This window comes from Vidua macroura, chromosome 3 (assembly GCF_024509145.1).
Source record: "Vidua macroura isolate BioBank_ID:100142 chromosome 3, ASM2450914v1, whole genome shotgun sequence".
NCBI classification, from domain to species: Eukaryota; Metazoa; Chordata; class Aves; order Passeriformes; family Viduidae; genus Vidua; species Vidua macroura.
In genome coordinates, this window is record NC_071573.1 from 55,793,669 (window position 1) to 55,937,847 (window position 144,179).

The 144,179-nt window shown below is 38.2% G+C and overlaps 1 protein-coding gene and 1 long non-coding RNA gene across 6 annotated transcripts; both read right to left on the minus strand.

Moving 5' to 3' along the window:
- Window positions 1–14,839: 14,839 nt before the first annotated feature.
- On the minus strand, window positions 14,840–103,362 carry SCAF8 (SR-related CTD associated factor 8). 5 transcript variants are annotated; one of them, XM_053972234.1, is made up of 21 exons: window positions 103,004–103,362; window positions 82,725–82,808; window positions 81,184–81,228; window positions 77,444–77,605; window positions 74,551–74,707; window positions 73,342–73,472; window positions 70,280–70,456; window positions 66,605–66,684; window positions 66,076–66,193; window positions 63,298–63,429; window positions 63,061–63,173; window positions 62,380–62,573; window positions 60,099–60,199; window positions 58,390–58,503; window positions 57,597–57,753; window positions 56,361–56,491; window positions 55,229–55,373; window positions 54,631–54,711; window positions 53,816–54,037; window positions 51,450–53,166; window positions 14,840–15,877 (listed from the first exon to the last, which is right to left on the minus strand). In XM_053972234.1, exons 1-20 carry the CDS (start codon window positions 103,031–103,033, stop codon window positions 51,464–51,466), a joined length of 4,077 nt encoding a protein of 1,358 aa, XP_053828209.1. In that variant the 5' UTR covers window positions 103,034–103,362; the 3' UTR covers window positions 14,840–15,877; window positions 51,450–51,463. The 5 variants fall into 5 exon arrangements, with proteins under 5 accessions (XP_053828209.1, XP_053828210.1, XP_053828208.1 ...); XM_053972235.1 differs by lacking the exon at window positions 14,840–15,877 and having other exon boundaries at window positions 50,776–53,166; window positions 66,605–66,681; XM_053972233.1 differs by lacking the exon at window positions 14,840–15,877 and having other exon boundaries at window positions 50,776–53,166.
- A 25,149-nt stretch (window positions 103,363–128,511) lies between these two features.
- Window positions 128,512–130,991, minus strand: LOC128805852 (uncharacterized). Its single transcript, XR_008436601.1, has 3 exons — window positions 130,935–130,991; window positions 129,065–129,188; window positions 128,512–128,883 (listed from the first exon to the last, which is right to left on the minus strand). It is a non-coding gene; the product is annotated as an uncharacterized LOC128805852 (long non-coding RNA).
- Window positions 130,992–144,179: the final 13,188 nt, after the last annotated feature.

Genomic DNA, 144,179 nt, shown 5'->3' on the forward strand with positions numbered 1-144,179 from the left:
GTATATTTTTAAATCAGAAGCAGGACAGAGTACTGTCACAGCATCTGGTTGCAGATATGAGACACCAGACTGGTCTCAGAAAAAAGAAAGAAATCCCTGTTGCCAGTGAGTCTGTAGTCTGCTAACTCAAAGTTGCACACAAGGCTTCTCAATTTCAAATGCTATTGCAAGTTTCCAGCAGCACTGGCACAATAGTAAGAGATTCCCTTCATCTCAGACAGGGAATCACCTCATCAAACCAAACACAAGTTCTCTACTCTTTTCCCAACACACACATCTCCCTTTTCTTTGTGCATTTAGTTCAAACAGCGCAGCAGCAAAATGAAAAACGACGCTCAAGTTGCTAAATAAAGCCACAGCATGGACACATGAATAAACTTGCTTTCCCAAAATACATTTGCAACAAAATAAAAAGGAAACAAAAATCTGCTGCAACTTTTTACCAGGGGTAAACAGATATAAGTATGGAGTAAACCTATCCCTATTCAGTGTTTGGCTGTATGCCAGGGCCTGCATCCAGACCACAGCTCCATGGCTGGCTCTTGAAGGAGTAAGTGCTTAGCATCTCTTCAGAAGTGCAACCCTGCCTGCAGTTTCTATATCAACACATCTTCCTCTTCAGTTAGGTTTATCAGTGGGACAACATTGTTACAGAGCCTGACCCCTGAAAAGTTGCAAGGATTGTCAATCCTCCCATGCCTGCTGCAGGAATCGGTGGCATTGCAAGGAATGGTACCAGGCAGCTGCCGGCAAAAGCCAAGGTAATGTCACAACTCTGTAAGTCGCATAGATGTCACCTATTATGGGGAAATAGAGTAATCCCTAAACAGTGTTTGATAAATGCACTGCTGTGAAAGTGAAAAATACTGCAATACACCTGGCATTTGTAACACTGCTGAGCAGCCAATTTATGAGTGGTGCAGTTGCGACATGAGTGTACAGATCTGTACAGTTTCTGGGAAAGGAAGGGCAATGTTCCTCTGCTGTTCTATGGAGTAATGATTATAATAGCATGACGAATAAAATATGAAAGGAACAGGTGTTTTGTAATGTTACCAAGGACAGTTTAGTGCTAAGACAGTGCTGTGGGCTGATACAGAGGTCACTGTTCATACCACATGCATTTTCAGAAGAGGATGAGCTCTGTGTCTCCTTTGCTATGGGTGTTTGGCCTTTGTTCTTGTTCAAAGACAGACAGATCATGGAATCACAGCTGGAAGGAACCTTAAAAACCTTCTAGTTCCATTCCCCCAGCTATGGGCAAGAACACTTTTCACTAGACCTGATTGCTCAAAGCCTCACCCAAACTGGCCTGAAACACTTCCAGGGAGGGAAGCAAAAGTTTTTGACTGTCTCAAGTGATAGTGGCTGTCAAATCCTCCTGTTAATGGGTTAATACTGAGCACCTAAAGGAGTTGTCACTGGCTGAGAACATAGTACCGCAAACTTGACAGAGAGGCCTCATTCCTTTCTTTTGTGTCTAAAGCCAGAGGTGGGATCATTGAAAATGCTTTCTGGTCCTACTGTCCTGGGGCAGAGAGGTTCAAAGCTTTTTTTTCTTCTTGTGTTATGTAATTTCTCTGTTAGGTGCAGAATTAGGTACTGGAGTCACTGTCTGGGATCACTACTGGAACTGCTTTAAATTCAGCACAGGACAGGGGTGACAATGTATTTGACCTGAGAGAGACTCAGAAGGTATTTTTGATTGTCTTGGCTCCTTCATGCTGTGACAATTCTGCTCAGTACTAACAGCAGAAGGATGAAACAGAGATAATGTTACCTCTTTCAACTGAGATGGTCTTACACCCTGAGCTTAAAATTAATTTTTGGTCCATTCTGCCTACATACCTCATTACAGTGTGGTGCCAGAGCAATGTGATGGGTGTTCAAATATCATGGTAGTGCCTGTGCAAAACACAGCTAAAAGCAGGAAAAGTAAGGGATGGGTCAACAGGATACCCATGAGAGCTGAAAAATGTATGTGTGCAAAGTAAATCTTAACTGGCTGTGGAGAAGAGAAGGCTTTGGAGTCACCTAATTGTGGCCTTTTAGTACCTGAAGGGAGTCTATAATAAAGGTGGAGAGAGACTTTTTACAAAGGCATGCAGTGATAGGACACGGGGGAATGGCTTCAAACTGGAAAAGAATATGTTTAGATTAGATATTAGAAATAAATTCTTCTCTGTGAGAATGGTGAGGCACTGGAACAGGTTACCCAGAGAAGCTGCAGATGCCCCATCCTTGGAAGTGCTTCAGATCAGATTGGATGGGGCTTTGGGCAACCTAGTCTAGTGAAAGTTGTCCCTGCTCATGGCAGAGGGTTTGGAAGTAGATGATCTTTAAGGTACTCCCAACCAAGACCATTCTATGACTCTATTATAAACACTGATTCAAAGAATGCGAAGATCTAAATGTGAAGATCCAATAGTGATGTGTTTCAGAGTGCTGCAAGTTATAAATTAAACCATTCACAAAGTTTTTCACTAAGTTCAACATGAGCAGTCCTTAGAATGAATCCTCACCACAGAAATCCACAACTAGGGTGAATAGAAGTTATTTAATATTAATTTTCAAGGTTGCATTAATTAAAAGTGTAACAAATTATTTTGTTTTAATTATTATATATAAACTGTTGGTTAAAGGGAATGATAAATATCAGGACTTTTCTCCACGTTTTTTTTTCTTGCTATTTCAAGCTCAAATTGTCATGAGAAAATCCCTGATAATTAAAAAGTTTCAAGAAGTTTGGTTCATGAACATCATTCCCAAATGGAGGGTAAAGCCAATACCAGACAGTTTGGGCCTTCAGTCCCACAACACCAACACTGAATGGCCAGGGAGCACAACTCTTAGTAAGAGATGACACGCCTGCAGCATTCCTACAGGTTACTTAGTAACTACCTGTGAATAATGAAGGTATCCAGAGAGGATAAAGGTCACTTTGCAAATGCAATTAACAAAAGCTGAAATTTCTCATGAACATATTTGGGAGTGACAGCCTGGAGAAGGGAAGCTTGCAGCAAGCAACAAAATTTGTGTTAATTAGATAGTGCGCAGTCTTTGCAAATGAACTGAAATGAAACACAATGAGACGGTTAATGGTAGATGAGTGGGATGTTTAAACAAAGACTTGATGTAGGGGACTTCTGAAGTGCAGTCCTAAAACACACAAAACATTGGGGAATTTTTTTAGATCTATGAAACAGCAGCTGATTATGTATAGATGAAAAGTAATGAACCAATATGCTCAGAAGTGTCTTCTTTTCTAGATATGCCTCTGTAACTTCCATAGCGCCCACAGACTCTTAAATACACAAACACATTAGTCATGCATCAGATCACACCGTACATTTTGTTAAGTATCCAAAGGCTGAAATGACTCATACAATCAAAATTTCTTTTCCCATGTGGATCAGATGCAAGGCTTGACATATCCCCACTGAAAAAGGATGTTGTCTTCAGAGTAGTATTTTCACAGCACCTCACTTCTTTAGGACCCTACCTGCAGAGTAGGCACACCAATTACAAAACTGCATTAAAGAACACATCAGACATTAGACAACACTTGTCAGTGAAAGAAGTGAAGTCTTGCTCAGCATTGTCCATTCCACATGTAGCCAATTTGCTCCACCAAAGATGAGTGCCCGATGTTACCAAACAGGCCTTGTTTTGCAATCAGATAATGAAAAATTAATGAAATTATATCAAAGGCTGGAATTCAAACTGGCTTCATTCTTTTGCAAAGAGCCTGCTTTATTCAACATTTTTCCTTTAAAACCTTCCTTTGGTCTTCAGGTTGGGAATGAGTCGTGCCATGACTCCCGAAGAATTAAGCAAATCGACACATTCTATGGTGATTCACTGACAGTGGTTTTGCCATCCTCTGCATGTGTTGTAACTCCAAGCAGCGACAATTGTCAGAGGATTTGTGTTTGGCTTTTGTAATTCCTAATTCTTTTTTTTTCCCCCCCTAAGTTTCTCAATCTGTTGAAAAGCTTCACCATCTGCACACCATGAAAGACTTGCAGAATCTGGCAGCCTTCAAGTGTGTCACTGTGTTTTCAAAAAAGGCAACTGGCCTCCCTATGTGCATACGTCACATTCAGTGAGGGGTTTTGTTTTTCCTGTGTAAACATGGCCTGCTAATGACGCATGTAACCCTTTCCTTCTGCTGGAAAGGTGGCTGCAGGCACCTTCTGGCAACATTTAGAGAAGGTTCATGTGGGGCTTGGTAAAGCACAGCTGTGCTGGGGCCACTAGAGGCAGGCCAGCAGTGGGACTGCAAAAATAGCTGTGGACTGATTAAAGGAGATTCCTACAGTGTTCCTGCATTGGAAGACTGAGCTCTGGGGAGCTTGAAGGGGTTTTACCTACATGAAGAGAATTTGCTCTGTGGCTGCACTCAGTCTTTCTGCACCTGGGGGAGACAGCAGATATATTTTCACAGCTGAAAACCCATTGAGCCTGCCTTCATGCCTATGTGCTTGCAGCCATCCCTCTCTTATGACATGCAATAAAAACCACGGAGCCAGCCTGTCAGGCACAGGGGCTGTTTTTTCACTCTACACTAAGCACAACACAAACTGTGTTCCTGAAACCCATCTGCTTGTACAAGAGCCACATGAAGCAACCAAAGTGTTCATACTCGCAAGTTCTCCTTGGAGCTGACCCACAGACACACAAATGAGGGCACAGAGAAAAGTTGTTTCTGGAGAGAGAGGAAGGCCAACTAAAATTCCAAATGCTTTAAATGTGGTGATTTGCTATAAAGATGGAGGCACAGGAGCATGTCTGAAGATGGTACAAAAAGCTGGAAAGAGGAGAAGTGTGTTGAAGAGGACAGAGAGGAAGGAACAAAAGAAGGGGAAAGATCTTGGTTTTGCTAAAGCATGAAGGAGACCACTGCCTTTCTCACTGCTTGGCCTGTCCCTGGCTTCCCAGTGTGGAAAGTGAGAGCTACAACAGCTGAAGAACATACAGGGAAGCAGACAGAACCACTGATTAAATGGAAGAAAATACATATTTTTCCAAGAGAATGAGTGTTACTATCCAGGCTGCCACTCCTGTTCCAATTAGGCGTTTCTGCTAGCTGTTTAACCTCAGCTTAGCTGCTTTGGCTTCAGCAGTTTAATATTTCTGTGTTTCAAGTTTAATGCCAAAGGTAGAGGTTTTCTATCTGAAATACCCCACCTGACAGAGGAGGTCTCAGTATTTCCTTCTGTTCTAGCTGAATTGTAATAGATCTCCTCATCTGCTCTTCTGTGTCCTGCTACAATCAATTTGGATGGCCTGCTATTTCAATCTATTTTTGGATTGAACCTTGCCTGAAAGCAGTTTCTAACCAGTGTGCCAGGGACCTACATTCCTCAGTCTCTGCCTGACTGCAGCACTTTCTTTCACTGCTCACATTACAGCTTGCCCAGTTTGAGTATTCACACTGACTTCTACTTCTCCATGTGTGAAGGTCCCCAAGCTGTGTGAAGATAAAATGAAGTTTCTCTTTTGGGCAAGTTTCTTTTTTCTTTTCCATTGGGAACAGCTGAGTAACTCCCCTTCAGTTCTCCACCTCCCACTCTTCACACAGACAGCAAGGGGACAATAAAAGTTCTCTGTACAGATCTATAGCCTCTGCTTCAGGAAAAATCTTTGCTCGTTCTCAAATGCCCCATAAACGTTTGTGTGCTCTGCAACTGTTAAATATTGTGGCATCTCAGAGAGCTGATGATGAGTGAAAGATTTGGCTTCACATCCCCTCTCAGTCTTCCTTTACCAGATGCTTCAAAGGTAATTTCAACTCTTTATTGGCCATTCCAAGAGACATTTCAGTTCCTTGACATGTGAAGAACTGGTCAAAATATGCTCTTCTGTCAAGTTACATTTGCACAGCATGAGGCTAAGTCAGTTCTGATCACGCAGACCAAAGAGAGCAGGAACAGCAGCAGAGAGCTCATGCACAGCCCTGCTTGCATCCTGCAGGAAAGCACCTTTGTCACTCTGCTCACACCAGGAAACTCCGGCTGGGGTTTGTCTGCTCAGGTAGAGACAGAGCCTGAAGTCAGCTTAGTCAGGGCTCCCAGGTATTGCTGTGGAGAGCTGGGGGCTCCTTTACCTGCTTTTTGTCTTGGCCTTGGCACGAAGCTGCTCCTCCATGGCCAGCCACACAGGCTGGCTCAAGCAGCAGTGCTCTGAACGCCCCGGTGCCCAGGCATAAAAGGCGATCTCTTGGCTAGCTTCTAATCCCAGGCCCAGCTTTGGAGCGCAGGGACGTGTGCGGGTGCTTGCTTTCCGCTGGGCAGCCTGCGGATGGGCTCGGCTGCAGAGGAAGCCTGAGGAATGTAGAAAATTTCTGCAATAAAACTGCTAATGGTAATTGCAGGAGAATATGTCACTTCCCATGGAAGTAAAGACAGATTGGGCTGTAAAATGCAGATTAAAAATGGCATTTTTCTGTTTATTTCTTTAAGTTTTTTCCACTCCATGTGGCTGTGTGAAAGGCTTACTCAAGTAACAGGGGAAAGGGATGATGTGACTGGAATATGAAAGCCTTGAGACCGCCTTAGAAGCACATAAGCTGTTCAAAACCCCTCTTTCCTTAGCCCTCGCCTCCCCAGATTGTATTTTCCCCTTTTCTTTGAGTTACTTGGAATCGCTCGGAGGGGACAGCGCCGGTCTGCGAGGGCGGGCAGGAACCAGCGCCCCGCGGCTCCGCGGGCTGGCCAGGGGCGCCCTCCCGTGGCGGCCACGGGGAACAACAGGCGCCCGCCGCCGCCGGGATGGGGAGCGACCCGCGCGGCAGCGGCGCTGGGCACCAGCGGACACCCTGACAAAAAGCTTCAAAAAAAAACCGACAAAAAAAAAGCCAAACCAAAACCAACCAACCAACCAAACAAAAAACACCCAAAAAACTCGAACAAACACGACCCTAAAAAAGTGATCCAGGAAAAAGTAACGGGAAAGCAAACAAATCTAAAGTCACTTTGATTCCCAAAGCATGAAAAGATTTAATAGTGCCAGTTGACAAGGGAAAAAAAAGAAAAAAGAATAAAAGGGAAAAAAAGGGAGAGAAAAAAGTGGTAGATTTACATCAGCTAGAAGAAAAATATACTTGGGCAAACAGCCCTTGCTTTGGAGCAAGAGCTCTTTTGAGGGGTATTTTTATTCAAGTCTCCCAATGAATGCAATCAGTTACTTTTTCTTGTCTAAACTTTGACTGAATACATAATTTCATTTAGCTACTAATTGGCTCCCTTTACTTTTATTCAGAGACCCGGGGAATGCTGCCAAAGATCCCTCCCGTCTGGAGTCCACAATGGCAACAACCCAGCTCCCAGGCTCTGCTCAAGCCGTTTAACTTTTGGCAAATCCATCGGGACACACTGTCTGCTCCTGGCCTGGCAGGGGCGCCTGCCACCATGGCCCCTGGGTCTCAGTGGGAAGTGCTGGAGCTCAGAAAGGAAGGAAAGCTCCACCATCCTGCCCCTGACTGGGATGGACATGAAGTGCCCTAGAAAGACCTCATAGATGCAAAATGCCAAATGTGGCAGAGAACTGCTTTCAAACTCACCTAAGTGACAGTCCTCATCCATAAGAACATAGAGATACCATTGAAAAGCACACCCTAAAAGCATGTACAACACTTACAAAGATTTTCTGAAATAAATATGAAATGATTCCTAAGAACCTGGACTTTTTAAGAAGAAGAATGAAGAGTTAGGCTAACAGGAATATGTGGTAGTAAAGGGAGCAGCAAAGAAGCAGTATTTTTCACATGGCATAATATTCTAAATAGCCTAAGACTGAAGTTTAAATTTATTACAAAACCCTTCTCATTTGCATTTGGAAGTTATATAACCCACACTTCCCCACTGCAGCAGGTCAGTAGCTGTCTACATCAGAATGCTTTTCTGTGCTGCTGCAGCTCTGACCTCAGAGGTTGCTCTTTGATTTACCCTGGAACATGGCAGCTGCTTTGCTAGGAGTGGGCATCAAAAGACCAGAGGTGGCCACATACTAACACTGGCCCTGCTGTGGCTGACTGCCCCAAAAGAACCTACACAGCTTTGCCACCAAGCACTGACCAACACTTCCAGGGCCAGCACCACTCATTATAGTTTTAATGAAGCAGAGCTGGTCAATGCCTTCATAGCATTGCCATGACTCAGAGCATGATTTTACCTCTCCTGTGCACAGAAACACAGCAGGGTTGGGAGGAAAAATCTACAGGGCACCAAGCCAGGTAAACATGTTGACTTTGAAGTTGCCTTTCCAAACTGGAATGGCAGCATTCATCATCTGAAGTGCTACCGCTACTGAAGAGGCTTCATCTTTCAAATGGCCTCCATGTGTTTCTATTATTTTTCATTGTTCTTGAGTAAAGACCAGGAATCTTAAAGGCAAGAAAGCTTTTGTTTGGTCTCAAAGCCTGATGTGCCCCAGGGACTGCTGTAAACTTATTTAAGGTAACAACTGAATTTTCCTTTTGGGATACAGAAAGATTAGAAATATGATTATTGCAGAAAAAAAAAAAAACCAATTGTGCCATTCTGTGTCTCTGTGTTTGCTTCTTGTGTCTTTTGGGTTCAGTTGTTGATAGCCCTGCATATTTAGGACTAATTGGTTCCCACTGATTTAACTAGGGAAAGAACCTGCTATGTAACTGTACACTCACAGGACATGGATATCTTCATCATCCAGGACACTATTTTTGCCCTTGAATTTCTATGTTTACACTGGCTCACAGCAAGTTCAGTTACATAGGGATGCCGTCATGATGAGAGTTTCCATGCGTGGCAAATATGCGTGATTTTCTGCACAGCAGTTTGTGTCTCTGCTGTGTATCGATAGGTATTTAACATCCTGAATCATTGTCCCACTGCAGTTTGTGCAAGCTTTGCCATGAACTTCAAGAGGCAATGGAACTACAGGAATTCAGTGTGTAATTCTTAGCACAAGTATATCCTACAAATCAGTGCAGGCACATACTCTGTACTATTACAGGAAGAGATAACACAGTGATTGCACACAAGAAGGGCCCAGGGCCTGGAATGTAATTCATTACAGAACTAATTTGCTATGTACAGGTTCTCCTATTGATTGTCTCTGCCATGGCACACAATGCTTTCCAAGACTGCTTTGATTTATCACCTAATATATGTTGTTTAGTGCTTCTGGAGCTCCTGAATTTATGCCTATGGATAAAGAGAAAAAAATAATCACCATCTCAGGGTTGGCAATCCTTAAAAACAAACACAGAACACTGACAGCACAGAAAATGGAGCCTCATCACTGACTGTATTTTATAAACTGTGACATTTGGGAAATCCAGTGTTCTGGCCCAGAGATGGGATGGACTGCCCTTAATGATGAATCACTGCTCTGGTATTCCCTGCAGAAGTTGACTGTAAAACTGCCTGATAAGTGGAGCTGGAGTGGGAATGTGTACCCTTCTCTTTGGACATTACATTAACAGCTAAGTAAATGTCATGCTTTTCTTATTGTAACAGCACTTGAAATCAGCTATGTGAAGTTAAGCTGCATTAGTGAGTGAAGAGGTGACAATTTCAAAGCTATGCTAACAAGCCATTCTCTTACTGCGTCACTGTGAGAATGCCCATGGAAAAAGAATTGGCTGATGTACACAATATGCACTCAAAAAGAGAATAAAAAAAAGCCCCAAAACAACAAAAAAGATTCCTTTGAGTGTCTTCCAGATAGAGATGACAATTATTGTTCAGACTCTGCAGGGGTGGTTTTACTTATACTAGAGGCCATTCCTGCTTCCCCTGCTGAGGAAAGGAGTGATTTCAGAAAATAAACATGACTGGTCCCACCTCTGCCAACTTGTGGCTTGACTTCTTTGGAAAGCCTATTCTCCAGGTCTGCTAGTGCTTCAGTTCTTACCCAAGCTACAGAAAGCCAAGGTATTTGCACCTGACATCAGCCATGGAGAACCAAGCACAATTTTGGGCAGGTCTTTCAACAGACAAACTGCAGAACAGCACTTATGAGTTGCTTAATATACACAGTGCTGGGGAGTAGGAGGGGCTGTGTGACATCAGACAGGGTCTCCCAGCTGGAAAGCACACAGCTCTCTGCCTTAGCTTACCTGGACTCACTTTTACATTCTGACGTGTATTTTGCAGCTCTTTTGTTGACAAACAAAAAAAAAAACAAAACCAAAATAAACCAAACAGCAGAATCTGGGCCTCGTGAAGACTTTTGGTAAGAAATACAGCTGACAAAATCTGCTATACATAAAGCTCTTGGGAAAGAGTTCATGAAAGTGTCCAAATGTGTATTGTACAAGACACTTCAGTGTCGCAGCAAAAGCAAGACTTCTGGGGTAAGAATCTGATCTGGATATTTGGCCATTTTTCAAAACAAAACTTCTTGTAAACAAACAAGCAAACACTCTCCTGGTTTTGGCTAGTTTCCAAAATTTTACTGGGGGCAATAGGTTTCAGCAATTTTGAATATCTAGTTACTAATTTTGGAAAGAATGGATTTAATAGGAAGCTTTGTGCCTAAGTAAGGAATGTAAGGGATTTTTTTTTGTCCAGTCTGAATTTACACAGTTCAGATTTAAAAGAAAATGTCATTATTTGGCTGAATTTCACAAGATACAACTGAAATTGCTATTTTTCTGACACTTGCTGATGGTTAGAGACCTGTGCTGCCAGATCCCCATGGGACAAACTCTCTAGTTTGACGGCAAAGTGAATATTGGTGTCAAAAGAGAGTGGTGGCTATGAAAGGAGTCTGGGATTAGGTAACAGAGAGCTCCAGGTCATTTGATTACCAGCTTTGAGGTCCTTCTGATCCTCCACAGAGCACAGGTCAGCAACAAGTCCCCACATCAAGCACATCCCTTCTGCCTGCACCAGGACATCAGCACCCTTTGAATGGTCAAGAAGCTTGACTTAAGTGTTCCCACAGACAGTGAACCCACCACATGCCTTGGGAACTCAGTACAATAATTAATTATTGCTTTGAAAATGCAGAATATTACCAATGCAGACAGCTTCAGGCCAGTTCCCATTCAGTGCCTGCTATCACTGTGATGGCTGTGCTGTCCCCAGGAGCAACAATGAGCTGGGAAAAAACTTCCCCTCTCCTGCCAAAGCTCATCTGCCATGAAATGTGCCTTGTGGGGCCATGGGAGGACAGTGCCTTCTGCCTCGCAGCAACTCCGGCAGCAGGTCACCTGCAGGCAGGTTAGGCAGGGCACAGATCCCACAGCCCTATGCAACCACTGCCTCCTGCTTCTACATTCAGGAACTTTTCACTGAACAGGTTGACCTGTTTCCCTCTGAGTTGGAAGGTGGTAACTTTTTTCAGACTGGTCTTTCTTTTGAAGTTGATCAAACATTTTTCCGTTTATTTCTAGTGGTAGTAACACAAAGGTAGAAAATATTTTAAAGTTCTGTGCTGGCAACAGGGAGCCTTGGTGAAAAGTGGAACTTCCAGCTCTGATATGGAGTTAAAGAAAACAGTGATAAGATCTGGCCCTTCACAGCGATTCCTGGAGGGCACTTAAGGTTATCATATAGAATAATGCAACATAATTGTTTCTTGCAAGGTGTAGAGGGCAGGGGTGCAGAACTCTCGGAGCAGCTGAGGTGAAGTGAAGCTGCTGACAGAGGAGCTCTCTTCATATAGAAGGCAAACACAGCAGGGAGTGACAAAAATCACGTGATAACTTCTTAAGTAAGATTCCTTACATGATCATTAGTTTTTTTATTGTTGATTGCAGTGAAGCAACTTCTTGTGAAATATCCATGAAGTTACTTAGCTCTCTGGAGACTTGGTTTATCTACTTACACGTTAGAATAAATGATACTCTGCCTGCAAACTTCTTTGAGACTCCAGTAGTTAGTATTTGACAACATTTCACAGAATCATAGAATGGCCTGGGTTGGAAGGGATCTTAAAGATTATCTAATTCCAATCCCCTGTCATGGGCAAGGATACTTTTCACTGGACCAGGTTGCTCAGACCTCCATCCAACCTGGCCTTGAACACTTCCAGGAATGGGACATCCACAACCTCCCTGGGCAACCTGTTTCAGTGCCTCACCTCCCTCACAGTAAAGAACTTTCTCCTAATATCCAAGCTAAACCTTGATTACTAGATGAAGGTTGCAACAGAGAATTTAAAAAGTAATAATTTCTTATGAAATATGATCATAGTTTCTAAAAAACTTGAATTTTTTGAGTAATAGCTAACAAATATAACCTAGTGACAAATATAACCAGATGACTACTGGTGGGGTTTTCTGCGTATGTACAGACTAAATCAACAATAGCATATACACACACACATAGTTCAAACCCAAGGGAATGTAACTGTAAGCAATCTAAAGCAAGCTGATGTTTGTAAAAGCCTGTGCTATCAGAGCAGTGCAGACTGCAGCAGGAACAGAACTGCAGCCACAGGTAAGATTCGGTGTGCTCAGATGTAGCAGAGACATGTCATTGAAACCCAGCTGTGACCCGGAGAGTCCACTGTTTGTTACATGTCTAGTGCCCAAACAAAGCTGGACAAAAGACCTGTCTCTAAACCCACAATTTATTTTAGGTCTGGGCTCTGAGCAGATGTTCTTATTCTTTGAATGGATTCTTTTCTGCTAAGGAAATTACTTAAGACCATCTTATTTGAATGTGAAATCCATATTCACACATTACATTCAGTCAGGAAAACCAACACTCTTGCCTGCTAAGCTACACAGTCCACATTTAGTATCTGTTGTAATTGAGCAAATACTGAATTGCTCCAAGTCATCAAAATCAGCTAATACTGTTTGCAAAGCCAGCATTGCCCCCATTCAGATGTTTAAACTTGGCAGAAAAGAATGACTTTTGAAACTTTCCTTTGAAGCAGACTGAAGAGACGGGTGCACTGCAGGTCTCTCCATATTCATGTCCCTTTACAAAGAAGGGCTTGTCCAGATGCCAAGGAAAAGGATGGAGAGGCATCTCAAAGGGGGATTCATCCAAAGAACAAAAAGCTTCAACCTTTGCCCTTACTAGAGTGCCAAGAGGTTTGCCTGTTTTATTGTCTTTTGTTTTTCAATCACTCCTTCAACAGATGGGCAACAGCCACGCATCTCGTCAGAAAAGTTCACTCAACTGGATGGTCAAACTTCAGCAGCCTCTGGTACAGACAAAAAGCCATTTCTCCAAAATAAGCCCCTGCTCTTGAGGCAATTCATTCTTGTCATTCATATTCAAATGGTGCCATGGTCAAGTTCAAGCATGTACAGTTTTGGTGGGTCCAGCTGTCCACATACTGAGCATAAACCCCATTAATAGCTCAGGGTTTGCCAGCAGAGCAGGCTTGTGCTGCCCTCATACTGCTATGGCCCACAGCTTTCGCTTCAGTTTTTCTGAAAACATTTTGATATTCAGAGTAATTTGAATGGCAAGAATGTATTCCTTTCGTGGCATTGTATTTTTCTGGTACCACAAATACTGCCACTGCACAAGTAGTTTTAAAGATGCCATTAATACTATTTTTTAAGGATTTAGATAATTTCCAGTGCTTTATTTTCTTTGTGGTGTTACTGAATCAAGGAATACCTCTTAGCCATAGGGAAGCAATGTCCTGCAACAGAAAGTTTAGGTAATAAGATCAGTAAATTCACAGAGGCACTTGAGGACATGGGTCCTCTATCAGTGTAAGCCATATTAAAACTAAACTGCTGATAAAAAGGTGTTCCTTCCCACCCTGTCCCTGGTGCTAGAGTTGGCACACGAGCTAAACACTTACACAAGGATGTTTTCAGTCACACCAGGAAGTCTCTTAGCTGTGCAGCTCTTTGAAGGAGGTCGTGGGATGGTGTGAGCAGGGCAGAAGGTGAGCAGGAGCTCAGCCTTAAATTAGCTGAAATTGATGAGGAAACTGCTCTGAGATGCTGCTGTCTGCCCCTGTTTGTGTTTAAATGCACTGGTATGGATGTCACTGCAGTGAGCACTCCACCATCCATATGCAGCTACGTCAGATGCAGGATAATAGTGATGACCAACTAAAAGACTTTGAAGGTCAGAGGTGCTCTGTTGATAGGAATTCAGGTATTTGCTATGAGCTAACCATAGTGGGACAAACCCCTGCTATAATGCAGCATGGCTAAGATAGCCTTGTCAAGACCACATTCATTTTTGAAATGCCATGAGCAGTTTTTGCTCACACAAACTTAACTGCTACACGAAGAACATTTTTACAATTTAAAACTTTGTCTTTGGAGAAGAAAATAAGAAGCAGGAAGTAAAAAGAATCTGATTGGCTTTTGAACTGTGCTGTACAGCACAGATATGTGTTCAGCACAATCTATCACACGCAGCAAATCAAAGCCAGCTTAGACTCAACTTTTCTGCAGCTTTTTCCTCCAATACCTTTGCAGGATTACTAATTAATAGACACCAGATGCCAAATACTTGAGCATGGCCTTAAATAAAGGATGCAAAGATCCTGATCTCCTTATTGTCTCAGGGGATCATGTGCAAATTGAATTTAAGCATTTCTTTTGATTTGTTAACATTTTGTATCTGCCCTCTAATCCGTTGTAAATAATAATACAAAGGAGAACAAGGTTCAACCACACAAATACATTCCTTCCTAAAAATATTGCCAAATCTTCTAAGCACAGCAATGAGCAAGACTCCAATTAAAGACTTGCAGATACAATATAAAAATAGAGAAAATGATGAGAAAAAAACTTTTGAATTTAGATCTTTATTATACAGGCCCAGAGCTGTGGTCACCATGCAGTTACACTGTAATGAGAATGATTTTGCTGAAAGAGTCTCACTAAACAAACGTAAAGAGACCACAGACTACAGCATTCCAAATAACTGACACTTTAATTTTTGAAAGAGCAAAAATAAATAAAGGAATGGCAAGTATGTTCTTTTCACATATGTTGGGGCATATACATATTCCTTCTTTTCTATAGCTATTCAAGAGACAAAATTAGCAAATACTGCCCAAAACCACAGACCTTTTGTGTGATGGCTCAGCTAAGTTTTAGCTGTTTCTCTCTCCTTGGATATTAGATCAAACACACATTTAGATAGGTGCATATGCCAAAAGAAGAAATGCAATGTGGGGGGTTTTGTATTTAATTTCTACTTCCTGCCTTTTCCTTCTCCTTTTAGGAGGAGTAATGGGGAGTAATTGGAGACAGCCAGTCAAATAAAAGCCCTAGAAGTTTTCCCTTCTAGTTTTTCATTATAATCTCGTAATTTAAGGATTAATCACAAATTTTAAAAGGTTGAGGTGTCTTACAAGAAATTCATCAACTCTGGAATACAGATAGCCACAGTGAAGAGCTGCACATAGACTGCACACATAGTGTTATCTAAAAGTGGTTATCTTTAAAAAAAACAAAACTTTTTAAAAAATCTGTAGATCAAAACAAAGCATGTCTTATTCCCCACAGGATTTTCTTGCAACCTGTTCTTCAATTATTTGCACTAGGAGATGCTACAAATGATACTAGTTACAATATACAGTCCACTGTCATCTTCTGGTCCAGCAGAAGAACCTGTCTCTTCGATGGATGCAAAACTGTTCATCTGAGCAGATCATCCTCAACAGCACAAATATGGTCTAGAAACTCATAGAGTTTATTGTTCTAATTTATAAAATTAAACCTGCCCCAGACAGGTAATACTGGTGTGTAATATTGCCATCCCTGGATTCTGTCAAAAACGGGGTACTGAGGTGCTCAGAGCCGTCTCAGAGCGCAGCGCTGGGATCCTTCTGGCACTCCAGACCCAAGGTCGATGGGATGTGATGCGTGCTAGAACGTGGGCGCACTTCTCACTTAGCTCTGCAGAGCCCGGGACATGGTAAGCTGCCAGAACTTCCTTCATCTTGCCTGTTGACAAAAGGAACAATAACTAGTCATCACTGATTGCTGGAGTTTAATTCCAATTTTTAAAAAGTCCTATAAATGAGACCTTTTTTTTTCAGCCATGCAATAGAAAATGCTTCATTAAGAAAATATTTGGGATAAAGTTTACAGTCTCTCTGTTAGCCACACAATGCGTATGAGAGAGAAAGGCCTTATACTGTATGGTTCCTAAAACATTATCCAGGATTAAACATACCATTATCTAGAAAATAAATGTCCAGTAGTTTAGTACTTTAAAAGCGTCAGTATAATATTATCCCTGTAAAAATTAATTGTGTATAGCAGATTTTCTGGATTAAAGTCCTGTATTGTCTTTCTCACACACTGTACACAAGATACAGAGTAAAGGATTAACAAACAATGGGCAAGAATCCAACAGGTTAATAAGTGGCTTATATGAGTTTGTTGTAGAACTATCTCTAACACATATTGGTCATGTCCATTATGTATTGGTAACAACCATAAAAGCTTCATAAATGACTCACTGAAAGGACTTCACAGAACCAAGGGTCAAAACAGACCTCAACATTATCTGTTCTGATTTTCTGCCAATTATAATTTTTTCAGATAGTCCTCTGTGAAGTCCAAAGAAAATCAAACATTTAGTATCACAGACTAAGATAGGAAAAACTAAGAATACACTTCCAATATATATTTGTTGCAGAAAATGTAGAAGGAGAGGCAGAGGTACCTCTGGAAGGTGATTATCCCACTCCCTCGGTAACCTCAAGAAGGTGTCCATCTTTTGCAATGGACTGTGAGTAAGCTGAAGGCCAAAATTTCTTACTAGTATGAATGCATTATATCCTACCACAGACATTTGACTATGTTCACATATTTATTTCACAAAGACCACTCACAAAGCCATCAGACCCTGGAAATTTTCAATCAGTACTGACATGGGTAGAATGATAAGAAGTATAATTGCTTCAATATAAGGTAAATACAAAAGCCATGTAATGAATTCCAGAACCAATGCTAAGTTTTTGGCTACATACCCTGCAATTTTCTGGAGCTACACAAAATACTTATTTTATGTATAATTATTATTCTTATAATTATCACATAAGTAGAAATCACTAAAGGAATAGAGGTAGCAGGTGATGTGAGATCACTTTGCTTACCTCTGACCAAGGCAATACCTGCTGATGTTTCTGATACAATGCAATACCTGCTGATGTCTAACCTATTTTTAAACATCAGCATACTTTATCTTTACTTCGTCATTTTCCACAGCCTTGCTTCCAAAATGCTTGCTTTGCTCTATGAATTTATTAAGTGTACATTCTAACCTTTCATCCAAGCCATCAGTGAGAATATTGAATATTACAGGAACAAGGAAAAAACACTTGAAAAACTCTACTAAATGGAGTATCATTGAGAATTACTCTTTGTATCTGGTTTCCAAATAATTTATGCACTCACATAATGATAATTTATTCTAGCCCAGTTTCCCTAGCACATAAGAATAGTAACAACTGAAATATTTTGCCATACAGTCTTGTTTAAATAAAGCTGCTAATACTAGCAAACATATTTTAAGAAGAATTATATAGACTTTGACAATAGAAAAATAAAACCATTATGGAAAGAAGATTTCAAGTGATAACACAGTCTTCCTAACAACTTATAGATTTCACATCTATATGGCTACTTTTATGAAGTATGTGCTTTAGTGAAATATTGTTCAATTTAAACTAATGGAATTGTTTCACAGCCTTTTAAAATTTAGTTTTCTTCAATGAAACATTCCACTGAGAAAACAACAAACACGTACCACTACAGTTTAGAAACAAATCAGTTGCACAACTTCACAAAACTCTAGACCACAAAATTACTGTTTACTGTTTACCTTGCAAAAGATATCTTAATCAGAAATATATTGAAAAAGACTGCTGAGACCAACAGGACCAGTCATATTGAGCTTTGCAAAGAAAAGGTTATCATTTATATTAATCTTTATGGAGATACAAGACAATTCCACAAATACAGGAGGCACAGATCACTCTTCCTAACCTAATCTGGATTATTAGCAGACCTCTTCTACTTTTCACTCTATGATATATTTTGTTTGTGCCATCTGCGCAACTCAGAAAAGTGAAATAACTTGCTCTCCAAGGTGGAAACAGAGTCACCAGTTCCTTCTGGACTGGAAGAACTGGAGGCCAGCAGAAGCTGAAATACAACACAAAGCCCACCTTCAATTAACACAAAATTTGATTTGATATTTAGGGATATATCCCACTGCATTTCCAGTGAAAGAAAAGTGAGACTGACTTCCTCTGAAAAATACGCGGTGACAGAGAGACAGCAGCATAAAGAGTACACACAAATATTCCCAGCTTTCTCCAGTGGAAAATAAGGAAATAGGATAAATGACAGGTGAGCCAACCTGACTGCTCATGATGTACAGTCTGCTGTCTGACTGCCAAGGCAGAGAGGAAATCCCACAAAAAACCTGCTTTCTACAAGAAGTCAAAAGTCCTGAAAATGAGACAAAGCAGATGTCTGCTCCTTACTGAGAACAGCACTAGGAATTATAAATACAGATATTTAGGAGATTTTATCAAGAATTTTAGACATACAGACACCAGAATTACTTTTGTCTTTTTGTCAAAAGGTCTAGGATTTCTAAGAGTCAAGATTTTGCTAACAGTGACAGGGAGAGACAAACTGTTCAGTCAGAGGCATTAGTGAAATCCAGGTAGCAGCTTGCTCAGGACCAGAAGAGCTGATAGCTTGTTGACATGGAGAGATGTGTCATGGCTACTCCTGTCTTAAAAGATCATCATTGTTCTCTTTGCAATCTACGGCGAGCAAAGGTATCCAACCAGAGTTATCTGGAGCCAGACAGTGACGGCAGGAGAATTTATGCCATGCTTGCCTAAGTGGCAGGAGCAGCCATGAGAGGTGTGTGGGTGTGTGAATCGCACTGCACAGCGCTCACTCTGTGCTACAGAGACACAAGAGTCAGCTTTGCAGCGTAGATGTACTGCAAGAGTAAAGTGAGATGAGTCCCACGCCTTCTTTTCAAAAGGAGAAACAGGAGTCTGTTTTTAAATAGTGCAACGTTCGTGTGTTGGCTGACGGGGGAAAATTAGTAACAATTACACAAGTAATTAAGACTACAGTTATCAAATAGAGATTAATAGAAAGTGCAAAACTTCCTCATTTTAGCAAGCAGCATAAAACTTACATAATTTAACTGACTTTAAATTTCAGTGAAACTTTGTGGGTAAAGACTAGATTACTCATAATGACATACCTCAATCTGTTTCTTCCTTGAGGTCAGATGTCTTAAGCTTTACACTATGGGAATGCTGATCATTGCAATACTCGAATTAAATTATGAAGTCCTTGTTCCTGATGTTAGAGAAGCCTCTATCAAGATACCAATAACATTTGGAACGTCATATGTTTTGTATATATTGTGCTGTCATTTATGAAGAGGCAGTAGGAAACTTGAGAATTATCAGTGTTTTCTATGACTCAGCCTAAGGAGTCTTGGGGGAAGAAATTGCAATAATGTTCAATATTTTAACTGCTATATTATTTCTGTATCTGTATACAAGAAGATTTTTATAGTTCATTTTTAAACATATTAAAGGGTAAATATTAAGTATTAGGATATACCTAAGAATCCTGATATCATCAAGTTATTGGGGATATAAGACTAAAGGGAAGTTACAATGTGCTAAATTTAAACTATACTTAATTACAATGGATAACAAAGTCTCTAAACCTTTAGAGAATTTATTTAGAAGTGTATTTTAAAATTAACAAGAATCTGCTAGTTTAACAACCACATTAAACTATTCTAAAAAGTAGCATATATTTTAAACACAAGCAATGCATAATTTAAAACAATTTAAAACCATTGGAAAAAATTCTATGTAACACGACTTAAAAATCTGAAGGACTTTCAAAGCTTTTCTGCACTGAATATGGTGGTGTATGTGATATCAGTTAGAAATTAACAGTCCAGTGGCACACTGCATTCCATAGGTAAGAGCTGATTAGGATACCAAGTGATAATCCAGTTGCCAGTCCTCCAAAATACAGTCTAGCATCAAGTAATTTTTTATGGGAGTGGGTGAGTTCTGGGCTGAAGGAAGAATTTCACAGCCTTGAAGCAGTTTCCCTGGTGTGTGACTGAAGATGCTTGCACTGCACTGCACAAGACAACAACTGTAGCTCCCTCTGACCTGTTTACTTTCTTCCCTTCCTTTCAGGTAATCTATATCTGGCGTTTTTCACTCCATATGTATCTTCTGTCAGCAAGAATTCTGTAATCTGAACTATATGATTCTTACAGCTGTGCAAACTTTGGCCAATTCAGTCCCTGACTTTATCAAAACACTTATCCAGTGTTATCAGCTCTAGAGAGTGTCTTGTGAGCTCAGTGATGTGATATTTTTCTGTGAAGTTTCTCCTTCTGAAGAGACTTGTTCCTGCATGAATAGGAGTTTTCATATTTTAGTTCATTTTTCTATGATCATAGGTGAAAAGAAAAGGTGAAAAACGTGATTTTTAGGTGCTCATAGGCTCAGAAGAATCTGAGAAAAGCAGACGATAAAAGGCATTTTTAGAGTCTTTATTTTAAGATTACTATTTTAAAGCCAGCCTCGTAATCTTGGAAGGCACAATTTTTGAATATTTGGCATTTACATGAAAAGAAACATCCAAATATACTGTCTTCCAGCTTTGCTGGCTGACGCAATTATCCTGCTCTGCCTTGCCATGATGGAGAGAAAGATTTAAGTTTGTTTGGGGGTATGCCTACACACTTACATGACTGAAACTTGATCATAAGCCAACTCTTAACATACTTGCTAGAACTCTTAATCTACATTCAAGCCAAACAGTGTTCATTGGTGTGGCTATGGAATGGCAGATGGTTCGAGCTGGAAACTGCAAACAGCACTTCAAGGTGTTAATGAAGAACAGCCTTAATCTCTCCACAGCTGAGCTCGACTGCAGGAATGCTTCTGGTTCGCTTCAAGGCAAAGGCACATGCATAAACACAGCAGGGGCACTTTGAGCGAACCCTTTTGGTATGGGCTGAGGCTGTGAAACTGTGAGGACAAGCTGTGGGTGCCGAGAGCTGGCAGGCATGGTGAGAGCATCCCCACAATAGCCACAGGTTCCATGGGAGAGCTGGGAGCCAACAGTGTGATTGCAGCCACACTGCATCAGTCCTGAAGGAGAAGACTTAAAATAACTTGGACCTCTTCAGCTTGCAGGAGCTGGGTCAGCCTGCAGGTGCCTATGACTGATTCAGGGAGCTGTTTGCTGTCAGGGTCTCAGAGAACAGAATTTGTCCCTAAGTGCTGTTTTGCCCTGGTGTGAGCCACTGGGAGGGGAGCGCTCGGCACCAGCACCTCTCTCACCCAAGATGTTGCTGGGTGGATTGGATGTCTCTGCCTCCCAGTTGTGGGGCTGAGTTGTGTTCTTGTAAATAAAAAGCCATTGCACAATCACTGAGTATCAGCTGGAATTGGCTAATAAATTGTATGCCAGCAGGATGTAGCAGCTCCCTGTACTGTTCTCAAAGCAGTAACTCCTGGCTGGGCTTCCAGCAGCGTGGAGGAAGTGAGCTGAAGCCCAAATCAGCAACCCTACCCTGAAATGGACTGGAAGCTCTCACACCTCTCTGGGTGTTTGTCAGGGCTGTAACACACTGATGGCTTGTGGCAATCATGAGACAAACCAAACCCCCAAGATTTTTCTTCTCTCTCTCTCACAACTGAAGTTTCTTAATTTTTTTACTGAATACCTATGAGCTTCTGGTTCCTGACAGCAAACTCTGGAGCATGCAAAACAGTCCACAGCCCTTTACTATGTGGAACAGGAGGGGTACAAAGTAGGGGTACTACTTTGAAAGGTCTCAGCATGCAGGCCTCTTCCATTCCTTTCCATTAACTGCATTAACTGGCCAAGTTCTATCCTTTTTTTTTTTTAAACATCTTTTTACTTACTGTTCCCGAAGTTCATTGTTCTGATGACTAGAATATTTTTTTTCCTAATTTGAAGCCTGCATTTTCACAATCAATTTATAACCCTGAGGTTTGTGTTTACAATAAGGATATTTTCTCTTTTTTTGGGTGTGCACTTCTTGGAGATGGTAAGAGAGACTGTATTCATAATCTCTTTCCCAGATTTCCTTTTATTGGGTTAAGTCAACATCTGTTAGCATCCTCTTGCCTCTTGGCTTTCCAGTTCTTTCCCTAGCTTGCTTCTCAGTGTCTTCCACTTTTTGATTTAATCTTGCTGGAAAATGAGTGATGAGATTTTATCCTACAAAGTTCTGTTTAGGAGACTGGTTGGCAGAGTCCCTTGGAAGGCAGTTGTGAAGGGCAAAGGAATCCAGGAAGGCTAGACATTCTCCAAAAGAAAACATCTTAAAGGTGCAGGAGCAGGCCATCCCCATATGTCAAAAGATAAGCTGTCAGGAAAGAAGACAGGCTTGGCTGAACAGAGAGTTTCAGCTGGCATTCAGGAGAAAATGAAAAGTCTATAATCCTTAGAAGAAGTGGCAGAGAACTCCAGATCACTACAGGGATCTTATGAGGTTATGTGGACAGAAAATTAGAAGAGCACAAACCCAACTAGAACTTAATCTGGCTACCGCTATAAAAGACAATAAAAATGCTTCTTAAGGAGAAACTCCATCTTTTTCTGGATGTGGGGTGAAATATAGCCACAAAGTATGAGGAAAAGGCTAAGGTACTTAATGTCTTTGCCTCAGTCTTTAATAGAAAGGTTCTCAGGGTACCCAGACTCCTGAGCTGCAAGACAGGGATAGGGAGCAGAATGAAGCCTCTTAATCCAAGGGGAAATTGTTACACCCCTTAGACAGACACAAGTCTATGGGCAGGACAGGATCTATTCAAGGATACTAAAAGTGCAGGCAGAAGTGCTCATCGAGCCACTTCCCATCATTTATCTCTAGTCCTGGTTTACCAGTGAGGTCCCAGATGGCTGGAAGTTGGTAAATGTGATGCCCATCTATGAGAAGGATCGAAAGGAGAATCCAGGGACTTAGAGGCTTTCAGCCTGACCTTGGCCCTGGGCAGGTCATGGACCAGGTCATCTTGAGTACCTATACATGCCATATGGCATGTACAGGACAACCAGGGGATTAGACTCAGACACTGTGGCTTTATGAAAGGCAGGTCTTGCTTGACCAGTTTGGTCTCCTTCCATGGCAAGGTGGCCTGCTTAGTGGATGAGGAAAAGTCTGTGCTTGTTGTCTACCTGGACTTTGACGACATTTCCCACAGCACTCTCCTGGAGAAACTGGCTGCTCCTGGCTTGGACAGGAGTTCCTGCACCATTCGCTGGGTTAAAAACTAGCTGGATGGCTGGGCCCAGAGTGGTTGTGAATGGAGTTCATCCAGCCAGTCACAGGTGGGATTCCCCAGGACTCAGTGTTGGAGCCAGTCCTGTTAAATACTTTTACTGATGTTCTGGAGGAGGGCATCAAGCACATCCTTAGTTTGTACATGACACCAGGCTTGGTGGGAATGTTGATCTGCTAGAGGGCAGGAAGGCTCTACAGAGGGATGGTCCCACAGGATGGACCAGTCGGCTGAGGCCAGTAGTGTGAGGTCTGACAAAGCCAAGTGCTGGGTCCTGCCCTTGGGTCACAACAAGCCCAGGCAGTGCTACAGGCTGGGGAAGAGTGGCTGGAAAGTGGCCTGGCAGAAAAGGACCTGGGGGCGCTGGTCAACAGCAGCTGAGCATGAGCCAGCTGTGCCCAGGTGGCCAAGAAGGCCAGTGGCATCCTGGCCTGGATCAGCAATAGTGTGGCCAGCAGGAGCAGGGCAGGGATTGTCCTCCTGTACTCAGCACTGGTGAGGCCACACCTCAAGTCCTGTGTTTGGTTTTGGGTCCCTCAATATAAGAAATACATTGAGGTGCTGGAGCATGTCCAGATTAGGACAACAGAGCTGGTGAAAGGTCTGGAGGACTGTGAGTCCTGTGAGGACTGGCTGAGGGAGCTGGGGGTGTTTAGCCTGGAGAAAAGGAGGCCCAGAGGGGACCTCATCACTCTTTTCAACTCCTTGGAAGGAGGTTGTAGCCAGGTGGGATGAGTCTCTGCTCCCAAGTAACAAGCAACAGGACAAAAGGAAATGGCCTCAAGTTGTACCAGGGAAGGTTTAGATTAGATCTTAGGAAAATTTTCTGGAACAGGTTGTCAAGAATAGGAACTAGCTTCCCAGTGAAGTGGCTGAGTCCTCATCCCTGGAGGTATTTAAAAGACATGTAGAAGTGGTCCTTAGGGATGTGGTTTAGTGGTGGACTTGGCAAAGCTGGGTTAATGGTTGGACTTGATGAACTTAAAGGCCTTTTTCCAACTTAAGTGATTTTATGATTAAGATATTAATAACTTCACTTTCTCTGCTGAGTTACATTGCTTGATATGTCCTAAGATAGCATTTCACCTTTTTTTTTTTAAATGCAACAGCACCAATGGCTCAGAAATATCTCATAACTAATAAACATACTTTTTTATTCTTGCTTGTTTTGCTGTGTCCGAAAAGTAGTTGTAGAAACTTTACTTCATTGAACACTCAACTTCATATTTGTACTACTAAATTTTATCCCGATCTTGCAGCATCCCCTTTGGATGAAAGGTACCCATCCATCTGCTAGGGTTTTGTCAATCTGTAGAATGAATGTTTCCTCTGTGCACTCTGCTGTCTAACAATTCTATCTTCTGCCTGGTCTTAGCCATGTACTGGAGACCATTAGCCTGCTTCCCCACATGCCCTTCACAGTTCTCACTTTGCAGTGGCAGTACTGTTTCCAATGCTGCGGTCCAGGAATTATGTCCCTGGTGAATTAGAAATGCATAAATAGCCAATAAAGGTGAACCTTACAACATGGAACTTCTCTAAAGATCCTAAAAATTGTTTGAAAATATCAGTCTACATTTAAGTGCAATTATTCATATTTAGCTTTAATTAAAGAGTTAAATAATCTTATTTTAGGTCCCGGTTAGGATTTGCCATTACTTGTGGTTTCTCAGTGACCTCAGCTGCTATTGATCACAAAGTCAGTGATTCTAGTCTGGTTCTGTCTTCTTGGGCCTGGAACTAAAAATATTTTGGCAACTTAATTAAAATTCATAGATTATATAAACAGAATGCCTCTTACTTCCATACTCTTGTTATTCTATGTGTCTGTATTGACAGTAGATCAGTCCAGCATTAAATAAGCAGAAGATAATCTTCCTGTAGGTCATTTTGTTTCAGATCATTAACTCTATTTTCTAGTCAGCTGCCTCTCTGCAAATTCCAAAAACATTGACTCAATCTACATCGGTGTTACTGCTCATTCATTTCAGTTATTCCAATCAAACACCACAACATATAAAAACTACCTCAGATAATCATTATGGGATAGAGCTACAGAGCATTGCCAAGGCTCTTCACTTGTTGATGACTACAGGCTGCTATGATGCCAGCTATGGTCTCCCAATGACTTACTACTATTAAGTCCATCTTGGCAGATTAACTGGATACCTGTTATTTTTTAACTTTCTCTCATATTACATTTTAGACTTTTTAGTGTGCTTAAATCTGTCTCTTTAAAAAAACTTGTAATGTGCCTCTTAGCAAAAAACAATGGGAATAGCTCTCTATAAATAATTATCACAATCAGCAAGAACTTATTATTTTACCATCTCCTGATCCCATCTTTTGTTTCTGAACTCTCCATATCAAGAAACATCTCCATCACCATTATTCTCCATTAGCTTCAGCAAAGACTGATCTGTTTTTAAACACTGGTAACCACAGAATGTAACTACATTCTCTTGATACCTCTGCTTTTAAAATTATCTCTTTTGCAAAGGTCCATTTCTAAAATCTTGTGAAGTTCCAGAGTTATCAGGCATTCAACATTAGGCCCTTCAAAATGTTTCATTTTTTCAAGTGTACGATGGTCAAAAGACACTATTTCTTCCAAGAAATGGGGGGAAAATTCAACTTCAGTTGTGAAGAGACAGTATTTTTTTCTAAAAAAAGGCAATCACTAGAGCTAGAGTCTGTTCCTCAGCTCCACCACAGACCACCCAATCCACAGAAAGTTATCCATCAGAATCAGTCAGCTGGGGAATGCAGCCTGTTCTGGATGCCAAGGATCTCCAGAGAGCAACACAGCTAAATTCATATAATTCCTGTTCACCAAAGGATTTAAACCAGAAATATTGCAAATTACTATAATATCTTCTTACTGTAACTACCACCAGCATTTCTGAAGAGATCTGACATTATAGAAATAATGAAATACATTAACAAGGTATTTGAGACAGAGAAGATAGAGAAACTGCAGAGGATGTTTGGTTTTGGATCAGATTCAACTGCCAAGAATATTAAATTTAATATTAAAGACCCTTAATGCTACCTTGAAGAAATACTCTGTTTCTTGTTTTGAACAAAAATTCATCACAAAGGAAAATGCTTTTACAGTAAGCAAAGATTTCAGTAGCCATTGCAATAGACATTTTTAAGATATGCAAAAAAGAGCAATCCATTTCAATACTAAGACAGCATTAAAAAATCGTAAGTAACATAGTATCTGTTAGGTTGGGCTCTTTGGCTCATATCACTAACAGAAAAAATCTTGCTATCATTATTTCATTAGTAATTCTGCTAAAATGAAAAGGTATGTATTCTTTTCTCTAATTGCAGAACATATTTCCTCAATGATCCAAATACTTGTGAAAAGGTATGTACTGCAGAGAACAAATGCATCAGACTAGAAGTAAATGTGTACAATAAAATGGAGATAATTGAGTTAGAAGGCTTAATCAATCCATAGAAAACTTCATGCCCACAGCTACTTTGATTATTGAATTCTTACATATGTTGGTATCAGACACAATATGTTGGTTAAAATGCAATATTCACCTAAATTATATATTTAATATATTCCTTGTACAGTTACAGCCCAGGCAAATTGAGTCTGGTGCCTTTAAATACCATTTCTTTGGCGATTCCTAGGAATGTAGAGGACTTTCCAAATGTAAAGTTTTGGACTTTTTTTTTGCAAGTGCAGTGCTGCCAAATATTTTTTACCACCAAATAAATGCTATTTCAGCTGCATTTGAGCCATAATAGTGGTAACTAATGGCCTATTCAGTTAATCACAGTTATTCACTCCCTGGAAATGTCTCAGAATATAATAAATGTTTTGTTTTCATTGTGGACTCTTAAATTACAGGCATTATATAACACCCATGATATATAACCTATCTGTATGAATACAAACTGAATCCAAGATCACTCCCCTAAAGTATTTCTAGTATTTGGCACTTCCAAAGAAAGAAATATGCTGTTGTAACCCACAGAGTTACTAAAAAAGCAGGGTAAGAAATGGTTTTAAAGAACATTCTGGTTTAATTAAAATGTGGCTATTTGTCATCCATTTGCAGAGGTCTGAAATAACTATTACAGAATATTTTTTAAACAAAGAAAATAAGAAACATACTCAAATAGCTGTGCCACAGAGATCCTTCCCTAAAGGAAAAAAGGCCTGCAGATGCAGGATTTCAATCTGCCCCATAAGAGACAGAATAACCATAAAGTCTTCACTCTGAGAGCAATCCTCTCACTGCGTGATGTACCAATATAAGATGTATCTTGTTCATCTCTTTTTAAAATATTTATATAGGTTGTAGAAGTTTCTGCCAGTCTTAGCTCTGCTCAGGAGAGATTATATGTATTATGTTGCATGTTGACAACCTGTCCCATGGGCAGTGTGATTGAGATATATATATATATATATATATATATACAATATAACAGCTGGTTCTATCTAATAGCTTTGTGGTTGCCATTATTTTGATGAAGCACAGAATTCCCTGTAGTTTCTTCAGGACGTATTTTCCAGATGTATTTTTAAAAGTTGCAAAATATGTTTTAAAAAAATATATGGCTTCTGAGGTCAGGCTGAGTTTTTCAGCTGCAATTGGTTTGTAGAAAGGATTAGATTGTAGGTCATAAAAGTATTCCCCTGGTTACTTCAAGAAGTGAAGACAACCTTTGAAACAGTCTTCTCTTGGCTTTCTGGATGAAAGAACTCCTCCATGGAAGCATACAAAAACTTAGAAGACTTTCAAAATTAGAATATAGACAAAGTTTGGTATTAAACACCTCTTTTTTTTTTTTTTTTTTTCTCTTGGAGAAAAAGATACTCAAGTATTTGCTGAAGAAGTAATTTGGCAGGCCATAAAAGACATAGGAGGGTGTTCTAGTTTTAACTTTAGCTTTGTAGAACTTTTTAGAATTTAGTGATGAAAAGGAAATCAAATCAAAGTGATTATAAAATGAGAGATTCCATCGTTCCTAGGAAGGAAAGAGCAGACCAATGCTAGAGAAGCACAGGGAATGCAGCCACAGCCAGCTTCAGAGACTAATCAAGGACACCCCCAGGCAAAGGCAATCCAGAGGGGGAAAGAGTTCAAAAGAGAGGACTAGTTTACAGAAGGGCAGTACTAAAGCACAGCAGCAAATTAATCCAGTGCACAGTAAGTGAGCAGTGTGCTATACCCTGAGATAATTAATTACCTTAGGGCCCCAAAGGAGTAATTTAAGAGGTATCAGTAAGTACACATGCTGGGAGAACTGCAAAGAATTCACCATGCAAACATGCAGGGAAAAGAAAGATAGAGAAATGTAAGAAAAATCCTGCAATAGTGTTAGAAAAAGAAACACAGCATTGAACAACCTTGTTAGTTCAAAATAAACTCTGCCAGTGAGAATACTGCTGCCATCACCTGCAGCTCAGCAGAGATCAATTTAGCACCTGAGCATTACCTTTGGTGGCTGAAATGTCAGTAACCTCAGGTCGTCATATGCTGTGACAGTAACAGGCAGAAAAAAGTCTGACTCCATCCTATTACATAACTTCTGCTTGTTATCAGTCATAAAAAGGTCATCCATGAGGTTTCTCAAAACAAGCTAGTTGTAAATCTGATGCCTTTTATATTTCACAATCACACTTTGGTGATAAAGGAGATTTGTAGCATCTGATACGATATATTAAACTGGATGAGGCTGCAAGCAGTTTACAAGATTGGATTAGAACTCACCATAACTTTGACTATAACTAAATAACATTTGAGCTATAAATAAATAACATTTGGATAAATGTTCTGAAATTAATGCATTAGATCCACAATGAGAAGAGCAAATTACCATAGAAAGATCTGAAGGGAGTTACAGTGGTCTATAAGCAAACCCTAAGTCAGGATGCTATCTACCTGAAGAAAAAGGGAGCCTGATATATAGTAAGAGTAATACTGTAAGCAAATAAAATAAATATTTTTCCCCTACCACCAGAGGTAAGACCCTGACTGCATTACTATATCCACCTCTGCCTACTGGGCTGGGTTGAAGGGTTGAAGGAAAGAGACAGTTGGAGGCAATCCAGGTAAAAGCCACAAAAAATTGATAATAGATGTAGAAGAATAGAAGGTTGAAAGAAAGAGATTGTTTAGTCTAGAAAGAGTGAAGACTAAGGGAAGACATGATAACAAATTTAAAATATGCAAAGGTTTGTTGTGAGAAGAGGATGATAACTAATTGTTCTCCGTGTTCATCATGCAGAAGACAAGACTTAGTATGCAGTTGTGGAGAAAAGCTTTCTAACACAAGGCCAGTCAGCCAGGCAGCAGGTTATCTACATTGCATGTAATGGTGTCACAAGAAGCAATGGCAGTGGCTGAGACAAATCCATGTCAGTCTCAGTGGAAATCAAAATCATCTCAGTGGAGATGAAAAGTGTGCTTGGTTCTCCCTGAAAGCAGGAAAACAGCCCAGGTGATCCCATGTGAGAACCTGTCCAGCCTCATGCTCAGCCACAGAAACCAGGCACAGATCAGAGCTTTCCATCACAGAGACTGAATACTATGATGCAAACAACTGCCATTTGTCTCAAGATGCTTGCCAGGAAGGATGGAGCCTGTAGGACAAGGGATAAATCTCTCAAATCCATTTAGCTGGTTAATTCAATTGGCTGGAAGTAGCAGAGAGCACTCACTCAGTCACTGCTGGATGCTCTTCTACTTGTTTAACGTGCTCATGTCAGTCATACCTTTACCCCATCTTTGTTTTCCATAGCCCTTTCCAGTGGTTTACAGGAGTATTATCACAGGAGTGGTTTACCTAGAGGATTCAGGTATACCCTGCTGTGGGGCCACTGGTGGAATGAGTTAATGAATGTGTTAGATTGAGCTGAACAGGCTCAAAGAGCAACAGGCAGGGCTGAGGCTGCAGTGATGCCTGGCAGGGACCAGGATGGTCACCAAGGCTGTACCTAGAGAAGGCAAATGGCATGCAGAGGAAAAGGGGTGACACACCAAGAGCTTGTACACCATAGAGATTCCCATCATGGGGGCAGCTGGCAGCCACCAGTGCTAAATCTCTACCAGGGAGGACAAGCTGTGCAAGGCCACTGCATTGCAGGGGCCAATTGTCCCAGCCACCAACAGGTCTGCTGTTCCCAGCTGGTCGAGAAATTAGGATCAGAAACACCATTATGACAGCGAGAGGGAAAGGCAGGCTTCATTGTGGGAACATCCAGAGTGAGGCCCACCAGTTTTGCTGCTTTTAGAAGAGTTGAGAAGTAGAGATTAGGGAGAAAGACTGTGAAAGGTCCTGTCCCTCACAGAAAGGCAAGTCTGAGTGTGCAGACCCTTAAGTGGCTTCACATGTACACTACTGGATTCACAACGGTGTCCTACTATTATTAATTAATTTTTTTTTTTTTTAAGAAGCATAGAATTTAATTTACATTAACTGGAATTTAAAAAAAAAAAAAAATCCTCATGTAAACTGGCAAGTGGGGCTCATTGACCCACAGAGGGAGAAGCTGCATGGTGAGCAGGAGCAATTTGGGTGTGCTGGGTCTTGCACACTGCTGCCAGGACCCTCCATGGGTTTTCCCCTGTACTACAGTCAAACAACCTGACTACAGCAACCCTGGCATAAGGTGACCTGCCTCTAATTGAAGATGTTCCTTCTAATGGAGCAAATCCATTTTCCAAGCTACAGTGAGTACAGAGTGCAGAGCGAAACATTTCCACTTCCCTTCTCTTAACCTTTAACAAAATTATCTATAAAAACAAACTACTCTCCATTACAATAATAAAATAGAGAGCAAGGCAAAAATAGCCAGAGGTCTGTTTTTATGCTCAATCACATGTAAAGACTGGATAATGTACTGTGTATGTTGGAAATTCCTTCTTACATGACAATACAGACCATAGCTATTGTCTTGGCAAAATCAAAATCATTGACAAATGGGATGAAACAGATCCTATCAATTACTCAGTTGTTCTTTCTACTTTCCTGCTAAGTGTCATAGCTTTCTGAAAAACGTCCTCAGGTAAAGGTCATGCTTCAACCATTTTTAATGATTATTTCCATGATTTTCCTGGTACGATGTCAAAATTGCTGCATATTACACTAGCTTTTAATTATAAATGTAGACAACTAATGAGACTGTACAATTTATAGACACCCAGATTTGAATTTTTAATGATCCCTGTAAGGAAAAAAAAAAGTAAAAAAAAAAAAAAAAAAAAAAGAAAAAAAAAAAGAAGATGGTGTAACTAAGTGGGATATCATAAATTTTCAGAAAATACTTGCTTTCCTTCATTTTATAAGATTGCCCTATTGGGCATCTACTTCGGTCTCGCCATGGAACAGCAGCACCAGGTAAGTGCTATGAATGTAGCAGATATTCCTCTTTCTGCTACGCATCATGCCATCTTTAAGCTCTTGCATGTTGAACAATTATTACAGACATTTATGGCAGCAGAGACTCTGAAGAAACTATGACAAGTAGGGACTGAGGATACAAAAAATAATTGTGAGCCTCCATGGACAGAAGAGTTGTCTGTAACTTCCTAATTACACGAAAGCATCCTTGTCTTTGTTAAACATTTCAGTCAAAATCTCCCTGAAAGCACACAGGTTGTTAAAGGAAAAGGCATCACAAAATTTCCCATTACCAGCAGTAGCAGCAGGGCCCAAGTCTATTCCTAGCACTTCCTTTATGAAACCTATCACACACTGGCAAGAATGTTTCTCAGCTAACACACTCAAAACAAGTAAAACAAAGAACTGGAAATAAAAAAAGAAAAAAAGGCAAGCAAATTCTGTCATCATCCCTTTATTAAAAAAAAAAAAAAAAAACAAAACAACAAAAAAACAACCAAAAAAAAAAAAAAAACCCAAAAAACACAAAACCAAATGCTGAGATATAAAGCAATTTGTCCACTATCACATAAAGCCTACAGTAAGGCACATGAGATCTTTACTTTAGAGCACTCAATCCAACTTTCATTAAACTATAATTAACATAACGGATCATATTCCTATAAATTAGTCATTTATATAAGATAGGATGTTAACAGAGATAAAAATTCCTGATTCCTCTGACTTTTCTTAAATTATACCATTGATGTGTTTGTATGAGAGCTCCAGATCCTCTCCAACAAGTAATAAAGCAAGGACGCTTCTCATCTGGAACAAGGAATGCATAGCATGGAAATGGGAGCATGCTAGTCAAAATGCTCAAGTAATTAGATATGATAAGAAGGAGAAAAATCTGCAATGAGAGATCAAGGTTTACGGAAGTTAATATAATACTTTCCTCTGATCTCCACAAAACAAGCAGAAGGAAGAAGGAATTTACAGACAATCTGCAGGCACAATTGTTACCATAAAGTTCCATATTTTGTGACTTTATTGGTTTATTTTACAAACATCCTAGCATGAGAGCTTGAAGGATAAGATAGCACATTTTTACAACTGACCATGATTCCAAAAGAATACAGCCTTTTTCAGTATTGTACTTAACTGTGCCAAGTCAAAATCTTTGGACACAAAGTTAAGTCCTGGCTTAAGTATTTTGAGAAATAAGATGATGGTGTGGGCAAGAGCTGGGCTATTCTAGAAAAAGGGAAGCTTGAACATAAGAGATATTACACCGAGTAGGAAGAGACAGGATAATCCAACATGAAAGACTATGGAAGTGCATATTTATAAGCACCCACAGAATGCTTATTCTGTGTTAATCTAATTCCAGGTAGGTGGATTTCAGCACAATTACCAAGAACCATCAAATGTTTTGATTCAAAATGTACTTTACTTTCCAGGTGCAATTCCATTAGGATTTACACCGACCTGCTGGGGAACAGTATTTGTGTCTTTGAGAACTTGTGCTTTTATGCAGTGCACTGTATCACACTCAGGATGAACAGATGCCTCAAAGGAAGGGAATGATGGACTTATGTAACCTCCTAGACTAAAACTGTTACTTTACTTTTAGTACTGAAGGCCAGATTGCTGTGTCTTGTAATTGATTACTTTCCATAATTATACAATTATAAACTAGACAGACCCAAAAAGTTAGAAGCATATGTTTCCTGTGATGAAAAAAAAAAAGATTTTTCACAAACAAACTGTCATTTTCCCTTCCTGTAAAACAAAAAAATAATCTATTATGGGAGAGAAGACTTCTTTTAATGTGATGACACATCAATTTTTGAATGCAACTACAAGAGAGCTTTATTTTGTATGGCAATTTCCATACAAAACATATTTTTGTTTCAGCCTTATGCTTAAACACTGGAAGTAATTTAATAATTCAGCTTCAATGTTCATATAAAATAAAAGCAGATAAGGAGACAAAGATGCATAGCTATTTACATCTATATCCTGACTGTCCAATAGGGACTTAATAGTGCTGTAAATTTTAGTCTGTTTAAAAGAGTCAAGCTAAATATCATACCGCACTAAAAAGCAGTCAGACATCTGGAAGACTGTAATTGAAACTTCAAGGATCTTGGTGACAAGATATTTATTTATATCTGGGCTTATGGACACTCATTTGTAGTTATTAAAATATGGTTTAATAATCAGTAAAACTTCACTGATTCTCTGTTAAAATCTTGTGCCCTGGGAAACACACTTGCTTCTTGAAAAACTAATTAAAAGCCAAAGAAGGTATCATATCTCACAGTGCTAATGAAAAATGTCTTGTCTGCTTCTATCAAAAATGTGAAGTGCCGCTGAAAGCAGATGGGAAGAAGGAGAATCTCAATATATTATTTGTGAAAAAATATCACACAGAATATTTCAGAGAATTAAACTTCTTTATGTGAATGATTTTGAAATTCATGAAAGGTAACTACCGCCATCAAGTAAGAGCTTGCTGGTGGAAGGGTAGTTTCTGTGCAGTATTTCTTTAACTTTTAATATAAAACTTTGAGAAATCAGCCAAGTTTCAAGAAGCGTCAGGTTTTTAAAAATATTTGAATAATATTTCACATTCCAGGATAAAAAAAATGGTTTCATTAGAAAAAACAGAAATCTCACGAGCTCATCTACCTTGTACCACAATGTCATGAAATTAAAAAACTAGGAAACAGAAATATAAACAGAAGGACAAACTAAAGGGATGTTTTAACATATTAGACTTTAAAACTTGTTACTGCTTTATCAATTTTTCAATTTACAATCAAGTAAGCAAATGGTCAAGTTTACATAAGTGTTATATTATTTTCTGTTTCTCCATTTTTGCCTTATTTGTCCTTTAGACGCTAAAGCAATGATGCTCCCACATGTGCTTTAAATGTAAGCACATCTGGTTATTCTAAACAGACTAATCATATTTTGTGTGTGCTTTGATGGATTAGTATCTAGATTTTTAGAATAATAACAAAAAATAAAGGTAAATCAATGAGGAAGAAATTCAATGCACTTTTCAAAGTATTGATGAGAAATCAAAAGCATTTATAATTGTAACAGTTAAAGCACTGCTGAGTGTGTAAAGGAGAGCTCTCACAGCTTCACAGAGATTATCACAGAGCTGTGAAGGGACCCACAAGGATCAGTTAGTCCAACTGTTAGGCGAATAGCCTGTACAAGGCTATTGGATCATGACACTGGTGTAATTAGCATCATACTCTGACCCACTGTGCTCATCTCAGGATCTGATCATATTTCCAACAGACAGATTCCAGTGGATGATTTTTACACTTTCTCTTTTTGGCAGTGCTGCCCTTCAACCTCTTCAAATGTGTTTTGATCCTGAAGGCTGTCAAGGATGAAATAAAAGGGTAGAAAAGAAGGCAGGAGAGCTTTAAATTACATACCACATACATACCACATACATTCAAGTTTAATTATTGCTTTCAGATGGTCACTATTGAGATCTTAGATGCACAAAGCAAATGCACAATCAATAGCTACTAAAGTGGAATCCACCTCATCCACTTACACAGGAGACAAAAGGAAAAAACATGCTATCTGCACTGTAATAGTAGCATAATATGAACTGTCAGGAACTGGTCAGAAGTATTCCTAAATTGACCTAGCCCCTGACAAGGAATGATGTAATACTTTTGAATTTATCTTTACTAGAGGAGAATCTAATTTAACTGTAAATACTTAATTTTTACTAAATTCTACCACAAGGTTATTTTCCTATCTACCTCTTTATATGCATGGGCAGCATACTTTTTTTTAATTCCTAAAACTAACTTTATACTCTTTTGAAATGAGTATGGATGGATACTGATTGTGAGTCAGAGGTGACCACTTGGACTTGGCTCTCTGGTCAGTTTGAAGGGTGCCTTGGTGCCTTCCTCACCCTCTCAGGGAGCTGCAGAGCAGAATGAGCATCTGCTCCTGACACCACAGTAGATGGTCCCATGTGTCACAGGAAATCACCAACTGCTTCATTTGACATCTGGCAGGAATTTAGAAAACAGGTGAGGTAGACATTTCGCCATTCTAGGGACAGGTTCTTTCATAACTCCACAGTGGTCTCTGAGTTAATGTAAGCTAATGTCTGTGGCTGTGTCAGCATTGAATATTTAAGATAAATATTAGAATAACAAAAATTTTTTTAAGGATATAGAGCATGTCTGGAGCAACAGTGGGGAACTGCAACGCCCTGATAACCATAAAAATCTGAGTAATGCAGACCCTTTTCTGTGTCAATTTCTTTCATATTTTCACATTAAAGCACAAATATCCAGAAAGAATTAGTTAAAATTAGTGAAACTAATAAATTAGTGAAAATTAGGAACATTTAATAGAATACATACACAGCTTCTGCTCTCAAAATCTCATTCCATTTCTAGGCAGTGAATGGTTTGCCATGTTGGAGGTTGAGAATTGGACACAATGAGTAAGTTTGTTGACTACTTCCAAATGATACCATGATTTCTCCTGGGTCTCTCAGACTTTTATGAGTGTCTTAAAAGAAACCTAGGAGAGCTATGAAATAAAATAAAATGAGAAGCAGCAGTTTTTTCAAGGTTTGCTATGTTGCCCAAGGAACTGTTTCTCAGCAGAATGACTCTGAGGTTTTTTTTCAAGCAACTCCTTTGGGAGACATCACCTTGCCTTGTTATAGGCATGCCCACTTGGGGATGAGCAACAGCAGGGTGGGTGGCCCAAACCTAATGACATGAGCCTGTGAAAAAACCTATTTTCTTGATACTTGAAGTATCTTCAATAAAGCTGACCTTCGGAAACAGATACTATTCACCCAGCAGAGTATTCTCCCCTAGAAGATCCCAAGGAAAGCCTGTACTTTGCTCAGACAGGAATGAAAGCTTTCTGCGCCTGCATTTACTTGGCCAGCAAAGAGGTGGACAGAAGACTTCCTTGTTCTTTCCCACCTCATTGCTACAGCAACTTTCACACACATTCACAGAATATTCAGAGTTGGAAGGGACCCACGAGGATCGTTAAGTCTAACTCTAAAGTAAATGGCCAACAGAGGGACTGAATCCCCAACCTTGGAGTTACCAGCACCATGCTCCAACCAAGCCTTCTCCCAGGACTGCGCACGTACCAAACAAAGGTGGCAGCTGCTGAGCAGCTACAGCCACAGCATGGGCACATGCAGCACAGGTGCTCCTCCTGGTGCTGTGGCTGACATAGGGGCCTGAAAACCTGGCAAGGAACCTGTCCAGCATTTACAGTGGCAGCATAAAACATGAAAATTGAAAATTACCTTTAGCTGTTTAAAGGGAAATTATTTTAATTTTTATTTTCAAGTTGTTTAAATAAGGAAAAAAAAAAGAGAGTATTATGATAATTTATTTAATCTAGTTTTCCATTTGCAATTTTTGTTGTTTTTTTTTCTCCCTGTAGCTAGGTTTACTCTTACTAAAATGACCACCTAAATATTCTGATCTAGAATTAAATAGAACCATTATATTTTTTGATGGGAGAATATAGTATATCAACATAAATTTGTTTAGCAATGATATAGTTTAATATATATTCAAATCTTGATTTCTGATAAAGAGAATTATAGATATTATGTATCTTATTTTCAAAGTGACAATTTTTAGTTATCTTCAGTTCTCACCCTTTTGAGTCTATAGGCAGTCATAATTTGCAAACAATATTTGAAAACCTAATCATATTTCCTTTTGTTTTGCAGTCACTTATACAATGAAGTTTGTCTTTTGTTTTATATGTGCAACATGGTTTTCTTTGGTACACCCACAAATATTCCTTTATCTGCCATGTGAACAGCCCATCTACAAAAGCCCATCCATCTCCTTACTGCCCTGGAGACGCTGTGGAGAGTGACCTTTATGCTCCCATTACAAACATGCCTGCTGTGTTTCTCCACCCAAGCCATCTCTCTTGCCACCTCTCCAGTTACTGTTCACTGAACATTCAAATGAAGCTTCTCTTTCATCTCTCCAGGAACTGGATAGCCTGAGCTAGAAATCTGGAAGCTGGGAGACTTTTCCTTCTCTCTGCTGTGAGAAGAATGCAGAAGTGGAGCTCTTTACATGTGAAGGGACAATATGAGATTTACTGACATGCCTTCTGTAAGACGGTGGCCAGTTGATAAAGGAGTGACAGAATCCAAGACAGACAAGTGACAACATGAGGTTATGTTGCCCTTGGCTCCACACACAGGGAGACGTGTCCAGAGGTTCATGCTGGACCTATGGGGCTACCCCAATAAAGGTAATTAAAGCAGCAATCAAACAGCTTAACTTCTACAGGATCAAATCTGGGTATTGCTATGTGAAAACCACTCTTTGACCCTTCTTCACACAACTGATTCTAACATGAGAAAAAGGACTTACAGAAGTTTCTTTCTTTGCTGCTATAAATAAAACTGGAAAAAAAAAGCCTCTATCCTACTGTTTGGGACAAATTAGGATTTCTGTTATCAGATGCAATAAAAAAATCTATTACCTTGTTTTCTTTTTAAGCAGTGGTTTTAAAAAACAGCTTATTGAATCTGTGTTTGAAAAGCCTCATATCCATGTAAAAACTGAAAGAGTATTTATACTGTAAAAGCCCCAAAATAAAACCAGATTTGCCTTTACTTCCTTCCTTTAATTCACAGTAAAGAACATAATTTAATCCATACTCTGTATCTGCATAGAATACTACAATAACATTTTTCTTGAACAGAGGGAAAAGATATTCATTGTAGTATGGGGATAAAAAAAAAAAATAAAGAAAACTTCAGAGAAGAACCAGGGAAGATCTTAATAAAGAGATGAATAAGAAATGAGTCACTCACAAAGAAGGCTATCAACAAAAATCACTAGCTTTTTGGGATTTCCTTTCACATTTCAACATTGTAAGACTAAACCACTGGCTTCCTCTTAATGCACTGACTACAAATCAGCATGAAAAAACTGAAATACAAAATCCAACTAGTGTATAACAGAGGGTACACCAGAGGGTGAAAACTACCTCAGTGAGCATGTACACACAGGAATTGTAAAGAAAGCAGTGCACTGAGGCACAACAGTGAATGACTCTGAGAACTGTACTGAAGATATACAGCACCTCACCTGTCCAGGGCTTAAGGCAGCAGCTCTCTGGTTTCCATAGAGCCGCACCACAGTGGGCTGCGAAGAAACAGCGATGACTATGCATGTGCTGGGCACCCTCTGCTGGTTTCTCAGCAGCAAGTCACCAGGCTTGAGAAATAAATATAATGAAGTGCAAGCAAAATGCAGGGAAGAAAAAACATCCTAACTACAGGCAAGAGTGAAAAAAGAGGGATTAAAATGTCTTTCAAAAATTAAAAGAAATAAATACCTGCAGAACTTTTTAGATTTTAACTCAGCTATCTTAGTTGTTTCTCCTTATAGTTTCTATCAAACTAAGAAAGACATCCTACTCTCATAAACAAAGCATTAAGCATTTCTTGCATTGAAAATCACTTTTTTCCCCTTTAACATAACTTTTATCAACATCATGGCTAGCAATAATTTCTCCTTAGTTTACAAGACTCCTCCTGAGTGTTGACAGGGTTACATGTGACCCTTCATGGTCTTCAAAGCTGACATAAACAAAACTCTTGCAATGTTTGAAATTACCAAAAGAAGAACAAAATACCAAAGTATAACAGTGTTAACTCTCAGCAGCAGCCAGTAGTTAGGCACCAATTCTACATTATAAGCAAGTGAAAACATATGTAAATCCCAGTAAATTCACTTAACATCCCTCACAAATCCTTCAGTTTCACAGTTCTCCAAAACCTCAGTAATCTCCATTTGGTCACTGCCAACACTTCTAAAAACATTTCCAACCAGTACCTAAGCATTAAAGAAAGGAATATAAAATCTCAGGTTTGTTGCATCAATAACAAAATCAGCAAGTGCTTAGAAAATTTTTCAACTGCAACATTTGCACCTTTGCAAGAGGAGTTGCCATACAGTTTAATTTTCACAAAAAAAGGTTCTCTTAGAAGAAAAATCCTACAATATTCTGACACTTGACAACTTGCTACATCCTATGGATTTGGTTACAAAAATGTTCATCATTTTAGAATGCAGAATAAAATATTATATCAATAACCACAGGTAAGGTGATTGAGCTTCAATGAGCTCTCCTTTTCTTGCCCACAATCCACTCCTCAGTTCCACTAGAAGAGATTTCCCAGTTCCTGTGCTGTTTGGCTGCTCATTTTTGCATCCTCCTCTAAGTCCATTAGGTTGTGATAAATTCAGATGAAAATAAATGCAGGAAACATAATTTTTGAGAGAAGAAAGTTAATAAAATACTAAAGCATTTTGTCAAGGAGCACACTGTACACAAAATCAATGTACAGGTACACAGGATACAAAGTATAAAGATAAAAGGTAAAAGAATAAAAAGAAACTAATTAAAATTTCTTTTTCTGCAGACTATACAGCCAGAAAATATATGTTCTCTTATAGAAATAGCATGATCCAAGAAATATTTTTAAATTTGTTAAATTTTTCGCCACTAGAAAACAACAAATTTAATGGCACTCTGATGCAGTGTATAGGACCTTCACCATATCAATGAGCAGGGGGTATGAACTCCTTTCACCACTTTTGCATTCATCAAGCTCTATTTCATGCAGCAGAATTAAATAGTGGAGAAGCAATACTGTTGTTCTCAAAGAAGCAACAGAAAAAGGCACATGTGAATGGGAGCATTTGCCACATGTCACGGACAAGACCTAGCAATTCCTGTACCGCACAGGTGCCAGCAGAGTTCAGGCCTCTGCTTGGCATTGCAAGTGTTCAGAACAAACACAGCAGAAGTGGCCACCCTTCACAAAAGGCACAACCAGCTGCTGACCTTGCAATTCATGTAAGGTCCCTGAGCACCAGTACACATGATAATTACCCAGGGGAGCAACTCATCCAGCTGCTGTTCTAATCTTCCTAAATCCAGAGGCTTGTTGCAAAGAAGGGTTCAAAAACTGGATAAGGAAATGCAGGCTTATTTCCTGTCCTGGAAATGCAGGCTTATTCTTTTTGCATGCTCCTCTTGCTGCATACAGCCTGAGAAGGCGCTCTTTGCAGAAAGTGTCAGTTTGTTTTGGGGACACATTGGACTTTCTCTCTTAAGAAGGTGAGGAAATAGTCTACAGTGGCTGGCTAGACACCACTGCTTCACGTAGGCAGGAAAAATATAGAGGAACCATAAGAGTACATAGAAACTGTTCCTTCAAAACCCATCACAACTTCACTTTCAGACTGAAGACACTGGAAACCATAATATAATAAGCAGCTTTGAAATGCTCACTTCAAAGTGCTTTTGCCAAAAAAATCAGAGTGAAAATAAAAAGTGGGGAAGTATTTTGTGACTCCAGTAGAGATTTTGTGCCTAAAGAAAAACACTAAATTTCCTATTTTAATGTCTTTAGAAATGGCTAACAATGGCATCTGAAGGATTCAAAAGGGCACAGGAGGAAACCCAAGAACGTCCTTGTTAGGAACAGTGATGACCATGAGATGTAGTACATTTGTGCTGACTACTACCTAGAATGGTCAAGATTACATGAAGAATGGAAAAACAAATGCAGATGTAAGGTATTTGAGGTATCAGCTTACTGAGAGTGTTTTGGGAGGTCAGAACCACAAAAAGTTTCAAAATTAACTTTTGGCCTTGTCCCAGCAACTGAGACCTTGAAGTAGGAGCCACCTGCCTATAGTATCTTCAGATACAATTCTGCTCCAGAACAATTCAAACAAGCACCTACAGTGGTTTTATCATCTTTCTTGCTTGTAACTGGGCTCCCTTCAAGCAGAGCCCCTGGTTCACAAATCTGATTTGGCAGTAAATATCGTCTTGAAAAACATAATAACTTTAAATACTTCTCCTATTTATAAAAATTAAACATGTGACAAAGTTCAGTATAAAAAGACTGCTGTATTAATACTACTGTTGTGACTCCGGTAGAAAAGACAATCTTAATCCCTGGATGAGTTGGGACATTGTGTCTATATGACTGAATATTATGTCGCTCTTAAGCCTGTGCACCTGGCAAAACATAGTAGTTTGCCTAGACATATTTGCACTCCCTGTGCTACCTCACAGCCTGAGATGAAAGGTTGTGGTTGGTATTTTTCTAGCCAAGTGTTAGAGTACTTAAGGTTTTGCCTTTCACAGTTCACCAGCCTTTCATTTTCTATAGTATAAGACTGGGAACCTCGAATTCTCTCATAACAAAATCAACCACCAACAAGACTGAACCTTTCTTATATATGCAACAATATTTTGTTTTGCTTTACTTTAAATAAATAAGACACCAAATAGTGTAAAAATCTGTTGTAACCAACCAAACATTCCATAGCAAGCTAGATTTAGAACCCCAACTAAATATTTATATTTTTAAATATGCAACCCATTTTCAGAGGTGATGTGACGGTAAACTGTATGTGAACACTCCCATGTCTAATTCTGACCCTTTTGACATGACAAAGATGGAAGACAAAACAAGTCTGTGTCAGCTGCAGGGAGACCTTAAGTGGAGCATGCATGGCAAAAGGAAGAGTGAATACTGAAGTCTGTGTTTCCTTCCACAAAGTAGACTGTAAATTCCCCAGCTAAACTTTCCATAAGCTTCTGTAAAATGGATATAAACATACACTGATAGTCCCACAATAATAAATAAATGTATTGTATGTTTTGGCGTATGTAGCTCAAGTCAATGCTAGGCTGTTACTGTAAGACAAGATGTGTAATTTCAAAGCTGCATTCTAAGAGGCTTAATAGAACCCAGTTTTGGGAAAAAAAAAAAAAAAGAGACAAAAGAACAATGATGAAATTTCTTGAAAAGGGCCACTAAGAAAATGTAATTTTTAAGTAAAATAGCCCATTAATTACAATCTTTCCAGTTCTTTAGCAGACTTTTTAATCCTAGAAATATTTACAGAATTGCTTTCAAAATTTGTTCCTTTTGGACTTATGTTTGTCTACTTTAATGTATTGAGATGAGAGACATTTAGAACAAATTAATTCTCCAAGCTGGAAAAGTGAAATTCTTCATAGCTTTCAGCCAATCTGTTTGTTGCTTAAATTTGTTCACTCTGAATAAGAATAATTAGAATATCTGGGGACAAGGAGAGGAATGGAAAAGGAAAAATCAAGACTTTGGTATTCAATACTGTGTACAAGTTGCATGGGACAGCTCCTGAGGCTGCTCTGGCTTGTGCACAATTTTTCAAGTTGCATATTAGAGACAGGATAATCTGCTAGGATGTGTGAAAAATGCCATTTTAGTTACATTCTTGAACATGCTAAACCAGACTATCATGACAAATATATATACTTTTGAATAAAATTTTTATTTCTCTCTTTTTTTTTTTTTTACATGTCATTCATTACTTCTATTCTGGTTAATACAGAAATATAAGAACTTTTCATGGAGAAGGAAATTTATTGAGGAGAGTTAAGCAGCACATTCTAAAATGAAATAAGAAAACTTTATTATCCTAGTGCATTCATTTTTCAAAATCCTTTGAAGAAAAAAATGCTATTTAAATAAAACATAAGCTTTCAAAAAAAGCAGTATGCAGATGAAGAAAAGAAAGCTGGAGGACATAATGGATTTTGAACAAAGAACAGTGACCATGTATTAAAGGGATGCTCTATGTGCTACAGTGAAAAGATCTGTTGCAACAAAGATCTACTTAGAAAGTACAATCGTTTTGGGAGAGCCAGAAGATAAGACCAATGCATTTAAGTAGCTTTAATTTGCTTTCTTTCTTTCTCTGTGAACTCTATGAATTTCCTAGTACACGATTAGACACGTATAGTGCTTGCAATTTTTTCCAGACATTTTATACATTTCCTCATACTCTTAGAATCCCAATAAAATCTTTATTAGGGTTGCCTGCTCATAAATACTTGCACTGCAAAGAGAATCTGAAAGGGAAAAAAAGTTATCCCCTAGAAGCCTTTGTGTTAAAAGCAGTAGAAAAATCAAAGAAACTAGAACCATATAATCTTCTACCACCTGCTCTTCTAAAGGCCCCTGAAAAAGAAACTGAGACACCTAAGACAGAGTTTGAAATCCTGGACCTAATGAAACAGTCATGTCCCACCGGTAAACAAGTGATGCTGTATAACACATACTGGTTTAGACTAAAGTAGCATTATTTTAAATTCTCTAGCAATACATGAAATAATGTAACACCTTTAATCAAGAAAATGTTTTTTTCTGCAGATAGCAGAAAGCAAGAGATGCTGCAGCCAGCACTTGTCAAACTGGGATACTATTGTAAAATACACCCTTATAGCTACTGAGACAATAAGTAATCAGTAATTATCTCTGTAGTAAGTACACATTCCTCAAAATAGCGATGTTTGAGATTGGTGATCCACACAATTTGGTAATCTCCCCTTCTTTTTCTGTGATAGCTTTGCCTTAAACAACATCACTCTCAACTTCTCACTAGTGTCTGTATCAGAGATGCAATACATAGAATGTATTACTTATTGAACAGGTTACACAGGCATTAATCAGAACATCCTCTAATCAGCATTCAGAGTCGAACCCTGAACAAGGGCAGTATTTGAACTAGGAGATAACACAAACAAGGAACAAAATAATCTTGGATTTTACACCAAAACTTCAGTTTAGCACATTCCCTGCAAGTGATATAGTTCTTCGTCATGCTTTTGGCTGGGTTCTAAAGTATTTACTACTTAAAGATACCTAAACAGATATATTAACATCTGTGTAAAGTTGTACCTCCAAGAACCTTGTAAACTTACAAATATTTACACCTACCTGAGTTTTCTGGGGGGTCTATTGTTGTTTGGACAGCAAAAGGTAAGGAAGTGTTCATTTTTAACTGAGGTATGATCAATACTAATGCTCAGGAGTACTTAAAATAAGCAAATATTTAGTCAGAATGCACACATTAACTTCTACTGAATCTAAAAAAAAAAAATATTTATTCATGCTTTCTAACTGTATTTTTTCTCATTTCAAATTAGGCTACCAAGCTATTGCTGCTGAAAAACTGTTATCTGTCCAGTGGTTTACATATAGATCTGCTCTGTACAGTATTTTCGGTGTCTGCTAGAATATGCTATTTCATGCCACTTTCCTGTTTTCCACAGTGCTTCTGATCAGGAAATAAGGATTGCAGGAACAAAGCATGTGTGAAGTGTACACACAGAAAATACTGGCAGTATGCACACAAAACTTAAAAATTACACTTCAATATTTAGTAAAAATAACATTTTATCCTAATCACTTCAAAGTTTTACATTCCAATAAAAGGGATGGGTGCCTCACTCATTTTATCAATTCACAGAACTTCAGCCCTCCAAGTTCATAGTATTAGTACACTGTTTTCTAATCAACATGGAGTTTGAGAGATGCCATTATTTTGCTTTTAATAAATAGCAAAATTCCAAAACAATCAGCAAACATTTTAATTTGCTGTCAGTATTTTACTTTTAATCACAGACAGCTTTACCACTAGGGTCCGTAAGAGTTAATTATCTGCATTGGTAGTCATACTGCACAAACGATCCATGAGGTTCAAGATAAAGACTTATGGTTGTCCTAGATTTAAACTTCTCAGTTATGCAACTGAATGACATAATTCAAAGGTATTTCTAACTTACTGTAAGAGGAATTCTGTGCTAGAACTGCTTGATAAAATAATGTAATGCAAGCATGTGAAAAAAAAATGAAAATATAAAGAAATTAAAAACTGGGCAAACTAGCACAACCTTCAGTAAGCATTTTTAAAGTTGAGTGTACACCTACTATTTATGTATTTACACAACTGAAATGACAAAGATTTTCTGGAAGAAAATCACTGAACCCAAAATTACATTTGAAATTCTACAGACAAAAATTTTATTGATTTTCTTTACATTTTTGTCTGAACTTTGAAGTAGGTCGTCCTTTTCAAAAGGACAAACTTAAGGCACACTTACAACTGCATTTCACTGCATTGCTGAACGAGATGTGATTACCTCAGAAACAGCATAAATCCAAAATATTTTTTCCCTTGATCAACTGAGGTGGCAGTGACAGAGCTTCCATTGACTAGATGAAGGTGAATGCATTTTTAGAAAGGACTTTATACACTGAGATACTTAATTCCTGCTGTTGTCAAGAAAAAAGCTACTTTACTTACAATACGATCTCTATTTAGTGTGGAAGTGACATTCAGATCCAAAGTCCCTGCAGCTATGGCTTAGGTGAATCTTACCAACCTACATCTGAGTTAACAATTCTATATCCATTTAACACTCTTCACTATTCATTTAGTAAGGATTTCTTGCACTGGCTTGCACAAAATTGTAATGTTCTGGTATGCAAATCAATATGGCTGTGAAGTCACCTGTGAAGTGTTTGAGAAATACATCAAGTCATCTGCTTTAAAGAATCTGTTTTTCTGCATTTCAACGGAAACCTTAACACTAATGTGAACACATATCCATTATGACACAGATATGCATACAGAAAATAATTCAAGAGGAATTTTGCAGCATTAAAACATTAAACATTAAAAAAAAGAGAATTCAACTAGCCTATTTACAAGTTACAATGCTCTCTGACCATACTGGTTTTTTGCAAAGTACAAAATAATTTCATTAGATAAGAAAATTTAAAATTAGCACTAGTGACTTAACTTTAAAAGAAAAATGACAGATTAGTAAACCAGTGATACAACTAATATCACTGTTAGTATGCAAGTGCTGAAATGTGCATTTTAAACTCTTGGAGAGAGAAAACACATTCATCTGTAACTGTAAAATATATCTTAAGAACCTCTTCATTTGTAAGAGTGCTTAGACTGCTAGAACTTCCTCCTCTAATCTTTGGTAGCAGACCATCTAAAAGATATTAAGAGTAGGATATTCAATGAGACAACCCTTTTTCATCAAGTTCTTGCAAGATAGGAATAAAAGAGTAATGGCAAATACAATTTTACAGCTTACCAACTTCAACAAAAACCCTATTAACAGACTCTCATCACTGACAAGAATCGCTTTTCAGATCCTATATGTAAAAGTTAATACTCAAAGAGATGTCATGAGTTTTCTTTTTAGTAGGTCTACTTGGCTTTTCCTGACTATTAAATATCAAGTACATACATTAACTGAATTATGTTTATTGTGCACCTGACGAACTTGTACCAAATAAGTGGAGTTAACAACATTACTGTGATAGCCCTTTGAGGAAAAATGTAAGACTAGTTACAATTAAGGAAAGATGCTTTTGCCACTCTTGTTCAAATAAGTAGCTTCAAATTAAAAAAGAACATCCTGCTTTTATGCCTTTTAAAACAATCTCTCATTTACACCATTAAATGGCTTCACAGTGCGTGCCTACTTGTGGAAAGGAAGTTGAAAGAAAAATCTGACTACTGCAAAATTCAAAAGAATCAGCAGTAGATGTCACAACAGGGAAAGAAAGATCCTTTAATTATCTGAATCAACAACAACAAAAAAGGGAAAGAAAGATTCTTTAATAACATGAATTAATAACAAAAATTTGTCCAGTTACTCTTGGTGGCTCCTGATATTCTGAGTAAGTTTTAAAATTATAAAGCTGGAGTATGACTTTTTACAAGAGTATGCAATGATAGAACAAGGGGCAATGGCTTTAAACTGATGTACGGCAGACTTAGATTAGATAGAAATTCTTTACTGTGAGACTGGTGAGGCTCTGGAACAGGTTGCCCAGAGAAGTTATGCATGCCCCATCGCTGGAAGTGTTCAAGGCCAGGTTGGAGGCAATTTTGAACAACCTGGTGTAGTGGAAGGTGTCCCTGCCCATGGTATGGGAGTTGGAACTAGATGATCTTTAAGGTCCCTTTCAACCCAAACCATTCAATGATTTTGACTGTTTAGCTCTCCCATTATCAAGAAACAAAAAGTCATCATTACTGAAAAGACAAAGAATGAAATTTAGGATCCATTTCTATCAGTTTCAAATCAAATTACCCAAAGATGTGAGTTTGGGGAAAAAGTCAAGAGTACTTTCAGTTTCACCAGCAGAAAATATCCTTGCACATGGTCAAAACTGCATATTCAGAAACTTCTGTAAAACATTGGCTTATCTTATAAACATCTTCTATACGTAAGTTTATTTTATAATTTTCCAACTGTGTTTAAGGAATGCCTGTGCATGCCTCACTACAGGCTTGATTACAGTACTCCCATCTTGACTTACTCAGGCTAAAAGTTTCTTAACTTCATAAAGTCATTTAAATCACTTAAGTGGCTCTACGTATTTTATAGAGCCCTACTGAAGGAAAGGGATCTAAGAGAATATATTCCCGAGTCTGTAACAAAAGGAAGTACCACACATAAAAAGAAAGCATACCAGTACTTCACAGGAAAAGGCTTCAGCAAAGAAATCATGTCCTTATAGCATGTCCTACATTTCATCTTTATGGATATGGTGTTCTACTCAAATGCACTACAGTGAAAGAACCATAGCCTGTTTAAAAAGGCAAATACATCAAACAACTTACTGATGCATAAGTTCAAGTTCAAGTAAATGTGCATGCCTAAATACAATGTGTTGCCGGCAAAGCTACCTTAAATGTTTTTCAATGTGTCTGTTATTTATATGAATCGTACATCAGCTTCCTCAGTTGCTAGAACCCACAGTCTTTCATCACTACAAAAAGCTTTAAACCGGTGTAAGCCAGAACTGCTACCCCAGTGCCTGGGCCACATCATCTTTCTGTCCCAATCTCACTCTCTCCTTTGCAAAAGCAAAAATTAAAAGTCATTCTCATGAATCACATTAAAGAATTGGTCTGGGTGTCAGGACAGTTCCCTTCAGTGCACACATTGGCTTATGATGGCTTAATCTACAATAAGAAAGGAAAGTCTTCACTCCAGCTGTGAAGCATTTAAAATTTCCTACTGGCAAGATAAAGAAACCAGACTGTTTCACTAATATCAAGTCCCTTCAAGTTTCTATATATGGCTACATTTTGGTAATACATATCTGCATGCTACATTATTTAAATAAGAAATAGAACAGCTCTAGCTGTAAATATGATGCAACTGAAGACTGCACAACAAATTTTTATTCTACAAAAAAACAGCATTTAGAAATTGATGGTGTAACACATATGTACAGTAGCCAATTTATTAATGTTTGAAAGATATTAACAAAGATAATAGATTCATTAAATGTACTGTTCTACACCACTACCAACCAAATTGTTTTGACAACTCTCACCTGGTAATTTATGTAAATCTTCAAACTATGAACAACTTGGCACACTGCCAGCCCCAGTTTAGAAGAACAACCAATTAACTTCTAGTTTTCAGGAGGTTTTAAACAAAATGTTTAAAAAGTAAAGCTACTGCCAATATGTGTTTGATTTTGAGTATTTATTTCTGTGGCCTATAGCCGAAGCCTTTTCAAACTTAACATATTAAAATGAAATAAAACCCCTTAAGTTCATAAAATCTGCTTAGAGCTATTTTGTGCTTTTAGGCTTTCACACAACCAAATCTGCCTGACCAGAACACTATGAGTAGCTGGTGCAGCAACATCGGTCAAGCTCTTTGAGCCAGAGACTGCCCGTGACAATGCATTTACCTGAAACATTGTTCATCTCAACTCCCAAGACACGTTCTGGTAATAAACACATCAGCAAGGCCCATTACAAAGCAGTGGTTATTTAATGCATACCTAATGACTACTACTTCCACAAAGATAATAATTCATTCAAGTCCACTCTTTCCAAGGGCCACCTTCATTAAGCTGACTGTTTACTATGCAGAATAAAAGTCTCTGGAACTGAAAAACTGAACCATGACACAGCATGAAAAAACACCCCACCATCCAGAGGAAGAGGACTACACACACATGAGTAACTTGCTTCTAGGTTCAAAGGCATGCTAATGCTTTACACTCATGTGATGTTTTCATACTTTCACCCCTTTGAGGGAACCAGAAGGGGAAATAAAACTTGCATGTTAATGCTTTAATGTTAAAGATCAAAAATCTATTCTGAGCTAAAAATGTTTCTTTTACCAAAGGGGCATTCACGTACCCTTATTATCTTATTATGCAAGAGGAAAACAACTTTCTTAAAACTGAGTGAAAGGATGCTTTCAGACTCAGAATTTTAACAAAACTTATTTTGAAAGAAGTTGGTGAAACGCACTTGAATGGAACAAACTGAAAATCTGACATCATCCTACAGCTTAACCTTTCCAATTGAAAGGATACACAAGCAGCAAAGCAGGTGAAACAGGAGAGAATAGCATTACTTATTTACCTAAGTAGCCAGTTCATCTCAACAATTTAAAAAGAGGTTCAACTTCAGTGTTATTCCATCAAAGCACAACCCTCCAACTCTTATTTCTGTTAAAAACATGTAGGGTTTTTAGACCAACATCAGCTTACTTTTCATGCAACATTTCTGAGCTTTGAGTCATTAAAGTCAATTAACCACAAAGTACTCAAACACTAACACTGCCTATCCAGAACACCAAATATATTACAAAATAAAAAAAATGCAAATACTCATTTAAGTTTTGGCTTCATGCATATCTGCATTTTAAAAAGTAAGCTGGAATACTACTGCATATTCTTACAGTATATATTCTTCCACAATATATACACTTCCACCTTCTAGAAGTAGTAAGAACATTGTAACAATGAGCATGAGCAGATAAATAGAAGCTTGACAGTACTGCAGTGAAATAAGTTTTATCTTACTACCTAAAGAAGGTGAAAGGAAAATTTTCACAACCTAGTTTCATTTCAATTTTATTGAAGTGCCTACAGCATTCTGTGAGTGCTTGCACATACACAGGCACACACAGAAAAAGTGGTATCTATAAACAGTTTACACAGATATTTACATACATGTTATTTACATAAACTAATATGACTGCATGATCTTTGATGAAAAAACCATATGCTTCTTGCACATATAACTGTTGCATTGGTTTTACAAAAGTAATATAAACCATTTGCAACAACTGGCTAAGCATATATCATAGCTGATTCCAAGTTTTTAGAGCTTGCAGGTTTTTTAAAAAAATACAATACCTAAAACACTGTTATCAAACAAATATGCTTTATTGGCATCTAAAAACAAAATGCACCCAACATTAAAATGTACTTTTTCATTTCTTAAAACCACTGCAGTACGAGGAACAAATCACAAACACTTACTTTAGAGAAAACAGAGACTATAGTGTAGATTTTACAAAATCACTTTTAATCTCTGTGTTATGCTCCTTAAGTAACATGGGCCATTATTTTTTCTGCCGAATTGTAGGAACATAAAATATCACAGCTTTATCTATACTTTAAAATTCTGCAGCAGCCTAAAAACACGGACAAGATACACCAGCACCTGTTTTCAAGTATAACAATTTTGATAGCCAAACTAAAGGAAGTATCTAAAAATTCCATTTTCTTCCATAGGAAGTCTTTGTTTGACAAGCTGTTAATTTATCATTGTGAAATTAAAAGCAACTGGGGGCAAGTTTATGCTTTATCAAAGAAATAAAATAAAATTAAAAAAAACAATAAAAGCAAAAAACGTTTACCTACCATGTTCAAATTAAGAACAGTGTTCTATACAAGTCAGTTGTACAGTTATTTAAGTGAAAGATGAACAAGAACATCAGATTAACTTAATTCTGGCAGACAAAAGTGAACTGCAACGGTCCAGTCAGCCATTTATCTATTACAGAGAGATGACAACTTTACAAAAGGTATCTTTTACCTACTGAGTGATGATTATGTCCCCTCAGTTTCTGTGCTTTCTACCACTGGTTCACTCTCTATATCAGCTTCTGTGTCACTCTTCTCTTTGTTTATCTCGACAGAAGATGTCAGTTTTTCATAAAGTTCTGGATCATCCTGCACCTGTGCAGTTGGTGGCTGACTTTCTGTCTCTGTATTTTCACCATTTACCTGGGGCATATTATCAGCTTTGCGTTGAGAAGTGGCCCCATCAAAATATTCAAAAACCCGTGGATGTGGAGGCGGGATCCAGTTGTTTGACATTCTGTCTCTTCCAAACCTGTTTCCATTAATTTCTCTGCAAAAATTAAAATCTCTGTCATCCCTATCCCTCTGTCTTTCCCAGGGTCTTCTGCGGTCATCAAAATCTCTGTGAGCATCTTGTTCAAATCCTCTATTCCAACTAGGACCACTTCTACTATCAAACCTATAGTTTACATGCCGAAACCTCTCTCTGTCTTCATGAAAGCCTTTAGGGCCACCATAAATAGGGAAGGCATGGTGCTCTCTTTCATCATAATCTCCTCTCTGTCCCCAGTGCTTGTCTGAATTGAAACCAAAATGCTCTCTTCGGCCAAGGTTATCTATACCCGGTCTTCCAAAATTTTCTCTCATGTCTATATGTGGTCTTGCAAAGTGTTCTCTTCCATCTACTGGAGGCCTTCCTATGCCCTCTCTTGGATCAACTGGTGGACGTCCAACAGAATCTCTGACATCCACTGGAGATGGTCTGTTAAGATTATCTCGGTTTTCCACCGGAGGAAAGCGATAATCTCTGTCCCCCTCCTGTTGAATGTTATCACCTCCAAGTGGTAGCCTTTTCTCTGGATTAGAAATGTTATCAATATTTTGTCTTCCTGGTGTTCCAAAAGGTCTTTCTGTTTGATTAAAAATATCTCCCGGAGGAAAAGGACCTCGAGGTGGTGGTGGGTGAAGAGATGGATCAAGGATTGTGGGAGGAGGAATAGTACGCTGTGGTGGCATTCCTGGCTGCATTAATGGAAACCTTGGTCCAGGCGAATGGGGCATTAAGCCTGGACGGATATCTATAAGAGGCATTCCTGGCATTCTTTGATTACTGATATTTAAATGAGGCATGTTTGGAACTGCAGCTGGATGCTGCATTGCCAGAAGTCCAGAATTACTTGAAATATTTGGTGGTGGTACTCCCATAAGTCCAGAACTACTTGAAACATTGGGTGGTGGCATTATGAGAAGCCCAGAGTTGCTTGAAACACTCGGTGGCTGTACTCCTGCCAGAACTCCTGAGCTGCTGGACACACTGGGTGGCTGCATTCCTGTCAGAAGGCCAGGGCTGCTTGAGACACTGGGCGGATGAACTCCAGCTAGAAGCCCTGAGCTACTTGAGACATTTGGTGGTGGCACTCCAGCCATAAGTCCAGAGCTACTTGAGGCGTTAGTTGGCTGAATCCCGCCAGCAAGAGAAGAGCTACTAGAGACAGCAGGTAGCTGCATTCCTCCTGCAAGACCAGAATTGCTGGAAACAGTTGGTGGTTGCACTCCTCCTACAAGTCCAGAGCTGCTTGAAACACTGGGTGGCTGAACTCCCCCTGCAAGCCCAGAGCTACTTGAGACAGTGGATGGTGGCCCTTCTCCAGTAAGCCCAGAATTGCTTGAGACACTGGGTGTCTGCACTCCTCCAACAAGTCCAGAGGTACTTGAGACATCACTTTGCACTGAAATGCAGTGACAAGAAAAACAATTAACAAAAAATACCAGTGTAACACAGAGCATTCAAAACAAAATGCAGTTTAATCCATGTTCAGGTAATGCATGCAGTGATGATACCGCTGATAAGGTCTGTCCTAGCTTCTATAACTCTTATATATTATTTCAATCACATTGGTGATACATAGACACTATGCCACAGAAATTAATGCCTCTACATAGTAAAGACTGTACAGTAGCTTAAAATTAACAAACCCCAAAACCATCACCCAATTTATGCAACGGAACTATTAAAATATTTGATGAAGTTCTATAGATGTTATACCATCCTACCCTCTCCTGCTCTTTTCCATTGCTACTTGTGTAATCAAACTGCCTTCTATAAGAAGTTTTCTTATGGGTTCCCAGACTCAGCTTTACTTCTGGAGACTATGAGAAAAACATATTTGGGCATAAGCTGCCAGCAGTCAATGATCAGATGATGACAAATTTGGTTCTCACCAGTTCCCCAAATTATATTCAGAATGATATCCTACGCAGCCCAAAACTTCCTATTCTGTAGTTACTAGCTCAATGGACTATGATTTGCAAAAATCTCTCAGCAGAGTATCATGCTTCCTGTACATGATCATATCATATAATGAAAACATTTCTTACCAGATCTATTGTTTTCACTGGAAGAAAGCTGAAGGTCTGTAAGATGTGGTCCTTTGTCATCTGATTCTGGTTTGTTGATTGGCAGGGGATTAAAAACACTTCCAGCAGATAAAGTTGGAGTAGCAAGATTGCTAGTAACTGTGCCAACTGGTAGAACAAGGCCAGTAAAAGGAACATCCTTCATTGTCTCTTGTGCAATTGGTAATGGAGGCTGTACTAAAGCTGTAGAGATATAACAGAAGTGTATCACAGTAATCATATAGTGAAACCTTCAAATTTAGTTTGGTAGAAGTCAGGCTGATAAATCAGAAGAAGTGAAATTAATTACCCTCACTGGTACATTTTTTGATAATAAATTTCTTATCCTCAATCAACAATGCAATATTTAGGGCTTTTTTCTAGAGATCATGAGTTGCAGGCAAACCTAAGCAAACATTACTCTAACATATCATTAAACGTTAAATTAATACAGTTAGAATGCTAAACTAAAATAAATTATTATATATTATTCAGTGTCTAAGACCAAATAATTCCAGTAATAGCTTCATGTGTTAGAAAGATCCAAATACTGAACTATGCATACAAATAATTAACAGTTTGCAACTTAACTCCATGTTAGGTATAGTTTTTCAGTCTACATTATAAGCTCTGTAAGTCTTTTTCTCAATGCCTGCTTAAACAAGCTAAACAACAACTTTTGTATTGCTATTTCCCATTACACAGAATTAACATGGTTTTGATTCAATAACAAGGAGTATATAAACAAAGTAAACTTTTCATCACATACAAACAATTGTTAGAGCAATCAAACTTACGTGTTGGAACAACTGGTGGGACAACAGGTGGCGGGACAACAGGTGGTGGGACAACAGGCGGAACTGGAGGAGGCATATAACCTATATGGGAAAAAATGACAAATGATTACATGAAAAGCAAATAAACTTTTGCAGTAAAAGATTGCCTATGGTATTTATCCCAAAAGGTTGTGCCATTGTACACTAGCAAACAACAAATTAATAGGAAGAGGCAACAGTGGTTATTGTTTTCAAAAACAACCCCATCTTCACTACAGATGATCTGCAGGCACATCTTTAAGTGATATCTGCCAGTAGTATCCAAAGAAGAAAATCAAGAGTTTCAAACTTTTCAAAAGCAAAGAGATTGATTTTAAGTACTTTTAAATTTTAATTTTTCCACAAAGGTAGACAGCTGTAATTCTTATTCTCAACAGAATACATTGGTGAAAATAATACCAAGTTAGATATAAGTAATTATAATCTAGTATGCAATTTAGGAGTCAAAGGCCAACTCACTCAGACTGTAACCAGTAGCTGACAGAAAACTTTGATGTACACAGAGGCACATGAACTGCCTATGCTCATTACACACTGCATTTAATTTCTACTGACTTACCTGGAGGTGGCTGTGAAGGGTTGAAACTTGCTCTCAAGAAGGGTGGAGGAGGAATTGGGCTATAACCAGGAGGAGGGACAGACATTGTGACAGGAAACGCAGGTGGAACCAAGCTAACAGCAGGCACAGCTGGAGCTACTGGAATCTTTTTTCATGGAAAGAAACACAAGCAGCTTCAACACATAACAGTATTCAAGGACATTAAAAGGGATAAACTGATTTAACTGCAATTCACATCAAGCACTAAATGCACCAAAGGCTTTGTGTATGTTTCAAACACTGAGGAACTAGATCGCATTCTGAAATGGTACACTGTGAACAAACAAGGACACTGGAAGAATCCTATGTTATCTTTACTTGATTCTCACACAGCCGAAAATACAGTTTAACACTATGTCTATTCAAGAATAAAAATGTCCCTATCACAGAGGAGTGAATGCAGAAATGCAGAGCAAGAAAAGGAAGAAAAATGTAGATAGTGTAGCAATTTGGGGGCACTTTGAAAATGGTGATTGCAGTGTCTAGAAAAACTTATGTATTTTAGAACAGTCATCGAAAATTAAGTTTAGTGTGCATAACTGTAAGGCTAATAATCCTGATGAAATCCTGAAAATTATTTAATACTTCTTGAATGTTTGAGCTATGCATTTTGTTACAGTGCATCATATTTACAATGATGTATATTAGAAGCAGTATAAATGCAACATATACATGTATATCTAAATATATACTGATCACAGTGTACATTAGGAGACAGCTGAGATAAGAAGACTGAAGACAGTTTTTGCGAAGAGGAAAAAGCCCAAAATTCAATTCAAGTAAATGCAAATATATTGACATTCATATAATTTTATGTCAGTTCAACAACTGGAATTGCCTATACACATTTAGAAAGATAAAACAGTAATAATATAAGTACAAGAACTTTTGTATTAAGCAACTGCATGAAACTAAAGATTATGCTCAAGCATGGCAACTATTTTATTCTAAAGTATTTCAGAAATGAACATTAATGGATGCAGGATTTAAATCAAAAATATTTTATCACTTAAACTCATCATTAAAGTTTACCTTGAATAAAAGGTCTGCCCACCAGTTCTGTGGGGCTTTCGCAAACTCAGACAATACCAACCTGCAGCATAGTGACTGGTTGTGTGTAAGCTTCTGTCTGTGTTGTAATAACGGTACTCTTATCAACTGTAGCACTCTGCGTCGTTTGAGTATTTTCTTTAGCAGCTTCTGAGCTTCTGGCTGTTTCCCACTCTTTAAAAATGATGTAATTTATTATAAAAAGATGATTAATGTGTTATTTTTGCTTAGATGTCTTCCTTCTTAAACAATAAAGTTGAATCTAGTATCTACATAGATGCATTACAAATAGCCCTCAAACTTATTATGAAAAGAATGAGTGCGATTATTTATTATTGTGTATTTTAAAGAACATAAAATATCTTTATCTACCTGCAATGCTGTTTAATTTGCCTGTATACAAACTGATTTTTCAAAACTTAACAACCTTTTTCACCAATCATTCTGTTAACAATTTGCAATACAGAGTACACTCCTGTTTTCTAAATCTCCTGTAGACAATATGTGTATGTTATTACTCAGCAACTGTACACTGAGAAAGAATCCTGATGTTAAACAAACTTTACCACAACGTCCACTTCTTCCATCTGCCACTTCTTCAAGAATTTTGTACTTTAAGTGTAACATAGTGAATGTGTTTCAGTAATGTTACATGTTTTAATTTTTGCTATTTATACTCAATTTTCACTCAAAGCAAGATTGTATTTTGACCTGAAGAATCACTGTCAATACTACAAAAGTCTTCATCTACTCTTTATTTTGATATAGATCTGTTTCAAGAAGTTACAGTACAAGTAAATCTTTCATAAACCTAACAAACTGTTCAGCTAGGTTTCAGCATAAGAACTAACACTACTTGTTTTCCTGTCTCTCTGACTTTATGGAAAAAATACCATAAGGTTCTGTTAAGCTGTGCCTATCTGGACAAGTTCTAATTTCAACAGTCCTTTACTGGAATATATGACTTTCCTAATCATAAGCAGATAACAATTTCTACACAAATTAATATTTCACACACCAGTACACAAAAAGTTCATAACTCTTAAAATATGCCAACCTTTACTAACTGGCCTAAACTAATTATCTTCTGTCACCAGTTTTTCATTGTCATGATAATCAACTAAATCTAAAATTAGTTGATTAATCTAAAAATAAAATCTAGATTTCATTATTACAGTGCCATTTATATTGTAAACAAAGAGCTAGAAAAATCTACGTAAATGAAGAAAGAGTATGTATTTCCTAAACAATAAATTTTCTGAAAATTTGCAGTCTGTACCTGTATTTACTGTTTCCTGGTCAATCATGCCACCTTCAGCAAAGCCCTCCAGATCATCCAATTTCACTTTCTCCCATGGAATATAGGAAACTCCCAGATCCACATCCCAGAATTGCTTGTATTCTGTTTTCACACCTTTATTCAAAGCCCAAGCAATCTGAAAATAAAACCCAATCAGACAATTTGGTTAAATCATATAACCTGGAAAAAGGATATTTCAGATTATTGCCTTCAATTTTCTGTCACTGCACATCAATCCTCAGTGTCTAATAATTAAAAGTTTTAACAATGTTTGGATTTTAAATGAACCTGCAAGTAGTTTACTTGGCCTCTACAGCAGGTACATGCATGATTAATTATATCAGAAAGCTTAAATTGTTCAACATTAATCCTAACATATATATGCAGAAATTAAAAATACAGTATTTCAAGGACTTACTCTAAAGTATCAAGCAGGTAGAAGAAATCCCTATAATATTTAACAAAATACTTAACTCTAAGACTACCATAAAATTTAATATTAAGTGACCCAAACGGTCAGGTACAGGACTTAGGCTGTATGTACATAAACTATTGTCCAGGTGTTTCCTAAAGATCAGGTCATTTTTCTGTCTTTTATATTGCCTAATAAAAGCTGCATTTTACACTGAGAGAAAGCAGTTTACACTTCACTGCTTCATTCTTCTTCTCCACATTGTACATTTGAATGAACAGCTGCTAAAAGACAAACCATCATAGTAGAATTGTACTGTGTTTGAAACTGACAGCATCCTTAAGATTAAAATCACCTTACCTTAATAATTTTCGATCCAATTTTATATGACCCAGAACTAAGTTTCTGAAGAGCACGATATGCATCTTGTCTATGTACCATACAGACATAAGCACATCCTCTTGGGGGAATCATCTACGGAAAAACAGCAGTGGTCTTAAAAAGTAGGAAAATCAGTACTTCAGATTATGTAACAACACCAATTGAATACTAATATTATAGAAGGAAAGGCTTACATTGTGAAAATGGTTACCTTAATTGACCATATTAACAAGCTTGGGCATCGAGAAAACTTAATTGTGATACTGGCAGGCTACTTCAGTTACAACATTTTCAAGAAGCAGCAGGAAACTGAAGAATGAGTGTTGTAAATGACATGAAATATTTGAACAAGGAGCAGACTGGGAGCTACATTATGACAACTTCAGAAAAGCAAAGGTTGCTACCTCTTCTTAAGCTCCAGATTCTCTGTGAGCTGAGTAGTAACCTCTCACAAAGAAGCAAATTAGTGATTAAAAGTGTATTGCATTTTTGAAGGGTAGATGTCTCATTTCTTAATGTGATTTTTTTTCTAATGTTTTATTGTATTTGTGTATGTATAGCATGTTTTATTTAATGTATGACATAGCACATAACCTTTGCAAGCTGACATATTATGTATGACAATTGCATGCATCCGTTTTAGTCAAAAATCTTTACACTGTTTAAATACAAACAGTAACATAACAAACATGTAAGATGACAGACTGTAAAACATATTTTCTAAGAACTGCATTAAGATATACTTTGTTACTCTAGGTACTTAAGCTTTGTGGAATGCATAAGATGAACTATCTACAACATGGTTTGCCTTTGAAATATAACAGGCACTGGGACATGTATAGTTGTTACATTACTTTCCTTAATTGATAGCCCCTGCAAATCAAAGTGAGGTTTAAATATCTGGCTACGGGGCTGAATTTTTCACTTGTGAAACTTTTTAGAATATTCTGTACAGTTACAAAAAGTATTCCTTATTAATTATATATTTGAATATATTAATGTGACAGGAGAACAGTAAAAGTATTATCTGAAATGAATGAATTTGCACAAGAAGCATTTTAAAACTGCTGAAGCAAGAGGAAAACCCAGATTTCTCTCTGCAGATGTGCTATTTTAGGAGAAAAATACTTTATTTTGAAGCTGAATTATAAGCCATTGAGGTACTACTCTAAACACCTGGCTCTAAATAACAAGAATTATATCTCCCAATTATAATCATCTTTTTAATTGTCATATTTTAGAATAAAGGTTTCTTTACAGTACAATTTCTTTTCTTCTAAATGTTTTATCAAGAAGGATTCAACTTAATGAATCCTCTGTTTGGAAAGTAACCAAGAACAATGTGGATACACATTATAGGTGTCCTTAGACCAAGGAAAGATTATACCTGCTCCATGACAGTTCACTAAACCAGAACAACCATAACTTTTTTGTTAAACCCTGGTTTAAAAACTGCATAAAGTGCTAGAGCTTAGGAAGAGTCTTTTTACCTTGAAGTGTAATGTCTTTGGTGCTTCAGAATAGAGTAGATCAAAACCAGGTTGCAAATACCATGGCTACATTTTTTAACTGTGATAGAAAAGTCTCCTAAATACAAGTTTAAGCAGCTGTGAAGAATTCAGAGGCATAAGCATGCTCAAGTTTCTGGTCTAACATTTCTGAAAAAGCATAGCAACATGCTTACTTACATTAATTGACTCTATTTGTCCAAATTCTTCAAACAAGTTTGTTAAATCTTGCTGGGTAGCCTTCTTGTCTACTTGCCCTACCCAAAGAGTAGTACTGCAAACTGTCAAGAGACACATTCACATCAATCAAAATACTGAATGTTAGCTTATGAAATACTCTATAGCATTAATGTAAAAGGTTTTAAAATTACCCAGGAATCACTGATAAAAACCCAAGAATAGTAAATCTATTTTTAATATAGAGATTAAGTACATTAACAAAAATGATAAAGGGTTAAACAACACCAAACATTCACCACAAGCATTCATTCTTCTTGTTTAATTTTCTTTTAAACAAAATAGTTGTTTTCATAGAAATAAAACTGTAAAAATCTACAGATTATCAGCTAAGGTAACCAAATTATAAATTACTTCTAGAAAAAAACCAAAACATTTCTCTTCTACTTTCCATTAAAAACCATGCTTAGGATTCATGTCAATTTTAACAAAGTAAGACTAAGTTCTAACTGGCTAAAAGTGTATTACAGATGGAACTTAATACTGCAGTATTATGCATTGCATTTTCACCTGAAAATAGCAACAATACTATTAATTTACCATGGGTAAAAAACTGGAAAGAAATTTATCTGAGGCCAATCAGGCTGAAGACATGCAATGATACTTCTGATTCTTGTCAATTCCACCACAAGCCCAGATCCCTGCCTTCCAAATGTTCACCCACTCTCCTCACCAAACACAAATACTCACTGACATGAGCTAAGACTTCCTTCTCCCATATGTACATGGTTCCAATTCCTCTGTCTCCAAATACTGCCCAATCTATATGTGCAGCTTGGATTTCTTGGTCTGCCCTATCCTTTACCAAGGAAACATTCTTTCTTCATCATTATCTTGATACATCACATCTCCTTACTGTACCAATCTTGGTGCACCAAAATGGAAAACAGAGCTGTGCATTCTCTCAACTGACATTTTCAATTGACATTGTACTCTGCAGTGCTGAGAATGACCAGTTGTAAGATTTCTCTTGGACAAAACTTGTTCCTTACATGCTTGTAGATATCCCTTTTGTATCTCATGGTGTTAAGTTCTAGAAAACAATTCTTCAGATCTCAGCAAGTAATAATAGTGGCTGTCACTGAACAAATTTCATGAAGTAGAACACTTGTCAGGTGAATAACTTATTTAATCACTTACCTCCCCCCAGAGTTTCCACACTTCACTTAGTGTACTTAATATCTCCTTTAAACTTCACAGGACGTAAAATGCTGCTGCTGTTCATTAGGTTACGTAACATCTCTGTCTCTCAGCTCCCAACCATTCTGATTACAGCTCCCTGCCTTGTGGACTGCTGGGAGAAATCTACACCTTAAAACCAATTTGTCTCTTTTCATGTGTAAAACCAGAGAAGATGGGGGGAAAAAAGTGCATCTAAACTGTAGTACAGTCCCCAATTTAAAGTCACCTTGGAATGATATAAAATATTAATGTGAAGAGAACAGAACATTCTCTCCTTTGCAAAAAAATGAGTTGTGAGCTGCTTATCTTGTCAGATAAACCAAATAGTTCTAAGACACAAGATAAATGCAAAACTATACCAAAATAGTTTATAATCTATCTGAGCAAAATAAATTCTCAAAATACATTCCCTTTGATTTAAGCAACTGGGTGGAGGAAGTTATTTTTCTTCTTACTACCTTCCTTTTTTTTAGTATGTAAATTCTCTGTGGAAATGAAAGCAGTGCACAACAGCACTCTGCAGAAGCTGAAATCCACTTGATTTCTGAATATTTTCTTAAGATATCATCATTATGGTCTGCCTTACACTAGTGAATTCCACCTGCTTTGGCGCTACATTCCTCTGAAAATCTATTTAAAAATCACTGTAAACATTTTAAAACTTGGACTTCTAAAATATCCAAAGTGTTCCAAGTGTGCACCACACACTTTAGCATTTTAACAATTTTCAGACCAACTGCTGGACACATTCAAATGCCAAGTTAAAGAGAGCAATAAGGAGAAAGAAGATTGTAACTTAGAGACAGCCTTTGCTGCTCTCTGTTTAGAAGCATAATCAGTGGTGCAAGTGCAAAACATCAGTAGAACAGTATGATGCTTGTTCTTGTCTAAGATGACATGATGTACCCAAGTTACAAGAAACATCAGAAATTAAACTTATAAATATATAAGTAGTCAAGATAAATCTTGTTTTGTCAAAGGAAACAAAGTCTTTGTTCCATTTAATCCTACATTATTAAAACGCTACGCAGGTGCTACTTACCACTTAGTGTTTTTGACCGTATAGGAGGCAATCCCTTTTTCTGACGTTCTTTTTCCCTTTCCCTAGCCCTTCTTTCACTGGAGTACGACCGAGATGACTTTCTCTTCCTTTCTCTTGATCTTGAGCGTGAACGTTTTCTGTGTTTCCGCTTACGAGAACCAGACCGTGATCTAGACCTTCGTTTTCTTGGTGACCTACAAAATACTTAATTTTAGTATGCTGAGTTTAAAAAAAAAATACTCTGACTTAGTTGTCTTTTAACTATAAACTTTAGGCACTACACAGATATTTCCATTATATTCACTAAACTACTTCAGGAAATAAACTTAATGCCATTTGGGTGAGGAACAGAATATACACCTTAAAACAAAACACATTCAAAATGTTCTGTATCTACAGTACCTAATTCCCTGGCACAGAAAGCCTGTCCAGCTGGCTAGTGTTAGCTATTCCTGTAACCTAAACCGGTCTTAAAAAATTTCAGTTAAACCACCCATATGGCAAATGAACTGCCATACCAAAAGTCTACATCTAACACACAAATATTTAACGAACATGTCTTTTCATTGCCAAAAACTGCTTACGACTATTTTGGAAAATACAGAATTAAGACTGACAATCACAAATTCCAACTTTTTTTCAGAAAAACTTCATTTACTTAATACAAGGTAATTACAAAACCTTGAACGAGATCTTGAACGAGTTCTTGATCTTGAACGAACAGCCGATTTCTTTTCTTCTTGTTCAAAAATCTCTTCTTCAGCAATATCCTGACCTTCATCTATATCCATGTCCTGAGGTCAGACATAAAAGATGTTCAATAACACTTAATAAATTTACTCACAATACATATGACTTGGAATCATTTACTTTGCGTTTTCTTTTCAATTTCTGTAATAAAATTTTAAATAGTTTTACCTGTTGTTGAATATCCATGGAATCATCTACATTTGCTTCCACTTCTAAAAACTGCTGTTGACTACTTCCTTGTGATGGTGATGCAGAGTGCTCTGAACCAAAATTTCCTTCTTGATTCTCCTCAGGGCTTGCCTAAATAACAGTTAATACACCGTAAAGCCCCTTGCAATTCCAAATGTAATTCTATACGAAAATAATATTCCCACTTCTCATGAATATGAAATCTGAACTGGATATCAATCAATTCCATTCCTTTTTTATAGTATCATCCTTAAACAAAACTTTGAAATAATTAATATTTCTGATTGCAAAAGATTAGTATCTTTTTGCTAAATAACAAAACTACAGTACACACAGAGTACACAATTTACTGCTTAATTCGGCTGCTTCAAAACAGAAATTCACAGGATAAATGTAGCCATATGTACAGTGACTCTGAAAGACACCCACTTGTCCTCCATGCATATACATTAATAAATATTATTTTGATACTAACATAATAAAAATATTTTCAATACCAACTGACCTAGTTAAAAAATTTACACTGGTCTGAACTTTTTTACAGTGAATGATTCCAGACAAGCAATTACTGAAAGATAAGGGAGGAAGCTGTGTCATTTGTGTCAATATGGCATTTTCAAGAGATCTAACAAAAGAAGCAGTTCTGAAAAAACACCAAAATTAATGAATGTGGAATACTCAAGGTGTTGATGATTTGCTACAGGAAAAGCTATAACAGCCTGTGCATTGCCTGAAAGTACAGTTTTGGAAAAAGTATCTCTAAGGTACAAGATAAATTCAAGAACTAGAAGAAATGAAATTAAAATATTCAGACATTATATGAGAACAATTTAAAATCTGTAATCCATTACTGCAGGTAAACATTTCAGTGATCCTCACTATATTTTAACTTTAAAAGTATTTTAACAAATACTACATGTTCTAACTACCAGAGAATAACAGGAAGTTAGCAGAATGACTAGTAGCAACAATTTTATCTTTATATTTTTTAAACATCTTATAACAAGATGTTATCTTGGTATCAATGCCTATAATTTTTGTTGCTTCTTCTGTTTTTATCTTCTGTCCTCTCCTCCTTTCCCTCTGCTCCTCATCAGATGTCTGATAATTTTGTTTTGTGCTTTATCTTTCCTTCTCTTTCCCTTTGATCTTTCTCAATGAAACTTACACATGGAATTAAAGAAAATATTACCCATAACATACTGCAGTCACTACAAAGTAGTTCTAGCAGTTTGTATCTTTTAGCTGTTATCAAAGTGGAAAGAAAAAACTTTCTCTCCATTCTGACTAGACAAGAAGACTGGATCTGAAGGGAAAATTTGTCAGGTCTTGTAATAGAAATTAAATAGTAAGGGGAGAGTCAAGTTAATGTTCAACCCATAAATATATTGTAAACTTTGATTTTGCTTATTTTACAATACGGTAGGGATTCAATATTTTTATTTTCAAATTAGACAGATACTTTTTGATATGACACATCAAAAGCTTCTCAAACAGATCATTCCTCTTTGCTTTATTCCTTTACAACATTTCTAGTGTTTAGAAACAGAAATGGCTAGATGTCCACCAAGACCCAAAACTATTTAGAGTCTGTAGCTATCCTGTATATTCTTTTCCATGTACTACACTTAAATAAAACAGTAAAATAAAGCAGAAAAGAAAGAGTATCTAGTAAAAATTAAATTAATAAAGTCAGAAATTCAAAGCTTAAATGGCATTCTTGATTGAAAGCTGCGCCACTTGGCTCAGGCAGTGGAACAGATTGTTCAGGGTGGTTGTGGGGTCACCACCTCTGGTGGAGTTTAAGAGATATCTGGATCTGGGCTGCGTGATGTGGTTTAGTGGTTCAGGGGTTATAGTGGCACTGCTGCTGGACTTGATGATCTTAAGGTTCCTTCCCACCCTGACTACTCAATGGTTCTATGACTTGGGCTGTGCACAGCTTGAAATAAAATCTCCAATAGATGTTTGTTAAGTTTGTGATCCCTTGTTTTTTCTTTCAATCTGAGATTTCTATTTTCCTGTGAAACCAGATCCAAATACTCCACACGAAGTCCACTTCATACCTGGCCAGGATCAAGACAAAATACTTTTGTTTCTTTTGTTTGTTATTTTTTTAATGGGATCAGGAGGGAAAAAGAACATTTAAGTACTGAGGACTAATCTCAGTAGAAATAAGCCAAGTTTCTTTAGCGTAGAGAGGACAGAATTCATAGAGTTAAGAAGGAACCTTGGGTTATCTCAAGCACCAGTCCTTAATGAATAATTTCTCAAGAAATACATGACTATTTTTTAAGCTTAGATTCTTCAACATAATTATTTCATCAATTATTAGTCAAGACATAAAACCTGGGGAAATTAAAGTTACTCACAGTCTCTATTCTGTCCTCCCCTCAGAGACAGGAGCATAATCACTTCATTGCTCACTTTATTCCTTTTGCAAGCATGGGAAAGCTTTCTTTTCCCCATATAAAGAGCTGAACAGACTAAGCACAGTCATGTCTAACTCACCTAAATGAGTACTCTTTCCTAAGAGAAACAAAATGTACTCCCCACACATTTGGTTGTGGGTTTTTCCTGCTTTAAACACTTTTTTCCATTTACCCCACAAGCTTCTGTTACATGGTCAGCTAGTGACAAAGACTTTACTTATATGAAAACTGTCAGCAACATCATAATTTTTTTGTCCTGGAATATGCTTTTTTTAATCACAGGAGAACATAAATTACTACAATAGCCACAAGATGGAGTTCTTACCTTTTGAGGCTGCTGTTGCTCCAGAAGCTGTTGTCTGAGATGTTCTAAATTTTGCTGCTGTAGCTGTTCAGCTAGTTGGTGAAAAAGTGAGTTGTTCACAGATTCTGGTACTAATGGCCTAAAATAAAATAACTTAAATTAAAAAAAAAAATAAAAAAAGCCTACAGTTTTTCTGTTCATTTAAACAGTTAGTAAATAGGTCTTCACAACTGGGTTTCAAGTTTAACTAAAACGTAAAATAATGAGGACAATGGAGCTAGTTCCACCTTCTAATATCATCACTATCCCATCAACTGTATAAATATAACTATAAAAAGCAAAGAAAATGCTAACTTTATCCAAAAATTAAAAAAATATTCTGGAACACAGATTTATAGTAAAATGTGTATGTTAATTTAGTAAATTGTCTTTTCCTACCGTTTTTGTGTATTTATGTTATGAAATAAGTATTTTCCTTACTTAATCCTAATTTTCATCTAGCATCAGGCAAATTTTAGCATTTTCCATAAGAAATATAGCTTGGTCTTACAACTGGGAAGAGGGAGCTTCCTTTTTAGGCTCTTCATTTTGTTCAGATTCTTCCCCAAAGTCAAACCTGTCCATCAGCTTCTAGGAGAAAACAAAATAAGCATTACTGAACATTCCTTAAATGTCCCTTCAGGTATATGTCCTTTTCATTAGGAAGATGCTATTATTTCTCAACTTAAAAAAACAAACAAACAAACAAAAAAAAAACACTTGGAAAATAACCTGAATAGAAAATTAAGTGTCATACTGCTATTGTTACCAAACTCCTGAGTGCATCAAATCTTGGCCCAGTTTTCCTGAGCTCTGCTGCAACAAGTACAACCACATGTTCTTTCCACAGTAACTAAGAGCTACTTTGGAGTAAAGCTTAAATAAAGATTAATTTTATGTAATGGTACCTTTAATTAGAAGAAATTACTACGAAGAGGCCAACTATTCAATCCTTTGGTAATCATCAAACTGCTCTGCTCATATCAAGAGAAGACCTAAAGCTTGATTACTTCACAAAGAATTACTGTATTTTCACACACACGTGTAATTTAGACAACCTGAATTCCTTCAAATATACTGCTCCTTGAAAACAACTTCTCACATAGTCTGCAAAAAAAAATCAAAGCAAGCAGTTATCATGTAAGAGGAATAATCCTTCTAATGGATAAAAAGAAAGGTATCTGACAACGAGAAAAACTTGGATAAACTTCCTGTGTTATCTGTGAAGATATCTACGCTGGAGTTCTGCTTAAGTAAAAAAGTTTGTCTACTAATTTTTAGAAGTTCAGAAGCATTTTAGCAGCATCTTACTTTCTTGAAGAGAAGAACTAAGGAACAAGCATGAAGAAATACAACAGATGTTATTTGTCAGTGAGATTGCCTTTTTTCAGTATTTAATGAAAGAGACATGCTATTAAAGCCATGTCCATGCATATCTTTACACACCTTGGAAGTCTTCTGAAAAGCAGAGCTAATGCTATCCTACCACCATCTTCTTATCAAACCTTAATCTCAGAAGAAAAATACCAAGAGAATGAGAATGTCATTTTGAAATACTAAGGCAAAAACATCTTCAGCAATAAGCCATGATGATTCAGTACCCTGTTTTCTTTCTCAGGATGCTCTATTTACTCTCTGTTACTGGAGTCCAGCACGAAGAACAAAGCATAAGCTAACTAGAACATGGATCAATCACTGATCAATCAAGAATTTTTAGAACCACTTTTCCCAATATAATATTTATGAAAGCAGGACTGAATATGTCTCTGAGAAAACACAGTAGAAACACAGACCATCAAGCCTATGTGAGATGGGATGTTAAAATCCAGAACAACTTTCACCACATATCTAATCCATTTACAGCGAAGTGACTACCTTTTTTGTTTGTATTGTTAGAATATTTTCTAGTAAGGCACTTATAAAATGCTGCTGCACTGAAAAAAATTGTGCATTTCAGAGAAACAACCTCAAGCTTAAAATACTATTAATCATCATGTATCTACCATCATGACAAAGCAGGAGGGAAAATAACAGAATATGTACTGTTTATGTGGCTGAGAAAAGAAAAAAATTAGTCATCAGTTCCTGACAAAAAACCCCAAACATTTAGATTAACCAAGGCCAGAGATAATAAGAGAACTTCCAGCCAAGACAGGTAAGCGTGCAGCATGATTTTTGTTTACATTTGGTTTAAGTAACATTGTACGTACTGAAGCAAAAAATCTGAACTGAAATATCTTGATTTTTACATAGTTTGTAGAAGAACACTCTCTACAGTGAAGTAATAGAAATTAAACCAAATTAAATACTAGGATACCAAGTTTAATGTTATACATACATGCATATAAAAGGTGCAGAACCTTCCCTTATGTTACATATGTTACTTTAATTATGTAAGAAGAAAATATGTTCAGAAAAAGCAACAGAAAGGATTAAAGATATGAAAAAAGGTTTTTATTAGAAAAGTAACAAATTTTTTCATAAGAATCAGGATATTCTCTTTGGAAATTAAAATAAAAGGAGTAGGGTAAATGCATAGGTAATGTTGAGCAATTTTTTTTTTAACTGTAATACAAGTATTTGGTTCTACAGCAAGATCAGAAAACATGCACATTTGATGTTGCTGAAAGAATTTTTCACATAATGCAGATTAATTTGCACAATTAAGTAACGCTAGATACTACAGACTGAAGAGACTGAAAACAAAGGATTGGAAGAACTGCCATATAGTTTTTTTTAAAAAAAGATGGACACTTATGCATTCATCAAAATTATTTTCTTGTGCTATTTATTATTTGTTATCCAATTCACAAACATGATGTAATGGAATAAAAAACTATGCTCCACAGTTTCCTTTGGATCACAATTGTAATAAATGTTTGGGTTTTTTTTTTCATAAAAGCTGCCCTTTCTTTTATGTCTGTATATAAACATCTCATCAGGATGTGAATTCCTTACTTCAATTTAATTCCAATTTACTTCAATTTAAGCTGTCCAGAATTCAAGACACCCACACCTACAAATAAACCAATCCATGGAAATGCTGGAATTCAAGTCTGCAGAATAATGTCATACTATAAAATACTTTCTGTATGTAAATATTATAGCAGCCCCTGTAATATGATGATGAACTGATGCATTCATTTCCTGGGATTACGCCCTTCTCAAGTTGATGGTTACAGCTGTGGTATAGCAGGAGTGCAGGCCATTCTTTTCCTGACTTATTTTTACAGCTGCATTACTTTCAATAAAAAGAGATTATCTGAGTGAAAAATAAAAAAAGGCTTTTTGCTTTTTCAACTTCCTTATTCTTTCTATTTATTCACTCCAGGACAACCCTACAGAGATTCTGTACACACAAACTGTTTCTTCCAAAGATAATAGAACAATGCTTATTTATTTCTTTCTTTAGTTAGTTATAATTCTTTGAGCAGAAGTTCTTCCTTCTTCCTTTTCTTTATTATAGGTATTATACTACTATGACTGCAACTGCCTGCATGGTTGTTGCTACCTGGCATGCAATAATATTAGTATTCTTAAATTCCTGCACTCTGATTTTGTTTGTAGTTTGATTTGGGGGTTTTTGGCTCTTTCTTTTTTTTTTTTTTTTTTTTTTTTCATGGGTGGTGGTTGTTGGTGTTTGGTTTTTTGGTAGGTTGGTTTTGGGTTGTTTGCAATGAAATTTTCTTTACCTACAGGCTTATTTATTCACTTACATCACTTTGTGGCTAAGATTAAAGTTTTTTTGGCACATACTTTATAATGCAAGAAAATTAAAAATCCAACATTTTACTCTTCTGAGAAAACAGTGTATATTAATTGCTGCATATTTTCCATTTATTACCTTGTAAGAAACAATTCTCATTGCTGTGTTACAAAGGGTGTGAAAACATATGGCTTAACCTTGCTAAATCATAAACCAAATCCATTACCATATTCAATAACCTTTGTGGGTCTCTTCCAACTCTAGATATTATACAATGGGCTATTTAGCCCTAAACTCATATAAAAGGAATATTTTCATGTAGACTGCTGTCTAGACATTGTTTTTTATTTCAAGCTGTATCACTTTATATTATATTAATGTATTTTTAAAATGTCCAAAGTCAAACAATAAAATCGAAAAGAATTTCTCACATATAGTTAAAAAAAAAACTTCTTCAAATTTCTATTATTCTACTTCTACCTTATTAAAAGAGACACTCTGTTCCAGTGGATTAAGTGTGTTAGCAGCAGCAGCTGCAGCTGTGAGTTGTGCGGTGAGCGCCTGTAACTGGACAACGAGACCGGCATCCAGGGCTTGAAGTAGCGAAGGCTGAGGTTTCTGCTGCTGTATCTGCAGTGTCTGTATCAACTGCTGAAGCTAAAAGAGAAAAGATAACAAATACATTGAATAAGATTTTTAAAAGCAAAAAAACAAAGTACAAAATAGACTTTTCCCCTTCCACTTAGTAAAAAAACTCCCAGGAATGAACTATAATCTAACCTATGGCTATTATTTTGTCTTAATTTGTTTTCATTTACAGCAAATTTTGTTCCCACTTACTGGCTAATTTGTTTTCTGGGGCTGATAAGATAGGCAGATGCTTCTTCTTCCTAACTTGCTCTGACAGGTTGCATGATGATGCCAGTCACCACTCAGGATTTCCTGCTTTCTAGTGTTCCCCCTCTTCTGTTTCTCCAGTTTGATTCCTTTTGACCTGAAAAAAATCTGTTAGCCTATTCCAGCTTCCTAAAGGCCCACCTATATTAGGATAATCTGTGTCCTGTAACAGCATTTGTACAGAGAAAAGAACTGCACTGTGGCAAGCTCCACTTTACACCAATGCAACCTGATCATAGGGAGAGCTTGCACCTGTGTCTCCACACAAGCCACAAGTGAAATCTCATGGTGAAAACTCAGGTGTGGGTTGATAGAATGCAATTCTCCCACTATGTTAACAAAACATCAAAAGCAAATGTACAAACCAATCACTTGGTCTATCTTGATTTCTTTACTTCATATCTGTATATAATCTTTTAGAGAAGCTGTCCTAATGAGGAAATAAAAGGCTTTATCATGTGGAGATAAATTTTTCTGTTGAACAGGGATGCTCCCACAAAATTGTGCTGGTTTGCCTTAAGAAAAAATATTAACCCAATTGAAAGAAGCTGTCCTACTTCAACCACTGTTGAATTAGAGGAAGCAGTTCTTTGACATTCCTCGAGATAAATCTAGAGTCTTAGCTTTAGACATTTGTGTAAAAAAGGTTGAGCAAATTCAGGTAGTTCAAACTTGCTGACACAAGTCCCTGATTACCCTTACCTTCAATATTCCAACCCCTTATAAGATTCCCCACTGAACTCTTATAGGGTTCAATCCCTCCCTCCTTACTAGCCTTACTAGAAACTTCATAAACTCATTAGGTGGAATTTCTCTTCCATGATGCATCAAAAATGTGTGACCCTTTTTCAAGATAGAGTTACTTTCTAATAATGTGAAACCATTTTCCCTATTCTTTCAAAAACAGTTATACAGATTTCTTATACAGCAGAGCCTCTGAAAAGGCTTCAATTGTTGTTCTACCCCAGCAAGAGCTTTCCCTGATTACTGCAATAGGCAAAGCTGAAGAGTTCCCCCCTCACCCACTTTTGTCTGATACAGCTGGTCCAGCCTGTGCACTGCTCTCAGTAGGAAGGAATCAAACTGAAGAGGCAGAGATGGAGGCCCTAGAGAGGAAAAATCCTGGGTGGGCACCATTCTTGCTGTTTTCACATTCTGGTTGGTCACATCTTTCTTATTCAGTCCTTTCTTATGTCTAAACTCTCAATTTACCTGCACGCATTCTCACCCATAAAACACAACTGTAGGATTAAATCAAGGTCTTTGGAGCTGGGGAGCCAGGGAGAGGCTGTGGCAGAAGGACTGGTTTGGAGAACAAGAAAAGAGATGCACAGGATGTAAGCAAATATAGTTCCTCTACCAGTCCTAGACATCTGCATGTACATATTTATTGCGTACCCAGTCTGTCTCTTCTCTTCTGCTTAAGACTATTTTGAGCTAAATATCCAAATGTTATTTCTTTGTGATCTGCTGTCTTCAGAATTTTAATTCTCTTCTCATCTTCATTTTTTTCTCTTGCTTCATTTTCATTATTTATATTCTCTAAGCAACAATCTTTAATATTACCTCACTGACTTTCCACATATTTACCATTCTCATTTCATATTTTTTCCTTTTTTAAGAGCTAGTCCACTATTTTTCCTTCATATTACACAAAATATCCCACAAACTCATTTTGCTTTGCTTTTCAGTGACTTTGTTTCTTTCAGTGTAATCAGATCAAAATATTCCCTCCACTTGACTTCTGAACAATTACAGACAACTCTAGTTAGTTAAATACTGTAAAACATTCTCACTAAGTAAAGTTGTTATTGCCAGCACCAGAGCTTTCACTGGCTACTGCCTCTTATTCATATGCGTGAGATTTTTGTTTAGTATGCCAGCAGGTGAAACAACCTCAGTACAAATAAAAATCATAATGCCAAAGTTATGCAGGTGCCATAGCTCTAGCACAGCCTAAAAAATTATCTACATTTTTACAGAAAGCCAATTGTGTGTGCTTAACTTATGTAACCACAGGTAATGAGGACAAGCAATTCTTGTGATGCTGGGCATCAAGACATTTTTGGAGTTGAGCATTTAAAAATTGAAGAATATAGTAACTTCCAAAATCTTGTTTTTGAATGCTGCAAAATAAATCTATGTTTAGCTGATGGAAAGATAAAAAAGGAATCAATACACAGTACACTTCCTAAAGAAGTTTGCTCCCATTATGTAATTCTGTACGATGTTTAGCTCTTCTTCAGGCATCCAACAGAGACATATGCTTTAACTTGCATTCTATTTTATATCTATATCCATGAAATCTTATTGTTGCTCTTGATTTAGTCATTTGCAATATATCTGTACTTGTCATCTATACAGACAAGTATGTATTACAGACCATCTTATCTGAAACCATCTTCTGAGACACTTGCAAGTCTTTAAAGCTGCTGCTTTTAAACAGGGCTGGCTACAAAAGGTAACATGGAGTTTTAACTGACGTGGAACTTACTTGTGATGAACAACCTCATGGGAAAGTTAACATGGATACCAGACATAAATATAAGAGATACACATGAAAGCATTCCTTACCTGTACCTTAAAGACACAATGTATTAGACAGTCTACAGTGTCTACAGTGTAACTGTCTACAAAATAGTTACCTGTTGGCCTTGAGGACTCTGTAAAATCTGTGCAACAGCAGCAAGGGTGTCTGTGTTTGCAATCTGAGATACCCAAGGATCAGGCAAACTCGGCGCCACATTGGCTGGAGTAACTGGAGTCACAGGTGTACCTAAAAAAAAGAAAAATCAATATGCTAAAATATTTTACATAGAAAATAAAAATAGTGTTAGAGAGGAAAAAAAACCTGCTGTTATTAAACACTGAGAAAGCACAATTGAAACTATTTTTCTGACATACACAAGAGCACACAGAAATAACAGACTCACATCAACATTCCTCAAGTAGCAGAATTACTTTGTGTTAGTTGAGACTAGTGGGACTACTAACAAAAACACTGATAAAGGCAAAATAAATAGGTTTCCAAAATATAAATAAATAGTATTCCAAAATATTCAGTGGAACCTACATATACCAAAAGATAATTGTTAGCAATCTACTTGTTGGCTATTTCAAATCTCACTGGACTTGCACTTTATCCCTAGGAAGTCTTAGAGATTCTACTAAAAATTTCAACCTGCATCAGCTGGATTCATGAGGATTGCTTGTTTTTTGGCTTTTTCTCAAGAATCCTCCATACCTGCAAATACTTTTGCATTCATAGCTCAGAAGTAGAGGTACACCAATGAACGCTAAATATGACTAGATTACTGTTTTAAAAGTCAATTTGCATCAGAATTTAAGACTTATGATTCCAACAATTTAATGTAGTCATAGTATATAAAAATAAAAAGTACTGAGCTGGAAGATGTAGAAAAGGCACTCCAAGATCTGAGAATCTCACATATTTGCTTTGCCAATGAAAACTAAGGTGAATTTGTCCATCTCATTGCTTTTCAGTATGGGATCAGCAAAAGATGGGTTATAAAATCAGGTACCAAAAGCCATTCCTATCTGGCCAATTTTGCATATATCCCAACCTCAAAAGAAAAAAAATTGATGAAGTGGAAAGTTAAAAATCCATTTTCCTGCCATCTATCTACATAAGCAAGGCAGATGCTCAGAGCACAAAACGATCAAGCCCACTTTTATAAAATTGTTTTCCTGTTTCCCTGATCTTGATGGTGTTTGTAATATACTTCTTTCTAGCATTCATTTGAGTGAGATATTTCAGCATGTTAACAGGCAACATACCAAAGCTGACAGAAGTGTTTTGATTCAAAGTATGACTTCCATCTGGTTTTGTTTACCTGGTGTATTGTTGCTCATAGCAGCTGTAGTGCTGGGCAAGACAGGGGTCACAACGGGAGGAGGAATTCCTGCTGCCATATCCAAGAGAGGCTGAATAATTTCACTCTTGAACACATTATTCTTCTGCCATAAATTTAGCACTCTAACAATTTTACTCTAAAATGAAGAAAAGACAGCAAAAGGTCTGAGTCATGCTTATTTTTCTTGTTGTTATTGATTATGGAATTCTTAGCTAGCAACTTTAATCTGTCTAGACTGAAAGACCTTTAGTTTCGCAAACAGTAAGCACCACACCAAAGATGGTCACACAAAGATGTCTAAACTATGAACCTGAGACTGATCCTATGCAACAGCAAAGAGCTACTACACACAGGTGACAATGTTCTCTCAACCAAAAATGTGCCTTTAGTCTTGGAAGATGACATGGAAAGAAAATTATTTTAAGGAACCATTTTAAAGCATTACTAATAATTAAATTGATAAATTATTAGTCTCCTAATTTTTTATAATTAACATATATAAATGCAATTCTGTTCTGCCTATCAACCAAAATCATTTAAGTGCACTGAAAAATGGGCATATACTACTAAGACAGCTAAATATTTTTATTAGAAAAGCAGCTTAATATTTTGCAAGTTCTTTTGACAAAGTGAGGAATTTAAAAGTTTAAACTGGAACACAATTACCTGCCTATTGAAAATACATAGTAATATTTAAAAAGGTGGATCATGGGGAAGGAAAAAAAACTCAAAATTAAGACTTTATACATTCCATTAGCTGTAACTCATTGTTCAGCTTACATTTCTATTACATTTTTTCCTATTACAACAGAAACAGTTTATTACATCACAAACAGATCATCATTTTGATTTGCTTCCAGTCTTTTTTCCAATAAGCTTAACTTCCACCAAAAGGAAAGATTCTGCTTTATTTTGGGGGAAAAAAATCAGCTGCATTACAAAGAGCAAGAAATTCTTCATAGCATCTGGCATTTGCTGTCACAAAGGTGGTTTAAGTACTTGAGTTCTATAAAACAAGAACATAGAGCACTTATCCACAGTGCTCAAAACAAAGAAAAAGAAGTCTGTTTGCCCAGAACTATAAGAGGATACTTAACTATAAGAGAGAAGTGCTGATTTTTCACTGCATGGAAGATGCAATTTATAGTTTGCTTAAAGAAATCTCCGAAGGCTTCCACTCAGCATTTAGGTTTCTGAGCCCTTCTTCCTTAAAGTCTGTATTATAAGGAGTCCTCGTCAAGTCCATGAGAGGCTCTAACTTCCCTCATCTCTCCAGAACAGGAATATAAAACTGTTTCTGTGGCTCTGTATCTACCCACACCTTGCACTTTTTCTGGGTCAGACAAAGGAATCAGTGGGGTGTTTTTGTTGTTACTTTAAATGAAATGTTACTGCATTTCTGCTTGACTTAAAAACAAATTCTACATTTGCTCGTATCAAGATAACTGCTGTGTTTCTCCATTATGCCTTTCAATCAGATTAAACATCAAAATGTTACAAACCAGATACATATCTTGGTCTCTGACAGCTCAGTTTTTTGCTAAGCAATGTATAGGATAACTACCTTCACAGCACAAAGACCCTCATATAACATTGAATCCATATGCAGCAAAGGAGCAAGAATTGGGATTGAATGAGGTGAAAAATATCCTAGAAATTAACCTGAGAGGACTTTTGTGGACCCTAAATAGACTAGGTTTTACTATCTTTCTTCATATCAAACACATCTAATGCAATACATTAATTGCCATGCATTGAAATAGCACAGGCAAATAGTGCTATTTCTTAGCTTACAATAAATTTATTATGTATTTTTTAAACCAGACACAAACTGAGTACTTGCATCCATCCTTATTCCACTCTCTTCTTCTTCAATACATCAGGCTATTTCTGTATTAGTGTATTTCCCAAAGTAGCAAGCTAAGTGAGTTCACAAAACACACTAATACTGCTAAAGGAATACAACTAAATGAATAAAAATATAAGTTTAAAAATCGTGCCTATTTATAAAAAAAAAACCACAGTAAAAACACTGTGGAATTGAAGCAGCACAAGTTAATCACACAGATAACCTAAAACCAGACTGGAAAAATGTCATTTAACTTAAATAACCTCTTCAGCAACACCTCAACTCAGTGAAGAGAAGACAGATATCCTTAGCCAAGTTTATCCAACCAAGTAAAATCTGCAGGTCCTGACACATTTTCCTGCAGAGGTCTTAACTACTGTAAAAAGGCAGGAATCCTAAGACAACACAATGGCTGAACATGCCTTAATCACCTTCTATGGATGCCTTGAGTTTTCATATCTCTGGTTGAAAAATACAGCTGTAGGAATGCATGTAACTATTTTAAATATAACTCCTCCTACAGCATCCAGCTTCACTTACTACTTTACCTAATGACTTTATTACACAAATTTCTGTGAAGACAAAACCCTTAGAATCTTCCACCTTTTTTACAGTTATTCAATAAGAAGAAACACTACCTATTTTACAACTAAGGGACAAATATGAAGGAAATTAAGCTGCCTGCACTCTGCTATTTCCAGCCAATCTTTTAGAAACAATATTTGGTGGCTATCTCAACTACTGTGATCCAAGGAAACAGCTGAACTAGTATACAAGTTAAACCTTATTTAGCTGCTGGATAATCATAGAATCAAAGTAAAGACAACTTTTTCAAAGCTCTAATCTCATTGGATGTATCTTTCCAATCCCTACACTAAGACAAGTATCATTAAGAAATACATATACAGGGCAAGTTTATAAGTAGATCCCCTCCAGCAAGTAGAAAGTGAGATGAAGATCTTTATTCTTTACAGATAATATGCTAAAGATTGCTTTAACTAGAAAGATCTGTAAGTGGTTTACCTTGTCATCACCAGGACAACGGTACAAGTTCTGGAAAGTGCTGATGATGTTATTGCTGAATCTTGGCGCAAATACATCCTTTTCTTGTCCAAACTGATGCCGGGACTGCCTTACAATGGAGTCAATGACATACAGACCAGGCACCTTGTACTCTGGTTTGCACTAGAAAGAATGGTAATTTAAAAGGAGCATATGTGAAAAACAACCAAAACCATTAACAGCAGAGTAAATACATACAATCTTCTCTAATTTTTAAGTGGGTCCAAGTATACTGAAATGCTCTCTATTTTATAAATTGTCCTGGAAAATGAAACTTTCTCAAATAACTCGTCAAAAATGAAACGTTCTCAAATTACTCATCTAACCTCTAATGTTTAAATTATCACATCTATATACATTCTGAAGATATGTAAATGGTGTAAAATCTATTTCTTACTGCTAAAGAATTAACTTTTAAAAATTTATCTATTAAAAACATTAACACACAAACCACATATCCTTTTAAAATGTACACTCTATTTTAAAAGTACTGCATAAAGCATGACCAAATTCTTAGTACTAAATTTGGACTAGCTGTAAATGTAACTCAGGATATTTTTGTCCTTCTTTATGATCAAAGTAAACATTAAAGTTAAAATTTGTTTATTTTACATTGTTGTAATTAGGGTGTGGTATATTCTCCCCTGCAGAAGAAAAACATATTTATGGGGACATCTATTTGGTTGAGAATATAACAATATTTATTTTACAACTCTGGAAAACTTGCATAATTTACAAACAGCATAAGATTTATAAGGCATGTCTGCTAACTAGAATACTAATTACTTATGTAATTTTACTTTCTTAACAACTGATGGTAAATTTTTTGTCTTTTAATTGCAAAGTGATCACATCACATTATTGCAACCAGTTTTAAGACAGAATGAAATATGGTCCACAAGTATAATGAAGTCATCATCAGAATACATAATGTTATGGATTCACTTAATAAATATTGGATGTATATCACACAAGGTATTATGGAAAACATGGGAAAGGACATCCTATTTCTCTCTGGTCCTGCAGACATATTATGCAACACACTAAGTCAATAATCTTTATTAAAGTGCCAAACAAGTGCTTCAGAATATTAATTTTACTATGCCCTAGATATAAATATTCTGTTTTGAAAAGTGTTGATTTGCTAACACTTGCAACCTTTAGAAAGCCTTTTTTTAGGTTCTAAACATGGTTCAATGTATTTAAGAATGGCACTCTTGATTTTTAGAATGTGTATGACATCCTTTTAGGAATATATGTGCATCATTAAGCTTAAATTGGATATAATACATTGTCTTCAGAAAATCACATCAATGTATTGTAGCTTCTGAAATTTTATTTAAATTATTAAATGAGTATTCTGCATACAGAACAGACAAGTATACAACTTTTCACAATATTCAAATTATTAAAGCTCACAGAAATTCAAAAAGAAAACTCAGGACATACATTAGCTGAAGTAGCTGAAGTACTGAAGTATTTTAAAACATGGCACATAAAGCAAAGTATGATAATAAATGTAGATTAATATAGATTATATGGAAAAGGGCAATAAAATACAAGTAAAAAATTAAATAAAAATTAAAACTGGGGCAGTGAACCTGCATATCCTTAATCTCAGATGGAATAGCCTTTATACACGAATATTTACTTATTTTCTGAGTGAGTAACAATAATGTAATTTTATTACTCAAAGAAATTACTCTCCAATGGAATAACCTCACATATATGAAATGTGATAATTTGACCCCCAAAGTGATCTTTTGCCAAAGAATAAAGCAGTCAACCAAAATAACAATAAACCAGTAAGTTAAGTGTCACAAAATGAAGAATGTCACGGGCAATTATTTTATCTGGAGTTTCAGTAATGGCACAAAATTACAAAAGAAAATACTGGGGCTGTGAAGGATGAAGAACAAACTAACTGACGTGGCACTGACATCACTCTGGTCAGGTCTACAGCAGATTTTAATAGAAGATTCAGTCATCTTGAGCTTCAACTTGAAGCGACTGTTTGCAGAAAACATCCAATTATTCTCCAAACATACAGTTTAAGCCCTTTAATATCAAATACCTAGCTTTCATCTGCTTATCTCTCATTCTACTAAAACAAAAAGTTATTATTTAAAGTTATTAATAAGTTGCACATTTCACTAAATTGTTCATTAAATAATTAAAAACCGCTCAGCAAGACCACCAAAGGGAATCATCTAATCCAGGGTGATCATTAACAAGGTTTTCAATAAAAACATACATCTGCCATCTCTAACCAACAATGAACAGTGCAGAACTTCCGCATCAAGCAGTACTGGACACTGAAGGCATGTAAAGATAAAGCAGCTTGTGGAAGGGTCATGAACAACCAGTCCCATTCCTGACAAATTTCCATTCATTCATGCAGAGGGTAAAACTTCTCTTGTGCCTATGAATACTGAACTGCCAATCACATCCTCTGTAACTAAAAAGCAGCGTTTGGAACTCAGACAATTCTGAGCTAACTTCAGGACACGGAACTGCAAAGTGCTACTGGTCAGAGATGGGTAAGATGTATTCCTGCTCTCTTATTCCTGTGTTCACTTGTAGCATTGAGCAGGGATCAGAGGATAGTGATCTCTTTCTCAGAGATGTAAGAAGTCAGAGTCAGGACCCAAAAGACAACTACTTGACAAAAAACTAGCAGTGTTAATAAAGTATACCACTGGTCCTTACTACTGCTTTGAAACACATGTATGATACTTTTTTCACATAGGACTTACATACTAGTACCTAAATATTTCACTGATAAATAGTTCCGAGACAGATAAAAACACCAGGCTGAAGCTGAAACCTGTTTACACTGTCCAGCCACTGTCAAAAGGCACTGCAGAGTACACTGGGCAACAAGGAATAAAAGTTAATGAGCAAGACAGGTTACTAATACAGACTGCTTTGTAAAAAGAGTAACAGAAGGAAAATTGCATCCAACACTGCAACATTAACAGTCTAACTTCTCTAGCTTGTTTGTCAAAACTAAATTGCAATTTGATCATAATTTACTGCTATTTACAAAGAGAGAAGAAATTCAGTACCAAAATGACCAAGTGAACAATCAGGTACAACACAGATAAGCAGGGAAGACTCACAAATTTGAATCCATGCATTTCCAACTGGAAGCAAAATGCAGTTTTACCCAAGAATAATTAACTGTTGCAAGAAAAGAAAGTGCTATAAATTTCTTTGCTAGAAAGAATTTTTTAATTAATACTATCATCTTCCCAAAAAGTAATTCTAGTCTAGCCATATAAATATTTATTGTTTTAATTTACTGCAAGAACCACCAACTGAAATGCTACATCTCATGCTACAAAAAAGATGAGGCTGAAAGTCATCTTCCCTTCAGCTTTAAAATCAATGGGAAAACCTGGCAGAAAAGCAAAAGCAACCGTCACTAGCCAAACAACAGTCAATTGTTTTGCTGTTAGCTGTTCACTGACAATCTCTTTTAACATTAAATAAATACACACAGAAGCAATCCTAAAACAGTATCCACAGTGATTCAGATCAAAGAACAAAATGAGAGCAAAGCATTTGTCATTCTGCATAATGGGTTATGCTCTGCTACCGATTATTAGCAGAAACTGAATGTAGCTAAAAATGGAGATAAACAAATATGTGCTAAAAATATTAGTCCATATATGAACCTAAACCCCCACTTGACTTACCTTTTGAATGAATTTCTCAACACTCTGTACAACATGCTTGTAGAACTGAAAAATATAATAGTATTTCAATAGAGAAAATCTCAAGATGCATATCCTTTTCAAGTATGTTGCTATATTGACAGCAAAACCAGAATCAGAAACTTTGGATTATTAAACAGCAATCCAATATTTACAGCTGAACATGAAATCTTCCTTAAAACACTTAATAGCATATAAAAGAGCTAATATCTGTGTTTCTTCTTTTTCTTGAAGATTTTTACACTGGATTTTTTTTTGAGTAGCATGCTTATTTATTGAGAATTAGGAGAATAATATAACTGTTCCACCAAAACACATGATTATTTCACTGTACGTGACTGAAGATGTTTACCTAATGTTACTAAACATATAACTTCTCTGCATTTCATTAATTAATAGCATCTACTGCATACTTTTTCTTTAAAGTTGGCCTGTCTTTCACGGAGTTGTTTTTTTATATCTCACATATAATCACAATGGCTCTAAATCACGTCAATAATTGAAATAACTTTACACAATTAAATGTTGTCATTGAAATGATAAAAGTGGAAGTAGGATTTCCAAGTTGAATACATAATAAAACATTTTGGTATAATTTAATTGGTTAATTAACAGAACCATCTATTATGATTTACTACTTAAGTTCAATACAAGTTTTCAGCATTTTCATTATACTGCAATACACAGGCTTTAACTTACAGAGACATACTTAAGAAAGCCACTGAATTTCACTCTTCAGTCATGAAATTACTCTTTCCCAATTAAACAAAACACCAATATAGATTTCTTTATCTGAAAACATATCTGCATTGTCAGCAAAGGAAGGTAGGTAGGAAGAGCATAAGGTTGGTCTGTCCTTTTTTCTACCTCTCCAGCTTTCACTGAGTTTCCAGTTGTTTTAATGCTTAACACTAGTGGCATACTTCTTTCCTTCACCATTTTTCAGTGACTTTTTCTGCTGTGCCGTTGTTTAGCAATTAGTTTTACTTTGTGGCAGGAATAATCTTTAATGAGTGCACTAAGACTTGAACTTAAAAACAATTTGTATCCAAGCAACAAGAAAACTGAAATCTATGAACAATATCCATTAAAAGGTATGCTAGGAATTCAGAAAAATGAACAGTTGTATTGATCCAAAGGCATGCATAAATTTTGGGAAGGGAGGAAGGGAGAGAGGGGAGAAGGAAGGATGAATTGTAATTTTCTATTTATTCATCTCTTAACAGGCATGTCAGTTTCCTTTGTAAACTGAGGAAAAAACCCTGTTTTTCAGACCTGATGGAATTCAGATAGAGACAAATTGGTGTAATTCTTTCTCACATATGACAACCAGCAAATGAAAGTCACACACCACTTTTAGCCTTCTGCTGCATTACCAGATATCACACATGGTCATAAACTGGAAATTGTATGCACAAGGGAGGTAGAAAGTTCTGAAGCAAATTCTTTAGATATTTCACAAAATTATTTTGACATATATGAGAAATGTAAAAGAGGTCAAAAGAAGTTAACTGATTTCATACCTTTATAGCCTTGATTGCTGCCTTGGTAATCTGTGTCATTTTAGCTTTAGAAATGGGTGGCTTATAATCATTTAGCGAGTACAACTGCAAGAAAAAAAAAATCAGAAATATAATCTGCAGTTGTAAACAGAATACATTACTTTTCCACAAGAAAATACCATTTATAATTTTCAGTGGATTTTATGTATTAAGCAAGAAAAGATATTCCCATTTAAGGAAAAAAAAAAAAAAGCTCAATAACATATAATATAAGATTCAAAATGCTTGAAGGAAAGCAGATTCTTCTTTACAATGGTCCCTATATATACGCCTAGCTTTACCAGCACTAAATACTGGAGGCATTTCAGGTGAAGTTACAAAATAAATACTTACAATATGCAAATACGGTAGCTCTTATTAAGTTTTCCAGGGCAAAGACACTGATACACTTGAATAATTTTATGGAAGCATAAACAAAACCTTAACTTAGTATATTCATCATCATATGCCTGCTGAATCTGGTCTTTTCGTTTTCCATTAAACAAACAAACAACAACAACAAAATCAAGCCCAATGAGCATGAGCATGTAGCAATTTCAACACTTAAAACAGACAGTAAAATGTATAGATTTCATTCATTCACTGCATTAACCCAGGAAAGTAATATATTGGAAGTATTACAAATGCTTAAGCAAAAATCCAGCTGTTCTCAATTTCAAGCAGAGCATCTTAACTTCACTAATATCTAACCAGCAATACATTCACAGCACACAGGTAGTGCAATTTTGCAACAATGCTCTCCCTGGATGCAATATTAACTCTATTCATTTGACTGGTACATCCATCTCCCAGTAGAAGCAATCCAGCATGACAGGTATTAATCAGAAATTTGCTGCACAGTGAAACTTTACACAAAATAAATTCACAGCTATTCATACGAACTAAATTCACTAATTCTACTGTAATTGGAAGTAACTCCTCCCCAAAGCTATTTGCTTGCTATGAAAATCTCTGATTATCCACAATATATTATTTTGAACAAAATGCTGTCATTTTCTGCTTTAGGTCTAAGTGTTATAAGAGAAGGGACTGGCTGATATTTGCTACTTTCAGACATAAAAAGACCAGACACAAAGTGCCAAACACAAAGTGATTTAAGGACATTCTTAACTTACATTTTATTTTTGTTTACAACACATGTTTAGAAGCATGTTAGTTCAAAAATGGAGTTCTGATAATAGGAATAACCATCCATAATCAAATTTCCTTCCTAGAAGATAGGAAGAACTGCAGTTCTTCCATAAAACAGTAATTAAAACAGAAACAAAGCCAAAACCCCCTCCTCTCCTATACAGCCTGAAAAATGCAATATAATGAACCAGATGAATATCCATACAGATATTTACAGTAACTTTAACTTCCTAATATTTTCTCAATTTGTAGCAAACTGATAGCTCAGAAAACATAGTTCAGAATTGTTTACATTTAATAAAGCAAACTGTATGACTGAATAGGATTATACAGTGGAAAGGATTAGACAATCTTAAATATAGGTCATACTCCCCAGGTTGCTTATAATAGTTTATTGCTGAAGGTAACAAGTAGATATTCTTTCATCATACTTGAGTTTCCAAGAGACAAGGATTTATTCTCCTTGCAAACATGAGATGGCTTTTTTCAGTCCTTTTCTGTCAAAACCAGTTTTAACCAAAACCTCCTATAGCTGTCAAAACACAAATGGGAAAAAAATGGCTTGTCCAAGCATAAGTGTCTGTCTTCTCAGCTTAAAAGGATTTCCATTAAAACTGTGAAATTATAACCAGTTCACAGCTAGATATCCACTTTTAAAACAACTGCTACTACTTCTCACTGATGCTAATTGCTGTTGCAAAATATTCTGAATTATTTACATGCTGCTCACACAACACAAAGCAATAAATTTCTAAAATGTAGGTATATGAATGCTCTTCACTATCACAGGGAAAAGAGAGGCAAAAACCCAAGTCTTGAATCAGTTTCTTCTCTGTTTTCACAGAATTACTAGGTTGGAAGAGACCTTCAAGATCACCATGCTCTAACACCTCAAATAAGCCATGGCACCAAGTGCCACATCCAGTCTGTTTTTAAACACATCCAGTGATGGTGACTCCACCACCTCCCCAGGCAGACAATTTCAGTATTTTATCACTCTTCCTGCAAAAAACATTTTCCTAATATACAACCCTTGGCCCAGCTTAAGACTGTGTCCTCTCGTTCTGTCAGTTGCTGCCTGGAGAAAGAGACCAAACCCCACCTGTCTACAACTACCCTTCAGAAAGTTGTAGAGAGTGACAAGGTCACCCCTGAGTGACCAGAGGTCACTAAACAGCCCCAGCTCCCTCAGCCATTCCTCACAGGGTTTGTGTTCCAAGCCCCTCACCAACCTTGTTGCCCTCCTCTGGACAAGCTCAAGCATCTCAACATCCTTCCTAAACTGAGGGGCCCAGAACTGGACACAGCACTCAAGGTGTGGCCTTACCAGCTGGCTGTCGACCAGTAGTCCCAGGTCCCTTTCCACATCATCCAGCCACACAATCTCCAGCCTATAATGATGCAGGGGGTTATTGCAGCCAAAATGCAGGACTCGGCACTTGGACTTATTAAACTTCATCTTATTGGACTCTGCCCACCCATCCAACCATTCCAGGTCTCTCTGCAGAGCCCTCCTACCTTCCAATAGATCCAACATGTCTGCAAATTTACTAATGAAAGACTCAATCCCCTCATCCATGTCATCAATAAAGATACTGAACAGAACTGGTCCCAGTACAGAGCCCTGAGGGACACCACTGGTGACTGGCCCCAGCTGGATGCAGCACCCCTCACCACCACTCTCTGGGCACAGCCATCCAGCGAGTTCCTAACCCAGCAAAGAGTGCTCCTGCCCAAGCTGTGGGCTGCCAGCTTCTCCAGGAGTGCGCTGTGGGAGACACTGAGTTTTGCAGCTCACTGTTCAGCTTCCAGCTACTCACGGGTAATTACCAAAATGTAATCACTCATTCTGGCTACTGTTTGGCTGGATGTTGTGCAACTAGAGCTAAACTACTTCTGGGAACACTACAGCACCAGAAACTTTTTGTTTGTATACTGTTTGTCATTTTGGGTGTTCCTGGTCAGCATTCTCAAGCCTGAAACACTAATTAGTAAAATCAATTTACAAGTACATGAACAAATGTGAAATCAGCCTCGATTCAAGAAGCCAACCATGTCAATCTAAAAACAGTCCCAGATGAGACTGGTACAGGAGCTCCTTCACCTACAACACACACAACTATAAGGAGGAAGAACCACTGACTCACACAGATACTCACAGGGACCACACCTGACCAGACCATCAGCTTCGAAATAATCTGGGTCCTAATAGGGCAGTTCAAAGTATCAAGGAAGCCACTACACAGTGCTGGGAAACGAGCAAGAGTTGCACACAACTGACTCTGAGACATCGGCTGTGTGCAGCCAGGTAACTTAGCACCACTTATCAGGAATATGCCAAAAGCCAACAGGACAACTTGGGGTGTTGCCAACATCCTGGTACTTTATTCCAGGTAGCAAAGAGGCAAATTTAGCATTAAGGACTGGTAATTCAAGAGGGAAAGGTGGTGGTGGAAGGGAATCAATAATAAAACAGTACTTCTTTAGAGAGGCTTTTTGGACAATGGTTACATCTGTTACAGATTTTAACAGCCATTGACAAAACACACAGATCCCAAATTTAGAACCTGCAAGAAACCAAGAAAAGAAATAAAAATTCTTCAAAAATTATTTTTCCTTAATTGTTTTCAAGAAGCTTTTAATTTACTATAAAACATTGCATTCTGAGAAGTTTATTCACTTGGAAAGACTGGTGATTGCCTTGACCCAGGTGCAGAAGGACCATGCACTTGGCCTTGTTCAACATGAAGTTTGCATGGGCTCTCTCCTCAAGTCTGTCAGGCTCCTTCTGGTTGTCATCCCTCAAGTGTATGAACTGGACCTCAATCCTAAGGTTGGATTCAATTCCACTGTCTATGTAATCAAAAAAGATATTAAATAGTATCAATATCAGTGTTGGACACCTGCAGGACACCACTTTATACTGGTCTCCATTTGGACACTGTAGCCATTAACTACAACTCTTTGGATGCTGACACCCAGCCAACTCCTTATCCATCAAACAGTCTATCCACAAAACCCATTTTCTAAGGCTGGCTAGAAAAGCAAGACTTGGTTGCCACCTCTCTAGTAATGAAAACTTCAGTTTTTCATCCAGCATAGATGATTCTTTTAAGACATTTGGAATCTGAAGAATAAGAAGTTAAAGACACATGTATTATTCTAAGAATCTGTGCTTATATCCTAGCTTAATTTTTCCTGTGTGCCCTTCCCTACAGATGTTTAGCTAAACCAGTTTGCTCTCTAAGACTAGTGTCTTAGTTTTTTAAGACACTCATGCTCATTTGCAGAAGGTAACTGCTTGTCCTCACATAAAAGAAGTCTTAATAAAACAGGGAAAAAAAAAAAGAAACATGGTTAAATAGTACAGTCAAAGAAACTCTCTGAAATTAAATTATGCACTCACAAAATTAGTATCAACATTCAAACAGATTGGGAGGAGTGGGAGTGATCATAAACTCTGGCTGGTAATGTATGTGCAAAAGATAGTGCAATCAAGTTTGAGAAACAAGCAGGAGAAAGCATGAAAATCAGCGCTTTTCAGAAGAGAGAAGGAATAGCAAACCTACTAAAGTGCTTGTTCCAGACAATCAGCACTTACAGGAAGACTCACGGGAGATAAAGCCTTACAGAAAAAAAAACACACACACACCCCTTTTTTTTTTAATCTACACACTAAGGAGACACTGATCCCACAGTGATCAAAATAGATCCTCCTGAAGTGTGTTTATAATAAGGTAAATAACAAGCTCACAATGTGAAAAATAACAAATAAAGTATTAGAATAGAACCCCAAAATGCAAGACTTGGTAGCTATGATTCATTAACTCTCATTTCAAACATTCTCAATCTTATAGCTCTGGTAGACAGGAAAAGCAACAAGAATTTCTGACAGGGGTTCAAGGGGAGAATTAGGAAACAATGGATTAGTTAGGTTAAATGTTTGAACCAGAAAAAATCACATAAATTACTTGAAATAAAAGTATTAGTGGGGACACAGATAATTCCATGCAGCTGTTGTAAGGAAAGGAAACATCTCAGTATATTGTTCTTCTCTGAAAGACTCCAGGAACAGAGTAAGAAATCACTGATATAAAACCAACTGGACCACCAAAACACATTTACCAAAGATCTCTCACAAAAGGCTCCCAAGAAACTAAGCTGTCCTAAACAGGCCCTCGCATGACAAATAACCCAACCAATTACTCCTTAAATACAGCCAGCAAACTATCTAAATGAACAGTCATCTGGTGCATGGTAAAGGGAAGCCCCAATAGAACCCACTTGTGCCTGCTGTCACCTATATTCTGGTTAGGACAAAGTCAGACTGTCAGAAGTTGAAGAGGAACATTGGTGACACTACCAAGTAATAATCGGGCAGACAAATTAAGCTCAAATCCACAGGAAGTAGTGGACTCTGGCTTTGAAGCTAGCTATTGCCATTCAGCAAAGAGATCTGCTGATCCATGAGAAGATTGCATTGAAGATATCAACTCAAGAGTAAACCAGAAAAATCTCAGTAGTAAATGCAGTAAATGGACATTTAGATCCACAATATTTGGGCAACAGTACCAACCTACAGGGCACTCTCAACCGTACAATCTCCAAGGGTGGCATGAAATCATCAGGAATAACTAAAACTGTGGAGAAGCTTTCAATTGAAGAACAAAGGTTCTTCAGCTGGCAAACAGGATTACTAAGGAGAGGCATATGTCAATACAACCTCAGCACTGAAAATCAACTGGGAAGGATCTTCCTCACCTGAGGAGCATGCCACATGAGATGGGCAGGGAATGAGCAAGAGTCAAGGTTGATGGATGTGGTTCTAAACTTCCCAGTGTGGTTGTCCTTAGCCTGTAAGGGCAGCTCTGGCATGCCTCAGAGAGAATTGACTCAGAACCTAAACTGTCACCATGAACTTGCTAAGTCTGTGTCCTGATACCATAATGAAACCCACCCACTCTTTTAAATAACTGTATAAATTACAGTCAGCTATCTGTATGATAGTATAAAATGTAGCTCTCCATTTAGAAGGTCTTATTCAAATGAAGTTCGAGCCTTATCACATCAAGCAGCTGCATTTTTTTTCACAGTAGAAATACAATTCATTTCGGAAGGTTGAAAGTGAAACACTGTTAATCTTCAAGTGTCAGATAAAACTGGAAGTTTCAGACGTTTTGAAACAGACTAGTTCACGTTTACAAACTGGAAGAACAAAGAAAGGGAGCAGACAGAAACCCATATGTAAACTTAAAAAAAACCACTTTAGAGCTGAACTACCATATGACTATGAAAAAAAAATCTTCCATTTACTAGCCACTTACTGTTTTTCTGGATATACATCAACTCATATGAAACATTTGCTCAAAGGCAAAAACTGATCAGTATCTTTAAATACCTGATTACTACTAAAAGATACTTGACTACAGACTAAAACTTTTTTCTAGTTATCTTCCTAAGTTCCATGTTGTAGATTTGCAGAGTGAAAGTATTTGCACCATTTCTTATATGAAAATTCAGTAAGTACAGACATTTGCTGTTGAAATCTGAGGCATTGCTGTTGAAAGCACCACAGTGTGTGGAGTCTCTTTTTAAAATGTACATTGAGAATTTATCTCCAAACACTGAACATCTATCACCTGCTGATGATGTACATACATAATGAAACCTAATTTTAAAACCACCTTACAAGCTGATGGATCAATTTCTTTTTCCTATTCATTTAGTAACTGATTTTGCAGCAGAAAAAAGAATACACTGATCTCAATCAAACAAAAATTTATCTCCCATATATCCTACCATCTAGAGAGAAGAAACAGTCTCTTGATATTTGCCCAGAAAAGAGCACTGCTCCAGTAACTTATGCATTCACCCAACAGTCACTCTGACACAAAGACTCTCCTAAGCAGTCACCACAACACAAACACAACGTCTGGGAGACTGCTGCTTCAGTTAAGGTGGAATGATTTAAAATAAACTGAAAACTGTTTTAAAAAAACAACAACAAAACTGCAAATATACATTAAAAATTTATAAAATGCTTTGTTTTGTACTGTCCATTCTTGAACTATGGCACATTACTCAGAAAATTAAAGATGAAACATTTCCTGTTTAAATGTAGATGGCATTATCACACAAGGACAAGGAAGAAACAAAGACTAAAATTCTACAGAATGGGGAAGGGGGAACAAGAGAGGATGAGGCAAGAGTTACACAATCAATGACAAGTCACAAAGAGTCTGACTGTACTGGTAAGGTAATCCATTTTCAAACTGTTAGCTCAGGTATTGAAAAAAACAAGTATTAAATAATTAAGTTAGAAAAAGCATTAATGCATTATTCCAGTATAAGCTTTTGAGAATAATTTTATTTTCCTCTGAGAGAAAATGCATAGCCAAAGTAATGAGAATACTTTCAAGTTACTGTAAAAAATGCCAGCCTTTTTTCAAGACAGCACACTTAACAGCAGCATACATTTGATTTCAATGTCAATGAACATTTAATGATCTATCAGTTTATACTAGAAAGCTATGGACAAGACTATTCTGCCTGCCTCAAGCATTCTAGATGACTGAACAGGATCAACTCCAAACACATTGCCAACAATACAGGAAACTACAAAATACTAATGGACATTAATCTTCCCAACCCATTTAAGCTAAAGGAAACACCAGATAAAATTTACAGTGAATATGTGGGGGGGGGGGGGAAGTTGTTTTGCTGATTTCCTGTATGATGATTCCATCCAACCATTGGCATTTTCATAATTAGGTGGGGGACAATCAATAAACCTTTAATAGAAATATGCATGTTTAATTAAATGCTGAATATAAATCACAGGGAAACCTTACAGGGAACACCTCAATCTGAATGGCACCTCAGGGGCAAAATGAGTCCATAAAGATATATTTGCTACAAATCCTAATTGTCTCAATGCAAGCAATTCCCAGGGTCACGTTCTTGCAAAGTAAAAATCAGATGACAGCCAAAGATCCATGAAAAGCACACAACAGCTTATTACACAGATAGCATTAGAAGTCTTAATATGATCAAAGTAATAGTGCTAAAAGTTGTTTCTAAGACTATCTCTTTCCTACAGAAATGTACATTTATGTATCAGGACCAGGCCAGCAATTAAAGCCAGTTAATTATAGTCACAATTCTGTATTTTCCTCTATCTGATAAAACAGTATATAATTATTTGTACAGTAAAAAGTAATGATGAGGAGAGCTACAACACTACATACAAGGCAATATTCCAGTGTACATAAAGGTTAACAGCATTGTTAATAATCATCTTCTCCAATATAATTTTAAATAAACCAAGTCGACTTTCCAAACTTTGGGAAAAAAAAATACAGGCTTGCTTGAAGATCTAATAAGCTACATGTTGGGACTGGAGACAAATGCAAAAGATCAGGTTGATGCTATAAATAAAGCAGTGAATTTCTGCTCTGTATTTTTTTCTTTAATTCTGTTAAGAAAAGTAGTCTTCAAGAGAAGCCCTATGCAAAAGTCAGGGAATTTATCAGCATATTTCTAAGTTTCATAATTCACTATCGCAAACAATAGTTTTATCATTACAATCACAATTAAAGTACTTAAAGTGAAATCTACTGTAAGTACTCATAAAAAGCAAACTCTACTGCACACAGCTGTAGTTTACAAGGCAGTACTACAAGCTGCTAAGCTATAGCCTAAAGCTTCTCAAGTGAAGACCAGACATCATGCACATGAACTTACATCCCTGTATGGGCAGTTGCTTACACAGCAAGTTACTACACATACCCGTGGAAGGCAACGGCACACTGCACTTCTGCAAAGCCCAGCACTTAATTCCAACATCTTTCAGTGCTCTTATTCAATAGGCAAAAGAGCCAGACAGCTGTTCCTGTACCAAAATTTTGAATAAAAAAATCGAAAGCAGTACTAACTTTATTAAAATTTTAAAAGCTTCATAAATAATATATCCCTTTTTTATACCTCTGCCACATCCTATTAAAGACAAGAAGAGCAGCTAAGAAATAATTTTTCAAATAATTTTGCCATATAATTTTAGAAGGATTTAAACCTGTGAACAATTCTCGTCTCATGAAATACGAAGGAACAGATATTCACACAGACAAATCTCTGTAACACTGATACAGCAGCTAAGGCAATAAACATTTTGATGCTGATATACCAGGACTCAGCCCATCTCTTAAGTATGAGCTAATGACTAGTGTGAGGGACAGTTACAAATATCTCTACAGAAATATTTTTAAAATTTTCTCTGCCTGCTAGAGAAAATTTTCCTGCTCTGCAGGACACATTAAAAAGACATCAAATAATAGACACTAAGCAGACATCAAATATACTAACAAGTATCTGCAATAACAATGCAAAAAACCCAAAATAAATACTTAGAAGTCAAGCCAAATACATACTATCTTAATAAATTAGGTTAATTTCTTTCATACTTCAATAGCATTAAAATAAATCAAATCCAATTGGAAATACAGAAATAGTATTTCTGAATACTATTCTGAATAATGAATTCTGAATAGCTTACTAAATATTCATATCACCACACTTCAAAGAACAAGAAAAGAATATTGTCATTTATTGCTTTAAAAAAAAAAAGGACACTTATCAACAAATTTCTATTAGGTTACATTTTACACACTCTCCTGAAATTAAATTTCTTGGAAAAGTTACTCAAAGTGCATGCCCTCATCTCACAGTATGTAGGATTTTAACTTGATACTGAGTAGGACCTACCAATGAGAACTGTTATTTAAAACCTGTCAGCACTTTGTTACCCACAGTGCTGTATATAAATGTTAAAATATATACCATAGATGTGCATGCAGGATGACCAGAATGGCAGATGCTCCTTTCAGCATAAGGTATTTAAGTTTGGAGGAAAAAAAAAAAAATCTGTTAATTCAACTATCAACCAAGATGAGTTGCCAAAATTCAACATTAAAAAAGTACAGACCAAGTGGGTTGCAAGACAACAGCATCTACCTTAATACAACTGTTTTCATAACCAAAGTACATGACACATGGTTTTAATTAAGTATAATAGTCCATTTTCTAGATAGCTAAGTGGATGTTCCTTAAAAAAAATTTGAAAGCAACCAACAACACTCACATCAAAAACTCAGCCCCTCCCTACACATCAGCTGCAATATACACCACTGTTTATGTTAAAAGAGGACATTTAAATATTCATGCCAATTATATTATGCCAATACAGGCATCTAAGTGAAGTAAGATGCAAAGCAGTCCCTCCAGCCCATCAGATAGCAGCACATGAAGTCAGCTGTTACCACCACTGCATTTGTGTAGTGAGTTCTTCTCCTACTTCTTTTGTCTTAAGGAAACACAATTATGACTTTCAAGTTTACTGAACCCAAACAATTGGAGACAAAATTCCATATTTGAGCCAACAGTCCATTTACAATTTTCTTTAAACCCTCACCATTACTCCGTTCAAAGAGAGCCTCTAAGTACTCTTGGCACAGTCTGCTTTGTACAAGTATGAACATAAAACTGGAATTTAAAGAAACCACCTGGATTTGGCTCCACTTTCCTGAACTCCACACAAGTGCAATACAGATGCTTACTTCAGATAGTCTCTACAACATATGCCACTTGCTCTTAGCCATTTTTAAGTCATCAAATACAATTCCCCCTTTTTCTCTTCAGAGTAACTTCGGGTGCTTGCTGCATGGGAACAAAAAGTTTAGAAATACCTAAATGGACCAAATGAAATAGGTAGGTGAAAGTGAGCACTTCACCAATGCCTGAACTCCCAATAACAGAAAGGAAGGACTGACAAAAAATCCAGGTAAAAGTATCACACAAGAAAACAAGGAAAATAACAAGCATCTTTCCTGCCATATGGCTAATTTCCATATTTCTATTTTATCATTATTATATAGCTAATTCTAGATCAAGAAGAAAAGGATCAGCTTCTGTCACAGTATCAGTCGTGACAGATTTCCAGATGTGAGCTTGGGGGCTGCCTACACTGGAGAAGTACCCTCTGTCCTTGTTCCAATGCACTAGTTTGGTAAAGTGTGGCATAACAAAGAGTTAAAAGCCTTAGAGAAACCTAACTACAATCACACCTCTACAATTCTGAGATATGAAATATAGGAACAGATCTTAAACATTTTGAAAATCAGACTCACACATTTTCTCTGCCAACTGTTTTTAGAGCGCATGACAAAACTGTCTTGTTGTGACGCTTTCAAAATATCTCATTGAATATAGTTTAAAACCCCTGCATTCACAATGAAACTTAATGATTCAAATTTTTTTAAAAAAAAAGCAATCACAGATTGTACTGGATTGGATTTCTCCAACCAATATATTTGTCATATCAATGGTCTTCATTTCCTGTTAAGTGCTTAAGTGCTCCACTTCACTCTTGTGAAAATTAAGAAGCAAATTACACCATTGGTAACCAAGTTATGAAGACCAACATGTTAACTGAAGCTTTTCCTTTTCATGTGAACCAGCTTTGTCTTGTTAATATATACAGGAGATTCGGTATTCTGAAAGACTTTGATTTGATCAGGTCCTTCCACGGGCTTCCAACAATCTGGTAAATATATTCTAAGCTCTTGGGACTTACCCTCTGAAAAAGCCAAAAACATTTATAAGTATGATTATTTCTCTTTTTAAAACTGCAATCACATCACTAGCAAAATATTAGAATTGTATTTCTATATATCGTATTAATTTCTAAATTATGTACTGAGAGCTCCATAAAGTCCTGTTACAAGGCCAACATTTTTAAACCAAGAGTTTTATAGTGAGAGTGATTTACAGTATTTTGCACTTTACAGAGAAAACAAACTACAGAATAACAGGGGTGGAAAGCAAAGAATACACATAATTAATTCTACTTAAGTTTTTGAAAGTAACTAATAAATACTGAAGATAGAGAACAAAAAAAAAAAAAAAAAAGTACGGAAACCTTTACCACTCAACTCTAAACTAATTATTTGGAAACACTGAGCCCTAGACTGAACCACTCAAGATGATGGATCTTCTAAATTACCTTTCCCAAAAATGCATGCTATTTCAATAATAAATTTCAATTTAAATATGTAAGACAGCTGTTCACTTCCTTGCATAAAGGCAGTGCACCTTGTTCAGCTGTTATAATATTTTATAAAGCACTATTTACTTCAATCTTTCAAAACTAATGTTATAAAGAGTATCTTATAATAAACACGCTCAAGGCTACAAAAATAGTTGGCTTCAACCTCACAGGTGTTGTTACCCTCCACTGTTTTACTGCTCAGCCACCATCCACCCAACCCATCATTCCTTGCTCCTGGATCTTAGCTCTGCCATCCTTCTTTAGGCACATCTTCTTTTGTGCTTTCATTTTAAATAGGAATCAGAACACTCTCTGCCAACCCTCAAAAACATCAACAGCAGACACATTAACAAAGCTGCCAAGCCTCACTTTCCACACATGTAGTTTAGTAAATTAAACATGTGCATTATATTTCTGAATGTCAAAGCATCAGCCACCCACTCATATAACCAAGGACAGGAGAAAAGAACAACCTCATACAATCAAAAACTTTACCCAGTAAAACCAGCTAAGTTATGTAGGCAAACTCTTGCAAAAAGAAGTGGAAATAAATGGTAAGTTGTTGTATATCCATAGTAATCACCTTTGTACAAATGCCAGCTCACTTCCCAAAAGCCTAAGAGCAGAAACAGCAGGCTATTACAAGAAATATGCATTTCTGGTAGGAGTAAATCTGATAGAGAGAGGGTCATGGTGACAATGCACTCATTTCTTCTTATTTCCTTCAAATGTTAACATTTAAAATTCTACTTATAAAAATGTCTCCTTTTGATCAGTACATATGGCAAGAACAGGTAAAATAAGTAGTAGTACAGCAGTAACTGGACTATGTGTTTTTGCCTTGAAGAACACGTACCCTAAAGTGAAGAAGCAGCTCCTGAATAAGGTTAATAAAATTACCTACCCAACTACTGCTGTTGTCAGTGCTCCCTGAGAAATACTGCAGAAAGTAGCTCCAAGGAAGTGAAAAACTGGAAGAATAGAAATACACGTGCAACTTACGAAAAGTTCCAAACAGGAACAAGGACTAATATTGTTTGGAACTTTTTTCAAAAGTTGTTTTTGTTTTTGAACTTTCAAAGCCAAGCTCACTGAATTCTGGTTGCACATAAGAACAGCCAATTATGCACCTCTGTCCCAGGCCTCACAATGCAGTTACACCAGTGGCTGCTGAGGCCACAAATGTGGGCTATGACCAAGGCTGGAGGAGCCACTCAGGATGAATTTTTTAGTGCCTGTCATGAGGTAAAATGATAACTCAATTTTACAGACAAGAAGATAGAAGACCTCTTCCTAAGTAAAAAAATACTCTTATGGGAGTAATTTAAGTACTTTAAAGTATTTTTAAACCTGCCTTACCAAAAAGTTTTGTTCTGAATGGCTTTTTTCCTGTAAGAAAGCCATGTGGATTACCAGACTCCACTTCTACAACTGCCATAGGAAAACAGAGTGTTGGTCATAGAATGGTTTGGGTTGGAAGAGAATTTAAAGGTCATCTAGTTCCAAACTCCCTGCTATGGGCAAAGACATTTTCCACTAGCCCAAGTTGCTCTAAGTCCCATCCAACTTGGCCTGTAACACTTCCAAGGATGGGGCACGGCTCAAATAGTGACAAATTCAAAAAAGACTTGTTAAGATAATTTTAAGTACCCTGTCAAAGACTGTAGCCTCAGGTATAATCTTGGTAAGCAGGTGACAACCAAAGGATCTGAAGTTATAAGAGTTCAGAAGGGCATTTGTTTTAAATTGCAAAATGGCTGGCTGCTCTCTAAACGAGTAGCAAGTAGGATCAATACTTGTAACTATCCAGTTACAGCCCCAGAGACTTTGCAGAATCTGGAGATCTACACAACTGCTACAGGCTCACAAGGATCTGATCTAGATCACAGTTTAAGAACAAATTTAAAGTCTATGTATCTAAGACTGAAAACCTATAAATGTCTGTCCTATACTATTTCACTAAAGAAATTAGGTTCTTGAACAAGACATGCACCAAAATAAAACCAAAGCATAACATTTTGGGCCTTTAACACACACTTGCAGGAGCATGTCTTTACAAGGCCAGAAGTCAAGGTTCTGTGGCCAATGAAATTCAAAGGTCAGATCAGTCTCTGAAAGTGTGATATTAAAATGGCAAATATATATTCAGCACACATGGAGACATTTAACCAGGTGAACATCAATTTAATATTTACTTTACCTTGAAGAGAAAAGGACTTTCTTTCCCTACACTCTTTAAAAAAGTCGCTGAGAGACAGCGAAGTTCAATTCTTGCAGGGAAACAAGTTACATTTCACTGATACTGCTCCTAATGTTCCTGACAGTAAACAGGAAACTAACAAATTCTTACATATTTTGTTGCATCTTAAGGGAATTCATGTAAATATTCATCCTTTTTTTTGAGAAACACTACAGGATTATACAGCAAACTAAAATGGAAGACATTTTTCACATCCACCCCAGAGGTTAAGAATGAAAAACAGAAACAACTTTTCAGATGTATGAATGTCTGCATGCAAATGCACGTATCACTTTTTCTTCTGACAAAAGACAAAAGTAAACCAGAAGCTCTCATCCCAATTTGCTACAATAAAATTTACAAGTATCTGACCATATATGGGGCAGCAGAGAAACGAAAAAGAAAAAAGCTTTAAACTTATCACAGCTGCAGAGTCCTTCAAACAGCAGAGGATATGAAAGAAGGTAGTACTCTCTTTTACGGCTAGTAAAATATAGTGACAGAGAAAATAGATACAGGTTTTGCCATTGTCACAGCAGCTAAGGAAAAAAAATCCCTGCAGATGTTTTAGGTGCTTCAGCCAACATGAAACATCCAGCAGAATCCAAGAAAAATATCTTGACAGGGAGTAGCTTATGTGTCTTCTTACTGTTCCTTAACATAACTGCTAGTATCTACTTGCACTAATCAAAGCCCTGGCTGCTCGTTTTATAGAGCATCCTTTTTTCCCCACTTCCTCCAGCTATTCAGCATCAATCTGTATTTAGCATCTTCATGAGGCATACCATTTAGCATTTTTCAGCATCAACTGGCATTCTTTCATGAAGAACCTGCCTCATTGACTTAGAATACACCATTTAAATAGTCTGAAATAGAATATTTAGTTTAGCCTTCTGTACTTTTATGCACCCATACTCCAATGCTCAGTATTTAAAATGTGGGTAATTTCCAAGGGTCACATTTCTGAAATTGTAGACCACTGAACTGTTCCTCACTGACCCTTAAAATATACCTTCCAAAGAATTGTCATGATAAAGGTGGACGATATAAAATGAAGTGCAAATGAAGTATAGAGACAACAGCATTACCAATAAATGATCAGTGTCTGCCATTTCTCTACCACTGATCAATTTCAGAATGACAAGTGAACCCAAAAGCAGCAATAGCCACTTTAAGCATCATCTTACTTGACTCTTTAAAAGCATTATCCACACCAAAAGCTCAGCATATTTTAGGATGAACTATGCAAAGACAACCATTTTCTTTGTCAATAACGGCTGAACACCAACCTAGCAATGTTGCAGAAGTTTTAATTATGACTCAGACCCTAGAAGAGAATAGGCACAACAACCCACACCATCTTTAAACAAACAGTAATCACTACCTTAACCTTACAGCACTTTATGTACATGCCACTTTAAGATGTCAGATATTCCAGGTCTCCCTGATGACACTTAAGTTTCCTATTCAATTCCCTTGTACATGAAAGTATCAACACCCAACTGTACAGACAAGAGAAACTGAACTTTTCATACAAGACATGCTCAAGTGAACAAGGCGTTTGTGAAAGGAATCAGAAGACACATGACCTTCTTGTTCCTGAGTTCCAAGGGACCAACTTCACCTTATTCTATTTTACCTTTTTTTAAAATATACAATTGTTCTTTCCTGAATTGCCTCTCCAGTGCCATAATATACTGCATTGCCTGACAAATACAAATACAGCTGAAATTTGTGGCACTGGACGATAACAACTATTGTGCATTGGATTCAACAATGTAAATTTCAAATCTAGATACGATATCTAACTCTCCTGAGTAGGTTTCACCATTACTAACCTTCTAAATGGCTGTAAAAAAAAGATGCAAGTACCAGTCTCAGCAACTCAAAATGAAAACAATATTCAATGATTTGACCAAAGCATGCATAGCTTATGTAGGAGATATTTCTGTTTTGTTTTTAAAGAGAATGCAAAAACAAAAACATCAGTAAACATCATGAACAGCAAGACTTGATGAAGCTCATACATGAAGAGATGCATGCCTGTATGTGAGTAGAGGTATTGATAAACTTTAATTTATTAGAAATGCTTTGTTTAATTGAACAAGATCAGTGAATTATTATTGCAGTTTTTAAAGAAATAAATATCTAAGTTGAATTTTCTCTATCTTTTCAAGATGCCTATTATTCAATTCTTAGAGATGCAGGTAATATGGCTAAACAAAGCATAACTTCAAATATTCCACCTGTGTTGTACTTAAAAATTAATTTGCGATCTCCGTTCCCCTTAAAATAAATTATGATCCTGTGACTATTTATGTGACTGTAAAATTATTTACACTTATTCTACATGTTAACATAGAAATAAATTTTAAAAAAATTAAATGTATTTTAGAATTAAAACATCCATTGGTCTTCTTTTTCCACACAGTCTTCACATTATAAAGTAAAAAAAAATAAAGTAAAAAAAAAAAGGACAAGTATTGCAAGAAAACTCTGGAGTATAGCACTCAAAACTAACTTCAAGACCAGTACCTAAAAGCAATGTGACAATGGCCAGCTAGGGTTGATGATGACAGCAGGACTTTAACACTGAGCCAACTATGTAACAAATACTGAATTTTAATTATATACATCTGCAATTAAATAACTGTCATCTAAGCACTGGAACTGTGAGGACACACATGCTTGTATATTCTATACATTTTATAGAACATACAGAGAATTTTTAACACTTGACTCATTTTCTTCTGTCAGGACGTGTTCTTGAATCTGATTTTGTGCTTTTCTGAAAAATCTCAGGGCCTAAACTGAGGCCTGGAGGAAAATGGCTCTGCAGTGGTAAGCCTTTGTGGTGCCAACTGTAGCAAATGATAAACTCTGTGGTACAAAACACTGCCAATTACCTCAACACTATACTAGCTCAGTTGTATATTATTCCAATTTTCAGTTGCCAAGCAGTTTTAATCAAATGGGAAAATGTCAATCATTACATGAAAACAATACTGAGCATGTTTTATTTAGGAACCTGATTATTTCTCAGCTTTAAATTTACCTTTTCCAAGACTTGAAATGTTAGGGCTAATTTTATATATACAACTAGGTACAGCACAGACAGCGCTACTTATCATCACTAGACATTTAACAGCTTTCCGCAATAGCCGCCATTATTTCCAGTAGTTACTGTTCAAATAAACTCAAAATTTTTCTTTCTAATCAAATTAATGACAAGCCTATTTTAAGCACTTCAATCTTAATGCCATATAGGATAGTCACCTACAATATATTGTTCAGCTCACATACAATTCTGGAGTTAGCTAAACTCCCTAGACAGATAGATGCCTTTATTTTAGCATTTCTGTAGAATCCAAACACAACTCCTTCTTTTGAAAAAACCAAATTAAAAAAAATCAACCTGCAAACTTGAGTGTTTAAATGTATTGAAATGTTCCTTCTAAAGCGTTATCTGGTTTTCACCAGTAAGTTACATAAACTGCAGTAAAATCCTTAACTGAATGCAAACTGCATAAGAAAAAGTATGGTAAAAGTTTTTATACAATTTATTCTGTCTCATCTGCTGCTAAATTTAATTTACATCTATTTTAAGCCAGAAAACTCTAAAACAGGACTCAGACGTCAGTTCTGGAGTTTAACTTGACCTTAAAATATAATATAAACAAAGAACGGGATTTTACAAGTAATATTTACAACCAATATTTTGTAAATATCAAAATTTACAATTTTGTAAAATTGTATCAAAACCACTTGGGAACAGCAATATATAGACTCATACACTTTAGGTAATTCAAATATTTAGTGATCATTTCACAGTTCTAAACTGCAAAGTGTGTATAGATAAGTTAAACCAGAGAAAATGACAGAAAGCTAAATAAAAGTTCAGTTCTGCACTGGGTACAGAAGTGTTAAGAGTGGCTAGCAATGACATTTGGGATTCTTTAACTGCACCAAGTCTGGTACCATTTACTTCCAGGACCAGGCATCTTTAAAACCTTCCCATCATTGTAGCCCAGTATTCAAATGGAGAGGTTAAATCAGAGATACTGTCTATTAATAACATAGCAGATAAGTTGGTTAAAATGACACTGTCAGATCTTCTGCATTTTCTTTTCCAACAACCTACTGTCTACCGTTTTTAAGGATTTAGAAAATGTAAGGCATAATCTAAAGCTCTCCTCTTCAGCACAGCTGCCACCTTAAGTCTCAGACTTATTTTTACAGTATTTATACCCAAGTGCTCAGCAAGTCAGTTAGAAGAGTTAGAAGCTGTTTTTCAACATGAAGAGGAAGACTTCTGCTCCTACTGATAGGTATATAGAAGGAAAATGTTCTGAACAACTAATTTGTGACCAGATTCTTCCTTTCCCCTGCATAATATAGAAAATGCGCCAATCAAGTAATAAAATAGGAATAAAAGTTTATAGTGTCTATTTTCTTCTAGTGGCCACAATGTGCTTATTTCTACTTAAAGTGCAACACCTAGAACTGCACATCTAGGTTAGAGCTGTACAAGTGCTCCCAAGTTACTGGAGAGTACCTGCTCATTTCAGAAATCTATCTTACTGTGCTTGCAGAAACAACAACATGGTTGCCACACTATTCCACCACAGATCAAATGAAACAGCATTACTTAAAACCATTAAAACTGTACTACATCCCTGTTGGGACTAGTGAAAGGGCAACTGGGAGCTTCAGTATGTGAGCAATCTCTAAAAGTATACATTGTAACAAGTGCTGATACTATCTAAGGTCAATATAAGTTAAAAACTACTTTGTAAAATGTAGGACTTGGTAAGAAAAATATGTATTTGTTTTTCTTGCTTGTACATTAACTTCAAAATACAAATGACACTTTCACAATGACAGCAACAAAGCAGAGTTGCCACAAGAACCATCTTACAATAAAATAAACATTAGCTCTCCGCACAAAAGAGAAGCCAGGTGCAATATGAACACCTCAGCCTATATTTATGTATGTGTTCTTGGGTTCCGTAGCCTGCTCTCTGCACGGTGTTTCAGTGCAGGATCTGAGCTCTGCGCAGCATGTAGGGAATGTCTGCTTCCATCCTGACCACTGCAAATATACGATTCTTAAATACGAAGACGAACCTCCAATGCCTTTGTTTTCCTTTCCCCAGATTTAAAGCTTAGCTGCACGAGGTGTTAAAAGTGCGCGCTGGCGGGGTTCGGACACACATGTGAGGAGGAAGAGAGGTGGCAGGAGAGATGAGGGAAGGTGTAGAAGGGCACAGTCCCCGTGCCCGGCGAGCCTGGACCACCCCCCCCCCCCCCCGCCGCCGCCCAGCGCAGCCTCCTCGGCCGCTGCGTGAAGTTGGCCGGGCATCACCCGCCCCACCGCAGGCCAGGCGCAGGGAAGAGACTTCTTTCTCCTCCTCTTCCTCGGCCTCCTCTCGCGTCCTCCTCTTCCTCCAGCCCGCCGCCAGATCTATTCTTCCCCTTCAGCCGCCCCCAGCTTCACGGCGGAGGAAGCTGGGGGGGAGGGGGATGTCTCCATTACCCTCTCCACCCTCCCGCTTCCCAGGGACGGCGACAACGGCCCTTTCCCGCCCGACGCGGGGGGGAGCCCCGGACCGGCCTGCGGGAATGTTCCCGCATCCCTGGGCCCCCGGAGCTCCCCCAGTTCCCGCAGCGTCCCCTCTGCGGGGAGGGGGCAGGGAAGGCGCCAGGCCCCGGGGCCCCGCCCGCTCCCCGGCCCCTAGGAGAGGAGGCCGCCGGCTGGGGGTTACACACCTCGCTGTTAAAGGCTTTCACAGCCTCCATGTCGCGGCGGAGGCGGGAGCCGGGCGGCTTCTCTCCGCTGATGGCGGCCGGGCCGGGCCGGGCCGGGGCAAGTCTCGGTCCGTGCGTGCGTGCGCTCCTCGCTCAGGGGCCGCCCGGCCTCCTCTCCATGGCGGGTTGCGCAGGGGGCGGGCGCGGAGGGACGCGGGCCCCGCTCGTTTCCGTCTCCTCCTCGCCCCGCTTCCCGCCCGGCAGCGCCCCGCGTTCCCTTCTCTCTCTCCTTCCCTCCCTCCCGCGCTCGGCTCCGGGCGGCCGCGCCGGTAGGAGATGGAGGAACAACGCGCGGCGGCTGCAGCGCGGGCACCAATATGGCGGACACGCGGGGGCTCCTCGCAGTGCAGCGCCGGAGCGGCGCAGGCGGCTACAGCGCCCCCTGCCGGCAGCGCCCGCACCGCAGCCCGCGCCGCACCGCACGGGCGCTGCTGGGATGGCGCCGCGTCCGCCCCGCCCGCTCTCCTCCCTCTCCTCCTCCTCCCGGAGCGGGGGGAAAGGAAAGGGTTACGGGAATGAGGTGTTAAATGCCGCTGCCTTTCGTCACCGGGGGGCAAATCCGGGAGTTCTTGACCCATCCTTTTCACCCTTTCGAGATCCCCGAACCGTTCTCCTTCTTACGCCCGGGCCGCTGAGCCTCCCTCTCCCCGCAGCAAGGCCCGCCGGCGAAACTGAGAACGGCATGCAGGCTTGAAAAAAGGCAACGGGAAAAAGAGTCAGAGAGGCGTAGGAGAGCAAAAAAAAAATCATAATTCGGTAAACCTACAAACAATCAGAACTATTTATCAAGAGGAAAGGAGAAAACCCAGACAATTGTAATGCAAATCAGTCACAAACCTCAGTGCACTTACTACCTAAATAGTATAACTCAACAATTCCATACCAAAAAGTCTCTAAACCCCATTACCAGGCGTTAAGGCATTTCTGTTTGACTACCCAGGGCATCTTGTCAGGTTAAGTTTCGGACAGGGTGCACTTCCCCATGCCTCCAGCACCATGCCAGATGGCAGAGCACCTGCCTCTCCCTGAAGCACAAACAACTTGCTTAGCTGAGAAATCCCAGCAGGAGCAGCTCTGTCAAATAGGAGGACTTAGTTCCAGAGCATAGATTTTTGTTCCCTCAAACACAAAACCACCACAACTCACCTTTGCCAGGAAGAGGCTCAAGGATCTCAGAAGCAATGAAGATGAAAACTTAGGTTTGTCTTTAGTTGCTGCTTCTCCCTGCTTGGTTATGTCCTTTCAACTCTACTGACACAGTAGAGATATGTCAGCTCCCATCTGAATTGCATTTCACTATTTCCAGTCACAGCTCTAGGTCAGGCTCTGGATAGACTGTGCCTTGATGGTCTCAAAAGTGCTCCTCAGACCGGAGCCACAGAGGCTCTTCATGGACAATGAAAATCCCAATTCAGGCCTGAGTCAGGGACTTCAAACTGAAATAGGCTTTATTCAACAAACAAGGTAACATAAATTAAGCCAAACATTGGAGGGAGACCTGGAATCCTATAGTTCCATTCTTACAGAAACAAGAGAGATTACTAAGTCTTTTTATAAAAGGAATTGGAAGTTCCTCCTGTCTTACCCCCCAACAGGCTTTCTTAAGGAAAAAGCCCATCTCTAGGAACCACCTTGTTGCAGTATCAGGCCACCAAGAGGGTCAGGAAACAAGAGCAAATACCCTGTTGCGATGTGAGGACTGTGTCTGTTCAGACTGGAAAAAAAAAACAGACGGCCATGGCATAGGAAGGACACCCAATGCCTGCAAAGTAAAATGACTGAGTAAGGCTCAATGACGTTTGTTTTTAAACAACTGAATGAAGTTCTTTGCAGACCTCCTACACAGCAGGAGATCAAGAGGCAGTAGTTGCGGTGTTGCTTTGTTTTCCCTGGCCACATGCATCTCTTGGGAGCCCGGCTGTGGTATACCTTCCACGTGCTGCCGAGGTTTCTGCCGCGGGTTCCCAGACACGGCTTCCATGTCCCGGGTGCGTGGGCTGGCCAGCCACTGTAACTGTGCACTAGGGATCCGGTAAAGAAGTAAGGAATTTGTCCATTTACTCCATGCTTGGCAGGAACGGTTTATTGGTCACGCAGCGTGATTTGGTGGAAAGATGTGACCGCTTCCAGCTCTCGCATGGGAGAAAATGGCACCGGGGTTCTGGTGGTGTAGGATTTTATGGGGGGCGGGACGAGAGGACCCACAGCCTCCCATCCAATAGAGGCGGCTGCCGTGGCGGTGACGTCCACCACAGCAACCAACCAAGATGGGGCTGGGGTTGTTCCTGGGTCCCTGGGCTAATGGGGTTGCAGGATCAGGGTGACTGGCAGGGAACTCTCTGGAAAAGACAGGGAGTGTCCGCAGGAGTGACTGGGGTAGGCTCCAATAGCATGCAGCGAGGAGCAAACTACTGCGGGGAGGGGAAAACATGGGGGGTGCGCGGGATTACAGAATTTGGCTATCTAACATAAATTAAAAACCTCTAATCTAAACCCAAATCCCAGGATACAAGAAGTAGTCTTCACTTAAAGCAGGGGAAGTTCTGACACAACCCAAGAAAAACCTTTTCAGTTGCAAAGATGGCCAAGCAGTGGGGTAGGTTTTCCAGACAGGCTGTGCAGTCTCTAGCCCTTTATGAAGTTCCTTGGGATAAGGACCTTAGTAAGCTACTCAGAGATCACAGCCTGACCCTGCTTTGAGCCAGAGACTGGACTAGACAAGCTCCACAGGTCCCTTCTAACCTGAGTGGCGCTGATACTCTATGAACTGCGGAGTTCTGTGCAACCTTCTTGCAGTCCCTCTTCACAGATGATTCAGGAGAAACACACTATGCTTACCAGGAGGGCATGGCCTCTGTTTCTCTTTCGGGTTTTGTTTTGTTTGGGGTTGTTTTAATTTGTTTGGGGTTTTAGTTGTTTTTCTGGTTTTTTGGGGGTTTTTTTGGGTTTTTTTTTTTGTTTGTTTGTTTGTTTGATTTTTTCCTGTGCAAATTAAGAGTAAATAAAATATGAAGAGACAGCTCTGTTCAAATTATTTTGAAGGCTTTACAGGGTACTCATTGTACCACAAGAGTAACTGCTGTAACTATTTATCTTGTACTCCTCTGGAAAGCTTACTGAAGTACTGCAGTTACAAACAGTCCTCCAGGATCTGCTAACTTCCCTTTTAGGTGAAATTGAAGCAAGCCTAGTTTTCCCTAGCAAAATGGATTGAATTCCACACTGCAGAAACTTTGTAAAAAAAGTTTTGAAATTGGCTTCAAAGTGATCACAAACTGCCACTCAGTTGCTTTTCAGGAATATTTTTTTTCCAGAAGCATTAAAGTAATTCCAATAAAGGAGAAACCAAAGAAAGAGGGGTAGGATTTACAGTTAGGGATACATACACAAAGTCTTGACTTCAAAAGCAGAGCCTGAATTTGAAACTAAGTGGTTCCCCACACATACACATACACACACACACACACATGCATTTTCAACCTGCTTTCTGTAGGTCTGTAATAAACATTTAAACAAGTATTTTTACCACTTAAAATTTTGAGGTAGCAAAGCCTTTTAACAGCCCTTTTTAATTCCAGCAGTAGAAAGAAGAGCAGCACATTACATCCCTGATCTCAAAAGGAGCTAGCTGTCATCCAAGAATGAGAAATAGGCTACATAATCAATACTGTAAAGCATCTCAGATTATGTTTACATGGTCTAATTAAGAAAACATACAAATGATGTAACATCGAAACAGTGTTAGCGCAGAAACACTAGCATATTTTGGGACAAGGTGGCCTTGCCCCACAAGGCTCTCCCATTCAGTGGCTCGGTATCACTCCTGATGTACCAAAGCCAGGAGAATTCTCATTGTGCTGCACAGCAGAGTAAGCATCAGCTTCCTGCACAGCACAAGCTTTCTGCAGTTCCAGTGCTTTGCACAACTGATCAAACTCATACCAGAAACATTAGTTCTGCAGATGAAATACCACTTGCTTCCCAACATGTCAAAGAATTATATGTGGGATTTGCAATGATGACACACACTTCCTGTGTGGATGCAAACACCTAGGTTTGCAATTCTGAAAGAAAAGCAGGACTGAATACATCTTTAGTCTCTTTTTTTTTTTTTCCCATAAGAGAAGGTAACATAGGTATGCTTGCTTTTTTCCTATTTTAGAGACTCAATAGATCAAACAAGTGTCATATTGGCAAATGCCCTTAAGAAAGCTGTCATCCATGTAAGCAGTTCCCTGTTTCAGCAGAGGAAACTACATGCAAGTGTCTGGAGGGAGAACTGGTGTTCCAGTTGACAGAGAACAGAGTAAAATAGATCTGTTATTAGATTAGTAACTTAGCTTCAGGTAAGCAAATGTCACTCAGTTTTCCTCAAACTAACTCCACAATTTTTTTGAACACACAGCTCCTCTATGCACCCTGCCCATTTCTACTTAACTTTTCAGTGCATTTTCAAGTATTATCTTACATTTTTTACAGAAATTTAACTCATTTCTCCCCGCTGTCCTTCCTCGCTAACTCTACTTCATCTTTCTCTTTCATTTGCATTTTCAGTCCTCTTAACCTCTGTAAACATTTTAAAAGTTTAAACTGTAACAAAGAAAAGTATGGAAATAAATTTTATGTTGAACTTTTCCTAAGTTTGTTACAGACATATGTTAACGTAAGGAGCTCCTTTTCGAGTTTTAAATATTTCAGAGGTTGAAAGAGAACTTTTGAATCATTTGTAACCACATGTTACTCATGATAGCCTGACAGTTTGGAGCTCCAGTTAGTTTATTATGCAGTTCTTCCTGGTCGAGCTTGACTGACTCTTGCACTTATGCAAGCATGATGGTGTCAGACTCTCTCAGCACAACACCACAGAAACAACCTCAAAACAACTTTATTGAAAAAAGCAATTGGAGATTTAATTTACAGGCCAGCTACTTCTCTCAGAGGCACACTCTATAAATCTCTGTTGATTTCAAAGCAATCTGCTTTAATCAGGAAAGGAGAAGAAAGTCTTGGAAATTACCTTCAAGTAACATTTCTCAGACTTGCCCATAGGAGGTTTGGATAACCTGATGCTAAAGTGTGCTGGCAGTATAAGTCACACCAACTGTGGCATTTCTAATAAGCTTAGCCAGAAAGCATTTACTAATGTTTTCTTATTCTGTGTGGGGTTCTAATCCTGAAGCTTGAACTCTGTGGCATCCTGTTTATTGATTGTAGTGTACAGTTACAAGGTAGAACAACTATTGTTTCCTAAAGCTGCATAGTTACATTTAGTTCTGCTCCTAACAAGACAATTCTTTTAAAATAAAGGTCAGACAGTGGTTTTACAGTAGCATTTATACCATGCTTGCATCATTTTAATGTAACAGTAGAACTACAAGGATAGAAAACCCATATGATTTGAGCTTGCAAATACCACAGAAGACATAAGAAATGTTTTATAGTAAATTCCAACTACAAACATATCCATTAATTAAGGGAAGCTGAAATTAAGAAAAAAAATTTTCAGTAGATATGTCTATAAAAACATGTATGTACTGAAACTGCCTTGAAGAATTCAATCTAAAGAATTCTTGGAGAATTCAATAAAAAATAAAAACTTTCTAAAATATACTTAGGTATTTTAGGGAAAATTCAAGGATAATTCATTAGTAAATTTCAGACATTATAAGCAGCAGAAGACTGCCTATTTGGAGTACTGCTGTTTGTAGAGAAACAGGCAAATGTAGGGTCAAAAACCTGAAGTAAGAACATTAGACATGATCAACTGAGAACAATTTTATTAAAAAAAAAAGTTTTTACATACAGGTTAACAGCAACGAGAGCAGACTTTAACCAGCAATTTGGATCCTTCCTTCACATACTGTTACTTTTTGTCTCCTGCCATACAGCTCAAATTTCCAACTTACAACAATAAGGCTGCAAAAGCAGAGTTATTTCTCCATTTTTGCTAACTCAGCATAACAAAACTGAGCACAATACACTAAGAGCGATTTCCATAATGTCTCTTTACTGTCTCTAGCAAATAACATAAGAAAGTGAGCAATTTTGGTTCAAGCTTTACCTTGCTTTGAGCTCAACAATTCAGATTTAGAACATCACATTAATTAGATTAAAAATCTGCAAAGACTTGAAATCAAAATTTTAGCCACTGCTTAAGATCACTTTTTCTATCAAAAGTAAGACTATGCAATATCACAATAAAGACAATAAAATCAGTAGGCAGATCTCCTAGGCATAGGCCTTTGCCACAGGTATATATGGAACTGGACATATTTTTCTGCAGTGGTTGGTCCAGATTCACCACATGCACTTGTGCTGTGATAGCTACCAAAGCTTCAGTGTGCAGAAGCCCAGAAATGAAGGAGTAGCCAAGGTTTATTTCATACTGATTAAACCTAAACATCTTCAATGTTTAATCAACTACTAATAAAAAATGCTTTCAAGGAAGATATTCCACAGAACTGGAATATGCCTCCCTATCACACTGACAGTTTTTTCATCACATTCAGCTGCTACGCATGACTTTCCCAGTTTCAGATCTTCTTTTCTGTCAAGGTATGACCTCATTGCAGTCATATCATTTACACTTTTTTTTGGTCTAAAGGAATGGAATTTTTGTATCATCCTTTGCATTTCAATAAAGAGTAACTCCATTTAGAAAAGTTAATAATTTCCTTACACTTTCTTCTGGTAGATCTTGGACAGTGAGGGTCAGCTCATTAACAATTTACACTGCAATAGGAGAGACATCAGAAGTCCATGGTGGCACAAGCTATACAGAAAGTCTGTTTTCTTTCTAAAAACATACTCATGACTTAGAAAAGAACGGCTCAGTCAATGAAAGCTTTGCACTGGAAATGTTAAATGAGAACAAGCAGAACAGAGATAATTGCATATACACACACAAGGTGTGGGCCAGCACAAAAGTCCAAGGAATTTTAAATAGCCACCACCTTACCCGGGGTGATAAGGAAAACCCTGGCAGGAAAAAAAAAGTCATTAGCTACTTACAACTGTTGCAGGAGAAACTTATATAGCTATGCTTTCTGTATACTTGTGTGTTCCCATTTCAATGTGTTTACTGAAAATAGATACTATAATGACAATATTTGCTATTTACACTATTAACTCTATTTTGTAATAGTATCTGTTCCTGACATGGCAGTTAGCTTTTTCTATGAACCATTAGATTTCTCTCCAGATGCCCTAGAAAAAAATTACTCTATTCAATTATAGTGTATATGGTTAGGATAAAACAAGTTTAAAAAAGTGATCTCTTGAGTGTAATGCTCAAATTCTATAAGAGGAAACACTGTCCTTCTTGAATGTTATTAGGCGACATTATCTGCATGCTTCAAGCTAGGCATGAGCATATGTTCAATAGTTTAAATAAGTCATTAATTAGACCATCTGCAAGACTTATTGATCAGAAATGAGAAAAAGAAATGATGGCAAATCCATTTATTCCTCCTCCAAGAATGAGACTTATCTGTGTAGGCTCACAAAGAAAATATAAACATTTAATAAATAAAATTGCACAGAAGACATTAAAAACCAGTAAAATCATAGGGTATGAAGCATAGGCAGAAGACAGTAAGCTGAATCTCTAGCGTAGCAGATGACAGCATGGCACACGTGGAGCTTAGCAGGAAGAAATACACTCCCTGTCTGGGCAGAATCCTTTGTCCACTAAAATCTAGTGGTTAATAATACCTCTTAATCCTTTACCGACCCAAAAGATTCCGAAGTCCACAGACATACACTCTGTTATTTTTTGGCCTATAACTAGCACAAGACAGTAACTAACAAAAAATTATTTGTAAACTCCGTCCAGGGAGGGAAATGCTCAGCGCCTGAGTATACTTAATTTTAACACTTTCAAAGTTTCTTGAAGACTGTGCTTGCCCAATCAGAAACTGTACAGAACTCACTTGCCTGGTTAACCCTGACAACCACCAGCTTGTGAGCATTAAACCCAAGAATGCATAAAATAATATTTGGAACAGCACACTGCCACAGTGGTTGCTGGTGCCTGAAATATTGGAATTGCCGGGGATAGAGAGCAAAATGTTCCTTATTGCCTCTGTAGGAACACTGGTATGGACTTCTCAGTACAGTCCAAATGCCTCTGTTTGCTTTAGCTTTGCTACAGGACAACTTGTAACCCACCTAGCCTTTTTAAGTAAATACCTTTACTAAGGTATTTAGTAAAGGTATAAAATACCTTTACTAAGGTTTACTAACAAGCATTGCCATGCTTTATATTCCTATGTGCCTATGATACCCCACCTTCAACTTTCAGGATTCTGACTTAGACTTCCTAAGGGCATTTATAGCCAAAATGTAAGATAATGAGAGATATGTGGCCTATATATCCTTTAAATTCCATATAGAACTATGATATAAAAGTGAAAAATTAATGCTACAAGGATGGAAATACTAAGAAACTTTATATGCACTTATTAAAAGACTCTCAGTGTAATAAAATGTTTTTTTTTTTTTTACCAAACAATGACAGGTAGATCTTACATTGAAGTAAAGGGATAGGGTATTCAAAAGCTCTTTAATAGCTTTCTTAAGACTTTGTGGCTGTAAGATCTGAATTGTTGATTCTTAGAGGAAATCATCCTCTCCAGTATGATGTGTTTTATAGTGGTCACTGCCTTTAAGAATAAGTCTTAAGAAATTAACACTGCTATACTGTGAAAGACTCTGTTGCCTCGGTAATAGTACCACTACAGGAACATGAACATCCAGGAACATTTGGTTATCATCAGATCTGCTCTTGATGTGAATGCATTAGTCGAAAAATTGCTCCCATTAATTCCAAATAACTCAAAAGATGCTAAATGAGGCATTCAGAAGCACAGTAGGGCACAGCAGAGAGACAAGCTTTGGATGTGTTCGAGGATCTTTCCAGTTCAACAGCAAAGTGATGTTAACAATAGTGCTTTAAAAACACACCTCCTCAAAGTCCTCCCAGAACAAAATGCAAATAGTAAAGCTTATCTCTCCAGACTAGAGCTCAGCTGCTGTTACAAGCCAGGTGAGACTTCTTAGTTTTATGCTTACCTTGCAAAATCCACAGAACAAGAATTTTAAATTATATAATTTAAAACCTCTTACACAACCCAAGACATGGTATGTTCCAGCTGGCCAGAAAACCTTGACTAAACTGAGTATTGAGCTTCATATATATCTATTCCGGTATAATGAAATTGACAAGAAGCTAACCTGCAATCTGCAAAAATATCAAGTCTCTTGAATGTCCAGTATAAAACCACTGTAAGGATGGTACAGAGATAAGTCAAATGCATATAGCAGACAAACAGCATAAAAAACTAAAACTAAAAAAGTAATGTATTAACTTTTTCCCAAGTTTAAGAAAGTTTTCAAATGCAATCTTGTCTTGGTTTAACTGTGTCAAAGTCCACGTAAGAAGATACACTACGATTTATTCTTGTGTCCTTCAAATAGAACATACTGAGAAAGTGGCTTCTGATGAAAGCTTTCCCCAGCTGCAGTTTTCCTGGCACGCTGGTGGTGTTCACCAAATGCTTTACAACTGCATCCCCAAAGGGAAATTTGCACCAGCAGTTGCACTTCACAGGTTAAATGTCTGAAAACTCCCTACTAGCTCCTGGCTCCTGACTTTTTGGGGACACAGCCTGTAGTCTCTTTGCAATTTTGGTTGGTAAAGAAATATGACACAAACTTTTGTTCAAATGCCTCATTAAGGAGAAATAATTCTGTGGAACTTGATGAAAGCATCAAGAGCCATCAGGACCAGATACTCCAGCTCGAAGTCTGGCCTCGCTCCTCCAGCCGCAGACCGACAGCTGAGTAACGCTGAGGGCAGCTCTAAAAGGGGAAAAGATGGTGGCGAAAGATGTTTTTGTGATTTCACGCTGCACTTACAGTCCTGAAGGCTTTTTCCTCCCCCTGCTGCCCCAAAAGCCTACGAGGCAGTCCCGGCGCCGCGTGGAGGCAGACCTGCAGCCCCCTACAGCGAGCTCAGATCTTTGCGCCCCCAACAGCGGTGGGCGTCGGGCGGTTCCATTATTCATCGTTCAGGCCGGTGCTTCCAGCCGGCTGGCAAAGCCCCGGCGCCCCGGCATTTCCCTGCCTTCCCCGGCAGGAGAGCACCCCGGCCCCGCAGCCCCTCAGGGCCCGGCCGGCCCCGCCGCTCCCGCGCCGCAACGGCGCCACCTGGCGGGGCGGGAGAGGAAAGCGCCTTCCCTCGGGCAGCCTGGGCCGCCTTCACGTCTCTCTTTTCTTTATTTTTGTTTTTATTTTTGAGGGAGATACCGTTCCCTTCCCTGCCCTCGGCATTCCTTGTTTCCCTGCTCACATAACCCCCCTTCACGCATACCACTGAGGGCAGCCTGGGCGCAGTCAGGAGCCAGCAGCTCCCCGCGGCGCTTGCTGCAAGTGCTTTGCAGCAGGTGCTGACCGGTCTCCACTCCCGGCTCTCCCAAAAATCAGTGCATCCTCCCCAACGGCGTGGCCTTAACAATGCACCTGACAGGAGGTGGCTGGTTCATTAGGCAACCTTTTAATCTCCCTCTACCATTTCCCACTGGTGGAAGTGATTTAAAAAAAAAAACAAAAAACCCCACTATTCTGCTGACAATCTATATTAATAAAATAATCCCTTTACTTGCATGCTACTATGCTAATTATATATGCCACATCAAAACCAAAGCCAGATTATTAGCATATGATTTGCACTTCAGCTATAGTTTTTTGCTGATTTTTATTCAGTTTAGGTACTTGCCCCCAGTGTGCTTTGCATACTGAGGACCATAACTTGTGAACTCAGCTTTTGCCCATCAATCACTGCATTCATACAGAGCTTTGCTGAAATAAATGCAAGTGGTAAATCACCTTTTCTAGAGATATCCTGCATTATCTCCTCTTTGTATCATTTCTCCATGAATGACTAAGTGTAAGAAGATATGAAATGGGAACCTAGCAGTGTATTAGTGCCTTTATAAACTCTTTTTTTTTCCCTCAAATTAATGACTCTGTTTTCTCTTTTTTAATTTTTGTTGCATTCTGAGTAAATATGGTTCAGTCACAAGCTACCTAAAGCCTAGGAAAATGACTGCCTCTTACAAAACACACAGAGATGAGACTGCAGTCTTAATTTTGGCCTCTCAAAGCTCCTAGTTTTAAGCACTGAATTTTCAGACTCCTTTATACAATTCTGTACCCCCTGATTTAGCATCAGGTAGGGCATATTGGTAATACAATGTAACTAGGCCAAGGCTATACATTAATAAAGTGCATTATAACCATAGGCATAAAATCTGTCAGCTATAGCATCTGTATTTGCTTAATAGGTCTGACAATCCTGTAAATGAAACACTAATTCTAAGAAATGGAACCCTGGCAGTAGTCATTTCTGCCTGGTGGGTTCTCTTCAAAGTCTGGCAAATGATGATCTAAGTACAAAAAAAAAAAAAAAAAAGGCAAAAATCAAGTTCTCTCTATGGTCAATACCCAACAATTGTAGTTGATGCTAGAAAACTGACAATAATCAAAATAAGATTCTTTAGTAACAAATGCTATGGCAAGGCAACAATAAAAAGGAAACACGTTTATGCTCCTATCCAAAAATACACCCAAAAAATTGAGTTAACAGTTACATGTTCATGAACTAGTAAAAAGGTAATAATATATGGCCTTTGTATCTTCTAAGCATGCTGAGTAACTGTAGGTGATAATTACTATAAGCCTGATTCCTACATTCATAGCGGAATCAACTTTTGAAAGAGAAAAAGAAATACAATACATCCCTAATCCAACATGCTATTCTTATACTCTGAAAAAAAACCCCAAAACACAACAAATAAAAAAAGCATTTATTGCAAAAATTTGGTCCTAATAAGTCAGTACAGTAATTATTCTCAACTCTAGCATCAAATTATCTGCCTGAGTTGGTGGATCTGAGCAATTCCCTGAAGTTTTACAGAACAGAACAAAGTAGCATCCAATTATAGGATCAGACGGCAAGACTAACTGATGTTGACAATTCCCTGGGATTTCTCTTCAAATCTATTTGAAAAAAGACTGGCTAGACTTGGAACACAAGGATTCAGTCATGGGCAAAGCTAAATTTCATGCTTCTGTTGCTAGTGAGACTAAAACAAGGAGCAACAGTTCCTCTAACAAGGAAGGTACAATAAATGCTATTGTGCACAGTTTCTTTATCACAAGTTAGATGTAGTCCTTAAAATTTTGGTAAATTTCCAGTGCCATCCTTCACACAGAGTTACATACCAAGAAATTAGTATTGAGTTTTCATCTGCTGTGACTTATTACATACTGTTTACATATGAACTTTGAGGAAGACCTGGAAAAAAGTACAAAGAAGAAAATGCTACAGAAGAAAAACAACTTCAGAAAGCAGGTTAACACTAATTAGACTGTAGTTAAATAAAACCAAACCAAACCTGTTAAAAAAGTCATGATATTTAGGTCACTAATTCTGCATCATTTCTGTCCAGAGACCGCTTCTATGTAAGCTTTACTCCACTTAGTATAGGAAAAAAAAATAGCTTACATGCATTTTACAGTTATTATTAACATCACTAAATTCCCTTATCTTGAAAGAGTGGTGCATGGTTTTTTTTAGGCATCATTAGTAGTAATGCACTTCTCCAAAAACGTGAGTCTCAAAAGCATAAAGTAACACCTTACATTTCCAGGTTAGCAGAAGTCCTTACTTCACTTTAAACTACACTGTTAATGCTAGGTTTTGTGGAAAAGAGAAATACTATATCAATTTTTCCAAGGAGGAATATAAGATAATTACATGGGGAAAAAAATACATGGATTTAATCTGTTCATATCTAAGGAACATAATGAAGAGTTCCTCCTCCTGAGCAAAATGCCTGACAAAATTAAGGTACGGAGCAAATATTGCTTTAAGAATAAAAGTGTTGTTGTTTTAACAAAAGCTACACCTAAGATGTAAATAACCCACTACAGGATGATGACTCTGTTTCTGTTAGGTGTCTATCCTTTTTCCTATTCTCTTATTGGGCAGTTCCCTAAAAAGGCCAAGCACTTACCTGAAAAGTGTCTTCTAGAATAAGTAAGAAAATTAACACCCAATACTAGCAAATTTAGACCACTGTAAAAAGAGTGGGATTTAGCCTAGCACATAGCATTTCCCTGTGCTAAAACATAGCAGTCATTTATCATGAAGTATGGGAAACTGGGGAGGGTGCTCTGGTTGATTCAAACAGAGGAACTGTAGTACTCTGGCTCTAGAGAGGTAAACACCAGAAAAATTGCAACACAGCCACATAAACATAAATAAAGTTTACACAAAAAAGAAAAAAAAAATGCAGAAAAGCTTTTCCAGAACTACTTCTGTATTTGAAAGCTTTAATGCCTGTATTTGAAAACTTTAATAAGGTAGCCTTTTTTTCCCTTTTTGAGTACGTCTTCAACTATGTCTTTCTTCATCCAGTCTATCATAATACAAAGGCTTCCTCAGTAGAAGGAAGAATAAGTGAAAGTGAGTCAGAGATTCCTTAGGCACAAGAAATGAGAGAGGAGCTCACACTCTGCCTAAGTGCCCATAAGGAAAAAAAAAAAACCAAACCTTTTTTTCACTCTACATAATTAATGTGCACAGTAATGTCTATGGAAGACAAATGTTTGTGTCCTGCTACTTCTTAGAAGAGAACCAAGGAAAAAAAATCCACTTAGCTTACTACCTCAAAACCCAAAGGAGATGCCGCACTTTTCTTGCCTCAGATGCATGAGTTGCTACCAACAACTGCTTCTCTGAAAACACCTGAGGTACTTGAATAACTTCAGTGATGTCAGTCAGACATCTCCTTGACTCATAAGCATGGACAGACTTAAATCAGGAAAAAGAATTCCATCGTGATTGTTTATCCCAGCCTTAGAAAGTACTACTGAGCCACAAGTAAGCATCTTTTGGTGTACTAGTTTATAACTCTGCATATTAAATGCTTCTTGACCTTAGTGTGACAGACCCTAAGCCACAACTCTTGGACTCTGGCTTGACACAAAGTTCAGCTTTTCCTGCCAATCAGTTGCAATCACTAGAAGAGAGAAAAGAGCAAAATTAAGTTGCTTTTCCATTTTAGTTCCCCTTGTTTGCTTGAGTTTGTGCATTTATATTGGATGGTAAACTAGTTAAGACAATTACAAGTTCTGTAACAGCAAAAAGCTCATAATAGAGGTATCAATGCTTTAAAAGTTCTTTAAAATTTAAACACTTTTAAACTATTAGCATATTAAGATAAGAATGCTACAATAATTAAAATAGCAGCTCTTTTTTCATTGTAATCAAAATATATACTGAACATTTTACAGCTTAATTACATTTATTATAGATGGAAGAAAACAGTGGACTAAGTACATAAATCTCCTTGTTTTACTACTTGGCTTGTCTTCTAAGTGGTAGTGTGAAAAAACCCACCGTAAATAGCTAACTTAATCTTCTTGATGAGAATAAGATACAGGTGACAGAAACCTGCTTAGGGTAGCTAATTGAGAAGGGGTAGTGTACTTATTTGAAAGGGTAAGCTATTGAAAAAGGTTTTTATTACCACTGGTAAGGAGGTTAGAGGAGTTTGTTTGTTGTAGTGGGGCTGGGTTTATATGTTTGTTTGTATCTTTTCTCTTTCCCTAAAAATCAAAATCTTGATTCTGAAGTTTTACAGTTAAGAGTTTTGGATATGCTCCTGTTAATGAAAGATACAGCTTGTCTACTTCTACTTGAAAGGTGTAATTAGTTCAGGGATAGAGGAAAGTATGCTGTGGCTGTATTGAAAAATATGTTAGTCTGTAAGTCTTTTACAGAAAGAAAAGATGGTAATGCTTGAAGCTACTGTATTATTGGTAGTCTTCCATGCTGTGCTGCCATGTAGGCTTCTTGCTCATCACTGATTAAGATGGATGTTTTGTCTCAAAGCCTCATACAAATGAATGAAGTGGCTTACAAAAACTGAGCACATTAGAAAAATGAACAAGGAAAGGGAAGTGCTAAGGTTGTTTAGGGAAAGAATTTATCTTCAAGATAAAAAAAAAGAAAAGAAACCCTTGTGCTATTTAGTGAGCTATCCCTTGTGTAGTTTAATCACTATGTAGCTTGTGTGACAAGTAAAAAAAATCTGATTAGTACTTTCAATTTAGATTCCTATAGGGACTTGATATAGTAGAATAGGCTTTTATTGTGAGGTTCAGGGTTTTTTTAGTAGTTTGCATTGCTCAAGCCATGTGCTTTATGTACTTGTCACATTCTGTCATCTCTAAAAGTCAGGATGAGACTGTCTGGAGTTGTATGTAACAAAACTTTCAGCCCTGATTTTATAGTAACCTATACGTTAAGAGGAGTAAAAATTACCTGACAAAAAATATTTCTCCCTGATATAAAATAGAGCATTTCACATGGAATTATTGACCTATTTTCAAAGGTGGCATTGTATTTAACCTAACTGAATATTATTGAGTTCTATTACCTGTGAGATAATACTTCCTGGAGTCTTGAGATGATTTGTCCTTTTAATTTGAAATTTCCATGAAACTAGTGAAAGTGTGATGTAGAAAGTTATTAATATTTCTATAGAGGTATCTAGTTCATTACAACAGAGAAGTTTAGAGAAACTAGCTTAATTCAAGCAAAACTTGATATATGTTAAAATACAGTTATAGTTCAGTTATCAAATATAATCTTCATAATAAAAAAAGAAGCTATACAGTCCTTATTTTAGTTACCTCCTTCTGGAACAGAGCTGCAACTGTATGATGAATTAAAAGGACACACTCCTTGTAGAGTTTGAGCATTGTATATTGAAATTTGCAAAACCACTGTTACTCCCTTTTCACTACAGATTTTTTATAGATGGGTTTGTCATCTTGAGAGCTGGTTTATTTTTCTCATGAAGAGTAAGCTGTCATCAAGAGTCGTTCTAAGAGTAGTAGGAGTTGAACACTTATTTACCAATCTGCACTTCTTCTTTGATCTCTTACCGGGATCAGGCTGCCCCCAGGACGGTGTTGGGTGCAGGTATCAGACCTGTGGTGTCCTAAGCTTCAGGCTGCCCTGGGGTAGGGACCAGTGCTCAGGCAGAAGGTGTCTGTTGGAGTTAGTCAGCCCTCAATAGCTGAGTTTTTTTTTGTCAAACTCTAGCCGTCAGTGAAAATTCTATGTAATGCCTGCCTAATTTTTTCTATAGCCCTTAAGCCAGAGCACCTCCCCGTATCTTTTTCTTCCTGAGGGTCAATTAAGGCAGTTTACATAGAACAGATAAGAATGGCTTTTCATTCTTGGTTATCTGGAGATCCTCATCCAGTGACCCCACAGAGAGGGTGGCTGTTACATTTGTAAATTCAATCCATCTTATTCTCAGTAAAACTTGTGTATTCATTTTCCTAAAGAGCTTGCATGAAACTTTTGTTCTGTTCCTTTAAAATAAAACCAAGAAAATCCTGCTGAATAATGCTTATCTGATTGAGAAAAATGAGAGAACAGAACAAATTTTGACATGCACACTGTAAAAATCTGTTATAGGCCCCAGTAGCGGCGCATGGGTGTGCTCCAGTTTGTTTTCCCTCCTCCAACTTTGGAAGTAGATAACCATTATTTTGATACAATGTTACTGTGTTAGATGCGAAAAGGTCCCTTGACATCACATGGCTAATTGGGGCTCCTCAGTGAATAGGATCTGGCCTTTCAGCTGCGCTCTGAATGCACTATTGACTTGCTGACAGGAAGCGCTGTAGCGATAACAAAGGAAGAAATGATTCAGCAAACACCGGAAAGCCTCCCTTGATTTCACATCTGCTGGGCCATCTAGTTCCATGCTGGTGGAGCTGCCTTCACACGAGTGCAAAGTCTCTCATTGTTCAGCACTTGTTTCCTCTATTTTTTCTTCTTTCTTTCTTTTTACTTTAAAATGTCGCATTTTCCACAGGCAGTATCAAAACCAAAATAAAACAGCTGCTAGAGTGACGGAGTGTCAAAAAGTATTAAATACTGCTGGCTGTAGCAGAAAATGGATACATGAAAACAAAGTGCTGCATTATGAATGGCAGAGTGATTTCCAAAATTAACTGAAGAAAGTCCAAGGGATTAGGGTATTGTCTTACTGAACTGTGGCAGGCCACAGTTATGTTTCTAGTGTGACTAGACTCCAGCCTTTTAATAGCAAAATTCCAAATCCTGCTTTAGATAAGTTGGTTTTGATTTGTTACTGTAACAGAGGAAGCATTCAAAGTTTAAAATGCTTTTGCTTTGTATTACAGAACCCAATGTACCTAAACAGCTAAGAACATACTAGGAGATTATTTTACTTAAGTAATAAAACAATAAAAAAGCAATAAAGCTAGTTTTTCTGTTTACTCATGTTCCTTGTGAGGATACAGTGTATACCAGCATATTTAGCTTGACTTGGAAAATTCTTTCACTGTATTTGGGCAATACATAAACCAGGACATTTTTTTACTTATTTGGATGAACTTAAAACATCAGATGTTCTGGTTCAGATACTGGAATACAGTCAAAATTAATAAGTGCATTAGGAAATGCATACACAGTAACCGTGGTCTAAACCCAATATGTTTATTTTAAAATGTGTCACATGCCATGTGCTTGTTTTAACGCAGGTTGTGATGTAGGAACCTCCAAATTACTATATAATATCAAAGCAGTTGTCCATATATTTTGTCATTTAATCTCCTAATTAAAGAAACAATTCTGAGGGACTCCTGAAGTTGTTCTTTGCCCTAATTAAATCAGAGGGAAAGTACAATTTGCTCTGCCTGTTCACAGAGAGCACAGTCTTCTTCCTGAAGCAGCTTATCTTTTCCACACTGTGACCTGGCTAACTCCTTGCACTGCTCCTTTCTCTTCCAGCTCTTCCATTTTTTTCCAAGTGTCTGGGTTTTCCATGATGCTGTATGACTGCATAGTTTCTTTTTGTCTTTGTAATTTAGGCCTCTGGATTAGTTTCCTTTCTGTGAGGGGATGTAGGAGAGGTAAGGATTCTTTGCTGAGTCATCCTTAAGATCTGGTGTGAGATGTTTCTGAAGGCTCAGGAAAAATCCTGGCAGACTATGTCCTTTTGCAGAGCTGGTGGGGATGCAGTTTTGTGTCAGAGGCACTGGAGCCTAGCCAAGACATGGCAAATTTCTGGTTAATCCTGTAGGGGGAAGAAGAAAAAATTGTCATATTCAAAATAACAAAAGAAAGTCTTAACTTTAGGGCCTAACTTTGGAAAATGGTTGTAGTTATTCACCACTGTAGGATTCTGCACAGTAGGATGGAGGTGACCTGGGAAGGGCAGAAGGCAAAACGCTTTCCTCCATGGCCTGAACAAGATGGCAATCTCTGTAAATATTGTCAGGATCAATATGAAATACAGTGTTAAGCTGGTGTTAATCTACAAGTGATACCAGTGCCCATAAACTCACTCCAAGGCATCAGTGTCACATCCAGTTATGATCCTTAATGGGATTTTTCTGGAGAGTGCCTATGGACCCAGAAGGCATTTCCACTGTGCTTTTACTGTTTCCAGCAGAACTCTTACAATTGTTTTTTGGAAGTGTTTAAAGAGTCCTTTAAAATTCTCACAAGAGTTCTACAGAGGAAAATATTACTTAGAAACACAAACCCCTAGCTAAAGGGAGTGTCAAGTTTTAATTATTACTTTCTTGCTGTGTATAAAAGGCCAATCTGTATCTTATGGAAAGTTGGGAATAAAAATAATCACAAAATCTTAGGAGAAGGGAGGGAAGAGGGAAAAAGCATGCATTTACAGAGAAAGATGTTCCTTGTTGATATGGAATTCAGCTATGAAAATGAAATGGGGATGTAAAGCACCATCTTTATCACATAAGAACCTTAATTTGTCATAGATATGAGAATTCTTTGATTATCAGCATTTCTTCATCACACCTAGCACTACCCTCATGCATTAATTGATGTATCGTTTGTCCCATATGCTGATATCTACAACCAAAAAAAGTACAAATGCATTGTGTGTAAAGGTGCTTTTGTGTGAAACAAGTGTAAATATTTACTTGTACAGGAGAGTGTATATGTAATAAAAGTACATATTGCGTTAGATATCTTCATAGAAGGCATATAGTTTTGTGATATAGATATAGCTCTATAGCTATATTAATAGAATATATCTAGATCTGTGAGCATAAAGCTCTCTATATGTCCTTACCTGAAGTTCTGCTCCCAGGAAAGTCGTGTACGGTCTGGGAGTCGCCTCTGGCCGGAGCTGAGCGCAGGCGGGCGCCCGGCGCTGGGGGGCAGCGCTGGCCCGCGGCTGCCCCGCTGGGACCTCCCGTGCCGGAAAAACTCGTGGATTTGGAGTGCTCACAGTGCGCCGAGGCGCTCCCTGAATCTGCGGGGCAGGCAAACGCAGCCCTGGACAGATGCCCTGCACGCTTCACTCTTTTTTGTTTTAAATCCGTAATCCTGTTTTCCGTGTGCATCCCACATGCACTCTAACCTGTTAGCAGAGCAGGGGGAGCTTGTAAGCCCTGGACCCAGCTATGAGCAGTTCTGAGCCAAGCCGTCTTTGCAGCCCATTTTTGCAGTTATATCTCTGCCAGGAGATGATGGGACCCATGAAATCACAGCAGTCCAGTCCCTAGAAGGCCTGGAGTGTGTAGATTGCAGATACAGAAAAGGAAAAGTCAGAGGGATCAATCTGGCTGTCCCAGGCAGTAAAAGCATTGTTTATGTCCAGTTGTTTATAGGAAATGTGTCATTCCTGTATGTCTATAGGAATACAGTGATTAGTTTTGTGTGTCTGCATGCTTCATCTTTACATGTCTAGCAGCCCAGTGAATGCTGAAGAGATCCACTACTTTTTGCTGGATTTGAAAGAGCAGTCTATTACAGAAAGCTGCACATTATACTCTCATGGGAACATTTTTTCCCCCTCATACTGCTATTTTTTCCATTAATTCTAAGTGAAACTTACAGCTCTTCTCTGACTATGTGAAGCATTAGCCAAAGTGACAGAAGATGTATCCCATATAAAGGAAATTCTTGATCACCAGTGAAATGAAAGTCCATTCTAAAAAAAGGTAAATATTTAGTGAATGCTGCTCGTAACATGAACCTTTTAGCTGTCCTGGGACAAGAGGACAGCAAGCAGTAGTATATGTGTTCTATAAAACTATATAGGGCATCCAGCTTTTTTTTTTTTTTTTGGTCACTGAGGAGGCTCAAATTCTTCAGGAAACACCATGTATTTTTTTAAATTGTCTCTATCAATGATGAGACATCTCCATTGATGACTTTGGTTTGTGTCACTGGGAAATTATATTTTTTTCTTATCTGCTGTCTTGATGCTTTCTTTCTCTAGAGTGCCCCATGGAATTGGGTTCCCCGAGCCTCTATTCACTAACAAAGCATGGTGATTGCTTATGGACTTCATTTGTCTGTGTAAAGATTGCTCACAGTGCTAAGATCACTGTGATCAAGCCATTTCTGTGTGGATTTCTTACACTGAATGTAGGAAATTTTACATGATGAATAACATCTCTCACTCCTCTGAGTTTTTAAATGTAGTTATTACACCCAAGTGGGAAAATGATGCTGTGAATGAAGTGCATTTACTTGTTTTATTTCCTGATGGAAGAGGTATCTAATCCTTGTTTATTTTTAGGGCATTAAAACCACAAAATCAAGTGGTGAGTGTTTCCTTTGGTTTAGCAATAATGATAATATCTGGTTCTTATATCATGCTGTTGGATAATATTATTTCCATTTCATCCGTGGAGATCTGAGCACAGCAAAAATGAATTCCTGGAAAACACCCAAGAAGCACATGGCAGAAGCTGGAAAACAATCAAGTATTCTCAGTACTAGTCATCTGCTTTGTGCACAATGGTTCTCCTTCACTAAAACTGGAAGGATTTTCTTGGGAATGAGGAGGTCAAGCACTGTGTGAGAGGCATTTAGAATCTAATGTAGCTCCAACTAGCTGAAAAAAGAGCACAACAATCTGCACTTTTTGAAATGTAATTAACTTAAACATTTTACCAGAGATATTTCTATGTAATGGGGGAAAAGAAGGACTTGGAGATGAGAAGTTACAGGAAAGGAAGGAAGAAATATCAGTAAAAAAGTGAAACTGCCATTACTGTATTGCTATAACTAACCTGTTCTAAGGGTTTGTAGATTTAACCTGCTCTAAGGGTTTGTAGGCTTAATAGAACTAACCTGTCAAGGCTTCCTTGGCCTATTTAAAGAACACAAAGTTCAGACTAACATACATTTTATAGGTACCTTCAGTTCTGTGTTGTCATTGTTCTTTACTTCCATAGTAAACAGGAACATGGCCTGTCCCATGTCTCCCTGCTGTAGGTGGTCCGTCAGCCACAGTGTGTTCTGAAAGGTGAAAGGCCCTATTTACAGGACAGGTGCCATAAGGCACATGCTTATCAGCCACAACTGAACAATGCTTTTGATCCTGGCCAGTCACATTTTTCCTTTGAACCTACAAGCCCAGAAAAGTGCCTTGTGATGCTGAAACTGCTTCTTACAAAACCTCCCACTTTGGACATCAGAAAACAGACTTGCTCTGTCAGACTGGAAATAAAAATCTCTCTTCTTCCATCATCCTCTGATCCTGTGCCAATAGGTCACAGCAAGGGTGGTTGTCATTACGGTGCTGATGCATCCCACTTTTCTTGTCCTCCTCCCCTTGTGACTCAGCATATTATTCTCCAGTATTCTAGCTACCTTTTATTCTACTCTACCTTTTTTGTAGCCCTGCAATAATTTTTCAGGAGTGACAGTATGCCCTATGACACTTCATGTTCATGTTCTCTTAGGCCAGGCTAATCTGCCTTTTGTCCATCATGAGGTGCTTGCTCTGAGCATCCTGTAATCCCCATACTGTTGCAGGAGTAGACAGCCAGCTTTCCTCAAAGGGAATTTCTGCCTGTGTGTTGATATTTTTGGTATGGGCACTCTGATGAAAATAGTAAGGGTCTGGAAAGAGATTCATATCATGATTTGACTTTAATCCTTTTGAGAAAGCAATGAATGCATTTCCAAAGAAGTACTTGTTTGAAGGCAACAAAACTTCAAGATTACTCTGTGACTACTTAAAAATATTAGTACTTCCATCTCATGATTCTTCAGAAACTGAAAAAATGGGCCAGTCCTGATGGGATTTAACAGTGAACTGGTTAACAATTAAAACTTTCAATAACACACAATGGCTATTCACTGAGAGAGTATGCAAAAGAGAAACTGAAATTCTGTTTTCTTCTCATTGCTGTGATTAGAGGTGGGAGGTATCATTTGTTATATTCCCCCATGTAATGGGTCATGTCATAAAGAAGACTTTGGTAAGTGGAAATTCTCCAGTATACCAGGGTATTACAAGATGGGGCCCAAAGAGGCGCATGAGACATTGAAGGCAAGAAGAAGCAATTTCTAAAACTATTTCCTTTTGCAACAGGTCTTGTCTATGCTGTTATGGCCCATGTGCAACACTGGCAAGACAAAAGACAAATATTTTTCAAGTAGGCTCAGGTTAGGACACAGCTGATTGGCTGTGCTTAGGCAACCAGGAAGTCTGCTGGTTAATACTGGTGTGCCTTAAGTGACAGGGAATGGAAGAGAAGGGTTGCCCTATGGTTTTACATGCTGAAAATACATGGTAATGTTTGTGAGTTTCTAATTGGAAAGGTATGTGCTGCTTTTCCAGAAAAATTGAGCTAGGGATGTGTTGTAGTTATTTCTGGTAATCACATGAGTTTGCTGGTTTCTTTGCGATACATTATTGTTTAAGAATGTAAAAAGATGGCTGTTCTGGTCATTTTAGGAATAATTCGTTCTTTACAATTTCAGTGTTGTGTTTCCTATAAGCCTTTATTTTGACTGTAAAAATGTAGTTGGAAAATAATGTTAGTCCCTTTGGTTTTTCCATGTTTCAAGTATTATTCAGCTCTAATAAAATCCTATAATTTATAAGTATCTTTGAACAACCACCGCTGCATAGAAAAAAAAATCTCAAGTTCTTAACTGAAGGAGGTGTATGAAGTTTTGACAGCTGACCTGTCTGATAGCAGCTTGAATGTGAATTTTTGAAGGTATAAACCAATGCAAATGTAAGCATTCTCGATTTTAGTTAGTCAGTGTACATACAAAATGCTTTAAACCTTAGTCTTAACTATTTAAATCAAAATATTGCAAACAGAGTTTTTATCTTTAGAAGGAAGGTTTTAAATGAGGTTTGATGAAGGAAGAGAAACTGAGGGCTAGAGGTGAGAGAAAACATTGCAAAGCAAGGGGTGGGAGCAGGGAGCTGAGGGGAGGGAAGTTGTGACTGGCAGAAGACAGTAAGGAAGACATTTGGATATTGCCACTCAGAGGTGCAGGGTGTTTAGAGGCTCATTTTTTTTGTGTAGGGGCACTGACACACTAAGCCTGGGTGGCACAATGCTGGAGGTCTGAATGCAGTCAGGAGGATGTGTATGAACAGATTGTGCAGTGTCATAAGAGTGCTCTCATGCCTCTTTCAAAACAGATTTTTGAGCTGGTTAAGCATGTCCAGGACCTATGACTCTGTTGGGTTAGTCTGTGGATGGACAGGATGCAAGCATTGTTTAAAGCCTTTTCTCCCTGCCTCAACTTCTAGTACAGCACTGACTCAGGCAAAAGAATCTACTGGATTTCATCCAGATTTCCTTGTTCTTAGGGCTGTACTTGCTAGAATTCAAACAATGAAATGTGAACTGATTTTGCCAATATGGCTTTTCTTTAGGTTTTGGACCTCTTTGTCTGCTTCTACTACTATAATAAAGGGCCTTTTCCAAAAGTGATGCAACCACAGGTCTGGCAAGCCAGGGTGCTGCTAAAATCAGTGCATGTAGGAATTAGATCTCAGAATGCCAAAACTGCTGGCTCCTGGTCTGTGCTAAAGATCCAGCAGCAGAGAGTTGTGGTAATCTTTCATTGATATCAATCACTCTGGTTGATGGTTTACATGCTCAGCCCTTTGCATCCAGAATCTTCCCCAGAGCAGCTGTTGCCCTTTGTGAGCTAGAAGCACAGCCTAAATATGTTCTGCCCCCCTGCTCTGGGCTAGCTTGGCCAGAGAGCAGCCAGAGTAATAACTCCTCAACAACACCGAGAAGCACAGCTCATTTGGAGGAGAGAAAAAACAACTTTCTTGTTACTCAAATAGCAGCTCTGGTCAACCAGTTAAGGAATGGTGGTGCTTCAACTTCTCCTGCCTACTAATGACCGAGCTCCCAGTCAACTCTAGGGCAACTCTGGAGAAGTGTTACAGAGCTCAGTCTCCTTATGCCCCATGTAGCTGCTGAGACATGTGGGATATGAACATATGATGGTGTGTGGAGGTAGTGACCAATTGCCTGGAAGAAGAGGTGGAGAAAGTTAATAATATCAACAATATGAGCCGGGGTGACAGCTCCTTTCCGAGCACTCTGTGAATGTCCTGTGAGAGTGTCTGAGCATTTGTAGGGTGTTTACATCCTCTTTTTTCTCTCCAACTAGCTTGCTAACTTGTAGCTTGTTCAGAGCACTGAGATCATGTAACAAAACTGACTCTTGGGAACATTCAAGTTTGTGGAAATATCTTTAAATTCTCCTTCCCAACCAGAATTTCCCAAATCTCTGTTATTTTCCTCCCCAGTGTGTTTGGGGATTTTTGGAAAGTTGGTTTTTGGTTTTGTTTTGTTTTCCTGGGACTCGTATGGTTTGAAGCAATGCAAAGAGAAGTTGCTAATTTGAATACCAAAATTTTAAATGTGGTCTGATATTCACAGAATTAATTATGGCCTTATTGATGTGAGGATTTTTTTTTTTTTTTTTTTTTTTTTTTTTAGAACATGTGAAATGGTGCCTTGGTAAAGGAACCAAAGGCTATAACTATTTCTTTGACAAAGTACAAACATGCTTATCTATTGAGCAGATTCAGACCAGGCAGGGTACATGATTTCTGAAGGGTATATGATTTTTATAGAACTGGGGAGGGTGTTTGGAGAGGAACTAGGGATAGAAGAGGATTTGTCTTGGAAGGATTTTCAGAAAAGCTGGGTTTTTCAGGGTTTTTAGTAAGCTGAGAGTGCCAGAGGAAAGATGATGCAAACCAACCTCTCGCTGTTCTGTGGGAGGCTGGGCACACTGGCTGCCTCTGCTGTCCAGTCATGGGGAGTCCCACGGGGGTCTATGTCCAGGACCTTCTGCTCTAGAGGCTGCAGATGCACAGTACCAGCAGGCAGTAGGTATTCTATAGTTAGGGGGACCATCTGTCTGACCAATGATGTTTTCTTGCAAGATAAGTCAGCATGGGATTTGGCTCTTGTCCTTTTTCTCTTGAAGTTTTAATTGTTCTACTAATTAATACAATGAAGGTTGAGATGTTGCTTTATTCTATTAGTTTATTTCTAGCTTTTTTTTTTTCCCCTAGCCCTTAAGCCAGTATCATCTGCTTGCTATACAAAAGCTGAAAAGGCAGGAAGACCTCTAATGGAAAAATGGGTTTGAGTTGATAGACAGGAGATTTTCTGGGTTCTAAAAATATTTTGTTTCATGGTTTTGACCACAGTACTGAAAGAGGTGGGGTTTTTGTTGTTGTTGTTGTTGTATAGCAGCAACAGTGATAATGTAGTGTTGCTATTTGGAAGTATCATGTTTAGTGGGAGTCCAGGTGGGAAATCTGCTGTGCAAACAATCTGCCAAAAAAATCCTCAAGCCCCTGGAAAGACGTTCTCTGCTTTCAGAAGTTTCCAGTTCAAATAACTAAGACAGAAAGGAAGGCAGTCATTGAAGTGCCTTGGAATTGCTGTATAGAGAAGAAAGTTTGGTTAAGCTATATACCAATCTATCTCTTAAATGGCTAGAAAAATATAGAACCTATAAACATGTATAAATCTATCCTTTCCATGTTTATGGGGCCTTTTATGACCTGAGAAAACTTTTCCATCAAAATAGACTACACTAGGGTGAGCATTCAATTACAGCACCTGTGTCCAAAGAGCTTGTAAAAGCAACATTCTCTCATTCAGTTAGCATTGGATATGGCTGATGAAGGTGATAAGGAACCTCTATGATCAAGGAATAGGAATGGCTCTTCTATAGGAACATTTCCTGTATGGGGAAGAAAGAAAAAGTATAAAACACAGTTGCTGCAGCACAAGCACAACTATTTCTGTTGTTTTATGTTGTATTTACCAGGAGTTGTCCAGAATATGAAAAGATAGAATTGTGTGGGCTCTAAAATGTTGGTCAAAATTCAAGCAGAAGGCTAAGAATTATTTTGTTGCCTTTTTTTTTTTTTTTTTTTTTTTTTTTTTGGTAAATGTAATGTTGCTTTCCCCTTCATCGTCACATGTTGATGTTTATTTAACAATTCTTGTCTGCTCCTGAGCTGGTTTGGGGGCAAGCAATCCAGTATTGTGGAGATGCTAGCTCTGGTATTCATGCACAAACAGAGAACTGTTCATAATCCTCTTCCCTAGCTCCATCCTCCTCAGCATGGAGAGAAAGTATTCCAGACAATAGCTTCTGTATTTTGTAAACACACCAAAGGTCATAAAAATATACAGTGCTAACATTAGCTCTGGCTTTTCAGCCTTTGCTACCCTCATTTGACTCCATATGATTGCATAAAAAGGTGAATGAATAGCTGTTTTCAGCCTTGGCAGTGAGGAAAAAGTGAGTTTAAGCACTTCTGTGGTAGGAAAAACATTTTCTCTGTTGGTGCTACTGGCTTTGGAGAGTCCTGTTTGCCTTTTTTGTTTATCTGTCCTGCCTGCTCTGAGGACAACCATAATAGGCTTTTGCCTAGAGTTTTACTTGAGTGGTGAGAAAAAAGTCTTCTGTTACCTGTGGTTAGATACAATTGTTTTACCCCTTGGTTAAAGTTTGGATACTCTGCTGTCTGGGGTCATTCATTTGACTGCATAAGTGGCAAACATAGCAAGAATGGAGCATTTAGCAGAGTCTAAATTTTTAATGGCACAGGCTTGCCCTTTCCCACTCTGATAGGTTTTTATTCTATGAGTTTTATTCTGTAAAAGTAATGAAAGAAATCTGTGCTCTCTTTGAAATATTTGATGAGCTCTTTCAAGAGAGGCATTAAGTTACATGTCAACAAACTGAAGTCAGGCCTATAAAACAGCCTAGTTTTCTCATAACATTTACTGATTTCCAGGCTCTGTGTATCTCTGTCAAGCCTGGCAAGGCAGCAAGGACATCTGTTTCTGCAAATGAGCAGAAGGTGTGTTTCATACTATGGTATCATATTTCTACTCTAAGAACTTTCAGGACATAGCTTCTGTGTGTTTAAGGTTGGTGGCAAACAGTGTGAAAAATATGGAAAGCTACTGCTGCTGTTAAGTTACACCCCTTCCTCTCCTCTCTTGTTAAAAGTTTCTTACCTACCCGCTTAAAGAACAGGTAGCGTTAAGGTGCTAACTTGCCCCAGCCTATGTAAAAGGATTTGGAGTTCCATAACCCCACTGTAAGTTGATGTGTCCAAGTGGGCTGTTGGAAAGAGCTGCATTCAAAATTGGCAACTAGCTCTTTAAACCCTTGTTTTCAGTAACTTTTGTTTGGAAATGTATGATCTGAAATCTGCTGTCTTAGTCAAATTTGAAAAGTTTGCCTTTTTAATCTTGTTTTCTCTGCATTGCTCTGAGGATGGTATCCTGACCCCATTGCAGCCAACAGCAAAACTCTTATTTGACATTAGTAAGAGCAGGATTGGACTCCCAGTGCTCTGCATCTTGCTTGCAGTGCACAGTCAGCTTCTCAGCTTTTCAAAAGGTTAGTCTTACTAGAATAAATCTGAAAAGTCAGCAGGTTTGGGGACCTCTTGCCTTAGCCAGGTACCTGGAATCCCAGAGCCATAATTTACGCAGTGGCTTAACCCTGGAGCTGCAGTCCAGGGCAATGGCCACAAAACTGCATTCCTCTCTGGGGCAGCAGCACTTCCAGACCATTTCTTCCTTGCATGGAGCTAGGGAGCCTTGGGCTCTCCAGAACCTACAGGAGGGTGAAGGTTGTCACCATCCAGGCTGCTGCATTACTGGAGCTGATGAAACAATGGGCAGTAGTGTCATATTGTATGAGCACTTCTGCTAGCAAACAGTGCCATTCTGCCCCATTTGGTGTATTCCTTGCTCCTCTGGAGTCATGGAGAAAGAATGTCTTTGCTTAAGCTCTGTTAAACATTACAGGATCTCATCCCTTGTATTTGGCCAGGTACTTCTTTTACATAAGCCTTGCAGTCTTTTTAGTCCAGCTCTGTACCTCTAGCTTCCTTCTTAATTCTGCCTTTCCTTTTGGACTGACTTGAAATCCAAGGCCATCCCATACTGCTGTTGTTATTTAAAGATGTGACTCCCCATGCCCTTAAAATTCTTGTAATTCTTTAGTTTTGCACTAAAACCAGTAATAGCTTAGAAAGAAAAATAAAAAGAAAGCACTTCATGTAACCCAAACTTCAGCTCCCCTCATCATTGGCTCCACTTTCACAGCTTGTGATGTCAACACAAATCTTGAAGATTAAGAACTCATATCAAGTTTCCCTGGCTGGCTTTAAGTTACCCTACTGGGAAATGTTGCTGTTCTCTCTGCCAAGTCCCTTTTGCTCTCTGCCAAGTTAAATTTTAGGAAGTTAAATAAATAAATAAATAAATAAGGTCTGAAGAAAAGGTTTCTACTGAAATGAAATGCATGTGGGCCTCCAGAGCAGGCTGTACAGTCTTCTGGCCAGGATTTGTCAGCATAATACCTGCACACCATCAGGAGTTCTGCTGCATCCCATGGTACAACCACAGCCATCACTCCTGCTCCCTAATCTAGGCTTGGACTTCAGGTGCTCTTGGTTCTTGCCTAGCTGCTCTAGGTCTGCACTTTCTCCAACACTGGGATGTTCTCAGACTTTGTCTTTTCTCTCTTCTCCCCACACCATCAAATAAGAAAATACAAGCTGCTGCACTGTGTCTCCTTGGGTACCCCTGGGCTTTAGTGTTTTGAAATGATTTGGACTGGGTGGAGAATTTGATTTCTCTAAATAAATCTGAAATTTTTAAGGTCTAAAAATGAGATTGTGATGAAGTTTAATGCAGAATGGAAGCAGTGGTGTGTTTTTACTTATAATGTGTTTGCATACATCCAACACAAGAACTTGTTTTTTTTCAATTGCATTCTCAAAATACAAACTTGTCTAGAAAGTAAATAGACCCAATCCTTGCTCTCATCTGCGCCCAGCCATGCTGTGGTCAGCAAGTGAGGAAGCTCAGTCTGGATGCGTTTTGACAGCAGCACCAAATCTTACACCTCGCTATGCACTCACTACTAATCCCACACATTGCTTGTTATCTGCTTGTTCCCATACTTCAGGACAGAAACTGTGCCTTTTGGGGATTAAAACACATAAGAGGAAGGACTAATTTAAAGAGTGATTGGGAGTAAAGGGTCCAGATTCTGGGATGGGTTCCTGCTTTCCTTCTCTGATCAGGCACTGGCTGATGCTCATGGAGGGAGCAGAACCTTCATTCCCTCTTGTATTTGCATCAGATAAGGCAGTAATCTCTGACTTAAGTTTTCCATGGGAGCAAACTTTCACTTCATTAACACTGGCGTCATCAGTGAGATGGGGTAATTCACCGTGTGATCCAGACCCGGCTGTGACCTGCATGGAGCCATCCAGTGGCAGTGCTAATTAGTGCCTTAGTGCCACGTGAACACTTCTCCGCAGTCCCTTTGGCTGAGGTCACGACTAATTTCGCATGAATCACTAAGCAGCCATTGCCTGGTAACTAATTTTGACCTCTAACTGCTTCGGCAAGACCTCCAACCCTGCTGCTGAGGATAAATGACATCCTGTTGTTATCTGTCCTCTGGGCAGCTGCTGAATTCCCACAGCAGCTTTGGTTTGCCCTCCCTGTGGGAGGATAGCGCTGCAGGCATTCAGCATGTCCCTGAAATGAACGTGAATAACGACTGTGATTAGGGGCCGGCTGGGCAGAGACCCATCAGAGCTCCGTGGCAGAAGCTGAAGTTGGAGCCTGGAAATATTTCTTCCTTTTAGGTCTAGTTTTTGGATGAAGGGGGAGAGGAGCTAGGAGCAGAAGTGCTGAGGCAGGGCTGACAGCTTTCTCCCGTTCCCAGAATACACAGCCAACACTTCCATGCATTCAGATCTGCCTCCAATCATTTGGTGTGGCTGTGCAATTTACAGCTATGTGCACAGCACTTTGAGAAGCTGCAGGGGAAACACCTATGGTGAGGGATTGTTTGGAAATGCAGGGGAGGAGAGTAGTGTGTTTTGGCAGGGGTGCAGACAGCGTTTACCCAGGAGATGTAGGAAAGCTAATTTAAACTTGGATTAGCTATGTTTTGTAGCTGAGCAAGGCCTTGAAGTTAGTGGTGTTAAGTGAGCTGGTACCTACAATGAGAAAGTATCTTCTTGCCAGGAGTCCAGAATGTTCTCCAGTCTTGTTAAACTATAGTTTGGTGTCTATCCTCAAGGACCGTCTAGCTGTTTTCCTAGCGTTTACAATATTAGACAACTGAGGCAGCCCCTGTTGCCTCGAGAACAGGCCCTGCGTGACCAGAGTGAGCTTTAGTGTGTGCAAGTGTGTGTGCAACTAAATGCTGTCTTCATTAAACCTTTGTAAAATACATCAAGAAGAATAATGGAAAACCTTTTTTTGGAAAAAAAAAATCAAACAAAACTCTCAAACCACTTAAACTTCAAAAAATGCCCCCCAAGCCCAGTGATAGTACAGAAATTAAAATTGCTCCTCTGGCACTGGTTCTTAAACATAATTGCTGTTACAAGTACTCTCAATTAGGCAATATTCTGAATACCTGCTTTTGAAATTTCCCCTGAGGATATAGTTTCTATGCTGGTGGAGTTTTGGTGGTGGGGTATTTTTTTTTTTCTCAGGTGTTTAGCTTGCCTTTACCCATGAGAAATCAACCCTTTCCCACAGAAAAGCTTCAGAATTGCAGCTGGCAATTCAGTAGTAAGTCAAGGCAAGAAAATTAGGCAACTGGAAATTCATAGTATCTTTTACAGATGGATTATCATGTAAAGATACCCACACAGTTCAGTAAGTCTGGACATATAGCATTCAGGGTGTCAGGTTTCAGCTATGGGACTGTGCTTCACCCTGAGATAGGTGTTTATCTACTGATAAAATGAGATGTGTGGGTTTGAACCTTTGCAGTGAAGCTGAAAATCAAAGCTGTTGACCATTTGCAGTCAGTAAAACTTACACAGCCCTGTTTATAAAGAACTTACTCTGTGATTCAGGATATATTTCAGTTTGTGCTGATGCCTGACCTGCTTAAAATATTTTTCCCCCCGGTTTCTGTATTTCACTAAAGGTGTGCTTTGTCCTACAAACTATCACTGTATACCATTCAAAAATTCCAAATTGATTAAGTCTAGTGAAGGATGAAGTGATCCCTATTTGTGTATACTTTTCTGAAGCACTGCTAACAAAAGCTATGTAAATGTAACACATGACCACTGTTTATGGTAGATTAAGCTTGTTCAGCTTTTGTCAGTAATGTACCCAGTTTGCAAGTAAAATAAAACGATTTTGTGATGGGGTTGTTTTTGTGATTTGTGTTAATAATTAACCTAATCTGACAAAAACTGTCTGGCAAAAATTGTTAGACTGGACAGATATGTGGCAGAAGGCTCCACAGCAGGAAGAAGGTGACCTTTGGAAGTGAACAGCAAAGCCAATATGTTAACTAGCAAGCAGGCTATCTAGATTTTTTTTCAACAGTGAAATATAATTTAAACTGTCTCTTTTTCTGTTGTCCCTGTTAGCAGTAAGATCCCATTTGCAGATCCCTCCAAGAACATAGCTCCGTGTGATAGTACACAAACTGTTATGCAAGCAAATATTTATTATTACTATTATGTATTATTAGAGAATTTCTAGACTTTGGGAAGAAAGCTCTTTAAAAGCTTTGACCCATGGAATTACACTAAAATTTCAGTTTTTCTGGGCTAATTTCACTTCTGTTTTACCTATGTAGTTTACTTTTAAGAGAGGCAAGCTTCATGTGAGAAAGCAAAGCCACAGTGGTCATTGTCTAGTAGGTTTGTGAGAGTAAACTTAGTGAGAAACCACTTTGGATTTTGAAGCTACAATGTGAGTAGGAACGAAAATGGTGCTTTGACTGATGGCACACAAATTGAGAGGAAAGCCAATGTGTGTAGAGTGATGTCTTGGATTTTTTGGCATATAACAAATTCTCCTTGACCTGCCCTTGCATTTTGTCCTTTGCATATAAAAACTAATAAGGAAAAGAAAAAGCTTGTGTTTTTCATTATAAAGGGCAGTGGAAAATCTGAAAAAATTCAGGACTATAAAAACAAGGCAGATGAAGTTAGTGGGTGGTCTGTGTTCACTGCAACATCTTCTCAAGTGTCTGGACATTGAATTTGCTGTAATTGCTCTCTCTTTATAAGCATATAACTGGGTGGGAAGGGAGTGGAGGAAAGAGAAAAGTAACAAATGTTATTTACTGGACTATATGTTCCTACCAGTACTGATTAAAAAAAAAAAAAAAAAAAATTTCCAGAAAGGAAACATGAATCAGTGTCTCATTAAGAATCACATTGTTTATATTTTTGTATCACAGTCGAGCCTTTTGTGTCATTGAATTTAATTTCAGTTTAAATCTTGCTTTTATTTCTTATTCAAATGTTAAAAACTTCTGGTTCCTTTTAAAAATGCTGATCAACCCATGGATGCTTCATCTCCTTGTTGGCTAGAAGAGGCAGATTTTGCTCTCCTTTGAGTTTTGGAGAAATGCCTCCATATGAAGAGGCATAATATGCATTTGCCAGTAGTGAAGGAGGTTTTTCAGATGCAGAGTGACGGACACCAGCAGACAAAGCTTTTTAAGCTTTTTTCTCTCTCTCTTTAAAAAAGAACAATGAAACTTTTCTTAAAGCAATGTTTGAGAAAGCCATTTTGTATTTAGTGTGTCTATCCAGGGCTGCCTTCACTTTCCCTGCATAACAAATATAGCATGGAGATCACTTTCCTGTGCCAGGGATGGCTGTCCTCCCCGTGGGGTCACTGAGGAGTTCCTCCCTACTGCCCATGGGTGCCAGGCTCTGTGCAAGGTTATCTGAAGAGGCCTTTAGCAAACAGGTTTTAATCTGATTCTCAGTCTGTGAGCCTTGTGCCTGCTCCTGATCTTAAGTCTGGGTGCATGTGCTGGACACCCCTCCCTGCAGTCATGGGACAAGATCTGGTGAGTATCTCCCTCCTCCTCCTGCATGGGGAAATTCCCTCGTGCTTCAGGCTGGAGGACAGCATGGTATTTTCTGTCAAACATGCAGTTCAGTGAGAGAAGGAGATAAGGTCGTGAAGTACACAGGTTCTACACACCCGAGCATATTGGGGCTGCCTCTGCTGCATGAAATCTTCAGTAGATAGTACCATGCTAGTAAATAAAATGCCATGTTTCCAGACACCTGCTGTATTACATCACTCTGTACATTACTGTAATGACCCTTTTTGGCACTTTCTCAAGGAGTTATTCCTTATTTTTCACTTTTTAACACGGCAAGCTGAACTGTGAAGGTGAAATTGTGCTGGGAGTATTTTTGTTCTAAGGTAAGAGGGTAGTGCTCTGTATTGGTGAGAGCTGAATCTGACTGCCTTGCAAAATCATGCTGTAGGAAGTTTCTCAGACAATGTAATTTTGTTTCCTGTTTCTTCCAAAGCCAAGAGCTTTTATGTCTACATCCTCTGTACTCCTCTTTCCCTTGGCTTACTGGATAAAGCTGAATTCAAGCAGAAAATCTGACTGCTTCACAGATGGGTGAGGTTTGTAGCAACTCTGACCTAATGCAGAAGTCAATTACATTATTAAGTTGCCTCCTATGATTGTTTTGTTCCTAACTACTGCTACTGTGTGCCACCTCAGAGCTGATATAATTCAACTCTTAGACACTTTCGCAGACTTGCCTGGTTGGGTTGGTTTTGGTTTTAGTGGTAATAAAAGCTCTTTGGTACGCACCATGGTGCAAAACAACTTGCAGGAATATGCAGTATGCTGTCCCTGGAGCTGGGTAACCCTCCCCACGAGTACCTAGGCCACGTCCCACTTTTGAGACCATTTTCTCTGGGGGGTTGCCAAAGATGCAGAAACAGCTTCCGATTGCTTTGAACTACCTCGTGTTATGTGCAGGGATGTGTCTGCAGCCCGTGTCCTTGCATGTGTGCATTAGTCCTGCTGCTTCTGAGCAAGATGTTTGCAAGCACAAGAGGAGATATTTTCTGCCTGGACAGTTCTCCTTGGGAAAAACATAGTGGGTGAGGGAGGAACAATCCATATTCTGGATGTGGGACCGAGGTTATTACATCGGAAAAAAAACAAATTTAATTTTAGAGAAACATTTCATTCTTTGTAAAGGGTAAATGCCTATTATGTTATTGGTATCACAGAAGATTTCGAAATTCAAATGCTTTTAAAGTGTATGAGTGAATTATGTGCTGTGTTTTATGCCATGCATTATATAACAGCTAATTCAAGGTATCCCACAATTTCTCAGGACCAAACAAATGGATCTGAGGCCTTGTATATTAATGCCCCTTTACCATGTGTAGCGTATAGTAGAGTTGTTTGGATTTTTGTGTTTTTTGTTCATTTGCTCTTTGTCTTGTTCATTTTTTTTTAAACTAGTGGTGGTATGCCCTTTTTATAATATACAGTTGCATGCAGCTTAAGTGTACCTTCTTCAGTTTCATGAAGATGTCCTTTCTTGCATGATCTCTATCAGTACTCAGCCCTCTATATTGCCAAAAGGGTGCAAAAGGGTCTTAAGATGAATGAAGACCAAAGTAAAATTATTTTTTCTGCACTCTACAGATTTGCCTTCTCTGCATGTTACTGACTAAAAAAATATTAGGATTTATTTATAAAAAATTTTGGTGGATTCAAATTCAAACTAGTCTAAGTGCCAAAGCTGTGGATTTAATTGTACGGTATATCCCTACAATTTATAGTAGAAGTTTAGTTAGCTGTAGATTAAATGACTTTGTTTTCCACTGCTGTGGGTCTCTATTGAATTTGGCACAAGTTCAAACGGCCTTGTAGCATCCAGCATTTGCTGGATCATAAAGCAAAGACCCTCCCTAGGAACACAAATGGAATTTCTTTCCACCACTGCAGTGAGATTAATGACAGTTTAGCAGGGTTCTTTCTCTCCCTTTGTCCTGTAAATCTGAGCTCTATTCCACTGAACTGCTTTTTAAAGAAAACAAACTAAAACTCAGGCTGCCGAAGTTCTCTGGAGGCACCATTCAAGGGGCAGTGTTTTGCTCTCCCCACAAACCTTTCAAGGCACTGAATTTTGGGCAGGAGATGTATACAGGATCAGGCATGCTGGCAGAGACTACGGGATTGTAGGCAAAAGGGGCTGCGCATCAGCTGATGCTGCTGATGTGGTGATAGATTAGTGAACAGAGAAAGGTTTGCATTGTGCTAAAAATGGAAGGATTAGCAGCTGCCCTTGTTGAGTCAGGCTAGAGGGAGGAGGATGAGGAGGACAGCAACATACCGTGACACTGGTCTGTATAAAATTGCTATCAGCAGCGTTCTCTACCACTAATCTCCCTCTCCTTTCTTCAGTGAGAAAAATAAATTTTATTTATTCTTTCCTCTTTCTTATGCTTTTGAAAATTTCTCTGCTTATTACATTTTAAGTTTTCAAATATTTTTAATATTAAGTAATTTCCAGACAGAAAAGAGTTAGTAGTACTATCTTAACTGCAAAGGCAGATCCCAGCCTGAGCAGCCTAACACCCAGGGATGGTTGTGCATATGGGTTTATCAAATGCAGTAACGTGTGGCAAGACACTCTCATTGAGATCTGTTCCTTCAACATGAGGTTTGAATTTAGATCCATCTCTAAAATTCATAACCCACAATATTTTCTTTTAATCTCCGAAAAAAAAAGTAAATTTGTTGCTTATGTTGATTTTTATCACTTAGCTCCTTAGGACCCTTGTTTTGATACAGATCAGCAATTAAGAGCCTTATGTTTGGCACAAGACCTGTTTCAGTAATGTCACTGATAATGCAATTGCTGATGGACTCTGGTAAGAGGAGCTTTCTCAGACACCTGCTGCCTCTTGCTCTCTGCTCTCCCCTTTGCTGAGGGCTGCCTCCCACTGAGGTTCATCAAAAAGGTCACCTGCTGATGACTGTATTGGAAGGGGCTGGAGTTGAACCTTAGATCATTTCTGAGTAAGGCTCTGAGCTCACTTCTTGGGATGTGAATGGGAACAGCTGTGTGACTGTGTAAATCTCCCCTGCTTGCTCTGCTACCAACCTGCAGACCCTGACCAGGTGGTGGGGTGTGCATTATGGCTTGGGCTTCCCAAACTTACTGCAGCTTGCAGGGCTGTGCTCAGGTGCTTTATTGAACTAGGCCACTGTCCCTTCAAGTACTTCTAACACTTCTGAATGCTATTTGGCCAAAATGAATTGTACTCCTCAAGGAAACAGCTTTTCATCAACCAGACACCTTTGATCTTAGTAGAGAGCTCAGTCTAATTGCTGAAAGTGAGTGAAATTCCCCTTTTCTTTGCATTGCAGCCAGTGAAGTTTCTCTCTGACAGATGAATTTAAAATTAGGCTTCTTCTGTAAAAATGAGGGCTAGAACAGGGGGTTTAAGTTACCTGACTGTTGAGTGGCGAGACAATGCAGTGGCCAGAGCACTCACAGGGCTCACTGTTTCTAACCACTGCATCTCCCCACTAGGTCAGCAGAACACAGAGTGTTCATGGGGACAGCAGTTTTGTTCAAAACCTGTAACTTCTACTAGGGGCAGCAAAATTTGGCTTGAACTGACACAGGATAATGATTTGTAGTATTTTTTTAAAGCAAAGAGCTTTGTGGATTAATATTGGTATTTTAGATCTAACTACAGCTTTTAACAAAGAGAAACTAAGAGATTGCTAAAACATGCTGGTTTTTGGTACATCAGGACAAATTGATCTGGACAGCTTTGCACTAGCCAGGGCGCAATGTGGGAGGCCGTCCTGGGGGGGATCTACCAGGAATCCCCCAGGAAACTGCAGTAGTCTAAAGAAAAGCATTGTACTAGGGTTCCCACCTTTTCCATGTCCATCACTAGTTGCACCCTCCCCTGTTAATGCCTATCAACCAGTTATGCCATCCCCAGTTCTGGAAAGTTCTCAGTTCTACGTTCTGTGATTGGTTCTCTCTCCTAAACCACTCCTTCCCCTTTCTCTCATTGGATTATCCCATCCTTACTCCTCCCATGGGCCCCTATCCCATTGGTCCCTCTGTACCCTGACCCCGCCTCTCCTCCCCCGGTTATAATCCCCGACCCCTGCTCTGGAGGGGGCTCTCAGAGTCAACTTCTCTCTGGAGTGGTGGTCTCTCTGCATCTTCCCTGCCTTTCCCTTGTTTCTCCTACCCTTGCCATACCTGCAATAAACCCTCGAGAACAACAGCGCTCTGGATGTCGTCCCGTCTTTGGTGGATTTAGTAACTCTTCGCTATCTGGGCTCCTATCGACCGGCCAGCAGTGGGCTTCTCTGCAGGACCAAGGTCCAGGGCCGCCCGCAGTGCAACATCTCTTCACACTTCAGATTTCTTTTAATTTAAGGGAAAATGCAAGCCTAAACTTAAGTGCCCAAAATCTTAAATTAAAGCGCTTAAATAAAAAAAACTCTAGTTCATTAATTTATTTTATCCTGTATGGGTCAAGTTCCCAAGGGTTCTTCAGAAAACAGGGCCACTTTCTTCAACTTCTCGCTGTGAATTAAATGCTTAATTAGGATTAATCCAGTTGAAAAACATTGGCTTTACAAGATAGCTTGCTCATGTGAAGAATTTTACTGACAGACAAAGAAAGTAAAAGAAGTTTTTATGAAAATAGCTTGAATTAAAAAAAATACTGCTGGGGAGAATGAAAAAAAATGTAAGTGCTGTTCAAAACAGATGATTCCTCTTGTTTGAAAGCAGAGTCTCCTTGCAGTGCTTGGGGGTATTTGCCATGGGGGGTCTGCTCAGCTACATCTCTTCTGAGTAAGGACAGAGAAACATTTGAAGATGAGTACTCCTGGTCATTTTTTAGAATCATGATTTGCTGCCTTAGTTTGTGTGACATAATAATGTAGAATATTTGAGATCTTCAGTTGAAAGGAGAAAGAGGCACTGGGGGTACATGTACTGTTTAGAGAAAATGATAAGAAGTTGCCAAGTAAGAAAGCATTTCACCAATTTTCTTCTCAGAAAGTTACTTGGGAAGGGCAGAAGGAGGCTAAGAAGAATTTGGCTATGTCTCACTTCCAGATTTTTCTTCTCCTTTGGGGAAACAAATCCATTTTAAAAGCAGAAGTTAGAAAGAAGAGTTTACTTAATATCTTACCTTTCTTTATTTAGACTGCAAGAATGAGTTTTTTCCCATCTCTAAACATTATTGTTGCATGAGGCTGTCATTGTGATGGGCACTGGCCAGAGGTATAAAGGACTGAGAGAAGGCCAAAATTAACACTGCAAAAACACCAAATCTTGAAGAGTCTGAAGGGATCTCTGACATTTTCTAGTTCAAACTCTCATACAGAGAGTAGGCCATGCCTTTACCCATCAGCCAGGACTACTTCTGGCACTTTTTGTGTGGACAGTGCACAGGTGCTCTGGGTACTTGTGCCAGGCCTCCAACACTTTCCTTGAGAGGAAAGTAAGGAATTTCTACAACACAAGGAGCAAACAAGGATGTACCAGTCACTTTTATCTGCAGAGAGGAAGATGACGGAGAAGATGACCTTTTTTTTTTTCTTTGTTTTTAATCCCTAAAACACAAGAAGGTTTTGTGGCCTCAAAAAAAAAAAAAAAGGTGAAGTTCATTTGGGAAACTTATTAGCCTGTTCTCATGGAATATTTATACCATGTACTTGAAAATGTAACTTATATACATAGTATTATCACTGTGTTGGTTAAATGTGTGAGGGCAAAGAACATGACGAGAGTGTGAGGTTTTTTCACACACTGCTAAAGAATGGCTCCTGTAGACAAGGAATAAAACTCATTCTCATCCATATTAAATAAATATACCACTTAGCCCAAAGTCCACAGAACTTGTTGAGGTACTCGAGTGGATATAATGTTAGGGCTGCAAGACTCCCTCTTCAATGATTCATTTAGATTAATCCACCTTGAAACCAAATGTAAAAGCAGCTATTGTAATTTCCTCAGAGAGGACAATAATTGAGATCCCAAAGAGGTATACAGAGTTCTTATTGCATCCTGATATATGTAATTTTCAGGAAAGTGACTTCAAGAAGAAATTTAACAGAAGAAGAACAACAACAACAAAAGAAGTCCTCCAGCTCTCATGGTCAGTAATCTGAGATGTTTGAAAAATGGATATGAGAAATCTTTACAGGAGTTACTCATGGGATCTCAAGTTCATTCCTTTCACTGTTATAGCTCTGCCAGCTCCTCTGCCAGGCTGTGGGAGCAGCTGTTGCCAGCCTCCACGCAGATGGCTGCATCCAACTGGTGTCTGAGTACGTCAGGAGCTTACGCTAAGATTAATCACTTTCAAACCTTAATCACTTTCTACCCCTTTAAAATTCTGTGGTGAATTGGGCTGAATCCTGCTTCTACAACAAGTGATGGAAGCTCTTTAATGCATGGGCCCAGCATGGCCTTCAGCTGGGCTGGTAGAACAGTGGCATGGTTTCTCTAGGGCAGGAGGGGCCCCTGAACACCTGAGTACTTGGGGTCCTCTGTGAACTGTGTCTCTTACGCTTCTTTTGGCTACCAGTGCCTTTCAAACAGCTAGAGTGCGTGTGCTGTACTGCTGAAAATGTGCACGACGTCTTGCATTTCTGCAGACTTCAATGCAAAACTGGCCTTTTGAGCAAGTAAAAGGCTATGTTAACATCTACATTTTATTTGAATTATATTCCTGTATTTTTTCAAGAAGAATTTGAATTATTTTTCACATAGGTTGACATCTACCTGCTGCAAAAATGCTGAAGATTCCATAGTGTCATTTTTTAAGTCCTCAAGGTCATCTGAGAAAATATGATATATTTCTGTATTCTAGAAAGTTTAGATATGATGTTTTTGAAAAAGTGTACTTATGCACAGTCTAAGCACCAAAGCTGTTGGGATTTTATGAAATTTTCTTTAACTTTCAGGACTATAATTTTTAACAACCTTTATCAATAAATAGACTCATAGCAACAAATTAAATTTTCAGCAGTGGATCTCAGTTTCTTCTTCTCCATACAGGTGCTGCCTGTTAGGATTGTTAGGACATTGTGAACACAAAAGGCCAATTTCTTTGTCAGGAAACAACTTTTCCTGAATAATTTATAGCTAAGCTCATAACTGAACAAAATATGAATCTTCCATTTAGTTTCAGTGATAGTGAGTCACTTCCCTTCCTTTTGTCGGTCATTCAACAGCAAAAGATAAGAAGATATCTTAACTCTGTGAAGTTTCCAGTTTTTTATTAAATGGGCTCATGTTTGCCAGTGATCTTTCAGCATTAACACTGGACGTGACTTCTGTCTCATGCCACTCTAGAGTTTTAAAATTTGAGCTAAATTATCTCCAGTACATAATAAAAACATCATTTGAGAATAAATACATTTAAAAACCCCCAACAATGTAATTCTCATGCCATCCAAAAGACTTGCTTTTGCTTTTGCTCCAGGAACTGATAAAGCTACAGCAGTGATGTATGTGCATAAATTTTCCATATGAGATAGATAAGCATGTCTAAGTCCAGTTTGTTCTCCTGTAGGGTGGATCACACCCCTATCATTCAAAGCCTCGCTTTCCTTCTTCAGATAAATGTATTCTGCAATTACTAATAATTAAGTACTTTACTCCCAGGCAAAGGGAAGTGGGGGAAAAGAATCACTGAGAATTTCTGAAAACCCTCACAATCTGTGGACCCTTGAACAGACTTACAGATGCCATTCAGTCAAAGACCACAGTGCCACAAAGGTGATAAATTTTTAAAGTGAGACTACAAAATCTTCAGGAGAACAGCAGAAGATACTACACCTCTGATGATAACACCAAGTCTT

What these genes read in the sequence shown, in the direction of transcription:
- SCAF8 (XM_053972234.1), bottom strand. Translation starts at nt 103,033, where the DNA reads ATGGAGGCTGTGAAAGCCTTTAACAGCGAG. An exon ending in AGAGTGTCTCTTTTAATAAG is followed by an intron (nt 66,685 to 70,279) that starts GTAGAAGTAGAA and finishes GTTTTCTCCTAG; the next exon opens with AAGCTGATGGACAGGTTTGA. An exon ending in CCCACCAGTTGTTCCAACAC is followed by an intron (nt 54,038 to 54,630) that starts GTAAGTTTGATT and finishes ATATCTCTACAG; the next exon opens with CTTTAGTACAGCCTCCATTA.